Consider the following 138,985-nt stretch of genomic DNA (forward strand, 5'->3'; position numbering starts at 1 on the left):
TTCGAAAAAAAAGAATTGGGTACTCTAAATTAATACTTTTTAAAATGATCATTCAGGACAGAATTATAATAGTTGTTTGGGACAATGCAGGTTAATTACCGGCAAACCATATTAACCAACTTACTGGATTTTTCATTAGGTAACAGAGGGTGGATGAGGGTGATGCTGTTGACAATGCACATGGACTTCTGAAAGGCATTTGACAAAGTGTCGCATACAGACTTGTGAGCAACGTTAGAGCTCATGGTGTCATGTGAGAGTACCTTTAAGAACTGGGTGTTTATAAATGGGTTTGTATATAAATATCTGTAGTGAGAGTACCTTTAAGAAATGGGTGTTTACTGCTGCAGTGATGTCAGAGAGTGGGTGGAGCTGGGCTGTCTGTCAGCTTTTTACTTTTGTTTTTGAGCAGGTTTCATTTTCAGAGCTGGATAGCTGCAGTCACAGCCAGAAGGTGTATGAATCTCTCTCTGTAATCTAAAGACTGTAAATCAATCCTGGTGATTTAAAACTAATAACAGTTGTGACTTTAACCTGATGTGTTTCTGGTAAAAGGTGTTTTAAGTCTGATGGATGTTAAAAGGAAAGCTTAAAGGATTACTTAGTGTTGTAGTCTTTGGGGGCTGTATTTGAATTAATGGTTGCTAAGATGTTCACTGTATGTTTTAAAAAGGTTAACTTGAGTTCATAGAATAAACATTGTTTTGCTTTAAAAAATACTTTTCCATTTCTGCTGTATCACACCTGTAGAGTGGGCCGTGTGCTCCCCATACCACAATCTATTAAAAGTTGTGGGTCAGGTGAACTCCATGATACACTTTGGGGTTCTCTAAACCCTGGCCCATAACAATGGAATGAAAGGGACAGCAGCAACGTGGATACAGAATTCTCTGAGTGACAGGAAGCAGACAGTACTGGTTAATGAATGTTTCTCAGACAGGAGGAAGGTTCATTGTGGAATTCCCCAACGGTTGCTTTCAGAGCTACTACCTTCCTTGACATAGATCAATGGCCTTGACCTTGGTGTAACAAGGCACAATTTCAAAACTTGTGGGTGATTTAAAAAAACTTGGAAGTAATGTGTACTGTGCGGAGGATAGTGCAGAACTTGAAAAAGACAGACAGGTTGGTGGGACGGGTGGACGAGTGGCAGATTAAATCTAATGCAGGCAAGTGTGAAGTGATTCATGGTGGTAGGAAGCATGCGGAGAAATAATATAAAATAAAGTGTACAATTCTAAAGCAGCGGAGCGACCTGGGTGTGTATGTGCATAAATCATTGATGTTGACAGAACACATCAAGAGAATGATTTTTTATTTACTTGTTCATGGGATATGGCTGACAGTGGTTAGGCCAACTCTAATCGCCCATCCCTCACTGCCTTCGAGAAGGTGGTGTTGGTCTTCGCGAATCGCTGTTAATATGGGTATAGAGTACAAAAGCAAGGAAGTTATGTCAAATCAGTCTGGAATATTGGTTTACCTCAGCATTGTGTCCAGTTCTGAGTTTTAGGATGGCCAAAGCGAAGGTGCAGAAAATATTCAGAATGGTTCCAGGGATGAAGAGTTTCAGTTACGTAGGTAGGTTGGAGAAGTTGGGCTGGTTTTCCTTGAAGAAGATTGAGAGGAGATTTGATAGAGGCATTTAAAATAATGAGCAGTCTGGACAGAGTAGATAGAGGAAAAACTGTTCACATTGGTGGAAGGATCGAGAAGCAAAGGACACAGATTTAAGGTGATTGTCAAAAGAAGCAATGGAGACCCTTACGCAGTGAGTGGTTCGGATCTGGAACGCACTGCCTGAGAGTGTGGTGGAGGGAGGTTCAATCGAGGCATTCAAGAGGGAATTGGATTATTATCTGAAAAGGAAGAATATGCAGGGCTACGGGGAGAAGGCAGAGAATGGTAAATTGCTCTGTCACAGACACAAAGGGCCGAGCAGCCTCCTTCTGTGCTGTAATCATTCTGTGATTCTGAGATTCAAATAGCCTTCTCAACTTGCTCTGCTACCTTCAATGACTTGTTTACATACACCCCCAGGTCACTCTGTTCCTGCATCCCTTTAAAATCGTACCATTTCATTATATTCCCTCTCCTCATTCATCCTACAAAAATGTATCATTTCTCTATGGGTTATCTCTGGGTTAAATCAATTATGGCAGGTGTCTGTCCACTTATATCTCTCTGTTCCGATCTGTTACAACCCTCCTTATTGTTTACTACATTTCTGAGTTTTGGATCACCTGTAAATTTTGAAATTGTGCTTTCCATCCCCAAGGCCAGGCCATTAATACCAAAATGAGCAGTAGTCCCAACATTGACACTTGGAAAACATCTGTCACAGCAGATGCGAAGGCTCAGTGATCCTGCCACTGGGCTAGTAATCCAGCGATCCAGGGCAATGCTCTGGGGATCTGGGTTCGAATCCTACCACGGCAGATGGTGAAATTTGAATTGAATAAGACAAATCACCATTGGGGTAAAAATCCATCTGGTTCACTAAATGTCCTTACAGCCCTTGCCTGGTCTGACAACAGATCCACAGCAATGCCCTCTGAAAAGCCACTCAATTTAAGGGCAATTAGGGATGGGCAGTAAATGCTGCCCCCGCCAGCGACGCCCACATGCCATGAATAAAAAAGCCCCACCAGTCTGAAATACATCCATGCATCAATACTTTCCGCCAGTGCAGTTTTGCTATCAAGTCTATTTTGTCAAACATCTTTTCAAAGTCCATATACACAACATCAACAATGCTATCCTTATCAAATACCTCCATTGCTTCATCAAGGACTCAATCAACTTAAACACAATTTACCTTTAACAAATAAATGTATTCAAATGTTTTTTTTTTTCAGCTCAGTCACATCTACAACAGGAGGGTTTTTACTATCTACGGTGGTGGGATTTGAACCGGGAACCCCAGAGCATAGCTCTAGGTTTGTGGTTTACCAGTGCAGCAACCCACACTACGAGGCCAAATGATTGACATCATGTCTCATGTGTTCCGACAAACCCATGAGCATAATTCACCATCTCGGTTGATTTCAATCTGAGCCAGTGCATTCATTCATTCGCACACACCAATTGACGACATACAAGAAATCCCACCTGATCCTAAAAAAAAATAAACCACACGTCCCCCAATTTCCTAGGATGACAATATTCCCAGACGCAACAGTTATTTTGGGGGGTGGAAGGATATGGAGTGGCCTGGAAGCAAGCAGGAGGGAGCGGAAGAGGCCAGGAAATTCAGAAATATGACTTTTCAATTATTATTCAGCACCTCCTTTCTGGCAAACTCATGAATTATGCTGTGGAGCAAATTCAATCTGGCTGTGATGTCCCTTTTAAAAGGGTTTTCCGGCATTTAGTAATTTGCTTCATGAGGCACGATCAATTTGGCTGGAGACGAAGTTGAATTCAAACTGAGGCTTTATTAGTATCTGATGTGTGGCCCCCTACAGCAGCTGACAAAATGGCTGCTAGCTGAAGACCACGCATATTTATAACCCAGCTCCTCAGCGGAGCTAGCATGCAGGGGCCCAGGTGAACCTGTAGTGCAGGTTCTACCGTACAACCCTTAATATAAGAACACAGTGGTTTACCACATTCACCCCCTGTTAAAATTGAGTCCGGCGGGGGTGGTGGATAATATATACAATTCGCAATCTTTAATATTTACAGAACGGTAAACAAATGTCTCTGGGCATCCGGCGGGCCGGTCAGAGGTTCAGCCGGTCCGGCGCCTTGATCGTCCTCTGGGATCGACGAAGTGGAGCCGGCGATGTTGGTGCTGTCGTGGTCGAAGTTGACTCCGGGAGCGTGCCAAAATCCTCTTCATCAACGGGGGTGGGGAGGGTGAAGATGGACAGTCCTGGGGGGGGGGGGGGGGGGGGTGATGGGGGTGGCGGGGGAGGGGAGGGTGGCGCCAGGGGCGACGGGGGTGGTGCGGGGGTGGAACCTGCTGGTGCCTGGTCCCTGAGGGAGACGGTATCCTGGCGGCCGTCGGGGAACGCCACGTAGGCATACTGTGGGTTTGTGTGGAGCAGGTGCACCCTTTCCACCAACGGATCTGCCTTGTGGAGCCGCATATGTTCACGGTGAAGCACGGTTCCCAGAGCTGTGAGCCAAGTTGGGAGTGATACCCCGGATGTGGACTTCCTTGGGAAGGCAAAAAGACGTTCATGCGGTGTACTGTTAGTAGCAGTGCAAAGTAATCAGCGAATGGAATGTAGTGCATCAGGGAGGACCTCTTGCCAGCGGGAGGCCGGGAGATTTCTGGACTGTAGGGCCAGCTGGACGGCCCTCCATACCGTCCCATTCTCCTTTTCTACCTGTCCGTTTCCCCGGGGGTTGTAGCTCGTCATTCTGCTGGAGGCGATACCCCTGCTGAGCAGGAACTGGCGTAGCTCATCACTCATGAATGAGGATCCCCTGTCACTGTGGATGTAGGCGGAGAAGCCGAACAGAGTGAAGATAGAATTAAGGGCTTTAATGACGGTGGCAGACGTCATGTCGGGGCATGGAATGGCGAAAGGAAAACGGGAGTATTCATCGATCACACTGAGGAAATACGTGTGTCGGTCGGAGGAGGGGAGGGGGCCTTTGAAATCCACGCTGAGGCGTTCAAAGGGGCGGGAGGCCTTCGCCAGGTGCGCGCAGTCCGGCCGGTAGAAATGCGGTTTGCACTCCGCACAGACCTGCCAGTCCTTGGTGATCGTCCTTACTTCCTCGGCGGAGTGGGGCAAATGTTGTGCCTTAATGAAGTGGTACAACCGAGTGACCCCTGGGTGACAAAGGCTGTCGTGCAGGGCCCAGAGTCGGTCTACCTGTGCGCTGGCACATGTACCTCGGGATAGGGCGTCTGGGGGCTCGTTGAGTTTGCCAGGGCGATACTTAATCTCGTAGTTATAGGTGGAGAGCTCAATTCTCCACCGCAAGATTTTGTCATTTTTGATCTTGCCCCGCTGAGTGTTGTTGAACATGAAGGCAACCGACCATTGGTCAGTGAGGAGAGTGAATCTCCTGCCGGCCAGGTATGCCTCCAATGTCACACAGCCTCAACGATAGCCTGGGCCTCCTTTTCGACGGATGAGTGCTGAATTTCGGAGGCATGGAGGGTGCAGGAAAAGAATGCCACGGGCCTGCCTGCATGGTTGAGGGTGGCGGCAAGGGCGACGTCCGAGTGTCGCTTTCTACTTGGAAAGAAAGTGTTTCATCGACAGCGTGCATTCCAGCTTTGGCAATATCAGCTCTGATCCGGGCGAAAGCCTGTTGGGCCTCGGCCGTCAGGGGGAAATGAGTGGACTGTATGAGTGGGTGGGCCTTGTCCGCATAGTTTGGGACCCACTGAGCGTAATACGAGAAGAACCCCAGGCAGCGTTTGAGGGCCTTGGGGCAGTGGTGGAGGGGAAGCTCCCTGAGGGGGTGCATGCGGTCGGGATCGGGCCCCAGAACTCCGTTCTGGACCACGTAGCCGAGAATGGCTAAGCGGTTTGTACGAAACACACACTTCTCCTTGTTATACATGAGGTTGAGGAAAGTGGCGGTGCGGAGAAATTTAGCGAGGTTGGCGTCGTGGTCCTGCTGATCATGGCCACAGATGGTCACATTGTCTAGATACGGATACGTGGCCCGCAAGCCGTACCGGTCGACCATTCTGTCCATCTCCCTTTGGAAGACCGAAACCCCATTGGTAACGCCGAAGGGGACCGTAAGGAAGTGATATAGCCGGCCGTCTGCCTCGAAGGTGGTGTATGGCCGGTCCGATTTACGGATGGGGAGTTGGTGGTAAGCGGATTTCAGGTCCACCGTTGAGAAGACCCGGAACTGTGCAATCTGGTTAACCATGTCAGATATGCGTGGGAGGGGGTACGCGTCGAGCTGCGTGTTCCTGTTGATGGTCTGGCTGTAGTCCACGACCATTCAGTTTTTCTCCCCAGACTTAACCACTATCACTTGAGCTCTCCAGGGGCTGTTGCTGGCCTCGATGACTCCCTCCTGAAGCAACCGCTGGACCTCGTACCTGATGAAGGCCTTATCCTGGGTGCTGTACCGTCTGCTCCTGGTGGCGATGGGTTTGCAATCTGGAGTTAGATTGGCAAAGGGGGAAGGAGGATCGACCTTTAGGGTTGCGAGGCCACACACAGTGAGGGGTGGTAAGGGTCTGCCGAATTTAAGGGTCAGGCTCTGGAGGTTGCACTGAAAATCCAGGCCAAGGATAAGTGCATCGCAGAGGTTAGGGAGGATGTAGAGGCGAAAACCATGGAACTCTACGCCTTGGACTGTAAGCGTAACTGTGCAGTACACCTGGATCGCTACGCGATGGGATCCGGAGGCCAGGGAGATACTTTGATTGGTAGGATGTACCGTAAGGGAGCAGCGCCTTACCATATTTGGAAGTACAAAGCTCTCGGTGCTCCCGGAGTCCAGTAGGCAGGAGGTCACGTAGCCGTTGACTTTCACGCTGGTGGATGCGTTGGTCAGAGTGCGTGGTCTGGACTGGTTGATTACCATGGATGCAAGTCGTGGTTGATCGTCGGGTAGTGAGGCAGCCGCTGAGTCGAGGTCCTGAAACGCTGTTGGTCTCCATGTGCTGCGGGGTGGACAAGATGGCGGCGCCCAGAGGTCCCAGGGGGTCACAAAATGGCGGTGCCTATGTCACGCACGTTGCGGGGGTGGAGCAAGATGGCGGCACCCATGAAACGCACGTGTTGTGCGGGGGAGAAGATGGCGGCGCCCATTGTCCGTGACTGGGGGGGGGGATGGGGGTGACCGCTGCCGCTGAGCGGGCCTGTCACACCGCTGCGTAGTGGCCCTTCTTCCCGCAGGCCTTACAAAGGGCAGCGCGGGCCGGGCAGCGTTGGTGGGGGTGTCTTTGTTGGCCGCAAAAATAGCATCGGGGCCCCCCGGAGATCACTGGCTGGTGCGTAGCGCAGGCGTATTGGGTGGGTAGCGCCCCCGCTGGGGCGGCTGCCTGTGGGGCCCATGAAGCGTAGGAGGAGTGGGCCGCGGGGTTGGGGGCGTAGGACTGTACATTGCACAGGGCGACCGTCATGGAAAGCACTAGTGTTTTAGTCTCTGCGAGGTCGCGCGTGGCCCCTTCTAGGAGCTGCTGCCTGATAACATCGGACCCAATCCCAGTTACAAAAGCATCCCTCACAAGGCGATCTGAGTGCTCCTTAGCTGTAACGTCCTGGCAGTCACAGTCCTGAACTAGTGTGATCAGGGCCCTCCAGAAGTCCTCGATTGACTCACCAGGTACTTGAGTACGCGTTGCGAGCGTGTGTCTGGCGAAGAGCATGTTTGTCTTCTGCTCATAATTTTCTTTGAGTCGAGTCATAGCATCAGCGTAATTGGGCGCAGCCTGGGTCAGCGGGAAAATTTTAGAGCTGAGTCTGGAGTACAAGATTTGAACCTTTTGAGCCTCTGGATTTTGAAGCGTTGATATACGCTTCAAAACAAGCTAGCCAGTGCTGAAAGTCTTTTCTGGCGTCGCTTGCGTGTGGATCCAGCTGCAGTCGATCTGGTTTAATCCGGAGGTCCATCTTCTGAATCAGAGACTAATAAATTGAGGCACGATCAATTTGGCTGGAGGCGAAGTTGAATTCAAAGTGAGGCTTTATTAGTATCTGATGTGTGGCCTCCTACAGCAGCTGACGAAATGGCTGCGAGCTGAAGGCCACGCATATTTATAACCCGCCTCCTGGGCGGAGCTAGCATGCAGGGGCCCAGGTGAACCTGTAGTGCAGGTTCTACCGTACAACCCTTAATATAAGAACACAGTGGTTTACCACACTTCACACAGTAAAGAATGGCCGTGTTAGGAAGGCAAAGGGTGGGGTTGCTGCCCAGTTTCTCAGGAGCCATGCTATACATTAACTTGGCTTGGGTAATACAGCAGTCTGCATGATGCAAGGTAGAATTTTTTTTTTTTAACATTTAGAGTACCCAATTATTATTTTCCAATTAAGGGGCAATTTAGTGTGGCCAATCCGCCTAGCCGGCACATCTTTGGGTTGTGGGGGTGAAATCCACGCAGACACGGGGAGATTGTGCAAACGCCACACGGATAGTGACCCAGAGCCGGGATCGAATCTGGGACCTCGGCGCCGTGAGGCAGCAGGGCTAACCCACTGCGCCACCGTGCTGCCCGATGCAAAGTATAATTAATGTCATTAATCACATCAGTAGTAGTACATGGCAGCAGTGCAATTAAATAAAATCTAGCCAGGAGTAGGAACATTATTTTCTTCCTTGTTGTTTCCTGTTTTCATGCTTTCCCCAAAGCTCGTAATACCACCTTCATTTGGAGGGTTTTCAGAATTTTCTGGCCCGTACATCATTTATAGAGTTTGATAGCACACAAACACACCATTCGGCAAGCCATGCCTGTCCTAGATCATTGAAAGAGCGGTCCAATTTATTTCCACACGCCCTAATCCTCTTCAAGAGCATGCCAATTGCCTTTTGGAAGTTCCAACAATCTGCTTGCACCATCCTTCCATGTAGTACCTTCCATACGGGCGGCACGGTAGCACAGTGGTTAGCACCGTTGCTTCACAGCACCTGAGTCCCAGGTTCGATTCCCAGCTTGGGTCACTGTGCGGAGTCTGCACGTTCTCTCCGTGTCTGCGTGGGTTTCCTCCGGGTGCTCTGCTTTCCTCCCACAAGTCCCGAAAGACGTGCTTGTTAGGTAATTTAGACATTCTGAATTCTCCCTCTGTGTACCCGAACAGGTGCCGGGCTGTGGCGACTAGAGGCTTTTCACAGTAACTTCATTGCAGTGTTAATGTAAGCCTACTTGTGACAACAAAGATTATACAGATTTTACTGTCTGTGTGAGAAAAAAATCCCTCTTGTCCTTTTGCCAATCATTTTAAATATACAACTCACTTACTTTCACTACTTTCTCTATCAAAGCCCCTCAATTTTGAAGGTTCCCCCTTTTAACTTCTTTGGTCTAATTTGAACAATTTCAGCTTCTCCAATCTTGCCACAAAATTGGAGTCCCTCATCCCTAGAATCACCCAAACCCTTTTTCATCCTTTCCAAGGCTTTGAAAACCCCCCTCAAGTGAGGTGCCTAGAATTTGTAATGTTCTTATCGGATGGCCCGATTTATATTCGGGAACACTTGTAGCTAAAGCTATGAATGATTATTTACATGAACTGTGGGTCAAATATATACAAAACAACAGATGAATAACAGTATGAACATGCACAAACCACTATCTCTCTCCCAGCTCCCTAGTCAGCCTGAGGTCACCTGACTCTAACATTCACTTTTATACTAATGAGACCCCTGGTGATCAGTCGGTGAATTACAACACAACCATGATAACACTACATCCCCTTTCCTTTGAAGGAATAAATCAATACACTATCATCAGTATACTTCTATGTGATATCATTAGCCAGTGTGTCTAACAGTATTAATTTTTTTCTTAAACATTTTTTAATCTGGTCAACAATTAAATGAAAATCACTTATTGTCACAAGTAGGTGTCAAATGAAGTTACTGTGAAAAGCCCCTAGTCACCACATTCCGGCGCCTGTTCGGGGAGGCTGGTACAGGAATCGAACCATGCTGCTGGCCTGCCTTGGTCTGCTTTAAAAGCCAGTGATTTAGCCCAGTGTGCTAAAGTAGCCCCAAATATATATATATTATATACACAAGAACAGCAAGCATAGTATGTACAAATCTTCCAAATTTACAAATTAAATCGATCAGCTTTTCTTCTGACTCTAGTTGATCTTCTCAAAGTTTGACCTTACCACGCATAACTGGTAGATTCAATGTTCTCCTTTACATTCTCATGCTCAGGAACTGCTGAACTATCTGACACTGCAGCTGACGTTGATTCTGACACAGATACATCATCCATCACGCTGTTGTGAAAGTGTTCTCTAGTTTTCAAGAGCGCGCGATAATTTCTTCTTAAAACCAACCCTTCCTCTGTCTGTACATTGTAGGAACGAGACGCCACTTCTTCAAGTACAATGGCTTTTGAAAATGAAATGAAATGAAAATCGCTTAGTGTCACAAGTAGGCTTCAAATGAAGTTACTGTGAAAAGCCCCTAGTCGCCACATTCCGGCGCCTGTTCGGGGAGGCTGGTATGGGGATTGAACCGTGCAGCTGGCCTGCCTTGGTCTGCTTTAAAAGCCAGTTCTTTAGCCCTGTGCTAAACCAGCCCCTCAGGCTTTTCTCGATCAATTGCCCCATCTTCTATTCTCACAATGTTATCGCTACTCAGAGGTGCTAAAGTTCTAGACACTCTATCATAGAACTGGGAGGCACCATGGATAGCACTGCTGCTTAGGGCACAGAGGACGCGGGTTCGAATCCTGGCCCTGGGTCACTGCCCCATGTGAAGTTTGCACATTCTCCCAGTGTCTGCGTGGGTTTCATCCCCACAATCTAAAGATGTGCAGGCTAGGTGGATTGGCCACACTAAATTGGAAAAAATATAATTGGGCATTCTAAATTTATTTTTTAAAACTCTCCTGTTTTGCTTTAATGTTTTGCATTTCCTGCAGTACCACTGCATTCTCCTCCTCCTTTTCCACGCATGGAAGTGTGGGACGCAACCTTCCATTCATGAGTAACTCTTCATGGCGATCTACCATGTGACAATGGTAACGCTTTGTAATGTGATTTCGCGAGAAATGGTTCAGATTGGCTGTCCATTGCTTTCTGTGACGATTGTTTTACAACATGTACACTTTTTTTGTTAAGATCTTTGGGACCCAAGCCTATACGAGCATCACCATTTTTTTGTTTCACACATACCATGGAATATACCCCATTGGTAGGTTCTTCTATCTTCTTGATAACTTGTGGTTTCGTATCAGATACGGGTGCTAGGGTAACAATTAGATTGGCATGCAGATCTACATCTTCAGCAATTTCACTACTAATAGTTTGTATTGTGCTTTAGATAATACATCTTCTTTAAATTGTATCACGTTGGCAAATGGCAGTGCTCTACATCAGTGAACACATCACTGAATTTGCTGATAATGTTTTCAGAATCGTTGGAGTGTTGATCCAATCCTTTGTGGATGCTATATGCCAACTGCACTGGACTTGCTTCTTCACAGGACTGATCACTCAATAATGAAGCCAAGCCCTCAGATATAATACAGAATGGGATGGAATAAACTGTGTTCTTCACCGCCACACTCAGGTCACAAGCACCAGAACATTTCATGCTTGAACCGTTATAATCTCCCAGAGGTAGTTTGTGATTTCTTCTAATCAGCTTAATTTTCAGATTTTTAAAATTAGTCATGCTAACTTCAATTGGACCACCGTACTGTTCACTTCAAGTGGAAACAGATATTTGTCCTCATCAACCGCATTTATTTTTAAATCAGAGTATCAGTTCGCATTTTTTTAAGTGCTGGAGCATTCTTTGATGTCTCCAAAAAATTCTTCTTCTCTGTTATTGCTCCAACAAACAATGTTGTTTCATCACTGGAGGCCATGTCTTCCACTGTGCTGACTGATCTGGAGTTGAGCTTAGAGTACAATTCTGAGCAAAGTGATTTTTTTTCCTTTGTATCTGGAACAAACCTTGCCAAACGCTGGACACTGCCTTAATTTGTGCCTTTGCCCACATTGTTTACACAGAAACACTTCATCCTGATCTTTAACCTGTTTGTTGGTGTGCGAGGAGCTGCAGGAACTTTCCTACCTTTTTGGAAAAAGGGCGGCAACCAAAGTGCTTTCCTCCAAGAAGATGCCGCCATTACTGAGAAACATTTTAGAATGCTGTGCTGCTAGCTTGTGAGCCTGACAAATCTTAACTGTTTGTTCCAAAGACCAGCTCCGATTCCCTCAGCAACCGTTCTCTCAGCTTATTTTCATTCACACCAAACACAATTTGGTCCCGAATCATGGAAGATTCCATCGCAAAATAATTACAAGTTTTAGCATTTAACTTTAAACTAGGGATGAAATGATCTATGGACTCTTCTGTCTTCTGTAAGCGTGATCTTTTAAAAAAAAACTTGGAGTACCCAATTATTTTTTTCCAATTGAGGGGCAATTTTGTGTGGCCAATCCATCTACCCTGCACATCTTTTGGGTTCTGGGGGTGAGACCCAGGCAGACACTGTGAGAATGTGCAAACTCCACACGGACAGTGACCCAGGGCCAGGATTGAATCCGGGTCCTCGGCACTGTGAGGCAGCAGTGCTAACCATCCACCGTGCTGCCCGTAAACGTGATCTAAACACATAGCGTTCATAAATGTTGTTCTTTCTGGGGGTGCAATGTTCATCAAATCTTCGAATTACTTGGTTAAAATTTTTACCATCGTCATTGTTTGCAAATTTGAACGTATTAAACACAACAATTGCTTTGGGCCTTGCCGCTGTTAAGAGCATATCTACCTTACGGGATTCTGATTGATCTCCTAAATTTATTGCAGTAAGAAAGAGATTAAATTGTTGTTTAAACACATGCCAGTTGCTGTCCACATTGCCATGAAATCTGAGACCCATTGGTGGCTTCAACGACTCTATGTAGTTCATTCGTGCAGTCTGCAAAAATCTTCAAATCTCTGTGGACCTCATGGCAGGCTTGTGTTTTCTCAGTGTTTAATACCATCGAGCCCTGGTACCATGTAATGTTGTTGTCGGATGCCCTGATTTATATTACAAGAACCCTTGTAGCTAAAGCTATAAATGATTTTTTAACATTAACTGTGGGTCAAATATATACAAAACAACAGATGAATAACAGTATGAACATACACAAACCACTATCTCTGTCCCAGCTCTCCAGTCAGCCTGAGGTCACCTGACTCTATCATTCACTTGCATACTGATAAGACTCCTACTGGTCAGTTGGTGAATTACAACACAACATGATATCACTACAGAGTTGTCCACAATGCTCCTACTGAGACTATCCAATGATTTAATAACAGTTGAGAAGGCAGGCTGCTGGCTTGCTCCTAGGCATCTGCCATTTCATACAAGCCTAGTAGGAAACCAGCCCAGAACAACTCAGTCAACTGATTTCTCCCAATTTGGAGACTTGACTTCTGCTCACTATCTGTTTTTGATGGCATGGCTGAGGTCACATTTTGTGCATCCTTGAGTTTCAATAAAAATAAAATGGCATTTAAACCGTCTCTGAATTTTATTTCACTCCTAATAATCACTTTTCTAAGTTTTAAGTTCATCAGTGTTATTTTTACTTAAATTACTTACATCTATTTGCAAAAGTAATACATTAAAATAATAACAGGGGATGATAATTTCGATGGATCAATGAGCAAAGTTTAAAGGATAATCCATAATCAAAGTCTTTTACAAGACATCTGACTTCATACAAGGCATATTTGACATCCAATCAACTATTTTGTGAAAAATCACTGAAAGTCTACTTGATGGTGTAGATTAATTGGGGCACCACATTTTTGTAAGTGCCAATTCTGCCAACTTTACTGCACGACTGCTTCCAGGAATCAAATTTACCTACAGCAGAGTGTGGCACGGTGACTCACTGGTTGGCACTACTGCCTCACAGCGCCAGGGATCTGGATTCAATCCTAACCTCGGGTAACTCTGTGTGGAGTTTGCAGGATCTCCCCGTGTCTGCGTGGGTTTCCTTCGGGTATTCCGGTTTCCTCCCACAGTCCAAAGATGTGCAGGATAGGTGGATTGGCCATGCTAAATTGCTCCTAGATGGGGATAGGGTGGCGGATTGACCTAGGTGGGGTGCTCTTTCAGAGGGTTGGTGCAGACCTGATGGGCCGAATGGCCTCCTTCTGCACTGTAGGAATTCTATGACTCAACAAAATTTTCTACCCAAAAGGGTGGCACGGCGACACAGTGGTTAGCACTGCTGCCTCACGGCACTGAGGACCCGGGTTCGATCCCGACCCTGGGTCACTGTTCGTGTGGAGTTTGCACATTCTCCCCCTGTTTGCATGTGTCTAACCCCCACAACACAAAGATGTGCAGGGTAGGTGGATTGGCCACGCTAAACTGCCCCTTAACTGGAAAAAAGTAATTGGGAACATTAAAAAAAAAATCTCTACCCAAATGGCACTAATTCTGAAAAAACAGTTATATATGGTGGGATATGCAGAAAAACAGAAGAAGAAAAACTCTTACCTGTTGGCATTCAGTAGCCTCACAAAGGGTAAGGCAAAGCTTATGCTCACTGTCCTCCTGCTTCTGCAGTTTTCATATTACTGATTCTCTCTCTCTTCTGCTCGTTGCTTTCTTTACTCTCGGAGTGAGAAATCCGAGAGTAAAGAAAGCAACAAGCAGAAGAGAGAGAGAATCAGTAATATAAAAACTACAGAGGCAGGTAGGAGAGTGAGCATAAGCTTTTTCTTCTTTCAGCATTGGGTGAGATACATGGCAAGGTAAGGCAGGAATGTAGTTGGAATTTGAGGGGTGGGGGGGGGGGGTTATTCGGAATATATGAGCCTCACAGTGGGTCCCTCAATTTCCCCCAACTCCCCATTCTGTCTCCTTAATCATCCCATTATTTACCGCTCCAATCACGGTCTCTACCTCTTTGAAGGGCCTGCTTGATGCTTGCACCCTCCACGTCTTGGTCCACTGTCACTCCCCCCCGCACCTGTAAACTCCGCACACAAAAGCTCCCACTTGCTCCCCTCATCATCGGCCCTCGCCCTCAGTTTTCAGGCCCTTTGTGGCGACTTCCATGAAAAGAGGCTTCGTTCAGCCTAGTTTTTCCCTTTTGTAATCTGATTTACTTTGCAAAGAAAGCAATCTGACTGCCTTTCTCTGTACTTTCATTTTGCTGCCCTTCTCACAGGTGCACATGATTAGCAGATCATCGAAAGACAACTTTTATTTTAAATTTACCACTTTAAATTAAAAAAGCTCTCCTAAAATGTACAAATTCCAGCAGGTGGGTAATCGGTACAAATATTTGTTTCCCCCTCGCAGTTTCATGCGCACAGTCTCTCCTTGACACCGTTCACACCTGTCCTCCACCTCCGGGAAGAACCCGCTCATTCGTGTTCTGGTTTGGTGCGCCCTGTGCACCACCTTTAGCTGCCTTAGGCTCGGCCCTGCGCACGTGGAGGATAAGTTTGCCCGGTTCAGCGTTTCGATCCCGAGTCCTCCCCCTATCTCCATGCCTCGTTCCTCCTCCCATTTATCCAGGGGTGAGCATACCTCCTCCAACAGTCTCACAGACATGTCCGCATTGTTCCACCCACCCCCAGGTTTCCAATATCAAGTCTTTCTACCAGTGAGTGTTCTGGTATCTGGGGGTACGCCGGTGTTTGTTTGTGGAGAGGGATTTTGACTTGAATACATCTCAGATTGTTTCCAATTCTGGAGCTGGAATTTCTCCAAGTTCCCCCAGGGTTGCTACTCTACCGTCTGTATACATGTCCCTAACTGTCAACGTCTCCTGTCTCCACCTTTTGAAGATGGCATCCATTGATGCGGGAGTGAACGTTTGAGGACTCTGGGTCTGTACTCGTTGGAGTTTAGAACGATGAGAGGGAATCTTATTGAAACTTACAAGATACTGCGAGGCCTGGATAGAGTGGATGTGGAGAGGATGTTTCCACTTGTAGGAAAAACTAGAACCAGAGGACACCATCTCAGAATAAAGGGACGATCCTTTAAAACAGAGATGAGGAGGAATTCCGTCAGCCAGAGGGTGGTGAATCTGTGGAACTCTTTGCCGCAGAAGGCTGTGGAGGCCAAATCACTGAGTGTCTTTAAGACAGACATAGATAGGTTTCTGATTAATAAGGGGATCAGGGGTTATGGGGAGAAGGCAGGAGAATGGGGATGAGAAAATATCAGCCATGATTGAATGGCGGAGCAGACTCGATGGGCCGAGTGGCTTAATTCTGCTCCTATGTCTTTTGGTCTTACGAACCTGCGGTTGTTACAGATGGGAGCCGTGGTGGACATTTCGGTTAAACGGAAGTGCTGCCTCATTTAGTGCCACGTTCAGAGTGTGGCTACTACCGCTGGGCTATTCGAGTATCTGGCCGGCGTGGGTGGGAGTGGGGTTGTGGCCAGAGCTCGGAGGGATGTCCCTGTGCAGGGACTTTCCTCCATCCTCACCCTCTCTGGCCCCGGCTCCTTGACCCATCCCCGTACTTTTTCTGCGGTGGCCACCCAGTGATAGAATTGTAGCTTCAGAAGGGCCATGCCATCCACATTTCTCCTCCTGTTGGACCTTCTTTTGGATCCTCAGGTGTGCCCCCCCCCCCCCCCCCCCCCAACCACCCCCATCATCCCTCCTCCACACACACACAATCGCCATGATTAGTTTATCCACTGTATTGAAAAAGATCTTGGGGATGTAGATCGGGAGGGATCTGAACAGGAAGAGGGACCTGGGCAGTAAGACCAAAAGACATAGGATTAATTTTGATCGTCTGTATTCTCCCTGCGAGGGAGATTGGGAGAGAGCACCACCTCTGCAGGTCCTTTTTGGCTTCCTCCACCACGCTTGTCAGATTCCATTTGTAGATCCATATCTAGATGTGGGCTATTTGGATCCCCAGGTAGCCGGGTTTTAGTCTGCACCCCAGCTCTCTCCCTCCTCCTGTGGGTTAATGGGGGAGATGGTCTGGGCAAAATTACCAAATGCAAGACCAACCTTTTAAAGCCTTCACGTAAAAACTTCAATTAAAGCATTAAAAGGAAAAGGGACAACTCAACGAACAATCATAACCATGTTATTGCATAATATACAATTTTTCTGTTTAAGCTTATCATTTAATTGTGGAGAAAAATGTTGACTGAAAATTATGCTCAGCGAGCATTTTGAGCAATGTGGGACTCTGGTGGTCAGATTAAACAATGCACAGTGATACACTTTCTGAATAGCAATTACTGCATATCACAGTGTGCAATATTGAAATTTATCTGCCATAGCACTACTTGCTGGAGTAGCAATTCCTAAGACTTCAATCAATCAGACTTCAATCGGCATGTCCACATTAACCCTGACCAACTTTTACAGATGCACCATAGAAAGCATCCTATCGGGCTGCATCACAGCCTGGTATGGAAACTGCTCGGCCCAGGTCCGCAAGAAACTTCAGAGAGTCGTGAACACCGCCCAGTCCATCACACAAACCTGCCTCCCATCCATTGACTCCATCTGCACCTCCCGCTGCCTGGGGAAAGCGGGCAGCATAATCAAAGATCCCTCCCACCTGGCTTACTCACTCTTTCAACTTCTTCCATCGGGCAGGAGATACAGAAGTCTGAGAACACGCACGAACAGACTCAAAAACAGCTTCTTCCCCACTGTCACCAGACTCCTAAATGACCCTCTTATGAACTGACCTCATTAACTCTACACCCGGTATGCTTCATCCGATGCCAGTGCTTATGTAGTTACATTGTATATGTAGCGTTGCCCTTTTATGTATTTTCTTTTATTCCCTTTTCTTCCCATGTATTTGATGATCTGTTGAGCTGCTCGCAGAAAAATACTTTTCACTGTACCTCGGTACACGTGACAATAAACAAATCCAATCCAATCCAAATGGATGCTCTAATGTGCCAAATTGAATATATACTAGTTGACCTGCTTTGTTTTTTATACAGAATCTAGTGCAATATTATTTTCAAGCAAGTTTTGAGTATTTGACTCAATTTGAGCCAAAGCCATTCGGGGAATGTGAGTTTGGGAACTCGAGGGAGGGGGCCGGGGGGGGGGGGGGGGGGGGGGGGGGGGTAGGGGTGAGATGGTGGAGAAGTGAAGGCAGGAGGGGAAAGGGGTCAGAGGAAGAAGAGGCAAATGGAGTGGCTTAACTTGTGTATTTCCCACACTCCAAACTATAGTCAGACAAGACGATGTCCTTCATCACAAAATTCCATTCAGTGAAGGGGGTAGTGGGGGAGGAGCAAGCTGGTGCCAATCCAAGCTTGCATTTGCCATTCAAATACGTGGTTAGCGAGGAACAAATTGTGAAACTAGAGGCTATATCTTGGATAATCTCATTGTTTATGAGCTCCAACATAACCAGTTCAGGTCATTTACTGAGTGCAGAAAAACTAGGTTTCAAGGCTACAAAGAATTAAAGAAAGACTTGCATTAATATAGCGCCTTTCAGGAAAATCCACTAGGAAAATCCAAGAAGTAGTTGTTGAGTTTCCCAGAGCAAATACAACGCTGTGACAGTGACATACGATTCCCATTGTTGGAGCAAAGTCAAATTTAATTAAACCCAGTGCATAGAAACGCCTTTCCCATTTCCTAATGTTGCCATCGGTACCAAATGCAACAATTGTGTGATGACGACAGCAAAACTGTCATTACTCCACTCACTGAACTGATAGCAACTTCCGGAGTCTGCACATGTGCAGGATAACAGGGAAATCCAGAGACTGTTGGCGGTGATTCCACATGTCTTCAGTGGGTGCGCTGTTGAGGTGCTCCAGGCTGCAATCAACGGCAAATCAATTAAATTGACAAACATCTCACACTTGAGTCTCTAAAGGTTGCACTTTGTGGTTACGTGTAACTGCATTTTCTCAATGGTGTACTCATTATTACTATTAAACACTCTCACTGGAGGGCAGCACATGGAGCAGTGATTAGCACTGGGACTGCGGCGCTGAGTTCGAATCCCGGCCCCGGATCACTGTCCGTGTGGAGTAAGCACATTCTCCCCGTGTTTTGCGTGGGTTTCATCCCCACAACCCAAAGGTATGCAGGTTAGGTGGATTGGCCAAGCTAAATTGCCCCTTAATTGGGAAAAAGAAATAATTGGCTACTCTAAATTTATTTTAAAAAACACTCTCACTGGACCCGAAGACTTATTTTATGTTTGTGCAAGGTGAATTTCAACATAATGTGAAGAAAAATGCATATTTTAAAAAAGCATGTTTTATTTTAGCTTCCATCTTAATACAATCAGTATTATTTATTCTGCCATCTAAAAATTTCAGCTAAAAGTAATGGCTTTTAAATTATTGCATGTGAATATTTCAGTGTGATTGTCTGCTTACCTGTTTGGCGGCACAGTGGTTAGCACTGTTGCAGCACAGCATCAGGGACCTGGGTTCGATTCTGGCCTTGGGTGACTGTCTGTGTGGAGTTTACAGCCGCTCCTCATATGACAAGCCCATCCATTAATCTACGGATCATTCTTTTGAACCTCCTTTGGACCCTTTCCAAGACCAGCACATCCTTCCTTAGATACGGGGTCCAAAACTGCTCACAATACTCCAAATGGGGTCTGATCAGAGCTTTATACAGCCTCAGAAGTACATCCCTGCTCTTGACATAAATGCTAGATCTTTTGTAGATAACATTTCCGCAGACTGCGATGTATGGGCCATTCCTTACTCTTTACATACTAAACACTTAACGCCAGAAAGATATTCCAATTTACGATTTAAAAAGGGAAAAAAGCATTAATATTAAATAAATTTCAAAGAGTCCATCTCACAGTTCCAAATGTTTATTCTTCTTTACATTTTAGTTTAACACACAGATACGCATGACAGACCGTGTATGTATTTACACTTTTTGAACACATGTTCCCTTGTTCTCTTTTATTTTGCAACCAAACATGACGTTGAATGGCAGCACATTTTGAAAAGACTCAGGGAAGACCGGCTATAGTACTGTGCAACATTCCTTCACTGGTCCGGTATGTTTACCTGCCGTCTTTTGGCAATGACGAGTCTTATTTATTTATTTTTTGGTACAGTTGACAGAAGAATACAAAGAGTGGCAAATCTCAACACTTATAAATAAACGGTCAAAAATGTAAATCCTAATCAAAAATAGTGTAAACAAGCGTGTCCTACACATCCCAAGTGAATCCTTAAAATAAAACACTTCCAAGACAAGCTATGAAGTGTGAAATTCCAATATACCCTTTTAACTATATTCCCATAGTATATGAAGTCAACTAACTGGACACCAAATGGGCACAAGAAAACTGTGCAAACATTCTGGAGTCAAAGATCATTACGCCCGTGGACTGGTTAAGCCAAAGGAAAGGTATTCTCTCAGAACAGGCTCATTTTAGTTTTGAAATGGCGACTATGCCTTTCTCGAATACTGACTGCAGAGTCTGGACCAGCAAGATACGGAGGTTTATCCTAATCACAAAACAAGTGACGGACTGGTGCAGCAGAAAAAGTGATAGCCATTTTACTACCAGCTCTACATAGCTGTCAACGACTGTGCCATCGTTCTTAATTCTTTATTTTGAAAAGTATATTCTTCGAAAATATTTAAGAAAGTTGAGATTGTTCAATAATCAACAAAGTAGAAAGGTCAGTAATTAGCAGCCCCCTTGGTTCTGAATACATATATTTTGCTGTCTCAACACAAAGACAGACAGATAACTTGGCTTAAAACGCTCACATTTAAATGGCATACACTTAAGGTCACTTAGGCCCAAAGCAAAATATGGCAACCAGCTATGAGGCAGACAGACCAAACCTGCTATAGAACAATTGCCACTCAGTGACATTGTGTTTTTTAGTAACAATCGAGTAAATAGTTCTTGAATGAATAGGGAGAATGCTAGTTGAAAATTTGAAAGACCCTATTCACTCCTCCAGGTACCGTTCTCATTCATAGGTGTTCTTTCATAGGTGTGCAAAGCCCAAGGGCTTGCCTCCTAAACTAATTGCTGGCTTAACATTCCATTTCAGCTGTACTAAATTTATTATTTACAGGTTTCAGTTGAATTCCTCCCCCAGCCATTGTAAATTAGCACAAGATTGCCCCATTAACTTCAGAGTGATGAAGACAATTTCACAGGTTGGGTGGCAGCCTGTGAATGCCAAATAAATAACCAATTCAACAGAAAGGCATAAAAGCAAAACAAAAGGTTCAGATAAATACAATTTTACACTGATCAGAGCCCGCATCAACAATTTCTACACAAATATGGTGAATTAAAGGAGATTGGTTAAATGTTTGTTAAAAAACACAGAACTGTAATTGATCAACATCGCATTCTTTTACATGGATTTGACAGCATAAGCATGTTTAGGGGTGGATTTACTATTCAAAGATAACAAGTTCTCCTTCAAAGGCAGCAAGGGAGAATATCAACTCAATTCAGTGATCTGAAGTGATCACACTAAATTTTATGACAGAAAAGGATCAGATTATTGAACTGAATTCAGGTTGGAACATGCTGTATCACAGGGTGCTGAGCAACAGGTTTCCACTTCTAGCTCCCGTGTGACCTGGCTGAGAACAAGAACACACGGGGTGTGGAGGTAACACCCGGAAGGAGCAAGATGCTTCCAAATGGAAGAGCAACAGGAGGGACGTGAGAAAAGGGAGGAAGCAAAACACTGTCCCCTGCCACTTAGAGCTAGTAAGACAGAGCAAGTGTCCAACAAGACTTGTACCTTTTAGCTTCCTCCCCAATATACAAATGCTTTGTTGAAACAGTGGCATTTATTTAACCATGACAACTCTTCTTTAAATGTGGCACATTTCAATCATACTGATTCAAACTGGCAATGTCGGGACAGCGAGATGCGAACTGGGTCACCTGTGATTAAGAATGATCCCCACACCACTGTGCAAACTTAGTGAGTGATCAGAACACTTCAATAAAATAAATGCAGTCAAGGAAGAAGGTAGAGTCTATATCATGACGCATATTTCTGTTTTACTAAATGCCAATTCTCACTTTATTTAAGCCAAAAGTGGTCATCATCAACTTTTTATTTATTGTTAAGGATAGCCTACCTGTACCTTTACAAATGGTATTCTCGTTTTGGCATCTCCTTTTTAATCAGTAAAAACCTGCACAAATGTTACTCTGAAGCTGTTTGTTCTGAGAGGATTGTGGCAATTCTCCCCGCCTCCAATTTCCCCCCCCCCCCCCGCCATGTGGGGGCACCTGGTTTTCAGCACAGTTGCAATCGGGAGCCTTGCACGTGGAGGACTCCAAGCACAAATTTATTTTGCGACACTCTGCTCCCTCTCACTCTGCTCCTAATTCCAATGTATGTCATCGCCACACAGGTCGAGCCCTAATCAAACTTAAACAGGCACTTGCTGCCTCCCTATCCTTCTTCACCCAGTTGCTGCGAATTCTATGGATTCAGTTTTAAACACACGCTGATGGCGTTACCAACTTGGCGAACTTGAATGCTCACGGATTAATCTTAAATTCTCCCCCCTCCCAGTACAAAATACAGCTTCTTCAAACTTTCATCACATTAAAACAGAAATGCTGTTAACGTTAACACGAAGGCGAGACTCTCTTTGGATATATTCCAAGGATTTACACCACAAGCTCTCAATACTGCCTTGAAACAAAGCTGTATCAGTGAGAGTAATACGGCAAGTGATTAAAAAAAACAAAGTAATCTACATTAGGGAGATAAAGGAACGGTTCTAGAAACATTAAAATGTAAGGCATTTATGTAAACGGGTCCAAAAACATTGGTCTGAGTTATGCAAAATAGAAAAATATATAAATAATCAAACATTCAACCAATAGTTCAAATGTTTAAATCCTTTTCACGGGAAGTGACGTTGGAATCCTTCCAGCGTACCGAGAAACATTATAAAAGTTACCGGCTTTGGTTCAACAACATGGCTTTCGAAGTCCTTTCCAGTGGTTGATCACTTGCTGGACAGGGCCGGAGTTAAAGTGCCTTGGTACTTGTGGAAGGAACAGTGTGGGAAGACGGTTTTTGAGGGTAGCGGTCGTAGTAGTAAGCTTGAAAGAGAATAGTAATATCCACGCACACCTGTAGCAATCCACATATCCAGAATTGGGCAGGAGCCTGGTTCAGGATGAAATAAGCCGTCTTGAAAGTGTCACCGCTTGCCCACATCAACACCATCGTAATACTTTTTGGGGAGGAAAGATTGCAAAATTAATCAACAGCTTTTTGCAGTAAACCAATACGTGTCCAATGCAGAGCAAGGCCATAACTTCCTTGGTCGTGGCAATCAGCAGCGACTGTTACTCCCTGCCCCAATTAATTACACCAGATTTCCTCCGTGCCTGTCTCGCCAGACCTTCCGACTTAGGCCAGGCGAGATCCAGGTAACGCTGCTGTTCGCGTGGCCCTGGGTCATAATTCAGCTCTATTGAATTGAAGATGAATATGCCCCCTTTTTTATATAACCAGCTGCCAGGTATGGGTCCCGTTGACATTGGCAGGCCAGGGAACAGGTCAGTAGATGGAATTTGGGGGTCTTGCGGGGAGGGGGAGGGGGGGAAGAGAGAGAAATCATTTCTGGGGATTTGGGGGGGGGGGCGGGGGGGGGGGGGGGGAGAAGAAGAAAACGGTGGGCCGACCCCAGAATGGGGAGGGGGGGGGGGGGGCGAGATTGAGGTCAGAACAGGTCTCAGAAGGGTGTGGGGGTGACTTGGGCCCATGCTTGGGGTGGGGGAGGGTGGTTCCTCTGGAGGGTGGAGAATACAGTTGGGGGGTGGTTAGAGGGGGAGAGGTGAGGGGGGAGTGTCCTTGGGGAAAGAGGTTGCTGGTCTTTATTGAAAGGCAAAAGGTACTGACAAAGTAGACGTAGAGCGGGTGCGTCCTCTTGTGGGGTAATCTAGAACGAGAGGTCATGGTTTTAGGGTAAGGGTTAGCAGATTGAAAACAGAGATGAGGAAAAATTACTTCTTTCAAGGGACGTGAATCCGTGGAATTTGCTACCCCAGAGGCAGTGGATGGCGGGACATTGAGTAAATTTAAGGAGGTGACGGACAGATTTTAAATTAGCAATGGGACGATAGGGCAGTACGGTGGCGCAGTGGTTAGCATAGCTGCCTCGTGGCGCTGAGGTCCCAGGTTTGATCCCGGGTCACTGGCCGTGTGAAGTTTGCACTTTCTCCCCCTGTTTGCGTGGGTCTCACCCCCACAACACAAAGATGTGCAGGGTAGGTGGATTGGCCACACTAAATTGCCCCTTAATTGGAAAAAAGGAATTGGGTACTCTAAATTTATTTTTTTTAATTAATAATGGGATGACGGGTTATGGAGAACGGGCAGGAAAAGCGGAGTTGAGACCAGGAAGAGATCAGCCATGATCGCATTGAATGGCGGAGTAGGCTCGAGGGGCTGAATTGCCTCATCCTGCTCCTAGTTCTTATGCCTGGGTCTTTACAATAGTTAGCCAGAAGCTAGAAGTGGTTTTAATTCTTCAAACTCCTTTCGGATGACTATTCGTGCAAACCAGGTGGAACCGTCCAAAGTTTGCGATTTAATCTACATTTGTGGATGGTTCCCAGCGCAGGGAAAATGCCCAGAGCAACTGCCATGGAAACCCTTACCTGTGCAGATCCGGGTGTGTTCCCCAGCGCATCTATGGGATATAGTCCAGTCCGACACTGGGAGGGGGGTCTCAGTAGTTAGAGCCCTATATATAGCATTACTATAATAGATACATAGCACTCACTTCAAGTAACTCCCACATTTGTGGGTTAAATCCTGAAAAACTATTGCTGCCATTTGTCTCTTCTTACTATTTGCAATGCGGCTAGGTGTCCAACTGTGGGTTCAAATGCATGCACGTTGCCATCCTTACTCTCATCAGTATCAACCGGTTGTGGACAACTCAAAGGGCAGTTGGCTCTACCTCAATTTTAAGAAACTATAAGGCAGGCTGCAAAGGAGTTTTTCTTTTCAACTGATAAAAGGTGGGCCTTGTGCCTTTTATCAGTTGGGCCGTCACTCAAAGGAACTGGAGTCATGCTAGGACGTCGGTGGTCATGGTGACAGGATACCAGGTTGGAAACTCAGGTCAGCTCAGGGTAAAATACAGCAAGGATTTGCTTGGAAACGAGAGAGAGCTGCCTGCACTCTATGGTCGACTGGATTCCCGAGGAACCACCGACTCCCTGATTAAAGAAACAATGACTGGGATTTTGCTGATGAACGGCGAACTTTCACCGAGATGACGGTTAAGGTGCATACAGTGGACCCCACCTCCCTATCCCCTGCCCTAAATGCACAGAGCAGTGGTTCCTCCCACTAAGAGAATAGGGGCAGGGGGAGGTGGGGACAATGGGCAGATCAACAACGAACCAAGGAGGTTAAAACTTTCAATCCGAAAAGTAGATTGCAAATTCATACAGTCATCTAGAGCAGTAAATTTATTGTTTTTTTGGTCAACAATTGTACACATCGAAATGAGTTACTTTCCTTTGCACTTCTCATTAAAAGTGTGGATTTATGATGGTGTATTAGAGTCAGTCAGTCAGCCTCCACTCTTTATCCACTCGGACATATCCTCTGTAACAAGTCCTCATTGTTTGTTTTTTAATCCTTCAGGTCATTTCTTAAAGATCCCCAGAGATTACCCTGAATTTACACAACTTTGATTTCAACAGATAGCCTTTTTCGTGAAACGTGCCAAACTCTTTTTTGAATGCCATGATCTGAACTGGGTGACAGGACAGGCTCCAGGGGCAGTTTGGTCCTATGATTTGGTACGTCACATTTCAGGGCTTTGCACAGCCTCGATCGATGAGACAATTCTGCAAAGTGACTAGAAAGGCTGGTTAGACAGGCAAGTCGCCTCTGAATCCACGCTGACCCAGGTTATCATTGTAATGTACCGATAACAAACTTGGCATCTACAGGAACAGAGAGCAAGGAAAAGCCTGCGAAAGACGGGACGAACGGCTGAAGCAGAGGTGAGCGCGAGACGACAACGGCAGCGAAATCCGTCCGGGAGAAGCAAGTGACAGCACAACACCAGATCCATTTGTGTATTGCCCTCTGTAATTGTTTCTCCGGCACCCAAATGTATATGTACCTCACCAGTTCCCACCCCCCCCCCCCCCCACCCCCCCACAAACAGATGCCTACTTCTGTGTAAAAAGTAATATTGCCAATTGTACAGAGTTGCTGTTGTTGAGCTAGTGCATAATACCCTACCAATTATTTTATTTTATTGTTTTTTTTCATGTGTGCTCTTCTCTTCTATTTTATCCTGCGTACATAACGGTAAATATACTTTGTTCAAAAACCCAATAAAAAATATTTACAAAAAAAATCATTGTAAGCTTTTCACAATGTACAATCCGCACATTTACCACTGACAATGGGGTTTAAGTTTCTATTTCTTAAAAGCATTGTGTGCAGCTTTAAAATGGCTGCTGGGGAGGTCTTTAAATTTCTGTGCCCCTTGCCAAGTTGTGAGACTTGCTGGTAAAGAATTCCCTCAGTGCATCGGAAAGAAAAAATATTTTGCTCCTGTCTTAGCTTAGTTCTTCTCTCTGCAAGGTGTGCCACTCTCTTTAAAACTTTTAACTGCAGGCACCAAAATCAGGGACAGCTGAAATGCAGAACTACATGTGATGCGGGCCTTGACTGCAAAGACCTCACATTACAGAAGATAAGCAGATTTAATGGCCGCATACCCCAAATCTTTAAGCGAAAAGAAAAACAAACGGATTTAATAGACTGACATTCTTTTTAAATATAAATTTAAAATAAATTTAGGGTACCCAATTCTTTTTTTTTCCCAATTAGGGGGCAATTTAAAGTGGCCAATGTACCTACACTGCACATCTTTGGGTTGTGGGGGTGAGACCCACGCAGACACGGGGAGAATGTGCAAACTCCACACGAATTGTGACCCGGGGCCGGGTTCGAACCCGGGTCGTTGACGCCGTGAGGCAGCAGTGCTAACCACTGCACCACCGTATTGCCTAATAGATTGACATTGTTAATCAATTAAAATGAATAAGTCTGGGATTGTGTTTATTTTTAAATAAAATGCCGATTTCTTTTGGCAATAATTATAACTGGAAGAGTTCGTTCACTTGACAGTTGGGAGTATTTTGATGGTCTCGTCAGTCAGACCTGTCAACTCTCAATCACCTGGATGTTAAAACACAACCTATTCCAGTGTCTCTCACTGTAAAAAAAATAAAGACTTCTCCATACATTTATATGTTTCTGATGCACTATCAATTACGATGAGATGAGAGTAGAGAGTAATCGAGGCTTTATTAAGCTGAGATCTGTGGCCTCCTGCAGCTGCTGCCGAAATGGCCGCAGCTCGGTGAGCACACACATTTATACTCCGCCTACTGGGCGGAGCCAGCAGGCAGGGATCGACCCCCGTACCTGTAGTACAGGAGCCTTACCGTATTACATCTCGTATGAGATAAATACAACAGTGGTGACTACCACATTCACCCCGTTAAAAAAAAAGAGTCCAGCGGGGGTGGTGGAAAACTATATACAAATTCACAAAAGTTCACAAATTCAGCCGATCGGGTGCCTTGATGCTCCATTGTGAGCGCCGCAGTCCCGGTGGCGATGCAGGCGTCGGCTCGGTTGCCGGTGACTCCGGGAGCGTGTAGACCTCATCTTCATCCCCTTGTGGGACCAAGAGGAGGACGGATCGTCCTGGAGCGGGGGCTGTGGTGAGGTGCGCTGGGGGGAGGAAGGGTGGCGCCGGGGCAGAGAGGGGGGGGGGACCCAGCTGATGCCAGGTTCCTGAGGGAGACTGTGTCTTGGCGGCCGTCGGGGAACGCCACGGCGTGCTGCAGGTTTGCATGGAGTAGTTGTACCCTCTCGCCCAACGGGTCCGCCTTGTGGAGCCGCACGGAGGAGAACGGGTCCTGGAGCTGCCAGCCACGTTGGGAGCGAAACCCCGGAGGTGAACTTCCTGGGGAAGGCAAAGAGACGTTCATGGGGGGTTGCATTAGTCGCAGGATGGAGTGAAGTGTGTCGAGGAGGACCTCCTGCCAGCGGGAGACCGGGAGATATTTGGACCGTAGGGCCAGCTGGACGGTCTTCCAGGCCGTCCCATTCACCCGCTCCACCTGCCCGTTTCCCCAGGGGTTGTAGCTGGTCGTCCTGCTCGAGGCGATGCCCTTGCTGAGCAGGTACTGACGCAGCTCATCGCTCATAAATAAGGATCCCCGGTCGCTGTGGATGTAGGCTGGGAAACCGAACAGGGCGAAGATGGTGTTGAGGGCTTTGATGACGGTGGCAGACGTCATATCGGGGCATGGGACGGCGAAGGGGAATCTGGAGTATTCGTCGACCACATTAAGGAAGGATGTGTTTCGGTCGGTGGAGGGGAGGGGCCCTTTGAAACCCACCTGAGGCGTTCAAAGGGGTGGGAGGCCTTCACTAGATGCACACGGTCTGGCTGGTAGAAATGCGGTTTGCACTCCGCGCAGACCTGGCAGTCTCTGGTGATAGCCCTGACCTCCTCAATGGAGTAGGGCAGATTGCGGGCCTTTATGAAGTGAAAGAACCCGGTGACCCCTGGGTGGCAGAGAGCGTCGTGTAGGATCCGGAGTCGGTCCACTTGTGTGCTGGCACATGTACCTCGGGATAGGGCATCTGGGGGCTCGTTGAGTTTACTGGGGCGATACAAAATCTCGTAATTATAGGTGGAGAGCTCGATCCTCCACCTCAAGATTTTATCATTTTTGATCTTGCCCCGCTGTGTGTTATTGAACATGAAGGCAACCGACCGTTGTCAGTGAGGAGAGTGAATCTCCTGCCGGCCAGGTAATGCCTCCAATGCCGCACAGCTTCTAAGATGGCTTGGGCCTCCTTCTCGACGGATGAGTGCCGAATTTCGGAGGCATGGAGGGTGCGTGAAAAGAATGCCACGGGCCTGCCTGCCTGGTTGAGGGTGGCGGCCAGAGCAAAGTCTGAAGCATCGCTCTCGACTTGGAAGGGGAGCATCTTGTCGACCGCGTGCATCGCGGCCTTGGCGATGTCAGCCTTGATACAGTTGAAGGCCTGGTGAGCCTCGGCCGTCAGGGGGAAAACGGTGGAGTGAATGAGTGGGCGGGCCTTGTCCGCATAGTTAGGGACCCACTGGGCCTAGTATGAGAAGAACCTCAGGCATCGATCCAGGGCTTTGGGGCAGTGGGGGAGGGGGAGTTCCATGAAAGGACGCATGTGATCGGGGTGGGGTCCTAGAACTCCATTTTGCACCACATAGCCGAGGATGGCTAAGCGGTTGGTGCTGAACACGCACTTCTCCTGGTTGTACGTTAGGTTGAGGAGTTTGGCGGTGTGGCGTAATTTGGAAAGGTTAGTGTCGTGGTCCTGCTGGTCGTGGCCGCAGATGGTGACATTATCCAGGTACGGGAAGGTGGCCCGCAAACCGTACCGGTCAACCATTCGGTCCATCGCCCGTTGGAGGACCGAGACCCCGTTAGTGACGCCGAAGGGAACCCTAAGGAAATGGTAAAGGCGGCTGTCTGCTTCAAACGCGAAGTACGGACGGTCCGCCTTGCGAATGGGGAGCTGGTTGTAGGCAGATTTCAGATCCACTGTCGAGAAGACCCGGTACTGTGCAATCTGATTGACCATATCAGATATGCGTGGGAGGGGGTACGCGTCAAGCTGCGTGTACCGATTGATGGTCTGACTGTAGTCAACGACCATCCTGTTTTCTCCTCAGTTTTCACAACTACCATTTGGGCTCTCCAGGGGCTGTTGCTGGCCTCGATGATGCCTTCTCACAGCAGCCGCTGGACCACAGACCTGATGAAGGTCCTGTCCTGGGCGCTGTACCGTCTGCTCCTGGTGGCGACGGGTTTGCAATCCGGGCTGAGGTTTGCAAACAGGGAAGGCGGGTCGACTTTAAGAGTCGTGAGACCGCATACAGTAAGGGATAGTAGGGGCCCGCCGAATTTCAGGGTCAGACTTTGGAGGTTGCACTGGAAGTCCCAAGTAGCAAGGCAGCGCAGAGATTGGGGAGGACGTAGAGCCGGAAGTCGCTGAACTCTACACCCTGGATGGTGAGGGTGGCGGTGCAGTACCCCCGGATCGCCACGGAGGGAGCAGGGCCTTACCGTATCGGGGTGTATGAAGCTCTCTGTGCTCCCGGAGTCAAGAAGGCATTATGTCTTGTGCCCATCGACCTTTACCGTCGTCGACGCGGTTGCGAGGTTGTGCGGCCAGGACTGGTCGATTGTGATGGAGGCGAGCTGTAGCTGGTGTTGAAAGGCCGCTGGCTGGTCGCTGGCGGTTGCAGGCGATGAGCGGCCCAATGAGGTGCCCGACGAGCAGGGGTCCTGAAACGGGGAAGATGGCGGCGCCCACGGTGGGCGGCGTTAAAGATGGCGGCGCCCGCGGGCCGCACGTGTGCTGAGGCAAGCAAGATGGCGGCGCCCACTGGCCGCACGTGGTCTGAGGCGAGGAAGATGGCGGCGCCCACGGGTCGCACGTGAGGGGTGCAGGAACAAATGGCCTGGTTACAGCAGCGATCGAGCGGGCCTGGCACACAGCAGCAAAATGTCCCAGCGCTGCCGGGGGTGCTTTGTCTGTCCACAGAAGTAGCACTTGGGTCCCCCGGGGTTGGCTGGCTGCCGCGCGGCGCATGCTTGGGGCTGGCTGGGGGCGGTCGCTGGTGGGGTCCACGACGGAGTGTTTGCTGGTGGGGTCCATGATGTCCAGGAGGTGGGCGCCGTGCGGTCGGGGGCGTACGCTTGTACATTACTGGAGGCGACAGTTAGTGAGATCGCGAGTTTCTTTGTCGCCGCGAGGTCGAGGGTAGCCCCTTCTAAGAGGTGCTGTCAGATGTACGCCGACCCTATGCCCGTAACGAAAGCGTCCCTAATTAGGAGTTGGCACGCCAGAAATCTTCACAGACTCACCGGGGAGTTGATGCCACGTGGGCAGGAGGTGCCTGTCGTAGAGTTCGTTAGTCTGCTGGGTATAGTTCTCCTTCAGTAGCGCCATGGCCTCAGTGTAGGTCGGCGCGCCCCGGATCAGGGGAAAAATGTCGGAGCTCAGCCGCGTATACAGGATCTGAAGCTTCTGTGCCTCTGAGGGTGATTCAGTCGCAGATCCGATGTAGGCTTCAAAGCAAGCTAGCCGATGTGCGAAGGCCGACTTGGCGTTGTCTGCCTGAGGGTGCAGCTGCAGGCGATTCGGCTTGATGCGGAGATCCATCGTTGTAAAATCTCTGCGTAATAAATTGATGCACTATCAATTACGACGAGATGAGAGTAGAGAGTAATCGAGGCTTTATTAAGCTGAGATGTGTGGCCTCCTGCAGCTGCCGCCGAAATGACCGCAGCTTGGAGAGCCCACACATTTATACTCTGCCTACTGGGCGGAGCCAACAGGCAGGGATCTACCCCTGTACCTGTAGTACAGGAGCCTTACCGTGTTACATCTCGTATGTGATATATACAACAGTGGTGACTCCCACAGTTTGCAATCTGCCTCATTCTTTTCGTTGGCATATCTCGTCCTTACCACATGTAAACAACTCTGGACATGACAGCTGACGAACCTGTTAGGACTCCCATGTCTGTCCTGACTAGTTAGTGAGTATGCCAGAACTAGAATTTGCCCAGCTTGAGTTATTATTACTTATGAAGTCTCTCATAATTCACTCATCCGTTCCTCGTGTCACTTGTGAATTCCAGGGTATTCATATACAAATTAAACCATGTGAATGCACTGCTGTAATTCTCCCAATGAGGGAGGTCCAGCACTTGCTGACAGTCACTCCTTGCCCGTTTTGGCCTACTTCATTATTCACTGATTATAATACTGAAAGGCAAAACAGGATAATAATAATCTTTACTGTCACAAGTAGGGCTTACATTAACACTGCAATGAAGTTACTGTTAAAATCCCCTAGTCGCCACATTCCGGCGCCTGTTTGGGTACCTAGAGGGAGAATTCAGAATGCCCAAATTACCGAACAGCACGTCTCTCGGGACTTGAGGGAGGAAACCGGAGCACCTGGAGGAAACCCTCGCAGACACGGGGAGAACGTGCAAACTCCACACAGGCAGTGACCCAATCCGGGAATCGAACACGGGACCCTGGAGCTGCGAAGCAACAGCGCTAACCACTGTGCCACCGTACCGTGAATACTCTGGGGTATGAAGGAACAAGGGATGTTGAATAGCTAAAGCAAAGCCACAAAAGGCAATCAAAAAGGCTGAAGGATTGTTGGTCTTAACCCCTTACGACAATGCAAAAATGAGGAAGCAATGCTTCAGCGGTACCGAACGTTGATTAGACCCCACCTAGAGAACGATTTTCAGTTTTGGGTACAGAATCTGAGGAAAGGTGTATTGGCCCTGGAGTGGGTACAGCTCACATTCATCAGAACACCCGATCTTAAATCATTAAATCACAGGGACAGGTTACATAAACCTGGGTTGTATTCCCTTTAGTTTCGAAAGCTAATGAGTAGCCTAACTGAAGTGCTGAAAATGTTAAAGGGACTTGATAGGGTGGATACAGAGGAATTATTTCATCTGGCGAGGGAATCGAGGATATTAAAGATAATAAGGAAAATACGATTTGTAACTATCATTTGGAGTCTTCCATTTATAACTGGTACCCAACAAAAAAAAACTGTTGCATTTTATCACAGCGCCGTTGACACAGACGCAACAGGAACTTTAAATTTCAGTAATTTCATATTTATCACAGTTTAATAACTTACTGGAGGCGAGGGGTGGGCGAGCAAGCAAGTGGAAGAGTATGTGAGTGATTGAAAGAGCGTGAGAATGCTGGCAAAAGCAAGAGCCAGGCCGAAACACTACGAAAAACAGAGACAAAGAGCGAGTGTGAGATCAGAAATCGTAGGCTGGGTCTACAAGTGTCGCCTGTATTTGAATGCTGCAAAGGGCAGTTGATCGAAAGCAGTTAGGAGGAATACAGGTCTAAAAGAAAATTGTTCTTCTGTTTCAGCATGTCTGCAAAAGGATTCTGAGTGATACATTAATGTCTGACTCAATACCAGTTAGCAGTCAGAGGTCACCATGTTCAAGCAACAATCCTATGCTGACAGGTAACTTACAAGAAGCGTTTCAGTTTGACATTTCGAGGATAGTAAAATGGATAAATTGCCATAAATATGCAGCTTATACTGAGCATTGTTCATTTACTAGATTAATTTAAATAAATCTGTCTGGTAGATGGATGGATTACCATCTGACAGGCTGCAACTCAACGGATAAACCCACAAAGACAAAGAGATATGGTGTGGCAACCCATACCCTAATAAGTCAAAATGCAGCTACTGAAATTCATGGTTTGATCTCAAGGTCTTACGAATTTACTTTGCATAGATTAAAACATACTGTGATTCATAGGGCAGTTGAAGTCTGATCATGAAGTCTTCATTGACATTGAACCAAAGTAACAGCTGATGAAAAATCCCAAAAGATAAACATAGTCTTGATTCACTTTGGAGTCATTTCAGACCTTAACACCCAATTCCACTCCAAAGTTCGTCACTGCCGAGACCTGAAACAAGTGTTAACTTGTTCCATGAATGCATTGCGACGAATACTCACTGTATTCATTTTATGTTTCTAAACATATCTGGCGCAATTCTCCCAAGGGAACAAAGTTCGTGGCGAGCGCGTTTAGCCTTGTGTTTCCCAGCGCTCACAGTGGCTATTCAACGCGGTTCGTGTTAAATAAGGGGCCTTAAATGGCGTACCGATCTCCGAGGCCCCCAGCCCGAATGCACCATAGCAGGGGAATGCACCATAGCAGGGCCCCCCCCTGCACCTCCCCCAATACCCACGCTGGCAACCCCGGCTCCTGAAAGGGTCTCTCTACAAACGCCTCTCCGCAGATAATCAAGATGTATCTTTGACTTTGTCTATATATATGTTTCTGGAACATACCTCTTCATTCACCTGAGGAAGGAGCAGTGTTCCGAAAGCCAGTGATTTGAAACAAACCTGTTGGGACTTTAACCTGGGGCGAAATTCTCCGGTATCGGCACGATATCCGCCGACTGGCGCCCAAAATGGCGCAAATCAGTCGGGCATCGTGCCACCCCAAAGGTGCGGAATGCTCCGCATCTTTGGGGGCCGAGCCCCAACCTTGAGGGGCTAGGCCGGCGCCGGACGAATTTCCGCCCCGCCAGTTGGCGGAAAAGGCCTTTGTTGCCCCGCCAGCTGGCGCGGAAATGACATCTCCGGGTGGCGCATGCGCGGGAGCGTCAGCGGCCGCTCACGGCATTCCCGCGCATGCGCAGTGGAGGGAGTGTCTTCCGCCTCCGCCATGGTGGAGACCGTGATAAAGGCGGAAGGGAAAGATTGCCCCCACGGCACAGGCCCGCCTGCGGATCGGTGGGCCCCGATCGCGGGCCAGGCCACCGTGGGGGCACCCCCCGGGGCCAGATCGCCCCGCGCCCCTCCCAGGACCCCGGAGCCCGCCCGCGCCGCCTTGTCCCGCCGGTAAGGTAGGTGGTTTAATTTACGCCGGCGGGACAGGCATTTTAGCGGCGGAACTTCGGCCCATCCGGGCCGGAGAATCACGGGGGGGGGGGGGCGCCAACCGGCGCGGCGCGATTCCCGCCCCCGCCGAATATCCGGTGGTGGAGAATTCGGCAACCGGCGGGGGCGGGATTCACGCCAGCCCCCGGCGATTCTCCGACCCGGCGGGGGGTCGGAGAATCTCGCCCCTAGTGTTGAAAGACTTCTTACAGATAATCAAGTAAGCTGTTCTGTTAACTTTATTTATAAGTGGCATTTGAACAGTATTGGGTTGCTTTATTGGATTTAATAGCAGATGTAGATAGTAAATTCAAGTTTTTCCTTTTGTTTAAGAACTGTTTAACTGATAATTGTAAAGTTATTTCTCGGATGTTAATGTAGCTAATTCTGTGTTTAAATTAAAGCTTGTTTTAACATAAAAGATACCTATTGGTCAGAGTCATTACTCCTGTGGTGAAGTTCCTTTCCCAAGTTTTACAAATTAGAAAAAAAATGTTTGGGATTTTCGTCCAGTTTCCTAACAAATGTTGCCGTCTGGTCCGGTATCCTGACAATTCTGTTATTCGCTGAAACTTTAAAGCCGCTTTGTTCTGTTGGTAGTATTCACATCATTGACTTGTGAATATTGTGCCTTCAAACCCCACTCTGGGATTTGAATTATATAATCTAGGTTAACATTTGTATGCAGTACTGAGGGAGTGCTGCATTGTTAGAGATGCCATCTTCCACATGAGACAGTAAATTGAGGTCATGTCTGCTGGTGAGGTGGATGCAAAAGGGGGAATGGGAATTATTTTGGTGTCCTGTCCCCAATACTGACCACCCAACAAGCACTGTTAAAAGCAGAAATGGTCATTCGTAGCTGTTTGTTGAGTTGCCATGAGGAAACTGGCATTAGCCTATAGTAACTGCACTAAAAGGAGCAACGAACCGGTCAAGGACATAAGTACACATTTTCTTCCACAAGATCTTATTACAGCACTACATGGGCCCTCTTACCTCATGCCTTCTGTTGATTTGTTCTCGTAATTGCGATATAATTGCGGTGTGCCAAGCATTGCCTCGGTGAAGACAGCAAAGAAGCCAAGTGTTTCCACAAAGAGTGAAGAATCAATAAGGAGGTAGGTTACGTATGCAGCAACAATAGTGAAAGCCAATACACACTGTATGTAATCAACAAATCTGCTCCATAGCCAGAAGTACTGCAGATCGAAGTCTAAAAACAGAAACAAAATATTAAGAAAAGTATCCAGATAAATTATTTGAGTGATAAATTATTATTTCAAATTTATGATCATACAACACATTTATCGCAGGCACGTTATTAAAAAGATAGTTAAATGCACCCGGATTTCAAACAGGCACCACACTTTATTTTTCCTACTTACTCAATTACCAATGTCTCTGCGACTAAGTCAAGGGTTTCCCTGCTCCTTATTTTTCCTCCTCTCCTTCTACGAATTAGTATGCAGGTGGCTAAAAATGGTATCAATTTGTCAGCTTCTGACTTCCGGTAAACGGCGGGCGGGAGGCTGCCGCACATTGGAGGGCTCCCGTTCGGGAACGGCATTTTCGGGGAGTAACGCCCGGTCCTAGGGCCAGCGACGGCAGTAAAGGTCGGGAGACAGCGCAAGGAGAAGAAGGATGTCGAAAAACACCAAAAAAACGGCCGGGCAAAAAGTGGCTGAAAGTCCGTTGGAGAGTGGAAAGGTCACCGCGGGGTCAACAAAGAAAACGTAGGCTGGAGCACCAGGGGAGGCCGCAGTGCTTACGGCTGAAGAAATAACTAAGGTGATGGCTGCAGAATTCCAAAAGCAGTTGGCGCAGATTGAGAAATGCATGGAGACTGTGAGGAAGGAGATGAGGGAGGTTTTGAGTGCGCTGGTGGAGGAGGCGGTTTCCCCGTTGAAGACGGTGGTGGCGAGCGCAGTGGCGGAGGTGCGAGAGCAAGGGGAGGCGCTGAAGGAAGTGGAGGAGACGGTATTGCAGCACGGTGATCAACTTGCCTCGATGGGGAAAGAGATGCGGAAGGTGATGGACACGAACAAGAATCTGCGAGGAAAAATGGAAGATCTGGAAAACAGATCCAGGCGACAGAATTTGAGGGTCGTGGGGCTGCCCGAAGGAGTTGAAGGACCGAAGCCGACTGAGTATTTTGCCGCGATGCTGGCAAAACTATTGGGGGAGGGGGAGGACCCCTCCCGATATGAACTGGATCGGGCTCATCGGTCGTGGAGGCCTGTACCAAAGGCGAGTGAGCCGCCAAGGGCAGTGACTCTGTGCTTCCGTAGGTACAGTGTGAAGGAGAAGGTCCTGAGCTGGGCCAAGCAGAAGCGGGTGGTGCAGTGGGCTGGAGCTGGTATACGTGTATACCAGGACTTTACGGTGGAGCTGGCGAGGAGGCAGGCTGCCTTCAACCGGGTGAAGAGGGCACTGTACATTGGTAAGGTGCAGTGCGGCATTGTATATCCAGCGAAGCTGAGGGTGACTTAAGCTCAGGGACTTTTATTTTGGAACGGCGGAAGCAACGGAGGAGTTTGCGAAGGCAGATGGACTGTGGCAGAACTGACAAATTGAGGAATGGTCATGTACCGATGTAACCGCATGACTGTATTTTCTTATTTTTTTGTATCACTGCGTGCGGGTGTAGAGGCTAAAGGAGCCAATGTTGCATATATTTGGACAAGGGAAGGGACGGGACTTTCACTCGAAAGGAGGACTCGTTGGGGTGCAGGTGGATATGCGGGATTTGTGTGCTAAAAGGGGATCTTTGGGCTTTTCTAGGGCCGGGCAAGGGGGGAAAGGGACCCGGGCGGGGCCCTCCACGCTGGCCGGTTTAAGCCGGCCAGTGAACGGGAGTGAGGAGGGGGGAGGGGCTGCGGCCATCGGAGCCTGGCAGAACAGGGTCCAAGTGATCTAGCCGTGGTGGAAAGTTGGGGGGAGGGAACCGAGGTTGGGGGAGGGAACCGAGGTTGGGAGGAGGAGTTTTACAAGAGGCAGCGGATGGGAGGAGCTGGAGACTTGGGGGGTGGGGTGGGGGGGGGGAGGGGGGTACAACTTTGGGGTATCATGTACGGTACTCTCTTAGAGGCTGGATGGCGTTGGTTGGGGGGGGGGGGGTGGAGAGCTGTGTAGATTAAGGGTGACTACGGGTAATCCCCGATTCCTTTTTGTCATTTGTTTATGTAAACATGCGGGTTGAGGTTTGGGGGATGGTGGGCGGATGGGATTGTTGTTATTATGGGGATTGACATATCTTGTTGATTATTGTTTATTGCTGATGGGTGTAAATGTGGGAGAAAATGTGAAAAAAGGAGAATAAAAAAAAGATTTTTTTAAAATAAAAAAAAATTTGTCAGCTTCTCTCTTGGGAGGTCAGTCTCAAATCTGGGTATTATTCGACGACATTGAAATAGGAAGTTTTCTCGTCACACGGAATTTGCACCTCTCTACAACATCTTGCAGTTAAACGGCATCTTTTACCTTGAACCGACGACCTAAACTGCATCACATAAGCGCAACCCGGCCAATAATTCATGCCAAGTCAAAGAGATGTTAAAATGGTTGACAGAAAGCAAAACACTGGAAAGAAGGGGTTGTTGGGGAGGGAAATTCAGAGAATAAATGGCTGACGGTAAAGCCACCAATAGAGGTTGCTGATGAAGAGATTTGGAAGAATGGAAAAAGTATCATAACCTCCTGTTTCCATCTTCACAACTGATATCTCCGAACTAAGTTCTACCTGCAAACTTGGACATATACCTTTCGAATTCTTCGTCCAAGTCATGAATGTATCTGGTGAAAGGCTGACGACCAAGTAGTGATCCCTGAAGAGCACTTCTCACATCCTGCCAATCTGAGGTCATTCTCTTTCTCCCTGTTCTGACCTCCCAGATTGGTAATTGATTACCTCCCATCATGTTTTCTTTCATTATTGCTCATAATCGCGTGTGAAATCTCATCAAATAGCTTCTGCGAATCTATGTAGAAACATCCACAGGCCCTTCTCTATTCACCAATTCCCCAAAGGATTCGGCTGGATTAGTCAGACACAATCTGACCCTTACTTATCATCTCATATCTGTCCAAGTGCTCGCTCAATCTTTCTCGGATGATTGACTCGGATAGCTACCCACGACCAGCATTAAACTGACAGGTCTATAGTTACTTGGTTTCTTCTTCCCTCCTTTCTTAAATAATAATGCCATTTGCAATTTTCTAATCCAGAAGCACAATTCCTGAACCGAGAGGGGAAAATTATGACTCATACATTTTCTATTTCCTTACTTTTAACACCTAGGAGTGGAGACCAGCAGTTATTAATTGTCATTACTTTCCCTACCAGCATATTTTACTTCTATTAAATCAAAGTTCCTCCATTTCATATTTAATCTTCTTGTACCACTCGTATTTTGTCCACTTTAACTACTGTGAAAGTGGATACAAAGTATTTATTTCTCCAGCCTGTTAAGAGAATGTTTTTTCTTTTAACTTTGACTTCCCTGCAAACTGCCCCCGCCCCCGGCATATTCTCGGCATCTCATTAGTTTCTTTAGATCACTGTTGCTTTACTTATTAATTCACTGGAATTCTCCTTGTCCTTTCATTTGTCTCTTATCTTTTAGCTTGACGCTTAATGCTTGCTTTCTGTACCATTATAGTCTTAGGCATCAAACCATTCCTACAAAAAGAGAATAGACACAATTTGAGATGGTTGACGATTTGAATTTTCCCCGAATGATTGGAACTGTAGAAGGGTCATTTGGAGCCGAAACGTTAACTCTGCATCTCTCTCCACAGATGCTGCCAGACCTGCTGTGCTTATCCAGCATTTTCTCTTCTTATTTCAGGTTTCCATCATCCGCAGTCTTTTGCTTTTATTTGAATGGGTAATTGACATGTTGGATGTGAGCGCAAAGCCCTGTAAGGACTCTGCCAGCTACCACCCCAAATGGACCACATGTAGACAGTAGTGACATCGCCCTCCAGCGCCTCATTTTTTAAAATGTTGACTGATTGCTCCCACCACCCCCAGAATGGCAGGCCCTTCCCATTTCACTCTGCCGTTTTCCCCCCCACCTAATCCTCTGTCCAGCCTTTAGATCCCTCCTCCACGCCCTCGACCCCACTCTACAAACCTCGCCCTCGACACTGACTCACCTGCGCCAGGCCCGAGCCTCACCGCAACCAGCGAGTCACCCACTCCCTTCTCTTTACATAGAATTTACATAGAATTTACAGTGCAGAAGGAGACCATTCGGCCCATCGAGTCTGCACCGGCTCTTGGAAAGAGCACCCTACCCAAGGTCAACACCTCCACCCTATCCCCATAACCCAGCAACCCCACCCAACACTAAGGACAATTTTGGACACTAAGGTCAATTTATCAAGGCCAATCCACCTAACCTGCACATCTTTGGACTGTGGGAGGAAACCGGAGCACCCGGAGGAAACCCACGCACACACGGGGAGGATGTGCAGACTCCGCACAGACAGTGACCCAAGCCGGAATCAAACCTGGGACCCTGGAGCTGTGAAGCAATTGTGCTATCCACAATGCTACCGTGCTGCCCACAGTGCCGTAGAGTTGAACAAGGAGAACCGCTAACCTCAGGTTCAAAAGCCAACTATCGCACACCACCTGTAAAATGAACACGAACCTGGTGCCATGAGATTCTGGTGTGCCGATGGCCTTATCATGAAGTAAGGACATAATTAGAAACAGTTTCAAAATAACAACTAGTGTTGGTAGTTTGCAAATAGATCACAAATAGGAAACCACCATGGCTTGGCGTGGGGCCATGCGGCACAATCATGCCTCTGACTTAAGTATTGTTGCAGTTCTGGTCACCTCACTCTCGGAAGGATGTGGAAGCATTGGAAAGGGTGCAAAGGAGATTTACCAGGATGCTGCCTGGTTTGTAGGATAGGTCTTATGAGGAAAGGTTGAGGGAGCTAGGGCTTTTCTCTTTGGAGTGGAGGAGGATGAGAGGCGAGGCGACTTAATAGAGGTTTATAAGATGATGAGGGGGATAGATAGAGTGGACGTTCAGAGACTATTTCCTCGAGTGGATGCAGCTGTTACAAGGGGGCATAACTATCAGGTTCAGGGTGGGAGATATAGGAGGGATGTCCGAGGTAGGTTCTTTACTCAGAGAGTGGTTAGGGTGTGGAATGGACTGCCTGCTGTGATAGTGGAGTCGGACACTTTAGGAACTTTCAAGCGGTTATTGGATAGGCACATGGAGCACACCAGAATGACAGGGAGTGGGATAGCTTGATCTTGGTTTCGGACAATCCTCGGCACAACATCGAGGGCCGAAGGGCCTGTTCTGTGCTGTACTGCTCTATGTTCTAATTTGAAGTCACGTACGGGAAAGCGATACTTCAGCTCCCACCCATCACATTTCCCACTCTTGCAGACCCAGGAAAATCCCCCCTCCCTTCTTCCTTCTTCCCCCTTCCCCGCACACCACCGCTGTACCCTGACAACAAAAGAAATTGAGATTACAAAGGGCAGCATGTAACAATGTGTGACACTGCACTGTCACTTTATACGGCAAGATCACTTCTCCATATGCAGAAATCCATGAGAAGATAGGGAGAAATGGGAGCATTGTTGGTCATTCAGAAATGGGAGCATTGTTGGCTGATCTGATTGCAGCCTTAACTCCACTTTCCTGTCAGTTGGCCCGTACATTTAACCAACTTGTCAGTCAAAAGTCTGTCTTTTATTTGACCTTGAATCTATACAGTGATTCTTCTATGGAAGAGAAATCCAAAACCTAACAACAATGCTAAGTAATTCCTTGTCATGTGACTTAAATGAGAGACCCCCTCTTATGTGAAACTGCGTCCCCACCAGTTTTAGATTCCCCCACGAGGGGAAACATCCTCTCAGCATCCACTGTCAAGCCTCCTAAGAATCTAATGCGTTTCCATACGATCAACTCTCATTCTTCTGAACTTCAATGAGTATAACCTGTTTAAGCTTTCTTCATAAAATAACCTCTTTATCCCAGGAATCAGTCTTGTGAACCTTCTCTAAAGTACTCCCAACGCAAGTAAATCCCTCCTTAAGTAAGGGGAACCAAACTGTGCACAGGTTCTGTATCGCCATAGCCATAAAACTGTAGGAAGCCGTCCCTAATTTTATATTCTATTCCCCTTGCAATAAAGGTCAATGTCCCATTTGCCTTCCTTTTTAAAAAATAACTTGAGTACCCAATTCTTTATTTTTTTCCCAATTAAGGGGCTATTTAGTGTGGCCAAGTCACCTACCCTGCACATCTTTGGGTTGTGGGGGAGACCCACGCAGACACTGGGAGAATGTACAAACTCCACACAGACAGTGACCCGAGGCTGGGATCGAACCCAGGTCATCGGCTCAATGGGGCAGCAGTGCTAACCACCGCGCCGCAGTGCTAACCACCGCGCCACCGTGCTGACCACTCATTTGCCTTCCTGATTGCTTGCTGTACCTGCATGCTGACATTTTGTGATTCATGTACAAGAACACTCAGATCCCTCTGTCCTGCAGCATTCTGATGTCGCTTTCTGCTTAAATGGACTTCTGCTTTACTACTCTTCCTGCCAAGTGGACTACCTCATACCTTCCCACATCATACTCCATCTACCAATTTTTTTCATTGTTTACCCAACCTATCTAAACCTCTTTGTAGACTCTTTAGATACTCCTCACAACTTGCTACAAATCAGAAACTAGGCTACAACAGAGTCTGTCCCTTCATCAAATCACAAATAGATTGTCAATAGTTAAGGCTGCAGCACTGATCCCAGTGGCACTCCACCAGTTAGTCTGCCAACCTGAAAATGCCCAATTATCCCAACTCTGGTTCTTGCCGCTTAGCCAATCTTCAATTGATGCTACTGTATCACCAGCAAACCCCCTCCCCCCAAAAAATCAACTCTTATCTTGTGGCACATTGTCAAATGCCTTTTAGAAATCCAAATGCACAACATCTACAGGTTCCCCTTTATCCACTCGGCTTGTTACATCCTCAAAGAACTCTAATAAGCACAATTCCCCTTTCACAACACCCTGTTGACTCTGCCTGATTGATTGAGATGTGGTGCAGTATCTCAAATCCAGCTGTCCAAAAAACGGAGATGTCTGAAAACCAGGCATTTTTGGATTGTGCCACGTATCAATTTTAATTTGGGAAAATAAAAAACACTTTATCTGAACAATTTGGCAAGGTGTTGCATTGGCGCAGTGTGGCTCCGGACTAGACATCCCCTTTGCTGTTTGCACGGCGGTCTATCGCCGCACACTGATTGGCCCCTGACCCCACCCGACCTGACTTGTCCTGCCCATGGCCAAGTCTGAAATCCAGCACGGCCTCCGAGCCGAGTTCGTCAGTTTTGAGGCACTGTACCTGTGCCTCCTTAATAGTGGATTCTAGAATTTCTCCAGTGACATATGTTAGACTAACTGACCGACAGTTTCTTGCTTTCTGTCTCTATTCTTCCTTGAATAGTGGTGCTACATTTGTGAATTCCCAATCCTCTGGGACTTTTCCAGAATCTAGGGAACTTTGGAAGATTACAACCAATGCATCCATCATAGAACCAAGCAAGACAAGGAACCAGGCAAAACTGGTGCAACCTTTTAAAATGGCAAACACATGACTCACTTGGAGGAGTCCACCCTGAAAGATCATTAAAAGCTCCAAGGCAGAGAGCGTAGGTGAAGAGGCACAGCTCCAAGATATGATCAGCGGTGTTCAGTTTTCATTATTACGCACTCACATTCACTAAGGTATGCACACAACCAGCCCATACAGTTAGTACCTTATAACATGAGCTCTATTGGAAGATATTGTTGAGGAAATCAGCTGCATCTCATCAATCACTTTTCTGTAATCGTAGGAACTGCTATTTGACGCACAGTCCTGCTCTGGTATGCTTAACATCCCTCTCATTAATCTTTCAAGCACCCACACAACAAAACGTGCATTGGAGGATGCAGTCAGTGAGTTAACGGAGACGTCTACGATGATGGTTATATCAGCGATTCATGTGATGCAGGCGATAGGTGATTTGGGCGGGTCTACAGGTGCGAGCCTCAAAAAATGAAGCAGCACAAATAGCAATTCCATGAGTGAACTGGACTACACCCAATTGTGCCAAATCTATGGAGCAGCTTTACAATGGTCACCCTGCTAACCTATAGTTTGAGTCTGTTACTTATGCTGATTAACCGGGCAGGTCATTGTGACAGGTTTTACAACACAAAAAGAGGCTCTTTGGCCCATCATGTCATCGCCAGCCATCAAGCATCAATCAATTTTAATCCAATTTTCCAGCATTTGTATGCTATGATGCATCAGGTGCTGAACTCAATGCTTCTGAAAAAATGTGAGGGCTCCTGCCTCTACCGTCCTTTCAGGCAGCGAGTTCCAGATTCCCACCAGGCTCTGGGTAAAAAGGTATTTCCTCACATCCCCTCTAAATCTCCTAATCCTTACCGTAAATCTACACCCCGTGGTTATTGAGCCCTCCGCTAAGGGGAAACGCTTATTCCTCTCCACCCTCTCTGTGCCCCCATAATTTTGTCCACCTTGATCAGTTCCCCCCCCCCTCAGCCTTTTCTGCTCTAAAGCAAACAACCCCAGCCTAACCAGCCTCCCTTCATAGCTGAAACGCTCCAGGCGAGGCAACATCCTGGTGAATCTCCTCTGCACCCTCTCTAGTGCACCCCGCATGCTTCCTATAGTGTGGCAACGAGAAATGCAGGCAGTACTATAGCTGTGGCCTAACGAGTGATCCAGGGTCTGAAAGGTTTTTATTGGTGGAATCAAAGCAGGTAGCAGTTTGGATGCTTCTGATCTTCTAATCATGACTTCTGGCACCTTGCATCACATAAAGAATCTTAAAGTCTTTCCTTTTATCAATTTAGAATACCCAATTATTTTTTTCCAATTAAGGGGCAATGTAGCGTGGCCAATCCACCTACCCTGTACATCTTTGGGTTGTGGGGCGAAACCCACGCAACTTCTAAAGTCTTTTAAGAATCTCACCATAATGCAGAACTCATGGAAAGAATTTCTGTACTCTGTTTCTGTGATACTAACAATTATTCTGCCGCTTCTCCCGACAATGAAAAAGATCCATTGTGGTCCAATTCATAAAATACCTTTCGGGATTTGATGAAAAAAATTACACTCATACTCAACAGCTGCCAAATAAATTTAAAGATACACTAAACGTTGCAGGGTAGAAAACTGCATGAAGCATTCGCAAAATAAAATGTTTCCTCCCGTCTATTAAATGGGTGAGATTTTAAACAGCTTTCCTCCAACACCTGGCTTTTGTCAGCTGAAGTTCCATTTAGCAAGATTTATATTCAAACAGCAGCAAGAACACCAAAGCAACTGTGCTCTCCTTGCCATACTATGTTTAATTAGCCTTTCAATAAAAAGCAAGTGTGAGTGAATTGTGCAGATGTACGAGCCTAGAAGAATTATCACATTGGCATTTTCAATTGGGATCCAGGTGGAGCGACAAGCCACCCGGTTTGATGATGGTGGTCTGCTGGTCAACTGTAACAAATGGCACCTTAAGGGTGGTACGGCGACACAGTGGTTATCACTGCTGCCTCACGCCGCCAAGGACCCGTGTTCGACCCCGGCTCCGGGTCACTGTCTGTGTGGGGTTAGTACATTCTCCCCGTGCCTGCGTGGGTCCCACCCCCACAACCACAAAAAGGTATGCAAGGTAGGTGGATTGGCCATGCTAAATTGCCCCTTAATTGGGGAAAAAAAATAATTGGGTACTCTAAATTTATGTTAAAAAAATCAAATGGAAACTTCACCACATTACTGCTAATATCTCAGTTATACAGAGCCAAGGAACTCCCAGATTTGACCCTGGTCTGTGCTGAGTTAGTGAACCGAAGTCGCAATTAAGCTATCCCCAATACTGACTGGGACTCACTTAGTGCCAGGGGCTTAGACGGGGCAGAGTTTGTAAGGAGTATCCAGGAGGGCTTCTTAAAACAATATGTAGATAGTCCAACTAGGGAAGGGGCGGTACTGGACCTGGTATTGGGGAATGAGCCCGGCCAGGTGGTAGAAGTTTCAATAGGGGAGCATTTCGGGAACAGTGACCACAATGCAGTAAGTTTTAAAGTGCTGGTGGACAAGGATAAGAGTGGTCCTAGGGTGAATGTGCTAAATTGGGGGAAGGCTAATTATAACAATATTAGGCGGGAACTGAAGAACCTAGATTGGGGGCGGATGTTTGAGGGCAAATCAACATCTGACATGTGGGAGGCTTTCAAGTGTCAGTTGAAAGTAATTCAGGACCGGCATGTTCCTGTGAGGAAGAAGGATAAATTCGGCAATTTTCGGGAACGTTGGATAACGAGAGATATTGTAGGCCTCGTCAAAAAGAAAAAGGAGGCATTTGACAGGGCTAAAAGGCTGGGAACAGACGAAGCCTGTGTGGAATATAAGGAAAGTAGGAAGGAACTTAAGCAAGGGGTCAGGAGGGCTAGAAGGGGTCACGAAAAGTCATTGGCAAATAGGTTTAAGGAAAATCCCAAGGCTTTATTTTTTTTTAAATTATTTTTTATTCTACATTTTCACATTTTCCTTCAAAAATTTACACCCTACCCACAAACAGTAAATGGTAACAAATACAAAATCAATTCCCTTAACAATACCAACGATCCCGTCCTCCCACCACCCCAAACAACGGCCCACCTGTCAATATATGCATCCAATAAACCAAACCCTCCCACGGTGGAAACAAAAAACAAAAGAGAAAAAGAAAAAGGGAGTTTGGGACCGCCCATGGTCACCATTGACCTATAGAGTCCACTCCCCCCACCCCCCCCCTACACTCAACGCCATCCAGCCTCTGAAAGAGTACCCTACATGATACCCAAGAGCTGTACACCCCCCCCCCCCACCGCCCCCCCCCCCCCCCCCCCCGCATGTCTCCAGCTCCTCCCGTCCACTGCCTCTTGTAAAACTCCTCCTCCCAACCTCGGTTCCTTCCCCCCAACTTTCCACCCCGGCTAGACCACTCGGACCCTGTTCTGCCAGGCTCCGATGGCCGCAGCCCCTCCCCCCACCTCACTCCCGTTCACTGGCCGGCTTAAACCGGCCAGCGTGGAGGCCCCCGCCCGGGTCCCTTTCCCCCTTGCCCGGCCCTAGGAAAGCCCAGAGATCCCCTTTTAGCACACAAACCCCACATATCCATCTTTACCCCAAAGAGCCATCACTTCGAGTGAAAGTCCCATCACTTCCCTTGTCCAAATATATACAACATTGGCTCCTTTAGCCTCTACACCCGCGCGCAGTGAAACAAAAAAGAAAATACAGTCGAGGTTACATCGGCACATGGCCGTTCCTCAATTTGTCAGTTCTGCCACAGTCCTTCTGCCTTCACAAACTCCTCCACTGCTTCCGCCGTTCCAAAATAAAAGTCCCTGAGCTTATAAGTCACCCTCAGCTTCGCTGGATATACAATGCCGCACTGCACCTTGCTAATGTACAGTGCCCTCTTCACCCGGTTGAAGGTAGCCCGCCTCCTCGCCAGCTCCACCATAAAGTCCTGGTATACACTTGTACCAGCTCCAGCCCACTGCACCACCCGCTTCTGCTTGGCCCAGCTCAGGACCTTCTCCTTCACACTGTACCTACGGAAGCACAGAGTCACTGTCCTTGGCAACTCACTCGCCTTTGGTACAGGCCTCCACGACCGATGAGTCCGATCCAGTTCATATCGGGAGGGATCCTCCCCCTCCCCCAATAGCTTTGCCAGCATCGCGGCAAAATACTCAGTTGGCTTCGGTCCTTCAACTCCTTCGGGCAGCCCCACAATCGTCAAATTCTGTCGCCTGGATCTGTTTTCCAGGTCTTCCATTTTTCCTCGCAGATTCTTCTTCGTGTCCATCACCTTCCGCATCTCTTTCCCCATCGAGGCAAGTTGATCACCGTGCTGCAATGTCTCCTCCACTTCCTTCAGCGCCTCTCCTTGCTCTCGCACCTCCGCCACTGCGCTCGCCACCGCCGTCATCACCGGGAAAATTGCCTCCTCCGCCATCGCACTCAAAACCTCCCTCATCTCCTTCCTCACCGTCTCCATCCATTTCGCAAACTGCGCAAACTGCTTTTCGAATTCCACAGCCATCACCTTCGTTATTCCTTCAGCCGTAAGCACTGCGGCCTCCCCTGGTGCTCCAGCCTCCATTTTCTTTGCTGACCCCGCGGTGACCTTTCCACTCCCCAACGGACTTTCAGCCGTTTTTTTGCTGGTCTTCGACATTCTTCTCCTCTGTGCTGTCTCCTGACTTTTACTGACTTCGCTGGCCCTAGGACCGGGCGTTAACCCCCGACAATGCCGTTCCCGAACGGGAGCCCTCCAACGCGCGGCTGCCTCCCGCACGCCGTCACCAGATGTCTGAAATCCCAAGGCTTTTTACACGTACATAAAAAGCAAGAGGGTAACCAGGGAAAGGGTTGGCCCACTGAAGGATAGGCAAGGGAGTCTATGTGTGGAGGCAAAGGAAATGGGCGAGGTACTAAATGAATACTTTGCATCAGTATTCACCAAAGAGAAGGAATTGGTAGATGTTGAGTCTGGAGAAGGGTGTGTAGATAGCCTGGGTCACATTGAGATCCAAAAAGACGAGGTGTTGGGCGTCTTAAAAAATATTATGGTAGATAAGTCCCCAGGGCCTTATGGGATCTACCCCAGACTACTGAAGGAGGCTGGAGAGGAAATTGCTGAGGCCTTGACAGAAATCTTTGGATCCTCAGTCTTCAGGTGATGTCCCGGAGGACTGGAGAATAGCCAATGTTGTTCCTCTGTTTAAGAAGGGTAGCAAGGATAATCCAGGGAACTACAGGCCGGTGAGCCTTACTTCAGTGGTAGGGAAATTACTGGAGAGAATTCTTCGAGACAGGATCTACTCCCATTTGGAAGCAAATGGACGTATTAGTGAGAGGCAGCATGGTTTTGTGAAGGGGAGGTCATGTCTCACTAACTTGATAAGAGTTTTTCGAGGAGGTCACAAAGATGATTGATGCAGGTAGGGCAGTGGATGTTGTCTATATGGACTTCAGTAAGGCCTTTGACAAGGTCCCTCATGGTAGACTAGTACAAAAGGTGAAGTCACACGGGATCAGGGGTGAGCTGGCAAGGTGGTTACAGAACTGGCTAGGTCATAGAAGGCAGAGAGTAGCAATGGAAGGATGATTTTCTAATTGGAGGGCTGTGACCAGTGGTGTTCCGCAGGGATCAGTGCTGGGACCTTTACTATTTGTAGTATATATAAATGATTTGGAGGAAAATGTAACTGGTCTGATTAGTAAGTTTGCAGACGACACAAAGGTTAGTGGAATTGCGGATAGCGATGAGGACTGTCAGAGGATACAGCAGGATTTAGATTGTTTGGAGACTTGGGCGGAGAGATGGCAGATGGAGTTTAATCCAGACAAATGTGAGGTAATGCATTTTGGAAGGTCTAATGCAGGTAGGGAATATACAGTGAATAGTAGAATCCTCAAGAGTATTGAAAGTCAGAGAGATCTAGGTGTGCAGGTCCACAGGTCACTGAAAGAGGCAACACAGGTGGAGAAGGTAGTTAAGAAGGCATACGGCATGCTTGCCTTCATTGACCGGGGCATTGAGTATAAGAATTGGCAAGTCATGTTGCAGCTGTATAGAACCTTAGTTAGGCCACACTTGGAGTATAGTGTTCAATTCTGGTCGCCACACTACCAGAAGGATGTGGAGGCTTTAGAGAGGGTGCAGAAGAGATTTACCAGAATGTTGCCTGGTATGGAGGGCATTAGCTATGAGGAGCGGTTGAATAAACTTGGTTTGTTCTCACTGGAACGACGGAGGTTGAGGGGCGACCTGATAGAGGTCTACAAAATTATGAGGGGCATAGACAGAGTGGATAGTCAGAGGCTTTTCCCCAGGGTAGAGGGGTCAATTACTAGGGGGCATAGGTTTAAGGTGCGAGGGGCAAGGTTTAGAGTAGATGTACGAGGCAAGGTTTTTACGCAGAGGGTAGTGGGTGCCTGGAACTCGCTACCGGAGGAGGTGGTGGAAGCAGGGACGATAGTGACATTTAAGGGGCATCTTGACAAATACATGAATAGGATGGGAATAGAGGGATACGGACCCAGGAAGTGTAGATTGTAGTTTAGTCGGGCAGCATGGTCGGCACGGGCTTGGAGGGCCGAAGGGCCTGTTCCTGTGCTGTACATTTCTTTGTTGTTTGTTCTTTGTTCTATCTTCCAGCTGGAGACTGGGACGTTAAACTGGGATTCGGGCTCCATATTACTATTCATTATTCTGCATATATAAATGTCGGACAGGAAAGAAAAGAGTTCGACCCGCTTGGTCAAACAGGCTACTGGCGGTTGAGATGCTGGCAAGAATGATAATTTAGGAAATAAAGTATATTTCTAATGTACAATGAACATGTCATTAAGTTTGATGCTGCAGCTTTATAGGCTTCTTTGAATGCTAGAGGTGGAAAAAGATACAGCTGCTCCTGAATCTGTGAAGGCTATTAAAATGTATTATGCATGTTTGATGTGTATGCTTAGACATGTCTGGACGCTTTATTAATCCACTATATTGAAATGTACAAACCCCCGATTGCTGATTCAGCTTCATGTCTGTTTATAAGATGCAGCAGTTATCATCAAAAGTGGCGGGGAAAAAAACCTGACGGTTAAATTAACAGATACAAAATGGCTATCCAACTATACCGAGTTACTTAGCTTTTTATGCAACATTTAGGGTTGGTTTTCCTCCAATGCTGGCTCGCTTCAGGACTAACCAATGTTGCGGCGGATCCTCAAGCCGCCTCGCTTGTTCACGCACAGGAACCAACTCCTGTTTCCGGCATGGGGACTGGATGACTCTCGGTCCTGCAGTGCTTCCCGTCTGCCATTTGTGGGACCTTCAGAAGCCACCTAGTGCTTGAAAAGCGGGTGCTGCACAGGCTCAATTTAACCATCATGGTCTGTACTCATAATCCAGCCCGTGGCTTCTTTTAAAACCACCGTAACAGTTTTGCTAGAATTAGGGGGGGGGGGGGGGGGGGTGCTAATTGCATTTCCAGTGAAGTCCATTCACCAGTCTGGCAATGACTCAGTTCTGCCTGTGTACTTGCTTGGCAAATCTCCAGTAGCTGGTAACAACACTAATTTCTCGATAGACTTTATATTAAAAAGCTATTAGAGTATTTGAAAGTTTCCCCAGCTCCATTTCCTCCCTAGGCTCTGCAGTTGGATGCTATCTATGCTGCAATATGGTTGAGGTGCAAGGAACGTGAATACACAGAACTGCAAAGGGCCCATGACTGAACAGTCTTACCAAGAGTCTATGTACGTTTGGTAAGCATTGGCACTTCAGGCTTTAAGCAGTTTTAAGTCAAAACTTGAAAAAGACCCAAAATGGTTAAAGCATTGTTCCAAACAATATTGCACCCATGTTTTGAAAAATTAGCCTAAATCGTGACAAATCAGATCTTCATTACACATCCACGATGAAAATGCATTTATGTCCACACCATCTGCTTAAATAAAAGTAATGTAGCTATTCAGATTTATAGCAATCACTATCAAACGCTGACCCCTACAGGGCCAGGGCTGTATTACTTCTTTTTACTAAATGCTCCATTATTTACTGCAGAATGAAACTTCAGGGATTCCCATTCATTATTATAATTTTTCATTAATCTAGATAAGAGAGAGGTGTATTTCTGCAAAATATTTTTTGTGCCAAGAAACACCCACGTGTTTGAAAGACATTGATTTTGTACCAATATTAAATCATTTTATAAGTTACGACTACCGTGACCATGTTTTAAATATAGGTTTTTATATATTGTGCTGTGCAATCTGCTATTATTTAAGAAAGTAATCTTGTGCTGTTTGATGGTATGAATCAGACACAGGATGAAGGCATCACGTAACTCCGCATACCTATGGAAAGTACAATTTAAGTTAAATATGTTTGTCATGTTGACCTCTTGAATTGTCTTTTGAGTTTCAATGTTTTGTAACCTCTACAAAAGAAGCCTTGTTTAACACAGGATCACACCTTCTTTGCCCAGCTCGAGGACCAGCTCAAGAAAGGCTTCCGAACTAGAGGAGGACAAAGGAAGCGCCTCAAAGACACCCTGGAGGCTTACTTCAAAAAATGCTACATCAACGTCAACACCTGGGAGACCCTTAGTCAGATAAAACCAACGTGGAGTAACCTCCTGACTGAAGGGACACAACAAATAGTTCGAGAACACCCGACGGCAAGAGGAGGCCTGGGAAAGGAGCCCGAGAAAGGAATACCAGCAATCTAGATTCCAAGGACCGATCCCACCTCCGAGAGACACCTGCCAATGTGCAGTCGAAGATGCGGCTCTCGGATCAGGCTCATCAGCCACACAAGGACCCACAGAGCCCGTGACCGCGAATACGGAGTTTCTTAGGAGGACAATCATACTTGATAGCGGGTGATGGCCGAAAAAGAATTTAAACCCTCGTTTAATCCCAGTAAATAAGACTGGAGCACAGAACCTAGGCTGGCACGCCACTGCAAGGCTGAGGGAGTACTGCACTGTCAGAGGTGCCATCCTTCAGAGGAGACATTCAACGGTGGCCCTGTCTACTCTTAGGTGGGCACAAAAGATCCCATGACACCATATCAAAGAGTAGGGCCCATATTTACTACTCAACTAACATTACTAAATTAACTTATCATTATCGCAGTGTCGTTTGTGAGAGCATGCTCTGCGCTAACTGGCTGACTCTAGCCCTACATTACAACAATTACTATCATTTACTCTCCTTTCCTCAGAAAATTAAACAGGTTGAGTATATACAATCAAAACCATTCCACCAACATACAAAACACATTTGATCAATTCCTCACAATCCTAAAGCAGACAGGTTTTTTGGGTTTTTTGAGGGTCTCAATGTTTGCCAATAGACCGCAAGGTGGAAATCTTTTCCTGGGAAACACTGCTTGTCGAGAAGATGATCAATTTTTAAAAGGCATTTTCCAACTAATTACAGGCGCTACACAAAGAAATTCCTGCTGAATCAAAGAATGGATCCATAGTCCAAAGAGGAAATGCTGTAAAATCCCAGCAGGTCTGGCAGCATCTGTGAGGAGAGAAGAGAGCTAACATTACGAGTCCAGAAGACCCTTTGACAAAAGGGTCATCTGGACTCGAACCGTTAGCTCTTTTCTCTCCTTACAGATGCTGCCAGACCTGCCGGGATTTCACAGCATTTTCTCTTTGGTTTCAGATTCCAGCATCCGCAGTAATTTGCTTTTATGGGTCCATAGGCGCTGAACCTCCCACTTCTAAATTCTAGCAGTAAACAGGAGTTTCAAACAAGAAAATCCACATGTAATTATTTTACAATTACCGCAGAACAGAACACTGCAGGAAGCAACAAATTAGGATCGAACAATACGAAATAAGCTTTCACAGAACTCTTGGTGGTATTACCAACAGCAAATTCATCCTGGCTACAAAAAAGGGTTCTGCACACAAACTGTAAAAAGAGTCAGATGTTTTATTACCTGGAATATCGCAGGACAATTATTGCGTACTTGTTCGTTTAAAGTGCACATTTTCAAATTGGAGTCCCCAATTCTATCAGCATCATTACAGAGCCCCAGGGGCTCTCACATCAGTGAATTTCCCCACTTGTTGGCTTACTAACGTGCTGTTTCTGTACACCAATGAGAAACATTGTGCAACAGTATCACTGTTTTGCTTCAGAAAGTCAAGAGGATCCATGAAATTGCGTCAGCGCTTGCAAGGTTTCAACGTAGTTGGGTTCAACAACTCGTTCCGTCAGAGAAGGCAGGTTCAATATTAAAGGCTCGACGTTAAGCAATTAAAAAGACCATCAGTGCAGCGCTCCCCATACCCTTTATTGAATATGGCCAGGATTTATATACTTGGTGCATGGTTTCAACGAGCAGTCTTTCACACTACACTGCCCGACTCTGCATTCAACCTGTAAATCTTGAATAAGTTCATGTAAAGTTTTCCGTTGACTCACTTCATCAGAACTAGATTCATTGAAATGAATTGGGTTTTCCCACTGCAACCACATGATCGATTTCAAAAACAAAGAAAAAGCACAGACGTAAACCTTATTCAAGGATTGCAGCACCACCAATGTAGCAGGGTCAATGCAACTCTACTGTATCAAAACACTCGGTACGGTTAACAGATTGGAACATCACAAAAAGAGTCTTGCTACTGGCTTTCTCCAATTTGTCAAATTCTCAGTAGCAAATGAGCTCCTGTAGGTAACAAACGAAAATGACTCAACACAGATTTTAGTTGAAGGACAGATGTCCCAAGCTATAACAAGTAAAGCTCCAAGAATTATTGAATTAATAAGGATCAGTAGAAGGTGGCGTGGTCACAGCATCAGCCAAGACAAACAAATGTCAGCAGGTTTTTCCAAAATATCTTATCCAAATATTGGCCTTTATAGGACAATCTGAAACACCGAGAACAGACCTATGGTGTACACTGGCTTGCATCTTTTATCTACTGAGTTTGGTGAACTTTTCAATAATTCCTAAGGTCTTTCATAATGGTTAAAATATTGGAAATTTATACAGTGTCTTCAAAGTTGTGATTTTAAGTTTTTCCTTTTAGGAAAAGACTACAAATTATGCTGCTGCTATCAATATTGAGCATGCATATGCAGTTAATTTGCTGCCTCAATCAACATATTGCAAACCGGTTAACAGCTCCAAGAAAATAACATGGCGATTTAATTCTGCCATATTAAGCATTCAAACACTCATTTCGAGACTTTGGTCACTTTTCCGACCATTATTCTCCAACAATTTGCAGACCTTTTCAGGGAGTCGATTTATTTAGAAGGGATGGTAACTTGTGTCCGCTGATGAATTCCCACGCTTAGCCAGGCCAACGTGGATTGGCACTGACAGAGGCCACATGTTGCCCACAAGGAAGAAACAAAAGTCGCTCAAGCCCTTCTTAAACCGAAAGCTCCTTCACTTGTTTACGACAGAGATTGCTCGCTGAACAACGTTAAAAGTTGCCGTTCTTTGTAGCCGGACCTGTAAATGTTTAATTAAAAAGAGCTCTCAAATAAATAATCATAACTGCTGAACGATTAAGTCTGCATATCGTACACTATACACTTGGCCTGTTAAGTGTTCTAAATTGATACTAACACTCAGATTGATGCAATTAAGTTTAGCACTACCTGTTCAACACTCATCAGTTTCGGCTGAGACTGTTTGGGGGATATATATATATTTGAAAATCAGAATTCTTAAAAAAACAAATGTCTCTATGAATCAAGATCTTGGAATGCGCAAACCTTTCACATACAACAGAGGAAGAGAAATTATGTTGTGCAACTTCATTCTCAATATTCCCCTCTCAGCATATTCAAGGCCTTGAACATTCGGAACAAACTAACCACACCCATTTAAGTTAAATTTCTGCACACACACACCCCCCCCCCCCCCCCCACCCCCTTCTAATGAAAGGGGGCTGCGCACACCAAGTCTTTCAACACAAAAACATTCATGCATTCACCAGCAAAAGAAATTGGGGGAAAAAAGCGCAGGCTCAGATAAATGTTGTGGGGTAAAGCTTGGGATATGTACATGCTACATGGGTGTATACATACCCAGAAAGAACTTCCTAGGAGTTTTGATTTCTTCATCTTTACTGTCTATTAACACAGACCATAAGCCAGAAAGAAGAAAAGCAAGTTGATTTTGATTCAACCCAGTAATTTTCAGCAACCATTGCACACTGGTACATTTACTGGGGCAGTAGTGAAGGTTAATAAAGAAGTCAAGCAAGTTAATTATGTTTAACCCATGCTTTTATCCATTCACACCCAAGGCCAGAGTTAATTATTTTTCCTTTAAATCTGTAATTGCCTTTCATTGGCCAACCCTTCAAACTATCGATCTTAAATTATTTCATTATCTGAAAATTGAAGATATAGCAATTTAAAGATAAGTACACAAGGGTTTGTAGGAGTCAGGATGAAGCAAATACATTAAATTATACTGCAATTTCTTTTCTTAACAAATATTTTAGCAAGAGCAGGAAATAGCACTGAACATGGGACATTAAGCTCAAAGATCTGTGATAGCAGCAGCCTGAATTCAGAGCACTTCCAGGTTGACCAGGTTTCGATGTGTGTGCTTTTTTTTTTTAGGATCTGTGGTCTAGTTGGGAAGATGAACATACCGCATTTTCTCATCTCAGGGAAAACGTCCAACGGGACTCACTCGCCGAATTCAGCGGGTACATGACATCCAGCCTTTAACGGCCAGTGGTGACTGCAGAATGTACTCTGAGACTTTAAAGACTCTCCCCAAGATCCACCTGGCTGATTCAACTGGTCAGTGGTCATAAAATGATACTGAGCCACACAGAACATGGCCACCTGGATTGAGCTAACTGATCACATTAAGCTGAGCTCCGGGATGCCACAAACAGGCTTTGCAGTCTCGCTGGGAAGGTGGACAGAACAGCATTCACAGAAGAGTCCTTTTGATCTTGATTACCATTTGACCATACCCGTGTGCAAGTGTACATATTGGCATCTGGTAAGAACAAGATCAGGCGTGGTGTTGATATTAACAATAGTGAGGAAGGCACAGTGGTTAGCACAACTGCCTCACAGCACCAGGGAACAGGGTTCCTACTTTGGGCGGCTGTCTGTGTGGAGTTTGCACATACTCCCCGTCTGTGCGTGGGTTTCCTCCGGGTGCTCCGGTTTCCTCCGACAGTCCAAAGATTCGCAGGCTAGGTAGGTTGGCCATGTTAAACTGCCCCCTAGGTGGGTGATGGGGATAGGGTGGGGTTTGGGCTTAGATGGGGTGCTTTTTCAGAGGGTCGGTGCATACCTGAAGGGCAGAATGGCCTCCTTCTGCACTGTAGGGGTTCTATGAAAACCTAAAGAGGCTCATCATCTGGATGCAAATGAGATACTCTTTGGTGAAGTACCAGAGTGCACCCATTATACAGGAAAGCATACTACACCGTCCAAAGTCAGAATATCGTGTGTAAAACGTTATTATTTAATTTCGATCTCTTTACCCTCTTTTGGTTTTACACCATTTTCTGTAATAGGCAAACACTTGTGTCGAGATCAAATGTACCCAATAAATATGTCATGTTCCAAATCAAAACTAATTCAACACAAGTCTAATTTCATAGGAAAACTTACCTGCCTGCTGTCTCTGAACTGAGATTGATGCGACTGCAATGCTCAACACTCAGCTCCCCGGTCCCAACAGTTCATTAATTTGTGCCGTCTTATAAATCAGGTACTGAATTTTCCAGATGTTTATGTGCACTGGATAAAATTAAATTTGAGGAACTAGATCTGATGCTTCAGAACTGTAGGGCGGCACGTGAGGCGCAATGGTTAGTACAGCTGCCTCACGGCACCGAGGGCCCTGGTCCAATCCCGGCCCCGGGTCATTGTCCGCGTGGAGTTTGCACATTCTCCCAGTGTCTGCGTGGGTCTCATCCCCACAACCCAAAGACGTGCAGGGTGGGTGGATGCCAAATTGCCCCTTAATTTATAAAAGAAATTTATTATTACTGTCCTTCACATCTTGAACCAAAATGTGCTGGAGTCTTGGGACAAAATCACGCCTTGGGGAACAATTGCTATTTAGTTAGGCACAACACAATGGACAACTGGTCTGAAGGGCAGCATGATTTAGCTTTTATCCAGAATCACCATTACAGGTTAGATTTTACTGCTGCCCGCCATTTCATGCTGCACGCCTCAAATAGGGAAAGACGAGGACAAGGGTGCAGGACACAAACCAAGACGAGTGACACCGTATAGCAATGGTCGACATAATCTTTTTTAATTGTAGGATGTATATTTTGTACAATGCTCTCTGGCATTTTGAGTATGAAAATTGGCAAGTCATGTTGCAGCTGTATAGAACCTTAGTTAGGCCACACTTGGAGTATAGTGTTCAATTCTGGTCGCCACACTACCAGAAGGGTGTGGAGGCTTTAGAGAGGGTGCAGAAGAGATTTACCAGAATGTTGCCTGGTATGGAGGGCATTAGCTATGCTATGCGGAGAGGTTGAATAAACTCGGTTTGTTCTCACTGGAACGACAGAGGTTGAGGGGCGACCTGATAGAGGTCTACAAAATTATGAGGGGCATAGACAGAGTGGATAGTCAGAGGCTTTTTCCCAGGGTAGAGGTCAATTACTATGGGGCATAGATTTAAGGTGCGAGGGGCAAAGTTTAGAGTATATGTACGAGGCAAGTTTTTTACACAGAGGGTAGTGTGTGCCTGAAACCCGCTGCCGGAGGAGGTGGTGGAAGCAGGGACGATAGTGACATTTAAGGCGCATCTTGACAAATACATGAATAGGATGGGAATAGAGGGATACGGACCCCGGACGCGTAGAAGGTTTTAGTTTAGACGGGCAGCATGGTCAGCACAGGCTTGGAGGGCCGAAGGGCCTGTTCCTGTGCTGTAGCTTTTCTTTGTTTGTTTTATTAATTTATGGTACTACATATTTTGTTTTAATTTAAAACTTTCCAGAACGTGACACCCTCCTGTCAGGGCTGCCAGCTTCGCAATACTTAAAGCAACACACAAACTTGCCTTTTGTGGTTTTTTAACAATTCATTCATGTGTGTGTCCACATTTCCTAATTGAATGGTTTGCTGAGCCATTTCAGAAGGCAGTTAAGAGTCAACTATGTTTGCTGTCGATCTGGAGTCAGAGTTCCTTCCCTAAAGGACTTCAGTGAACCAGATGTTTTTTTATGACAAACGACAATTTTTCATGGACATTAAATTGCGGATTTCTATTGGATTCAAATTTCCCCATTTGCCGTGGTGGGATTCGAATCCAGGTCTCCGGGTTACTGGTTCACTGCCTCCCCACTGTTTAACGTCAAGTGTCACCATTTCCCTCCTTCTTCTCCCCAACTCCACTGCCAGTATCTCAATGGAATACTGAGCTTTAGAAATGCTGAAAAGCTGGCAAAATATTTAGCAGGAGCCACGGTTGGACTGAAGTTTTCCCGATGATTTCTTTGAAAAAAAAATACATTGCACGTGCTCAATTACACATGGTTGGGAAGAATAAGGAATGGGATTAGGGTATAGCAGAAGGGGAAAGAATAGTTTCAATGAGCAGTGGAAGACAAGTTAAAAGACAGAGCATCTTATTTTCACATCCTGACCCTTGAGAGTCAAGTAAAGATAGCTTCACTAGATGAAAAGGCAGCACTAACAGAGCAAGTGTTTTCAAGTTTAGAATTAATATTTAGGAGTGTATTTTGCATGGGGATAGATTGTTGCAGTCCCCTTAACTTTTCACCATTCCCTTCAAAAGCATTTCCTCCCTACCACCCCCTCCGCTATGTTAATTGTATCAACTGAGCTTAACTATATACTGGTGGAGAGCATGGACTGGTTACTTGAGCACATATAAAGAGGCACTCACTGACAACGGAGTGGAGTCAGGAGATAGATATCTGTAACAGAACATATGGAACATTACAGCACAGAACAGGCCCTAATGTTACACTCTTGTGAATCAATCTATTTCAAGTAAAGACTATGGCTCTCTTTTTTTCCCTCCACCAATGGACTATCGGGAGTATAACATTCAGCACCCTCGCTGCAATCATGAATATATGACAGTACCAAAGTGCGACTGAATCATAGAACTGGCAGCTGAGGAAACTATTTCCAAAGTTACTCTAATTTCTAAAACCATAAGATAAAAAAGTACAGAATACCTTCTGACAATAATGCTTCTTTACATCTGTGTAAAATGGTTTACCAGATTGTTTATACAATGGCAATGCTGGCTCTTTTTCACGATAAAACTACCTGCTGATGCTATGGCGACCTTTATGGCATTGCCACTAACCTGTAAAGGCACGCCGTCGTGTCGTGAGTTCACTGGCCACGCGGACAGCAGTACATAACTTCAACATCACGAGCATGGTAATGATCATGATTATGCTTTGTAACAGTAGGGGTGGCTCAAAGTACCTTCCAAACCTTGAGAAAAGAGAGAACATATTAGATTCGCACTTCAAGCCACACAGGTTCTACTGAACTGTCATAATAACTTTATTAAAAGAATTAAGAATATTACTTACCAAACTAGAAATACATACAGGATTAGATAGATTGTAGGCAAAGAAACAGGTCATTTGACGCTACTGGCCCATATCAGCATATATACTTCTTCCACTCTTCCCACAGCACAGTAGCACAAGCGGATAGCACTGTGGCTTCACAGCGCCAGGGTCCCAGGTTCGATTCCCCGCTGGGTCACTGTCTGTGCAGAGTGTGCACGTTCGCCCTGTGTCTGCGTCGGTTTCCTCCGGGTGCTCCGGTTTCCTCCCACAGTCCAAAGACGTGCAGGTTAGGTGGATTGGCCATGATAAATTGCCCTTAGTGACCAAAAAGGTTAGGAGGGGTTATTGGATTACGGGGATTGGGTGGAAGTGAGGGCTTAAGTGGGTCGGTGCAGACTCGATGGGCCGAATGGCCTCCTTCTGCACTGCATGTTCTATGTTCACAAACCTCGGATACCTTCTCCCTCTTGTATGTGCTTAACCATTGCTACCTGCTTCAGCCACTTCAAGTCCCACATTCACCAGTATTTTTTTTTTAAAAGCCTCCTAAATTTTTTGTTTGGTCTTTTAGTAGTGATCTTAGCCCGAACTCTCCGGACGCTGGTCTTCTCTGTTCCTGCCTGCGGCACAACGCCGCCCCGGGGAATCCCATTGACAAGCGGCAGGAGTAGAGAATCCCGCAGCCGTTGCGTGGCGCACCGCCGAGGAACAAGAGGCTGGGGTACAGGAGAAACCCATCCCTTATATTTAGTGGTAACATTTTCTCCACATCCACACTGGCAAACACCTTCGTAATTCTGACTTCTATCAGATTCCCAATAAATCTTCTTGTTAACAGAGAAGAGAGACCTCAAGCACTCTGGCCAGGATTCTCCGGCCTCCCAGCCACGTGTTTCAGGACGGTGGGATGCTGTGCGCATTCGCTGGTGGAGGGATAGTCTGGTCCTGCCGCTGTAAATGAGAATTCCCGCTGAAGCCACCCCAAGGACTCGGGAAGCCCGTCGGCATGCACTGCCGGAGAATTTCAGCCTCAGTGTTTGCTGATAGTCTCATTGAGAAGCTGGTGTTGTTCTCCTCGGAACAGACATGATTAAAGGGAGATTTGGTAGAGGATTTTGAAATCTTGAAGGGTTTTGATAAAGAAGGAGGAACCATTTCTCATGACAGAAGAACCAGTATCCAGGAGGCAGATTTAAAGTAATTGGTGCAAGAATGAAGATGAGGGGAAAAGATTTTTGCGACAAGTTTTGAGGATCGGATTTCAGTGCCCCAAAGAGTGGCAGAAGCACATTTCATAATAACCAGCAAATGTGAATTGGATAACTACTTGAAAATGGAAAGTTTATAGGATATTAATATATAAACATACATACAAACATAGGTAGGCTACTCAGCTCGTAGAGCCTGCTTCGCCATTTAATAAGATCATGGCCACCTACCCAATATCCTTCAACCCCTTTGCTTCTCAAGAATCTATCTAGCTCTGTCTCCCACTGCCGTATGAGGAAGAGAATTTCAAAGACTCTCAACCCTCTGAGCGCAAAAGAAAATCCTCATTTCTGTCTTAAATGGGCGACTCCTTATTTGCAGTCTTCTGAACTCCAGTGGATACAAACCTAGCCTCTCCAGTCTTCCCTCATGAGACAGCCCAACCATTCCAGGTATTAGTCTACTAAACCCTCTGTGATCTGCTTCCAATGCATTTACATCCTTCTGTAAATAAGATGACCAATAATGCACACAGTATTCCAGTTGTGCCCACGCCAATGGCCTGTATGCCTTTTTTTTTTAAATTTAGAATACCCAATTATTTTTTCCAATTAAGGGGCTATTTGTAACGTGGCCAATCCACCTACCCTGCACATCTTTGGGTTGTGGGGGTGAAATCCACGCAGACACGGGGAGAATGTGCAAACTCCACACGGACAGTAACCCAGGTCCGGGATTCGAACCCGGATCCTCAGCGCCATAGGCAGCAATGCTAACCACTGTGCCACCCTGTTGCCCCAATATGCTTTTATATTTGTCCTAAAATAGACAATTTCACATTTGCCACATTATACTCCATATGCCAGGTCTTTGCCCACTCACTTAACCCATGTATATCCCTTAGTAGCCTCATGTCCTCTTCTCAACTTACTTCCCTGTCGATCTATGTGTCATGGGCAAATTTAGCAACCATACCTTAGGTCCTTTCATCCAAGTCTTTTAGATAAATTATAAAAAGTTAATGCCCTAGTATTGATCCCTGTTACACCCTGCCAACCAGAAAATGCTCCATTTATGTCTGCTCTCTGTTTCCCATTAGCTAGCCAATCATCTATCCATGCCAATATACCTTACCCCCTATACCACCATGAGCTTTTATGTTCTGCAGTAACCTTTGATGTGGCTCCTTATCAATGCCTTCCGGAAATCTAAATACAGTACATCCACTGGGTCCCCTTTAGCCACAGCACATGCTACTTCCCAGAACTCCAATAAATTGGTTAAACAGGATTCCCTTTTCACAAAACCATGCTGACTCAGCCGGATTACGTTGATCTTTTCTAAGCGCCCTGCTACAAGGTCTTTAATAATAGCTTTGAGCATCTTCTTTATGATAGATGTTAAGCTAACTGGCCTGTATTTCCCAGATTTCCATATCTCTCCCTTTTTGAATAAAGGAGTTGGGAGTTGTTTCGCTATTTTCCAATCTAATGGAACCTTCCCCGAATCTTGGGAATTTTGGAAAATTAAAACCAATGCATCAACTATCGCACTCACCACTTCTTTTCAGCCCCTAGGATGAAATCCATCAGAACCCGGGGACCTGACAGCCCGCAGCTCTAACAATTTGCTCAGTACCACTTCCCTGGTTCCTCCCCCACCTTCCATTTTTTTTATTTACAGCCATTTCTGGGAAGTTATTTTCATCTCTATAGTGAAGACCAAAGCAAAATACCTGTTCAATTCATCCGTCATCTCCTTATTTTCCGTTATCCATTTGCCAGCCTCACTTTCTGTAGAACCAACCCTCACTCTGTTAACTCTTTTCTTTTTTAAATATCTATAGAAACTCTTACTATCTGTTTGTTATATTTCTAACCAGCTTTGTCGCATAATCTAATGTTTCCTTCCTTGTTAACCCTTTAGTCATTTTTTGCTGTTTTCTTTAAACAGTGACGCAAGGAAAGAGTCGAGGATCGGAGCTTATTGGGTAGCTCTTTCAAAGAGTCAGCGCTGGTGTGATGGATTGAATGGTCTACATCTGCGCTATGCATGTCTATGATTCTAACAAATCTGGTAACATCCCAGCGAGCCTTTTGTGCACCTTCTCCACTGTTTTAATACCCTTTTTGTAGGCCGGAAACGTCATCCACATAACCACAGCGTGATATAAATTTAACACTACCTCCCAACCTTTCCATTCTAGTTCTCTTGAAATGAATCTCTTGTACTTTATTTCCTCTCTTTCTGCCCTTATCAACTTATCTTTTGACTTTCAGCAATTCCTTTAACACAAATTTAGAAAGGAAGCTGATGTGTTTTGACCTAAATTTAAGTTGAACAAGATGAAAGCATTTCATTCAAAACTATCTGTTAATTAGATATAGGGCACTCTACGTCTCTATCTACTCTCACTTCCAAGCGAGATGTCAGCTAGGAGTCACCATCTCCCCGAAAACCCATTCAGCAGTTCACTCCATTACCAAAGAGGGTTTAGTCCTACTTCCTCAGGAAAATATTTAAGAATATATTCAAATATGCAAAAAGATTACATCGCAAGTTAAAAGAACATGATAGAGGCAAGAGTGAGTCGTAAATTCAATTTTTAACCACATCATCGCGGAAAAAGTAGATATTATGGTACAATATTATGGGCTGAAACAAGTCCATAACAGTGATGATGCTCCACATGAACCTCCTTCTTTCTTTCTAGCCCCATGTTTGCCCTTGTGTTTATCTAACTTCTCTCAAATGTTACCCAACTCAGGGGGAAAGTGTAGTGGTGTTTTCATTGAACCACTAATCCAGAATAATGCGCTGAAAATCTGGGTTCAAATCCCACCAGATCGTGGAATTTGAATGCAATTAAAAAAAGCTATGGACTGAAGTCCTAGGGTCACTGTCCGTGTGGAGTTTGCACATTCTCCCCATGACTGCATGGGTCTCACCCCCACAATCCAAAGATGTGCAGGGTAGGTGGGTTGGCCATGCTAGATTGGAAAAAAAATGAAGTGGATACTCTAAATTTATAATAAAATAAGCTATGGATGTAAAAATCTAATGATGACCATGAAACCATTGTTGTAAAAACACACCTGGTTCACTAATGTCCTTTAGGGAAGGAAATTTGCCGTCCTTACCTGGTCTGGCCTACATGTAACCCTACAGTAAGGGGTAGACTCCCAAACTGCCCACTGAAATGACCTCGCAAGTCACTCAGTTGAAGGGCAATTAAGGAAGGGCAACTACATTATGGAAGCCCACATCCCATTAAGCAATAAAGAAAAAAAATCACCTACTCCCTTGTGATAATGAGAGCCATATTCTAACCACTCTCTCGGTCAATATTGAATTCCCAATTGGATCATTAGTGTCCATCTTACATTTTATCACCCTGTGTTAATCCACAATTAGAAACAGCTTCTCTACTTCTACCCTGTTAAACTTTTTCGGATTCTTAAATTTTTGCTCATAAAAAGCATTGTTACAAGGTTCCCCCTGTGTGAAGTAATACTCAATTCAGGCAGACAGGGAGATCCCTTGTTGATTTTTTTTTTTTTTTTTTTTTTTTCTTTTTTTCCCTCTCTCTCCCTCCTCCCCTTTCCCTCCCTCTCCCTCCCCATTTTTTTGCTCCCTCCCTCCTCCCCATTCCCTCTCTCCTCCCCATTCTCTCTAACCCTTCTCCCCATTCTCTCTCTCCCTCAACCACTCTTTCTATCTCTCTCATCCCCATTCCCTCTTTCACTCTCGCTCATCTCCATTCCCTTTCTCTCTCCCTCATCCCCATTTACTCTTTCTCTCTCCCTCATCCCCATTTACTCTTTCTCTCCCTCATCCCCATTCCCTCTTTCTCTCTCCCTCATCCCGATTCCCTTTCTCTCTCCCTCATCCCCATTCCCTCTTTCTCTCTCCCTCATCCCTTCCCTCTTTCTCTCTCCCTCAACCCCATTCCCTCCTTCTCTCTCCCTCATCACCATTCCCTTTCTCTCTCCTGCATCCCCACTCCCTTTCTCTTTCCTTCATCCCGAGTCCCTCCTTCTCTCTCCCTCATCCCCATTCTCTTTCTCACTCCCTCATCCCCATTCCCTTTCTCTCTCCCTCATCCCCATTCCCTCTTTCTCTATCCCTCATCCCCATTCCCTTTTTCTCTCTCCCGCATCCCCATTCCCTCTTTCACTCTCCCTCATCCCATTCCCTCTTTCTCTCTCCCTCATCCACATTCCCTTTCTCTCTCCCTCATCCCCATTCCCTTTTTCTCTCTCCCTCATCTCCATTCCCACTTTCTCTCTCCCTCATATCCATTCCCTCTTTCTCTCTCCCTCATCCCCATTCCCTCTCTCTCCCCCTCATCCCCATTCCTCTCTCTCCCCCTCATCCCCATTCCCCCTCTCTCTCCCTCATCCCCACTTTCTCTCTCCCTCATCCCCATTGCCTTTCTCTCTCCCGCATCCCCATTCCCTCTCTCTCTCCCTCATCCCAATTCCCTTTTTCTCTCTCCCTCATCCCCATTTGCTCTTTCTCTCTCCCTCATCCCCATTCCCTTACTCTCTCCCTCATCCCCATTCCCTCTTTCTCTCTCCCTCATCCCCATTCCCTCCTCTCTCTCGCATCCCCTTTCCCTCTTTCTCTCTCCCTCATCCCCATTTCCTTTCTCTCTAGCTCATTCCCATTGCCTTTCTCTCTCCCGCATCCCCATTCCCTCTTTCTCTCTACCTCATCCCAATTCCCTTTTTCTCTCTCCCTCATCCCCATTCCCTTTTTCTCTCTCCCTCATCCCCATTCCCTCTTTCTCTCTCCCTCATCCCCGTTCCCTTTCTCTCTCCCGCATCCCCATTCCCTCTTTCGCTCTCCCTCATCCACATTCCCTTTCTCTCATCCCCATTCCTCTCTCTCCCCCTCATCCCCATTCCCCCTCTCTCTCCCTCATCCCCACTTTCTCTCTCCCTCATCCCCATTGCCTTTCTCTCTCCCGCATCCCCATTCCCTCTCTCTCTCCCTCATCCCAATTCCCTTTTTCTCTCTCCCTCATCCCCATTTGCTCTTTCTCTCTCCCTCATCCCCATTCCCTTACTCTCTCCCTCATCCCCATTCCCTCTTTCTCTCTCCCTCATCCCCATTCCCTCCTCTCTCTCGCATCCCCTTTCCCTCTTTCTCTCTCCCTCATCCCCATTTCCTTTCTCTCTAGCTCATTCCCATTGCCTTTCTCTCTCCCGCATCCCCATTCCCTCTTTCTCTCTCCCTCATCCCAATTCCCTTTTTCTCTCTCCCTCATCCCCATTCCCTTTTTCTCTCTCCCTCATCCCCATTCCCTCTTTCTCTCTCCCTCATCCCCGTTCCCTTTCTCTCTCCCGCATCCCCATTCCCTCTTTCGCTCTCCCTCATCCACATTCCCTTTCTCTCTCCCTCATCCCCATTCCCTCTCTCTCACCCTCCTCCCCATTCTCTCTCTCTCTCCCTCCTCCCCATTATTTCTCTCTCTCCCTCCTCCCCCTTCTTTCTCCCTTTCCTTCCAACCGATTCTTTTTCTCTCTCTCCATCCTTCCCATGCTTTCTCTCGCTCCTTCCTCCCCATTCTTTCTCTCTCTCCTTCCTTCCCATTCTTTCTCTCTCCCTCCTCCCCATTCTTTCTCTCTCCCTCCTCCCCATTCTCTCTCTCTCTCCCTCCTCCCCATTCTTTCTCTCCCTCCCCATTCTTTCTCTCACTCCCTCCTCCCCATTCTTTCTCTCTCTCCCTCCTCTCCATTTTTTCTCTCTCCCTCCCTCATCCCCATCCCCTCCCTCTCTCCCTCATCCCCATTCCCTCTTTCTCCCTCCCGCATCCCCATTCCCTCATCCCCTTTCTCTCTCCCTCATCCTCATTCCCTTTCTCTCTCCCTCATCCCCATTTCCTCTTTCTCTCTTTCCTTATCCCCATTCCCTCTTTCTCTATCCCTCATCCCCATTCCCTTTCTCTCTCCCTCATCCCCAGTCCCTCTTTCTCTCTCCCTCTTCCCCATTCCCTCTTTCTCTCTCCCTCATCCCCAGTGCGGAAGTGGCTGCTGGGAGGTAAGTCTGTCCTTTAAAAGCACTTGTCTTTGCAGGGGCAGGCCAGTCGATTTCGGCGTGAGAACAGCTGGTGAGTCAGTTTCAGCGGGAGCAGTGCGGAAGTGGCTGCTGGGAGGTAAGTCTGTCCTTTAAAAGCACTTGTCTTTGCAGGGGCAGGCCAGTCGATTTCGGTGGGAGTGGAGCTGGCTGGTTAGTCAATTTCAGCAGGAGCTGAGAATTTTTCTTTTTTTTAAATTAGTGTTTTAGGCGGGAACAGGAAGTCGACCCGCGGACGTCTGGGAAGACCCTCACCAATAAATTCTGGTGGAGAGGAAACCCGAGACACTACACGTGTAGTGTCTCCCACCCGCCCTCCTCCTCTAACCTAATAATAAAACCCATTGGTCTGAGGTAAGTACCATATTTTATTATACTATTATTATTTTTTATAAAAAATTTAATTTAGTTGTTAGCCAGATCTTGGTAGAAAGTTAGAGGAATGGCAGGGAAGGGAGTGCAATGTTCCTCCTGCAGGATGTTTGAGGTGAGGGATGCAGTTAGTGTCCCTGCTGATTTTACCTGCAGGAAGTGCTGCCATCTCCAGCTCCTCCAAGACCGAGTTAGGGAACTGGAGCTGGAGTTGGAAGAACTTCGGATCATTCGGGAAGCAGAAGGGGTCATAGATAGCAGCTTCAGGGAATTAGTTACACCAAAGATTGGAGATAGGTGGGTAACTGTAAGAGGGACTGGGAAAAAGCAGTCAGTGCAGGGATCCCCTGCGGTCGTTCCCCTGAGAAACAAGTATACCGCTTTGGATACTTGTGGGGGAGACGACTTACCAGGGGTAAGCCATGGGGTACGGGCCTCTGGCACGGAGTCTGTCCCTGTTGCTCAGAAGGGAAGGGGGGAGAGGAGCAGAGCATTAGTAATTGGGGACTCGAAAGTCAGGGGCACAGATAGGAGATTTTGTGGGAGCGTGAGAGACTCACATTTGGTATGTTGCCTCCCAGGTGCAAGGGTACGTGATGTCTCGGATCGTGTTTTCCGGGTCCTTAGGGGGGAGGGGGAGCAGCCCCAAGTCGTGGTCCACATTGGCACTAACGACATAGGTAGGAAAGGGGACAAGGATGTCAGGCAGGCTTTCAGGGAGCTAGGATGGAAGCTCAGAACGAGAACAAACAGAGTTGTTATCTCTGGGTTGTTGCCCGTGCCACGTGATAGTGAGATGAGGAATAGGGAGAGAGAGCATTTAAACACGTGGCTACAGGGATGGTGCAGGCGGGAGGGATTCAGATTTCTGGATAACTGGGGCTCTTTCTGGGGAAGGTGGGACCTCTACAGACAGGATGGTCTACATCTGAACCTGAGGGGCACAAATATCCTGGGGGGGAGATTTGTTAGTGCTCTTTGGGGGGGGTTAAACTAATGCAGCAGGGGCATGGGAACCTGGATTGTAGTTTTAGGGTAAGGGAGAATGAGAGTAGAGAGGTCAGGAGCACAGATTTGACGTCGCAGGAGGGGGCCAGTGTTCAGGTAGGTGGTTTGAAGTGTGTCTACTTCAATGCCAGGAGTATACGAAACAAGGTAGGGGAACTGGCAGCATGGGTTGGTACCTGGGACTTCGATGTTGTGGCCATTTCGGAGACATGGATAGAGCAGGGACAGGAATGGGTGTTGCAGGTTCCGGGGTTTAGGTGTTTTAGTAAGCTCAGAGAAGGAGGCAAAAGAGGGGGAGGTGTGGCGCTGCTAGTCAAGAACAGTATTACGGTGGCGGAGAGGATGTTAGATGGGGACTCTTCTTCCGAGGTAGTATGGGCTGAAGTTAGAAACAGGAAAGGAGAGGTCACCCTGTTGGGAGTTTTTTATAGGCCTCCTAATAGTTCTAGGGATGTAGAGGAAAGGATGGCGAAGATGATTCTGGATAAGAGCGAAAGTAACAGGGTAGTTATTATGGGAGACTTTAACTTTCCAAATATTGACTGGAAAAGATATAGTTCGAGTACAATAGATGGGTCGTTTTTTGTACAGTGTGTGCAGGAGGGTTTCCTGAAACAATATGTTGACAGGCCAACAAGAGGCGAGGCCACGTTGGATTTGGTTTTGGGTAATGAACCAGGCCAGGTGTTGGATTTGGAGGTAGGAGAGCACTTTGGGGACAGTGACCACAATTCGGTGACGTTTACGTTAATGATGGAAAGGGATAAGTATACACCGCAGGGCAAGAGTTATAGCTGGGGGAAGGGCAATTATGATGCCATTAGACGTGACTTGGGGGGGATAAGGTGGAGAAGTAGGCTGCAAGTGTTGGGCACACTGGACAAGTGGGGCTTGTTCAAGGATCAGCTACTGCGTGTTCTTGATAAGTATGTACCGGTCAGGCAGGGAGGAAGGCGTCGAGCGAGGGAACCGTGGTTTACCAAGGAAGTGGAATCTCTTGTTAAGAGGAAGAAGGAGGCCTATGTGAAGATGAGGTGTGAAGTTTCGGTTGGGGCGATGGAGAGTTACAAGGTAGCGAGGAAGGATCTAAAGAGAGAGCTAAGACGAGCAAGGAGGGGACATGAGAAGTATTTGGCAGGGAGGATCAAGGAAAACCCAAAAGCTTTCTATAGGTATGTCAGGAATAAGCGAATGACTAGGGAAAGAGTAAGACCAGTCAAGGACAGGGATGGGAAATTGTGTGTGGAGTCTGAAGAGATAGGCGAGATACTAAATGAATATTTTTCGTCAGTATTCACTCAGGAAAAAGATAATGTTGTGGAGGAGAATGCTGAGCCCCAGGCTAATAGAATAGATGGCATTGAGGTACATAGGGAAGAGGTGTTGGCAATTCTGGACAGGCTGAAAATAGATAAGTCCCCGGGACCTGATGGGATTTATCCTAGGATTCTATGGGAGGCCAGGGAAGAGATTGCTGGACCTTTGGCTTTGATTTTTATGTCATCATTGGCTACAGGAATAGTGCCAGAGGACTGGAGGACAGCAAATGTGGTCCCTTTGTTCAAAAAGGGGAGCAGAGACAACCCCGGCAACTATAGACCGGTGAGCCTCACGTCTGTAGTGGGTAAAGTCTTGGAGGGGATTATAAGAGACAAGATTTATAATCATCTAGATAGGAATAATATGATCAGGGATAGTCAGCATGGCTTTGTGAAGAGTAGGTCATGCCTCACAAACCTTATTGAGTTCTTTGAGAAGGTGACTGAACAGGTAGACGAGGGTAGAGCAGTTGATGTGGTGTATATGGATTTCAGCAAAGCGTTTGATAAGGTTCCCCACGGTAGGCTATTGCAAAAAATACGGAGGCTGGGGATTGAGGGTGATTTAGAGATGTGGATCAGAAATTGGCTAGCTGAAAGAAGACAGAGGGTGGTGGTTGATGGGAAATGTTCAGAATGGAGTACAGTCACAAGTGGAGTACCACAAGGATCTGTTCTGGGGCCGTTGCTGTTTGTCATTTTTATCAATGACCTTGAGGAAGGCGCAGAAGGGTGGGTGAGTAAATTTGCAGACGATACTAAAGTCGGTGGTGTTGTCGACAGTGTGGAAGGATGTAGCAGGTTACAGAGGGATATAGATAAGCTGCAGAGCTGGGCTGAGAGGTGGCAAATGGAGTTTAATGTAGAGAAGTGTGAGGTGATTCACTTTGGAAGGAATAACAGGAATGCAGAATATTTGGCTAATGGTAAAGTCCTTGAAAGTGTGGATGAGCAGAGGGATCTAGGTGTCCATGTACATAGATCCCTGAAAGTTGCCACCCAGGTTGATAGGGTTGTGAAGAAGGCCTATGGAGTGTTGGCCTTTATTGGTAGAGGGATTGAGTTCCGGAGTCGGGAGGTCATGTTGCAGCTGTACAGAACTCTGGTACGGCCGCATTTGGAGTATTGCGTACAGTTCTGGTCACCGCATTACAGGAAGGATGTGGAGGCTTTGGAGCGGGTGCAGAGGAGATTTACCAGGATGTTGCCTGGTATGGAGGGAAAATCTTATGAGGAAAGGCTGATGGACTTGAGGTTGTTTTCGTTGGAGAGAAGAAGGTTAAGAGGAGACTTAATAGAGGCATAAAAAAATGATCAGGGGGTTGGATAGGGTGGACAGTGAGAGCCTTCTCCCGCGGATGGAAATGGCTGGCACGAGGGGACATAACTTTAAACTGAGGGGTAATAGATATAGGACAGAGGTCAGAGGTAGGTTCTTTACGCAAAGAGTAGTGAGGCCGTGGAATGCCCTACCTGCTACAGTAGTGAACTCGCCAACATTGAGGGCATTTAAAAGTTTATTGGATAAACATATGGATGATAATGGCATAGTGTAGGTTAGATGGCTTTTGTTTCGGTGTAACATCGTGGGCCGAAGGGCCTGTACTGCGCTGTATTGTTCTATGTTCTATTCTCTCTCTCGCTCTCCCCCCCCAGTGTTTCTTTACCTCACTGTCTCCACTCCTTTAACTCTCTATCTCCCCTCCTCTCTACCCCATTCACGCTCTCTCTCTGACAATCTCGCTACCCATTCCCTCTCTCGTTCCTCGATTCTCTGTGCCTCCTCCCCATTCTCTCAATCTCACCCTCCTCACCATTCTCTCCCTGTCCCTCCTCCCCATTCTCTTTCTCTCCGTCCACCCCATTCCCTCTCTCTCCCTCCTCCCTTTCCCTCCCTCTCCCTCCCCCTCCTTTCGCTCCCTCCTCCCCCTTCCCTCTCCTCCCCATTCTCTCTCACCCTTCTCCCCATTCTCTCTCTCTCCCTCACCCTCATCCACTCTCTCTCTCCCTCATCCCCATTCCCTCTTTCTCTCTCCCTCATCCCCATTCCCTCTTTCTCTCTCCCTCATCCCCATTCCCTCTTTCTCTCTCCCTCATCCCCATTCCCTCTTTCTCTCTCCCTCAACCCCATTCCCTCTTTCTCTCTCCCTCAACCCCATTCCCTCCTTCTCTCTCCCTCATCCCCATTCCCTTTCTCTCTCCTGCATCCCCATTCCCTTTCTCTCTCCTTCATCCCCATTTCCTCCTTCTCTCTCCCTCATCCCCATTCCCCTTCTCTCTCACACATCCCCATTCCCTCCTTCTCTCTCCCGCATCCCCATTCCCTCTTTCTCTATCCCTCATCCCCATTCCCTTTCTCTCTCCCGCATCCCCATTCCCTCTTTCTCTCTTCCTCTTCCCCATTCCCTCTTTCTCTCTCCCTCTTCCCCATTCCCTCTTTCTCTCTCCCTCTTCCCCATTCCCTCTTTCTCTCTCCCTCATCCCCTCTTTCTCTCTCCCTCATCCCCATTCCCTCTTTCTCTCCCTCAACCCCATTCCCTTTCTCTCTTCCTTATCCCCATTCCCTTTCTCTCTCCCTCATCCCCATTCGGCTGTTTAGCACAGGCTAAATCGCTGGCTTTGAAAGCAGACCAAGGCAGGCCAGCAGCATGGTTCGATTCCCGTAACAGCCTCCCCAAACAGGCGCCGGAATGTGGCGACTCGGGGCTCTTCACAGTAACTTCATTTGAAGCCTACTTGTGACAATAAACAATTTTCATTTCCTTTCTCTCTCCCTCATCCCTATCCCCTCCCTCTCTCCCTCATCCCCATTCCCTCTTTCTCCCTCCCGCATCCCCATTCCCTCTTTCTCTCTCCCTCATCCCCATGCCCTTTCTCTCTCCCTCATCCTCCATTCCCTTTCTCTCTCCCTCATCCCCATTCCCTCTTTCTCTCTTTCCTTATCCCCATTCCCTCTTTCTCTCCCCCGCATCCCCATTCCCTCTTTCTCTCTCCCTCTTCCCCATTCCCTCTTTCTCTCTCCCTCTTCCCCATTCCCTCTTTCTCTCTCCCTCATCCCCATTCCCTCTTTCTCTCTCCCTCATCCCCATTCCCTCTTTCTCTCTCCCTCTTCCCCATTCCCTCTTTCTCTCCCCCTCATCCCCGCTTTCTCTCCCCCTCATCCCCATTCCCTCTTTCTCTCTCCCTCATCCCCATTCCCTCTTTCTCTCTCCCTCATCCCCATTCCCTCTTTCTCTCTCCCTCAACCCCATTCCCTCCTTCTCTCTCCCTCATCCCCATTCCCTTTCTCTCTCCTGCATCCCCATTCCCTTTCTCTCTCCTTCATCCCCATTTCCTCCTTCTCTCTCCCTCATCCCCATTCCCCTTCTCTCTCACACATCCCCATTCCCTCCTTCTCTCTCCCGCATCCCCATTCCCTCTTTCTCTATCCCTCATCCCCATTCCCTTTCTCTCTCCCGCATCCCCATTCCCTCTTTCTCTCTTCCTCTTCCCCATTCCCTCTTTCTCTCTCCCTCTTCCCCATTCCCTCTTTCTCTCTCCCTCTTCCCCATTCCCTCTTTCTCTCTCCCTCATCCCCTCTTTCTCTCTCCCTCATCCCCATTCCCTCTTTCTCTCCCTCAACCCCATTCCCTTTCTCTCTTCCTTATCCCCATTCCCTTTCTCTCTCCCTCATCCCCATTCGGCTGTTTAGCACAGGCTAAATCGCTGGCTTTGAAAGCAGACCAAGGCAGGCCAGCAGCATGGTTCGATTCCCGTAACAGCCTCCCCAAACAGGCGCCGGAATGTGGCGACTCGGGGCTCTTCACAGTAACTTCATTTGAAGCCTACTTGTGACAATAAACAATTTTCATTTCCTTTCTCTCTCCCTCATCCCTATCCCCTCCCTCTCTCCCTCATCCCCATTCCCTCTTTCTCCCTCCCGCATCCCCATTCCCTCTTTCTCTCTCCCTCATCCCCATGCCCTTTCTCTCTCCCTCATCCTCCATTCCCTTTCTCTCTCCCTCATCCCCATTCCCTCTTTCTCTCTTTCCTTATCCCCATTCCCTCTTTCTCTCCCCCGCATCCCCATTCCCTCTTTCTCTCTCCCTCTTCCCCATTCCCTCTTTCTCTCTCCCTCTTCCCCATTCCCTCTTTCTCTCTCCCTCATCCCCATTCCCTCTTTCTCTCTCCCTCATCCCCATTCCCTCTTTCTCTCTCCCTCTTCCCCATTCCCTCTTTCTCTCCCCCTCATCCCCGCTTTCTCTCCCCCTCATCCCCATTCCCTCTTTCTCTCTCCCTCATCCCCATTCCCTCTTTCTCTCTCCCTCATCCCCATTCCCTCTTTCTCTCTCCCTCATCCCCATTCCCTTTCTCTCTCCCCTCCCCATTCTCTCTCCCTCTCCCCTCCCCGTTCTCTTTCTTTCTCTTGCTCTCTCCACCCCTTTACTCTCTATCTCCTCTCCCCTCTCTACCCCATTCATGCTCTCTCTCTGCCTCAATGTCTCTGCCTCCTCCCCATTTTCTCTCTTCCTGCTCCCCAATCTCTCTCTCCTACCTTCCCATTCTCTCTCTCTCTCCCCCTCCTCCCCATTCCCTCTCTGTCTCCCTTCTCCCCAGTCTCTTTGTCTCCCTCTCCCCATTCACTCTCTTTCCCTCTCCCCATTCACTCACTCCCTCTCCCCATTCACTCTCTCTCCCTCTCCCCATTCACTCTCTCCCTCTCCCCATTCACTCTCTCCCTCTCCCCATTCACTCTCTCCCTCTCCCCATTCACTATCTCTCTCCCTCCCTATTTTCTCCCGATCTCTCTCTCCGTCCTCCCCATTCTGTCTCTCTCCCCATTATCTCTCTCCCTGCACCCCGATTTCTCTCTCTCCCTCCTCCCCATGCCCGCTCTCTCTGCACCCTTCTCTCTCTCCCCCTCCTCCCCATTCCATCCCTCTCCCCATTCACTCTCTCTCCCTCTCCCCATTCACTCTCTCTCCCTCCCTATTTTCTCCCGATCTCTCTCTCCCCGTCCTCCCCATTCCCTCTCTCTGTCCTCCCCATTCTTTCTCTCTCCCTATTACCTCTCTCTCTCCCTCCTCCCCATTCTCTCCCTATCTTTCTCACCATTCTTCCCATTCTCTCAATATCTCCGTCCTCCCCATTCCCTCCCTCTCTCCCTCCTTCCCATTCCCTCCCTCCTCCCCATTCCCTCCCTCCCTCCTCCCCATTCCCTCCCTCCCTCTCCCCCCCATTCCCTCCCTCCCCCCCTCTCCCCCCCCTCCCCCATTCCCTCCCTCCCTCCCTCTCCCCCCCTCTCCCCCATTCCCTCTCCCCCCCTCCCCCATTCCCTCCCTCCCTCTCCCCCATTCCCTCCCTCCCTCTCCCCCATTCCCTCCCTCTCTCCCCATTCCCTCCCCCTCTCCCCATTCCCTCCCCCTCTCCCTCTTCCACATTCCCTCCCTCTCTCCCTCCTTCCCATTCCCACACTCTCTCCCTCCTCCCATACAAGTGGCAAAGATTAGTGGGAGACTAGAGGATTGGGAAATCTTTAGGGGGCAACAGAAAGCTACTAAAAAAGCGATAAAGAAGTGCAAGATAGATTGAGAGTAAACTTGCTCAGAATGTAAAAAGATAGTAAAAGTTTCTACAAATATATAAAACAAAAAAGAGTGGCTAAGGTAAATATTGGTCCTTTAGACGATGAGAAGGGAGATTTAATAATAGGAGATGAGGAAATGGCTGAGGAACTGAACAGGTTTTTTGGGTCGGTCTTCACAGTGGAAGACACAAATAACATGCCAGTGACTGATAGAAATGAGGCTATCACGGGTGAGGACCTCGAGAGGATTATTATCACTAAGGAGGTAGTGATGGCAAGCTAATGGGGCTAAAGGTAGACAAGTCTCCTGGCCCTGATGGAATACATCCCAGAGTGCTAAAAGAGATGGCTAGGGAAATTGCAATTGCACGAGTGATAATTTACCTAAATTCACTAGGCTCTGGGGTCGCCCGGCGGATTGGAAATTAGCAAACGTGACACCACTGTTTAAAAAAGGAGGTAGGCAGAAAGCTGGTAATTATAGGCCAGTGAGCTTAACTTCGATAGTAGGGAAGTTGCTGGAATCTATCATCAAGGAAGAAATAGCGAGGCATCTGGATGGAAATTGTCCCATTGGGCAGATGCAGCATGGGTTCATAAAGGGCAGGTCGTGCCTAAATAATTTAGTGGAATTCTTTGAGGACATTACCAGTGCGGTAGATAATGGGGAGCCAATGGATGTGGTATATCTGGATTTCCAGAAAGCCTTTGACAAGGTGCCGCACAAAAGGTTGCTGCGTAAGATAAAGATGCATGGCGTTAAGGGTAAAGTAGTAGCATCGATAGAGGATTGGTTAATTAATAGAAAGCAAAGAGTGGGGATTAATGGGTGTTTCTCTGGTTGGCAATCAGTAGCTAGTGGTGTCCCTCAGGGATCAGTGTTGGGCCCACAATTGCTCACAATTTACATAGATGATTTGGAGTTGGGGACCAAGGGCAATGAGTCCAAGTTTGCAGACGACACTAAGATGAGTAGTAAAGCAAAAAGTGCAGAGGATACTGGAAGTCTGCAGAGGGATTTGGATAGGCTAAGTGAATGGGCTAGGGTCTGGCAGATGGAATACAATGTTGACAACTGTGAGGTTATCCATTTTGGTAGGAATAACAGCAAAAGGGATTATCATTTAAATGATAAAATATTAAAACATGCTGCGTGCAGTAAGACCTGGGTGTGCTAGTGCATGAGTCGCAAAAAGTTGGGTTACAGGTACAACAGGTGATTAAGTAGGCAAATGGAGTTTTGTCCTTCATTGCTAGAGGGATGGAGTTTAAGACTAGGGAGGTTATGCTGCAATTTTATAAGGTGTTAGTGAGGCCACACCTGGAGTATTGTGTTCAGTTTTGGTCTCCTTACTTGAGAAAGGACGTACTGGCACTGGAGGGTGTGCAGAGGAGATTCACTAGGTTAATCCCAGAGTTGAAGGGGTTGGATTACGAGGAGAGGTTGAGTAGATTGGGACTGTACTCGTTGGAATTTAGAAGGATGAGGCGGGATCTTATAGGAACATATAAAATTATGAAGGGAATAGATAGGATTGATGCGGGCAGGTTGTTTCCACTGGCGGGTGAAAGCAGAACTAGGGGGCATAGCCTCAAAATAAGGGGAAGTAGATTTAAGACTGAGCTTAGGAGGAACTTCTTACCCAAAGGGTTGTAATTCTATGGAATTCCTTGCCCAGTGAAGCAGTAGAGGCTCCTTCATTAAATGTTTATAAGATAAAGACAGATAGTTTTTGGAAGAATAAAGGGATTAAGGGGTATGGTGTTCGTGCCGGAAAGGGGAGCTGAGTCCACAAAAGATCAGCCATGATCTCATTGAATGGCGGAGCAGGCTCGAGGGGCCAGATGGCCTACTCCTGCTCCTAGTTCTTATGTTCTCCCAATTCCCTCTCTCTCCCTCCTCCCCATCCCCTCTCTCCCTACCTCCTCGCCCTCTCCCCCACCCTCTCTCTCTCCTCCCCACCCTCTCCCCCTTGTTGATTATTGATCTGTTTTACTTTAGGCAGGACATCAGTGAAAGTGCTACAATAGGGCCTCATCAACACAGGCTATTGATATCGCAAGTACCGTCATGAACGTTTTTACAGACAGGCTTAGTCTGATTTTTGTTACTATTACGATTCATCAAGCTTGCGTGCTACGTGTGGATCGCAGGCAGTGATTAAATATGCTTGTGGAACTGCACGCTATCATGTGGGTACCTTAGTGCCTATTTATACATTTATACTGTTTCAATATCAACTCAATCAAATTAAACTTGACCTGGTCATTCTGCCTTTCCATATCATGGTTCATTCCCACAGTATATGATTGCAATTTACAGCAATTGCTCCAATGTTAAATATATCCGGTTCTATGGTCAGGTGCCGCCACCGTGATGTATCCGACATTACGTGCACTCCTCTCAATCTGGCACCATACTACCTGCAGCATACAGTAATCCTACTGGGCCCAGAATCTATTGGTAAAATGATGGCGAGTTAAAGGCACATACAATTATTACAAAACAAAAAGGAAAATGTGGTAAGGGAGTGATGGAACATTGCTGGATGACATGCCACTCATAGAATATAGAGCATACAGTGCAGAAGGAGGCCATTCGGCCCATCAAGTCTGCACCGACCCACTTAAGCCCTCACTTCCACCCTATCCCCGTAACCCAATAACCCCACCTAACCTTTTTGGACACGAAGGGCACTTTAGCATGGCCAATCCACCTAACCTGCACATCTTTGGACTGTGGGAGAAGGTGCAGACTACACACGGACAGTGACCCAGCAGGGAATCGAACCTGGGACCCTGGAGCTGTGAAGCCACAGTGCTAACCATTGTGCTCACCTTGCAAAAATGCTAGTTCGCCATCAACCTCCTTGTGACCATGGAGAAATTGGCGCATGTGTGTCGTTAAAACCAACTAAACTTGCTGCTGAAAGTTAGGGCTGGCATTTAATGGCCAAAGGACCCTGTTCAAGGGGCTGCGTATTTCCAATGGTCTCCCACTATCAAGCAATTCATTAATTGTTCTGCACATGGCACATATAGCACACCAAATAGTGTAAACTAACTAAATTGATTCATTGAGGATTTTGGCTGGGAGTGAAGTCAACACTAAATTTAATTCAATATTTCAGCTTTTCACCATCCTTCCATACCCACCCACCCCCCCCCCCCAAAGGTTGCAGACCCACTGACTTGCAACCAACAACCCGCTATACTAATTCCACAAGTAACACGTGTTCTAAATTGCTGTAAAACATATTGCTTTGGCATGCAGGCAGCAACTTGGCTTTACTTCCTGAATTTCACAAACTACAAAACAATCTGAACTCTGGGCGAGCAGCAGTCTGATTTTTCTGGCAAGTGTGGCAGCTTCATGTACAGCAATGTGCCCACACCGAGGGGACTATATACCAGCACCAAAGGGTGTGTTCAGGAAGGGTTTGCTCCAAAACTCACTTGAACGAAAGCGAGTCAGGGCCAGTCACAATCTGGTCACCTGCACAAGGCATTGTCAAATACAGATCATCTCACTTCCAGATTGGTCAGCTTTGCTTTTTTTTAATAAAAAAACAATTATTTTTCAATTGGTAACATTATTGGGTAGGTGGAACCTAAGTGCAATCCAGAGCATTTTTTTTTTCATATTGACACGAAAATACTGCTACAGTGGTCAAGCTGACAGTGTGAAAAGTACTTGGGTTTGAAACAAGGTGAAGGGAGAATGAAGTTTGCTCAAGTTAGGTAATGAAAGAGGACTCACCAAAATAGTATTCTCAGTATGTTGGCCACAAGCAGCACCAGACAGACGTAGATGGAGAAGCCCTCGGCGTTCTGTGTGCGTTTGATGTCCCTGTACTGAGGAATATAGGGCACTACCCCCCCAAACACCATCGCCCCTGCTGCTACCCAAGAGGCCAGCTTGCTGACAGGGAGGGCGAACTGCTTCAGGGAGCTCAGACCCTCTTCCATGTTGGTCCCCTCAACCCCCCCCAAAAAAAAGAAAAGACAGGAAGCCCCTCTCCTCGGTCACCCCAAGTCGCACTCTTCAGCCGCCTGGTGCATCCCTGTGCAGAGAGGCTCCTGGAGGCTGCTGCTGCTGTGGGACTGCCGGCTTGGACAAGCTGCTCCACTGATATCACTGAAACATCCGGATTTGCTCGGTGCCACGCCGACAGCTGAAATGGAAACACAAAGCGGTCGCCGGGAGTTAATGGCGAATGAATAAATCAGAGAAAGAAATACACGGCGCTTTCATATTAAAAAAACCCGAAAAATATATATTTTTTTTAACCGCAAACCCCACCGCCAGGGAAAGGGCGAAGTTAAATAGTAAATGTGCCCTGTTGTCTCAAAACTGGTGTCAGTGGAATGTGCGAATCCACCAAAAGTTACAGCAAGCTGCAGGAGGCAGTTTCCAAATGAGCCTGAAACTGTATTGCGACATCTGAACCACAGTTATTGTTTGACAAGAAGTTAACTTATCATCTCTCCCCTCCCCCTTTTTGGTGCCTTAAAAGACCAGTGTGTGCCATTAAAGTTTATAGGCTGCAAGATAGGAGCATCACAGGAAATCATAAAGTCCTGATACTGTCTGCAGTACTTTTCTCTCTCTCCCTGCTGTGCAATGGACCTCCCTTATCTTTCACTGATACACCAAAGCATTGTCACTTCCCAGCCAACACTGATTCAGGAAGATGGCTGGGAGATTAGATCATAGAATTTACAGTGCAGAAGGAACCCATTTGGCCCATCGACTCTGCACCGGCCCTTGGAAAGAGCACCCTGCTTAAGCCCACACCTCCACACTATCCCCATAACCCTATTTTGGACTCTAAGGGGCAATTTAGCACGGCCAATCCACCTAACCTGCACACCTTTGGACTGTGGGAAGAAACCACAGCGCCCGGAGGAAACCCACGCAGACACGGGGAGAACGTGCAGACCCCGCACAGACAGTGACCCGAGCCGGGAATCGAACCCGGGATCCTGGAGCTATGAAGCAATAGTGCTAACCACTGTGCTACCATGCTGCCCTTTACACGATTCTTACATGTAAATGGCACATTTTAATTTACAGGGAATCCTCCCTTTCTACCCCCACCCCACAAGATTGACAGCGTTGGTGAGGTGGCTGCGAGATTCTTATGTGTAATTTTTTTATGACGTGGAGATGCCGGTGTTGGACTGGGGTGGGCACAGTAAGAAGGCTTAAAACACCAGGTTAAAGTCCAACAAGTTTGTTCGGAATCACTAGCTTTCGGAGTGCTGCTCCTTCATCAGATGACTCACCTGATGAAGGAGCTGCTATCCGAAAGCTAGTGATTCCAAACAAATGTGTTGTCATTTTTTAAATTCACTCTTTGTTGCCCCTCCCAAATTGCCCTCAAACTGAGTGGCATTTTTAAGAGTCAACCAGATTGCTGTGGGTCTGCAATCACATGTAGGCCAGACCAGGTAAGGATGGCAGATTTCTTTCCCTGAAGGACATTAGTGAACCAGATGGGATTTCATGACAATCGTTTCATGGTCATCATTGGACTTCTAATTCCAAAGTTTTTTATTGAATTCAAATTTCACCATCTGCGGTTGTGGGATTTGAACGCTCATCCCCATTACCCTGGGTGTTTAGATTACTAGTCCAGTGGCAATGCCACTACGCCACCACCTCCCTTACAGGGAGTCCTCCCCACCCCCTCCCCCCACATTGGTGAACTTCCACCTTCAGCAGGGCTAATATCAGAATTCTAAGCACGATAGTATTGTATTTGGCAAATAATAATCTTTATTAGTGTCACAAGCAGGTTTACATTAACACTGCACCGAAGTTACTCTGAAAATCCCCTAATCACCACATTCCAGCGCCTGTTCGGATGTACGGAGGGAGAATCCAGAATGTCCAATTCACCTAACAAGCATGTCTTTCGGGACTTGTAGGAGGAAACTGGAGCACCCGGAGGAAACCCACGCAGACACGGGGAGAACGTGCAGACTCCTCACAGTGACCCAAGCCAGGAATCAAACCTGGGTTGCTGGAGCTGTGAAGCAACAGAGCTAACCACTGTGCTACCGTGCTGACCACCCACACCACTCAAAGGTGGCACCGCTGAGTACAGAAAGCAGGGAAGCTGCTGATTCAAACCCCAGTAGCTGAACCCATCTCAAACGGGCAGCAATAGGGATAAACCCGCTGGTGTTCACTGGATCTGTATTCCGGCAAAAGAACTGATGTCAGGAGAAAAGGGAGATGCAAAGAGAGGAAAATATAGCAACCCTTGAAACAAATTTTGGGAGGGAAAGAACAAAGACGACTGTAGGTTTACTCATTTCCAATACAGTGTCCTGCTTGTGCAGTTTTATATGAAAAATATTTGTCACTTTGATGCTCTGTGTACATATTTTCTCCTGTGTCATGGGCAAAAATGTTGGCCTTGCTGGCAAAGCTCACATTCCATGAGAAGAAATGAAAAAATAAACCTGCTCCAAGGTAAACAATGAGTTTGCAAAGTCATTGACTTCCATGACAGACACAAAGACAGGTCATTGTACCGGTTTGCGCAGGGAAAGATTTAATGAAAAATTGCCCATACAATCAAAACCGTGCTCATCATTGGTTTGAATAAATTGATGACTAATCTCTGATCCTTATTTTCTTACTTAAGAGCATTCTGTAAAAGGGACGGGGAGGGCCAAAGAGCTGAGCAAATGCTGTGCAGGAGTGCGTCAAGTATGAGAAGCAGGGCACCAAGGTAAACTAGTTAAAGCATCAAATGAGTTTAGCAATCAATTTGTATACGAGTACTTGTTCCATTTGTTTTCTTGAAGCCAGGCGCGACGTGTCGAATACCCACGTTTGCATTATTAAATACAGCTCTCTTGTGCCAGTGGCAGAACGGTTGACTCACTTTTAATAATAGTTAATCCAAAACCCCAAATTGTGCACATTGCCAGAATCGTGAAAGTTCAGTCATGAGCAGTTGCCTTCCCGTGATTAATCTCACTCACATCTCAAATCTTACACCTTTAGCAAAGGGCTTCCTGTCCCTTGTGTGTGCTTTCTTCTGTGAGCTGCCATACTTTGCCACTGAATGTTGCACATCAACCATGTTTTACAAGTACTAGGTAATGTCCCACGCACAGCAAACAGCAGCTCGGAGGAACTTTTGTCCAATCCACAGGATCCTTCAGCCCACCCAAAATTCTGCCGTCCTTATCCGAACTCTCACCATATTCTGCTCCCCCCTCGTCCTTGTGCTCGCTGGCCCATATTGGCTCCGTGTCTGGCAAGGCCGCTAATTTAAAATTCTCGTCCCTGTGTTCAAGTTACTCCAAGGATTAGCCCCTCCCCTCCCCTCTTTCTAATCTCCAGCCATGCAACTCTTCCAACGCTGCCTGGTCCTGAGCTCTGCAATTCCCTCCCTGAACCTCTAATTCTCTCTCCTCCTTCAAGCTGTTCCTAAATTGCTAAATTGCCCCTCAAGTGTCCAGAAGCGTACAGGTTAGATTAGGGGGATAGGATGGGAGATGGAGCCGAGGGTGGGTGCTCTTTCAGAGAATCGGTGCAGACGCGATGGGCCGAATGGCCTCCTTCTGCACTGTGGGAGTTCTATGACTTGAATTTAATTCATAAATCTGAAACGTGGGCAGTGGGTTAGCCTGCTGCCTCACAGCGCCGAGGTCCCAGGTTCGATCCCGGCTCTGGGTCACTGTCCGTGTGGAGTTTGCACATTCTCCCCGAGTCTGCGTGGGTTTCGCACCCACAACCCAAAGATGTGCAGGGTAGGTGGATTGGCCATGCTAAATTGCCCCTTAACTGGAAAAAATTAATTGGGTACTCTCAATTTAACAAAAAAAAATCTGAAACGTAATGCACAGCCAGTCTCGGTAATGGTGAACATGGAACTATGACAGATTGTCGTAAACACCCAGCATGCCCCTGTAGGGAAGGAAATCTGCCACCCTGACCAGGTCTGGCCTACATGTGGGCTGGCTCTCAACTGTCCTCAAGTGCAATCAGGAATGGGAAACAATCGCAGGCCTTGTGATGCACCCACACCCTGCCAATGAATAAAGACACTAGTGGCACTGGTGTATCTACACGACACAGAATGCGGCGGTTCAAGGCAGCAGCTCATGACAATTCAGGATGGGCAATAAATGCTGGCCCTACCAAGCAACGCCCAGATCCCGTGAAGGAATAAAAGATATAAATGCAAGTTGTTGATGTCAGTGGGCTTGTATTTTCCTTATTTGGAATGAGATTAGTGGGGGGGAAAAAGTGTTATAACTTTAACAGAGACGAGTATTAACATAGCATATAAACAAAACTACTAAATGTGATTTGTTGTCATAGAACTATGAAAACGCAACATCAAATGTTGTTTGATAATCACTCCCATAAGCCCTTCAGGTGTTTTATGAGGTTAATGATGCTATTCTGGTATTGTTCTGCTTTTTTAAATCAATCTGCTGTAACTTCTTAGCCTATTAATTCGAGGCCATGAGGACCCAACTGCTGTGCCTCTCGGGTTCAAAGGCTGATTGCTCTCAGACAGAAGTGCAAGTCAATTAATGATTAGACAAGTATCGAATACTTTTAAACCATTCCTGAAACCAATTAGAAGGTCTTTCCCCTCGCGCTCCAACTCTTTCACTCGCTCCAGATGAAATGAAATGAAAATCGCATATTGTCACAAGTAGGCTTCAATGAAGTTTCTGTGAAAAGCCCCTAGTCGCCACATTCCGGCGCCTGTTCGGGGAGGCTGGTACGGGAATTGAACCGTGCTGTTGGCCTTCCTTGGTTGTCTTTAAAAGGCTGCGATTTAGCCCAGTGTGCTAAACCAGCCCTTGCCTCTTCCCTCCCGAGCCCTCGCCTCTTCCCTCCTCTACCCCTGTTCAACACAGAACGTCCCCCGTCACTGGTTGTCCTGCCAACACCTCACAGGATGCCCCCTCCACCTCCCAGTACCCCGGGTTTACTTTTCAATGGCCTGGCGGCTTTGGAGGTGAGGAGACCGGAGAGTGGAAAGTCCCCTCGAGGCATTATGGAAGAGTCGGATTTGCAGCAGGAACGTTTACCCGCTCAGATCCAAGGCCTTCATTGTAGGCGGCTTCCTGACACTGACTCGGCTTTCCGTCAGGTGCACGGGACGCCCGTTGTGTCAGGTGCCCCACGAAACCGCGGCGGCCTCCCAACGCCTGGGCGGGCAGACGTCACGAGTCATGGGACTGCCACTGCGGAAACCGGCTGCAAATGTGACAGTGCAAGTTAGCATGGGGGAGGGGCTTTCCTCCCTCTGATCTCTGAGGGTCTCAAATCCCTCAGTTCTCCGATTTACCTGATTAGTGACCAGTGACTGGGGATGGAGGAGCCCTCTGACGGGGGGGGGGGGGATAACCAATTTATCAGCGCCAGAGGGTATCTTATTGATTCTCTAAAGTCAGGAGACAATCCGCTGTCAGCAGCCAGCCATTAACGTCACCATTTTTTTCAAAGTCACCCTCTGGTTTCTGCTGCTGCAATGTGTGGGACCACAGCCCATCTTTTATTCCGGTGGCATGTTTGGGACTCCAGAATGAAAAGGCAGCCACCAGTCTCCCCATCCCCCTCCCCCTCCTCTGTTCCTCCATCCATCTCCTTTTCTCAGTCCTCTTCCCCAAAATTTCTTCCCAACATTCTGCCCAGGCTACCTGTCTCCCCACTAATTTCTCCCTCCCTCTCCCGCTTCCTCACACACCCTTTCCCCTCTCTCGTGTATTCTTCCCTTTGCCTCTTCCTGATTCACTCTTTTCCCCTCAATTCCTCCCTTCCTCTCTCCCCACCCGTTCCTCTTTACCCCCTCTTCTTTCCCCTCCCCCCCAACCCCTTCCCCCTCCCCTCCAACCCCTTCCCCCTCCCCTCCAACCCCTTCCCCCTCCAACCCCTTCCCCCTCCAACCCCTTCCTTTTCCCCTCCCAACCCCTTTCCCCTCCCAACCCCTTTCCCCTCCCAACCCCTTTCCCCTCCCAACCCCTTTCCCCTCCCAACCCCTTTCCCCTCCCAACCCCTTTCCCCTCCCAACCCCTTTCCCCTCCCAACCCCTTCTCCCTCCCAACCCCTTCTCCCTCCCAACCCCTTCTCCCTCCCAACCCCTTCTCCCTCCCCTCCCCCAACCCCTTCCCTCAACCCCTTCCCCCTCCCATCCCCTCAACCCCTTCCCCCTCCCATCCCCTCAACCCCTTCCCCCTTCCCTCAACCCCTTCCCCCAACCCCTTCCCCCTACCCCCAACCCCTTCCCCCTCCCCTCAACCCCTTCCCCCTTCCCTCAACCCCTTCCCCCTCCCCTCAACCCCTTCCCCCTCCCCTCAACCCCTCCCCTCAACCCCTTCCCTCAACCCCTTCCCCTCCCCCCAACCCCTCCCCTCAACCCCTTCCCCTCCCCCCAACCCCTCCCCCTCCCAACCCCTTCCCTCCCCTCAACCCCAACCCCTTCCCTCCTCCCAACCCCTTCCCTCCTCCCAACCCCTTCCCTCCTCCCAACCCCTTCCCTCCTCCCAACCCCTTCCCCTTCCCCCTCCCCCTCCCAACCCCTTCCCTCCTCCCAACCCCTTCCCCCTCCCAACCCCTTCCCGTCTCTCCCGCTGCACCTCCCCCTCTCACCCCCATTTCTCCCCTTCGCCATCCCTCTCTCCCCCCCTTCCCCGTCCCTTTCTCTCCCCCCCTTCCCCTCCCCCCTTCCCCGTCCCTTTCTCCCCCCCCCTTCCCCGTCCCTTTCTCTCCCCCCCTTCCCCGTCCCTTTCTCTCCCCCCCTTCCCCGTCCCTTTCTCTCCCCCCCTTCCCCGTCCCTTTCTCTCCCCCCCTTCCCCGTCCCTTTCTCTCCCCCCCTTCCCGTCCCTTTCTCTCCCCCCCTTCCCCGTCCCTTTCTCTCCCCCCCTTCCCCGTCCCTTTCTCTCCCCCCCTTCCCCGTCCCTTTCTCTCCCCCCCCCTTCCCCGTCCCTTTCTCTCCCCCCCCCTTCCCCGTCCCTTTCTCTCCCCCCCCCTTCCCCGTCCCTTTCTCTCCCCCCTCTTCCCCGTCCCCCGTCCCTTTCTCTCCCCCCTCTTCCCCGTCCCTTTCTCTCCCCCCCCTTCCCCGTCCCTTTCTCTCCCCCCCTTCCCCGTCCCTTTCTCTCCCCCCCCTTCCCCGTCCCTTTCTCTCCCCCCCCCTTCCCCGTCCCTTTCTCTCCCCCCCCTTCCCCGTCCCTTTCTCTCCCCCCCCTTCCCCGTCCCTTTCTTTCCCCCCCCTTCCCCGTCCCTTTCTCTCCCCCCCTTCCCCGTCCCTTTCTCTCCCCCCCTTCCCCGTCCCTTTCTCTCCCCCCCTTCCCCGTCCCTTTCTCTCCCCCCCTTCCCCGTCCCTTTCTCTCCCCCCCCTTCCCCGTCCCTTTCTCTCCCCCCCCCTTCCCCGTCCCTTTCTCTCCCCCCCTTCCCCGTCCCTTTCTCTCCCCCCCTTCCCCGTCCCTTTCTCTCCCCCCCTTCCCCGTCCCTTTCTCTCCCCCCCATCCCCGTCCCCGTCCCTTTCTCTCCCCCCCTTCCCCGTCCCTTTCTCTCCCCCCCTTCCCCGTCCCTTTCTCTCCCCCCCTTCCCCGTCCCTTTCTCTCCCCCCCTTCCCCGTCCCTTTCTCTCCCCCCCTTCCCCGTCCCTTTCTCTCCCCCCCTTCCCCGTCCCTTTCTCTCCCCCCCCTTCCCCGTCCCTTTCTCTCCCCCCCTTCCCCGTCCCTTTCTCTCCCCCCCCTTCCCCGTCCCGCTCCTCCCCCGTCCCGCTCCTCCCCCGTCCCGCTCCTCCCCCATCGCTCTCTCCTGCCTCTCTCTCTCTCCTCCTTGCCACCCCTTCTCTCTCTCTCCCCCTTCCCTCTCTCTCTACCCTCCTTCTTCCCTCTTTCCCCGTCCCTCTCCCCTGTTCCTCTCTTCCCGGTCCCTCCCTCCCCCTTCCCCATCTCTCCTCCCTCCCCCTCCCTCGCCCCCTTCCCCCTCTCTCCTCCCTCCCCCTCCCTCGCCCCCTTCCCCCTCCCCTTCCCCCTCTCTCTACCCTCCTTCTTCCCTCTTTCCCCGTCCCTTTCCCCTGTTCCTCTCTTCCCGGTCCCTCCCTCCCTCCCCCCCCCCTTCCCCATCTCTCCTCCCTCCCCCTCCCTCGTCCCCTTCCCCCTCCCTCGCCCCCTTCCCCCTCCCCCTTCCCCCTCCCTCGCCCCCTTCCCCCTCCCTCGCCCCCTTCCCCCTCCCCCTTCCCTATCTCCTGCCTTCTGCCTCCTTTCCCTCTCCCTATTTCCCTGCCTTTAGCGTCTATCTCCCTCACTCCGCCCCTGTTCACACACTCTCTCTCTCTGCCCTCCTTCACCTCTTCTCCCTCTCTCCCTTCCCCCCTCCCTCCCTCTCTCTGCCCTCCTTCACCTCTTCCCCCTCTCTTCCTTCCCCCCTCCCTCTCACATTCCCCCTTTTGCTCCCCCTCCTTTCTCCCCCTTCTTGTCCCTTTCCTCATCCCGATCCCACCCATTCTCCCCCTTCTTGTCCCTTTCCTCATCCCGATCCCACCCATTCTCCCCCTTCTTGTCCCTTTCCTCATCCCATTCTCCCCCTTTCCCATCCTCTCTCTCTCTGCCCCATTCCACCTCTCTCTCACCACCCTTCCATCCCTCTCCCTTTCCCTCCCTGCTTCCCTCTGCCCCTTCGCACCCCCTCTCCCTTTACCCCTCACCCCAATCCTGCACCACTTTCACTTACCCCCACCCCTTCCCTCTCCCTTACCCCCACCCCTTCCCTCAACCTTAAACCCACCCCTTCCCTCTCCTGACTCCATCTCCCCCACTCGCCCTTCACCTCATCTCTCTACCTCTCACTTCACTCACCCTCTCCCCTCGTGCTCATGCTCCCCCTCACGCTCACTCCCCCTTACATTGACCCCTCCCTCTCTCCTCCCTCATACTAACTCAACCTGTCCCCCTCACCCTCAGACACCCTCTCTCCCCCCTTCACTACCCTCTCGGCCTCATTCCCTCTCTCTCTCACACTTTCTACCCCCATCATCACCCCTTCTCTCCCCACCTCTCTCTGCCTACCTTCACACCCCCTCCCCCACCCCCTTCTCATGGCACCCTCTCCTCCCTCGCGCTCACAGGTACCCTCTTCCCCCCTCACCCTTTCCCCTCTCTCACACTCACCCTTTCCCATCTCTCTATTTCTCTCTCACACTCAACCTTTCGCCCTCTCTCTATTTCTCTCGCACTCACCCCTTTCCCCCTCTCTCACCCTTCCCCTCTCCCTCTCTCTCACACTCACCCTTTCCCCTCTCTCTCACTTTCCCCTTTCTCTCTCTATTTCTTTCTCACATTCGCCCTTTCCCCCGCTCTCTATTTCTCTCTCACGTTCACCCATTCCCCCTCTCTCCCATTCACACTTTCCCTTCTCTCTCTCTATTTCTCTCACACTCACCCTCCGCCCACACACACTGGGCGGGATTCTCCACTCCCACGCCGACGTGGCCGCGCCGTCGTGATCGCCGTCGAGGTTCACGACGGCGCGGAACGGCCCCGGTCCCGACCGATTCAGGCCCTGACAATGGGGCAGGATCAGGGACGAGTCATCTACACGTGCCAGGCCTTGTCGCCCGTGTAAAAGCGGCGCCGCATAGATGACGCGGCCGGCGCCGCATAACGGGCGTCATCCGCGCATGCGCGGGTTGGCCGGCGCCAACCCGCGCATGCGTGGTTGCCGTCCTCTCTAAGTCTGCCCCGCAAGAAGATGGGGGACGGATCTTGCGGGGCTGCGGAAGGAAGGAGGTCCTCCTTCAGAGAGGACGGCCCGACGATCGGTGGGCACCGATCGCGGGCCACCCCACATTCAAGGTGAAGCCCGGTCAGGATCCCCCCTCGCCCCCCCACAGGCCGCCCCCCCCAGCGTTCACGCACCGCCCACGACTGCAGCGACCAGGTGTGGACGGCGCCAGGGGGGGAACCCGCCGTTTTGGCCTGGCTGCTCGGCCCATCCGGGCCTCAGAGTAGCGGGGTTGCCGGAGAATCGCCATTTTGGGTATCTCCGGCGATTCTCCTGCCTGCGAAACTCGACCGGGCCGTTCCCGCCGCTTGGGAGAATCTCTCCCTTCTCTCTATTTCTCGGAGGGCGTCGGACCGGCGTCCCCGGAAAGTTTGCCGGCCCAGGCGATTCTCCCAACCGGCGTGGGAGTGGAGAATCGCGTCCACTATTTCTCTCTCGCACTCACCCTTTCCCTTCTCTCTATTTCTCTCTCTCACACTCAACCTTTACCCTCTCTTAGGGCGGCATGGTAGCAGTGGTTAGCACTGTTGCTGAACAGCGCCAGGGTCCCAGGTTGACTCCCGGCTTGGGTGACTGTCTGTGCAGAGTCCGCACGTCCTCCCAATGTCTGCGTGGGTTTCCTCCGGGTGCTCCGGTTTCCTCCCACAAGTCCCGAATGACGTGCTGTTAGGTGAATTGGGCGTTCTGTATTCTCCCTCTGTGTACCCAAACAGGTGCCGGAATGTGGCAACTAGGAGCTTTTCACAGTAACTTCATTGCAGTGTTAATGTAAGCCTACTTGTGACAATAATAAAGATTATCTCTCTCTATTTCTCTCTCACTCACCCTTCCCTCTTTCTATTTCTCTCTCACTCACCATTTCCCCATCTCTCTCTCTCACACTCACCCTTTTCCCTTCTCTGTTTCTCACACAACCCTTTCCCCTTCTTTATTTCTCTCTCACTCACCCTTTCCCCTCCCCAATCTATTTCTCTCACACCCACCCTTTCCCCTTCTCTCTCTATTTATCTCCCACACTCACCCTTTCCTCACTCCATTTCTCTCTCACAGATTCACTCTTTCCTCTCTATTTCTCTCTCACACTCATCCTTTCTCCATCTCTCTCTATTTCTCTCTCTCTCACACCATTTCCCCCTCTCTCTCTCGTTCACGCTCACCCTTTCCCCATCTCTCTATTTCTCTCTTTCACTCACCCGTTTCTCTCTCTCTTTCTATTTGTCTCTCACACTCACCCTTCCCCCCTCTATTTCTCTCTCACACTCACCCTTTCTCCTTCTCTCTATTTCTCTCACTCACCCTTCCCCCTCTCTCTCTCTATCTCTCTCACTCACCCTTCCCCCTCTCTATTTCACTCACCCTCCGCCTCTCTCTCTATTTCTCTCTCTCACTCACCCTTTCCCCTCTCTCTCTATTTCTCTCTCACACACTCACCCTTTCCCCTCTGTCTCTATTTCTCTCTCACACACTCACCCTTTCCCCTCTGTCTCGCTATTTCTCTATCTCACTCACCCTTTCCCCCTCTCTCTCTATTTCTCTCTTACGCTCACCCTTTCCCCTTCTCTCTCTATTTCTCTCTCACACTCACCCTTTCCCCTTCTCCCTCTATTTCTTTCACACTCACCCTTTCTCTCTCTCTCTACTTCTCTCACACTCACCCATTCCCCTCTCTCTCTATTTCCCTCTCACTCACCCTTTCCTCTCTCTCTATTTCTCTCACACTCACCCATTCCCCTCTCTCTATTTCTCTCTCACACACTCACCCTTTCTCTCTCTCTACTTCTCTCACACTCACCCTTTCCCCTCTATTTCTCTCTCTCACACTCACCCCCCTCTTTCTCTCTTTATTTCTCTCTCACCCCTTCCCCTCTGTCTCTCTATTTCCCTCTCTCTTTCTCTCTCACTCACCCTTTCCCCTCTCTCTCTCTCTGACATTCACTCTTTCCCCTCTCTCACACTCACCCTTTCCCATTTCCGCTCCAATGGATACCAGGCCGGCCCTCCTACTGCGCATGCGGCTCTGACCCGGCACCGATGCCGCTGGGTCTTAGCGCCCTCAGCAGTTTTGCGATGGAGCCACTGGACAGAGATTCAGGGGGCAGATCTGTACATCAGCTCCACCTGTATCTCTCTGATACTGCAGCCTACATCTGTATAAAACAAGCCTAAAACAAACGAAAACATTTGAAAAAATACCCCCCTCCCTTACTCAATTAATTTAGGCTGATATAATTCTTCTACAAAACGTTTGACAATCAGAAATTGGAGATCCGCAGTTCCTTTTTTGGAATAAGCTGCAGTAGTTTATAACATTAGTGGTGAGCCAAAAATGCTCAATGTTGCTTACTTTGTTGATAGCAGCCAAAATCAATTTCTGGAGATTTTGACCAGATGTTTACTCTATTATGGTATTTGTTCCTGTGTGATGCTCTCCACAGGGGTCTGCGATATCTGTCACCAGGGCAAGAAAGAGTGAGGCTCCTCAAGGAATCAGACTGGTGAATGCTCTCTGAGACACGCACAGTCTAAAGGAGGAAGTATCAAGCAGGAAGTGTAGGTTAAATTTAAATCTACTACAGGAAGTGAAATAAAGACTGGGTAGAAAAATAGACTAACAGAACAAAGTAAATAAGTCTTTTTTAGTTAAATCCCCAACCTAATTCACTTTTGAAGGAGTGAGACTCCATGTTTTCAAAATTAAAATTTCTGGACCAGAGAAGTTGTACAGCAGTAAATATTAGTTATCACACCATTTAAAAAAAATCACTTCTCAGGGGACAGCAAGATGGTGCAAGTGGTTAGCACAGTTGCCTCATGGTGCTGAGGTCCAGGTTCAATCCCGGCTCTGGGTCACTGTCTGTGTGGAGTTTGCACATTCTCCCCGTGTCCGCGTGGGTTTTTCCCCCACAACCCAAAGATGTGCAGAGTAGGTGGATTGGCCACACTAAATTGCCCCTTCTGGAAAAAAAAATTAATTGGATACACTAAAAAAAAATTGTGTTTTTTTTAATTGCTTCTCCCTGAATACACCAGCCCTATCCTTATCTTGAGTCTTCAGTGGGGAACGGCGATTAGAAGCCACAGTGAATGGCAGCATGGTGGCACAGTGGTTAGCATGGCTGCCTCACGGGTTCAGGGACACGACCTTGGGTGATTGCCTGTGTGGAGTTTACACTTTCTCCCCATGTCTGCATGAGTTTCCTCTGAGTGCTCTGGTTTCCTCCCAGTCGATAGATGTGCAGGTTTGGTCAATTGGCAATGTTAAATTGCCCCTCAGTGTTGAATGGTTAGGTGAAGTTATGGGTTGCAGGGATCGGATGGGAAAGTGGGACTAGATAGGGTGCTCATTTGGATAGTTGGTGCAGATTTGCTGGGCCGAATGACCTCCTTGCGCACTGTAGGAATTCTATGATTCTATGAACTAGTGGGGAAGTACCAAAGTGCCATGTCTATTGGTGAATAGCGCTGCAGACCCAGGTTCGATCCCGGCCCCGGGTCACTGCCCGTGTGGAGTTTGCACATTCTCCCTGTGTCTGCGTGGGTCTCACCCTCACAACCCCAAGATGTGCAGGGTAGGTGAATTGGCAACGCTAAATTGCCGCTTAATTGGGGGAAAAAAAGAATTGGGTACTTCAAATTTTTTTTAAAATTAAATAATATTGCCTACCCCAGAACTCTCCTTAAGTCAGGGAATTAAAGAATGTTCTCAAAGACACTGTTAACAGCCAACTGAGGAGCAAATTGTAGGGACCATGAAAAAGAGATTGAGTGAGATTATTCTCAGTTTCTTTGGGAATTTTCACTTCTGGTTTATAAAAAATACTGCAAACTGAACATTAAGGGCTGGCTTCTTCAACCGCGCCCCCGCAAGATCGCCACGGATGGAACACAGACCAATGTAAAGGTCCATTGGCCTCAGGCGGGAATTTCCAGTCGCCGGTCGGATGCAACTGAAGAATCCTGCCCTAAGATTTGCATTTATACAGCACCTTTCACTACCATCGGTTGTCTCAAAGTGTTTTATAGCCACTGAAATACTTATTGAAGTATAGTGTCAGAAACACAACGCTCAGTTTGCACACTGCAATCTCCCCTAGGCAGCCATGCGATAATGGCCAGATAACCTGATTTTGTGATGTTGATTTTTGTTTAATCATAGAATCCCCACAGTGCAGGAGACGATTCGGGCCATCGAGTCTGCACAGACCCTTGGAAAGAGCACCCTACCTAGGCCCACACCCACGGCTCTCCCCCTAAATCCAGTAACCCTTCCTAACCTTTTGGACACTAAGGGGAAATTAACACGGTCAATCCACTTAACCTGCACATCTTTGACACTTGGATAATCGTTCATGGTATTTGGGCATCGCTGGCTGGGGGCAGCATTTATTGCCCATCCTTGATTGTCCTTGAACTGAGTGGCTTGCGAGACCATTTCTGGCGGCATTTAAGAGTCAACCACATTGCTGTGGCTCTTCAATGAAAAACTGTTCAACTCAAAAAGCAAGATTGAGAGCGACCTCTCCGGTCCCTTCAACGAGTGTAAAATTCCACATCCTGTGACTGCTGAAGCCAATCTGGCACGACTGTCCCTGCCAGCAAAATAGCTTAATAGTCTCATGAAGGCCAGGCGGGGCGAGGATTGCCTATTTCCCTCCCGAAATGACGTTTTATAAAAATCCATCTCACCTCAGTCTAAAATAGCCCTGTCTTATTCTGATTTAATGCCGCCAGCTACCATTAGTGAACCAGATGGGTTTTTACAACAATCATTAGACCTTTCAGTTCAAGATGTTTTAAAAATTGAATTCAAATTTCACCATCTGTGGTGGTGGGTTTTGAACTCGGATCCCCAGAGCATTATCCTGGGTCTCTGGGTTACTAGACTAGTAGGAATTAGAGGCACCACCATAGAAGCAAGAGAAATGTTGGCTAGGACATCAGAGATAAAACCCCCACCCTTCTTTGAAATAGTGTTAGGCGGACCTTTTACATCCACCTGAATAGGGAGACGGGGCCTTAGTTTTCACCTGAAAAACGGCACCTCCAGCAGTACAGCACTCCCTCAACACTCCACTCGAATGTCAGTCTTGATTTTGCACCCAGGCCTTGGAGTGGAACTTGAAACTTGACTCAAAGGCAAGAGTGTCACCGACTGAACGCCGAGCTGACAGCCAGGGTAACAAGTCAAGAATCGTCCAATTGGGAAGCAAAGAGTCTGATAGCTTTCTAACATAAATGCAAATTACTGCGACTGCTGGAATCGGAAATAAAGACAGAAACAGCTGGACGATCTGACAGTCATCCAGACTCGAAACGTTCGCTCCGTTCCTCACTCCACAGATGCTGTCAGACCTGCTGAGATTGTCCAGCGTTTTCTGACAACTTTCTTTTTGTAAAAAAAAATTAGAGTACCCAATTCATTTCTTTCCAATTAAGGGGCAATTTAGCATGGCCAATCCACCTACCCTGCACGTCTTTTGGGTTGTGGGGGCGAAACCCACGCAAACACGGGGAGAATGTGCAAACTCCACACGGACAGTGACCCAGAACTGGGAGCGAACCTGGGCGCCGTGAGACAGCAGTGCTAACCACTGCGCCACCGTGCTGCCCTTCTGACAACTTTCTAATCTTTTGGTTCCCGTAAGTTTATAATCACACTTTTGGACTCAAAATGCTGGAGCTTCACCCAGTGTATTTCCTTCAGCTCCCCTTGTGGCTGGAGGACTCGTGCATTGCTGCATGCCGCCTGACTGCAGTGTAGCAGTAAAACGTGGCACCTTGTTCGACTCTTTTAAAAAATAAATTCCCTCCGAACTGGCCTAGCAAGCCACTCAGTTCAACAGAAATTAGGGATGGCCGGTAAATGGTGGCTCGGCCAGTGGCATCCACTTCCCATCAACAAATTTTTCAAAGTAACAATTAACTTAACTCTTGTTGAGTACTATAATAACAGCTAACTTTGGAACAGTTTCCTCACAGAACACACAAACGTCCTCAGGCCATTGTTTCCAGCTGAGGTTATCGGGGAGATAGGGTCATTTTCTGTGCTCCACAGTTATGGGTTTATGACATAAATCAAAACACTGATTACAGGACACTAATGGTTGTTTGCAACAAGGTATTGGCGTTGACAAGGATGCCTGGTTCTTCAAATCAAATTTGGCTTGTCTACTAGCATGGGTTTAATTGGGTTGCTCACCCACTAACTCCTGTCATCTCCCCCGCCTCGAATTGCCAAATCCCAGGTGCTACAGCTTTGACCGGATGGTTACATTCAAAACGTTTGCCATTTATTCTTTGTTGCAATTTAGATATCCATTTCCCACATATCAATTACTTGGCTCAAAGCAAAATTAACAGTAATCAAATATCTCCACTGCACCTCACATGAAGATACCACCTTTAATGTAGGAAGGATATCCCCGGATACATAGCAGTGCCTTAACCAGAATTCATTTTTACACAAAAAGCTGAGTTTCAGTGCAACAAATCCACTCAGCAGCTGAAACTTGAATCATGTAGCACAGTGGTCGGCACTATGTCTTCACAGCACCAGGGTCCCAGGTTCGATTCCCGGCTTGGGTCACTGTCTGAGCGAAGTCTGCACGTTCTCCCCGTGTCTGCGTGGGTTTCCTCCGGGTGCTCCGGTTTCCTTCCACAAGTCCTGAAAGACGTACTGTTAGGTAATTTGGACATTCTGAATTCTCCCTGTGTACCCGAACAGGCGCCGGAGTGTGCCGATTAGGGGATTTTCACAGTAACTTCATTGCGGTGTTAATGAAAGCCTACTTGTGACAATAATAAAGATTATATTAACCAATTATGATTCGAAACAAAGGGATATAGTATATCCCCTCAGCTCCTTCCCTCCCATTCCAAATAGTTTGTACTAGGTATATCAAGGCTTGTACCTTGAATATTACAATGTCTGATTGGCCGGCTATCAAGTTTCGACCTCCAATCGTTCACTTTAACCAAACCTGAATCTTTTTTTTTAACGAAACAAGGTTTACACATTTCAACAGAAATGTGTGCTTTGCGATTAACATGTGAAACCTTCCCTCTGAAGGGAACTAACTGATGTTTCTGTGTGCCTTTAAAGCGTTTTCTGTGTCCTCTCCTGGAACATTGGCCATCTGAGAGTTGAGAAAACAGGAATGGGGGGGGGGGGCAGTGACAGTTTTCGACCATCCAGTGTCCAGCTCCCGCAAATCTGCTGTGAGCAACCCTGCAGCGAGATCATAGCGGCATTAAAGAGGATTGTTCTTTCCTTTAAAATTCCCTTTCAACATTTTTGTTGACTATAAAATTAGTCAATTGTACTAATTAGTAAATGAGAATAAATTGTCTTCCTCCTCTAACTCACTCAGCTTGTCCAAATCGTTGAGCACTCAATCTCTTCCCCACTGCCTAAAGTTATTTTGATTCAGGCGTCAAACATGTAAAAGCCCTTCAGTATCACAAAAGGATGTTTTTGTTGGGGACCGGTTTACAAAGTATGTGTTTAGGTCCCTACCGCCCATTGAAAGCTCAAAGCATGGTAATGCCGCATAAATGACAGAAAGTGTTAAATAAAATACAGTGACAATAGTATAAGCCATTGGAGTCCGTGTCTCCGTGGGTTTCCTCCAGGTGCTCCGCTTTCCTTCTACAGTCCAAAGATGTGCAGGTTAGGTGGATTGGCTTGCTAAATGGCCCCACAGTGTCCAAAGATTAGGTGGGGTTATGGGGATACGGCAGGGGAGTGGCCAAGGTATGGTGCTCTTTCAGAGGGTCGGTGTGGACTTGCATGGACCATGTGAACTCCTTCTGTACTGTGATGCTATGGAAGCAAAACAGTAGGACATTTGACAGGGAGTCTTCTATGTTCTTGTCAGTTTGTCTCTCCATAAACACTTCCAGGCTTTGCCTTAAAATCCCCAAAATCGTGATTGCGCCAAGAATTACACTGAAAACCAATTTAAGATTGCCAGTCGAGTGTGTTGGAAGCCACATATATACACACGCAGGGCCCTGTCCTTTACAGACACAAGGAAGATGTCCACACTTTGCATCTTTCTCAATGGGGAAAAAAAGCTTACTCAACAGTCCATTTCATGGCTTATTCCCCAGGGCAATGACTAGATCAATTAGATTCCACCTTCTGGTTTGAATTTGAACAAATCTGGGCAGTTAACTGCTCCATGCTGCATTCACTATGGCAACGTCTCCGTCAATCAGAGATTACACCAATCAATTAGTACTATCTTCTCGAGCAGTACAAATTGTTGTTCCTCTGTTCCTGTTGGTAATTTTTTATGACCTACCCTGATGAGTGCAAGACTAAAAGCTTTGATAGCATGCATCCTTTTTTCAGCGATATCCCAAGTTCTGTACTGTCAAACTATTTTTTCGTACATTGATGCTATTTGATAATATCCGTTGTTTCTGCTGCCTTCCGAATTTCAATTATTATTTTTCTTCCATTTATTCAGTGGCACAGTGGTCAGCACTGCTGCCTCACAGCACCAGGGACCCGGGTTTGATTCCCCTGGGTGACTGTGTGGGTTTCCTCTGGGTGCTCCGGTTTCCTCCCAGTCCAAAAATGTGCAGGTTGGGTGGATTGGCCATGATAATGTCCAAAGGTGTGCAGGTTAACTGGGGTCACGGGGAGTGGGTCTAGTTATAGGGCTTGTTCGGAGGGTCGGTGCTGACTCAATGGGCTGAATGGCCTCCTTCTGCACTGTAGGGATTCTATGAATGTATATCAGATTTCCTCAGCTCCCCATCCACCTGAAAAGGTAGTTTAATCCCTCCCCCAACAGCACGAGAAAATATCCCTGCAAGGATATTAGTCCAGGTCCTGAGATGAAACCCATCCTCCTTATATCAGGGGCTTGTTTAGCACAGGGCTGGCTTTTAAAGCAGACCAAGGCAGGCCAGCAGCACGGTTCAATTCCTGTACCAGCCTCCCCGAACAGGCACCGGAATGTGGTGACTAGGGACGTTTCACAGTAACTTCATTTTGAAGCCTACTTGTGACAATAAGCAATTTTTATTTCATTTCATTTCAAGTCCCACCTTCCCAAGAACGAGTCCCAGTGCCTCAGAAATCCATCACCATCTCACCAGCCAGGTGTTCATTTGCTCTATCTTCCTATTTCTGTACTCACTGCCACGTCGCACTGAGTAATCCTGAGATTACTGCCTTCGAAATCTTGCTTTTTAAAATCTTTCCTAGCGCCTTAAAATCTGCTCTCAGGACACCATCCCGCTTTCTACTCATGTGATGGTACCAATGTTGGCCACCCACTCTGGATCGAACCTGGGACCTCGGCGAAGTGAGGCAGCAGTGCTAACCACTGCATCACCTTACTCTCTCCCATACTTGGGTTAGCAGGATGCAGCTCCTTCAGTGCTGGAATATCTCCTACTGGCCTGCCGCTTCGGGAGCTTGGCTGCCATCATTTAATTCAAAAATTGTCGCAAACATGTCACGTTGATTCCATGTGGGTCGGGATCCAGAAGTTATCCCAACGCTGGGAGGGGTCCTGACACAAAAATGAAAATATCTGCCCCAGATATTTCTCAAAGCGTAATTTCTCACCTGCGAGCCCAGTAAATCCAGGTAGGCTGTTCACACCTTATCCTGCGATCACTAAAATCCACATTTACAATCTGAACCCTTCCCAGTGCCAGATTACAACGGCCAAATGCTGCACTCCAACAACCTTCTGGCAGAGATCATCAGACCCAGAGTGGGCAAGAATTCCATCCACCTTGCTGGTCCACACGATTCACTATTGCATGAATTGCACTATAGTATTTTTTTTTTTTTTAAAAAGAGTACCCAATTATTTTTCTTTCCAAGGGGTAATTTAGCATGGCCAATCCACATAGCCTGCACATCTTTGGGTTGTGGGGGTGAGGCATGAGGCAGCTGTGCTAACCAGTGCGCCACTGTGCTGCCCACATGAAGCGGCGTATTGATTCACCACTTCCATCAAGAAATCTTGCGCAGTTTCTTTTAAAATGGGATGACAGAAATCAAAACATTCTTTTTGAACTTGCACATGGATTGACGTAATCGCAAGGAAACTCTGTAAAATTAAAAGGTTCTAAAATACAATTACATCTTTTGGAAATTAAACTCTCAAGACAACAGTGGTGAGCACTGCTGCTTTATGGCGCCAAGGACCAGGGTTCGATCCCAGCCCCGGGTCACTGTCTATGTGGAGTTTGCACATTCTCCCCGTGGGTCTCACATCCACAACCCAAAGAAGAGCAGGCTGGGTGGATTGGTGACGTTAAATTGAGGGTACTCTAAATTTATAACAAACAACAAAATTAAACTCTCAAGGGGCACGGTGGCGCAGTGGTTAGCCCTGTTGCCTCACGGCGCCAATGTCCCAGGTTCGATGCCGTCTCTGGGTCACTGTCAGTGTGGAGTTTGCACATTCTCCCCGTGTTTGCGTGGGTTTCACCCCCACAAGCCAAAGACATTTTGTAGCAAATATTTCTGCCTTGGTGCTTCTTTCTTTAACTGAGAAAACTACTGCGAACTTATTTTGTCTGCATGCTTAGCAAAAGTGGATTATGGATTTATAGATACCAGTTCTTTGCTAGCCAGGGTTGACCGTTTGAACCTCAGTTAGTCTAATCCATGTAATGCTTGCAGCAGGGACAGCCAGATAGCAACTGGGAAAGGATTTTCCCTTTTTTATTCATTCATGGGATGTGGGCATTGTTGGCTCAGCCAGCATTGTAGATAGCACAATTGCTTCACAGCTCCAGGTTCCCAGGTTCGATTCCGGCTTGGTTCACTGTCTGTGCGGAGTCTGCACATCCTCCCCGTGTGTGCGTGGGTTTCCTCCGGGTGCTCCGGTTTCCTCCCACAGTCCAAAGATGTGCAGGTTAGGTGGATTGGCCATGATAAATTGCCCTTCGTGTCCAAAATTTCCCTTAGTGTTGGGTGGGGTTACTGGGTTATGGGGATAGGGTGGAGGTGTTGACCTTGGGTAGGGTGCTCTTTCCAAGAGCCGGTGCAGAATCGATGGGCCGAATGGCCTCCTTCTGCACTGTAAATTCTATGATAATCTATGTGCAGAATAGGTGGATTGGCCGCGCTAAATTGCCCCTTACTTGGAAAAAAATTAATTGGGTAAACTAAATTTAAAAAAAAATTAAACTCTCACTTTCATTTTAAAAATGTCAGTTTTGCCACGGAGAACCAGTTGCATGAAACATATATTCTCAAATGTTCAGCTAATTACATGCAATTGACTTCTCCTTTTGAACATTTGAAGAACGTAAGGAGTTGGTGAATCACTTATTTCCGGCAAGGGAGAGATGATGTCAGACTATGGGAATTACTTAATTCACAGTGTGAAACATAATTAGCCAATGTGTCATGAAGGGCTTAATATCAATGTTCGGCACATCATTCGAGGAAGTGTACAAGTTTTACATCACCAAGTTAACAAGCTGACATCTTTTTCAGATTGAATCCACATTTCCAACTGGATTCTTTTTTACGTGGTGCCATGCAATACCCAGGTAGGTGATAGCAGGCAATGCCTGAATCCAGAGATTAGATTGGGAGATGTTAACAAAAAGGAGATACTGACTCATTTCTTTTCATCTCCAGCTGTTTCCACCTTTAAACTGTTTCCCCAACCTTGCTCCTATTAAGATACTATGGAAAGACAAGCTGCTCCTCTATACTATTTTAACCTCCATGTCGCTTGGAAGCCTGCTGAATTATTACACCTGCTGGTGTCACTAATTTGCAGATTCCAGTTACTCTGAACGTTTTCTGTACACAACCGGTGACACTGACAGCAACTAAACTGAAACCTAAATTACCGTGGCCTAAAGTAGCACGAGTATTTGACAACTGAGTAACAATCATAGTTCAGAAATGTAATTCAATCGGACAGATAACTGTAATGGGACATTCCTGGAGATGGAATATCTATTTTTAAATATAAACATTAATTAACAGTCTCTCATTTGACTGCAAAATTATATTTAGGATCCAATTGTGTTAATTGTTATTGCTTCTTTTCTGTGCGGTAACTAAAGAATTTTCTGTTTAGGTAGACATGGAATTATCTAGTAATACTACTTATGTGATTAGCACAAAAAGATCGCCCTTCACTTCAGAGGGAAATTCAGTGATATTCATTTCTAAGTGGTATCCATGGACTTCCTGGGGATAGATACACAACAGAGCTATGAATAAGTAACATGAGATGGCATTATTTTTATACTAAGACACTTTATAGTTTTGGGTTTTGTAAACATAACTTCCATTGTGGCAGCAAAATAATAAATTGTAAACAGGAGTTTAGGCTCACAATCGCAAGAAACAATTCACTTAATTAATAAATTGTACAGTGTTTACAATGTTTCAAAGACAATTAACACTTCAATCAAATCTAAACAACGGTTTGCCAAATTAACGGGTTGGGACAGCCCGAGCGAATATCTTATTGGCTGCTCAGGTCATACAAGGAAAAGTCTAAACTGTTCTCATCAGGCTTTTTAGAAAAAGACACTGCACATTGAATAACAATATGTTATTACATGCATAGTAACAAACCAATTATCAGAGTTTGAAGAATCATGGATTGAAGAATCATAGAATCCCTACAGTGAAGTGGCCATTCGGCCCATCGAGTCTGTTCCGACACTTCAAATGAGCACTCTACCCATATCCACAACCCCGCCCTAGCCCCGTTATCCCATACCCTCAGCTGCACATCCATGAACACTAAGGTCAATTTATCATGGCCAATCCGCCTAACCTGCACATGTTTGGATTGTGGGAAGAAACCGGAGGAAACCCATGAAGACACGGGGAGAACGTACAGACTCCACAGTGACCCAAAGCCGGAATTGATGCCGGGTCCCTGGCGCTGTCAGGCAGCACTGCTAACCACGTGCTGCCCCAAAGACTGTAGACAACCTGGGCCCAAATCCATAAAAGACAGATAGACACTTAATTTTGTGCCCCCTTGCACAAGGGGACAGCACGATAGCACAGTGGTTAGCACAGTCGCTTCACAACGCTAGGGATCCAGGTTCGATTCCCGGCTTGGGTGACTGTCTGTGCGGAGTCTGCACATTCTCCCCATGTCTGCGTGGGATTCCTCCCACAGTCCAAAGATGTGCGAGTTAGGTGGATTGGTCACGCTAAATTGTCCCATTGTGTCCAAAAGTTAGGTGGGGTTGCTGGGATAGGGTGGAAGTGTGGGCTTAGGTAGGATGCTCTTTCAGGGGCCGGTGTAGACTCGATGGGCCGAATGGCCTCTTTCTGGACTGTAAATTCTATGAAGGGGGAAGAAAGCAACAATAAATATCAAGTATAAGTTAGATATGTGGCCAAGAATAAACACAGTGAGCACTGATGCCCGTCAACATTTAAAATAATTACATTTTATATTTTCTTCCCAGCACTGGGTGACCATTTAGCCCAGTATCTGGCTGGTTAAAAAAAATATGGTGCACAACCACTGTTCAAAAAGCAAACAGTGGCTTACATCTTTCCTATCAAAACGCTGACAAAAACTATTTTAAATAGATTCCCATCAGAATTACGACTGGAGAACCTAGGTCCAACAATCATGTATCACTCTTCAATTTTTATTTGAATGTTAAGAAAATGTAAATATGGTGATTCAAATATTCAAAGTATTGTACCAAAAATCTAATATTACCAGATTCAGGGCACAGTCACAGAAGAGTCAACAATTTCTATTTAGCTCAGTGGAAAATATGGATTTTAAAAGAAAACACCACTTTCCACTCATATATAGTTCATAAATCATGTAGTAGATAATGAGGATATCCAATGCAAATGTATAAACATAAAAGCAATCTGAAATTTGGTACTTTACGTACAACAGTCATACTTCCAGGCTGGAGCTTATAGGAAACTGATCAGCTGAACATACACGATGCCTCAATATCTATATTTGGTGGAGTAGTCCTTTGGAGATACGACAAGACCCCTTCCCTTGCGGGCTCCTCTGTAAACTGTCTCAACAATGTCAATCATTTCCTGTTTGTCTTCCATGGGCCAATTAATTTTGTTGTTGTTGCCGGTGCCCAAATCAATCATGATGTGCTTGTTTCTGGAAAGAAAGAAACATTGTGAAGGAAACATCAAAGGATTAAAGCAGGTGAAATCTTTCTGTGGTTCAACCTTTTAACTGAAAAACAAACACGCGACAGTGTCATTTCTTTGAACTCGACAACAATTAAAACTTGGTGCAGGGGGGCGGTGACAACCCGTCACTGTCGCTGGGTCAAAATCCTGGAACTCCCTCCCCAACAGCACGGTGGGCGTACCTACATCTCACCCACCACGAGGGTTAAAGAAGAAGGCAGCTCGCCACGACCTTAATGGCAATTAAGGTTGCTCAATTAAATGCATGAACAGATTTTGTTTTAGACTTGCCAAAGTCTTGAGACGGAGAAGTAAAAGTCATCAAGAAAAACAAACTTGCAAAACAGACTTATTTTAATAGCTTTAACACTGCTGCCAAACGGCGCCGAGGACCCGGATTTGATCCCGGCCCCGGGTCACTTTCCGTGTGGAGTTTGCACATACTCCCCGTGTCTGCGTGGGTCTCACCCCCACAACCCAAAGATGTGCAGATTAGGTGAGTTGGCCACGCTAAATTGCCCCTTAATTGGAAAAGGAAAAGAATTGGGTACTTTAAATTTATTTTTAAAATTATTTTAATCTGCTCAACAAATCAGTACTTGGGTTTACTGTTTTTAAAACGTAATCTGTTGATCATTAATAGAACGACAGCAATGTATTTTAAAAAGTGGAAGATCGCTTTAGGTCACAACGCTGTAATGCTATTGAACTGTAAATATAAACAACTAACTTGGAACAGGAGGAAACAAATGGAGAAAGAAATCCATATTTAGTTTACAGAATGCCTCTCAAGTGAACATGGCACCGTGGCGAAGAGAATCAGACACAATGTCTCTTCATACAGAAAATTGACCAGCTCAGCCATCTGATTTAAACGTTTGACCAGTGCCACTTGCTTCCTTCATGGAAAGGATGGAAATTAAAACCAGAGGTCCAGCCATTCCACCCCACAAGCAGCACCGGCAGAATACAGGGAGCTAGTTTCAAGCATGCCCTCTGCTGGCTGTCCACAAAGGAGGAAAGTAATCAAAAATATGTATTTGGTTTAGTAACAGTACACGTGGGTGCATTCACCGTACAAATTAAATACTAATTGCTTAGGCAGAGAGGCATTAATTACAGAGTGTGATGCAACACTGGAGTTACATTACAATTTTTAAGGGTTGCTCTCGACCTATAATATTTGCCTTTATAACAAACTGAAGTCCCCTCCAAGGGTCGCAATGGTTGATTTAGCAGAAATTCCCAACATTTTCCGGTGTTGAAGAGTCCATTTGTAACTCTGAGTGGTGTGTCCAGAATTCAAGGGCTGTAACAGATTAAACACGCTGCAATGTGGCTATGGTACAGTTGCAAGTGTACTATATAGTGTACTATATCTTATTCAGTCAAAAAATAACTCGCAAGGACATAATTTTATTAATCACAGAATCACGTCATGGGAGGCCACTCAGCATACTGTGCTGGTGCTGGCTCTTTACAAGGGTAACCCAGCTTGTCCCAGTCCCCGCCTTTTCCCTATAGTCCTGCCATTTTAAAATCTTTAGATAAATAGTCAATTCCCTTTGACAGCTAGTCTCAGGCTGTGCATTCCAGATCCTAACCACTCGCTGTGCGGACAAAAGTTTTTCTTGTCGCACTTGGTTCTTTGGGCAATCACCTGAAATCGGGGCCCTCTAGTTCCGGGGCCTTTCACCAGAGGCAACTGTTTCTCTCTGTAGACTCTGTCCCGACCCCTCATGATTTTCAACACCTCCATCAAATCTCCTCTTCTTTACAGAGAACAGCCCCAATCCCTTTACTCTAATCCACATGACTCAAGTCCCTCATCCCTGAATCACCTAACAAAAAGTGAGTGAAAACAAACACCTCGAAATTGGTGATTCAGGAAACAATTGTGGTTTGAACTGCCAGAAGAAACTTGATGAGGCCATGCAACCCAGATACTGTGTTAATGAATGGACTGATAGTTCTTCAGTTAACACCGGTGCTGGATAGTTATCTACCCGCCTTCATTCTTAGCACAGGGAGAAGAAGAAACTCTTCGCCCAGAAACTTAGTATTTGTGTCAGTGGGACAGGCAATTTATTAAGGGACAACATCCTGTGATAGTTCACTGCACACTGCAGTTTCCCTGTCAGTTTCTTCCCTCATCTTCTCGGCAAGCTCTGAAGTACTGGCATTCTGTTTAAGAAAAAGGACATGAACACCTTTTGCAACAACTGGCTTTAGTGGTCACCTGAATTGTTTACAATTGGAATAAAGCACTAACCTGAGTTTGCTGAGTGTAAGTTATGGGCTGGTCTTACAGAATTAACAAATTCTCTTTCTCTGGGATAATCCCTTGAATGGCAAGGAACTTTTCAAAGCTGCCATGAGGTTCCTTTTAGAATTCAGCTCTCAAACCGATGAAAATAGTGCTCAAGATAGCCCCGAAGTTGGGCTATCTCACATCCAAGCTGCCACAGACCAAGAGAGGTTAGCAATGCGGCGGTACAAATTGATATATGGGAGAAATAACTCCCAGTCAGTATGTAACTGCAGTTTGGAGGATTCTGTTGAGCTGGTGGGACTCGGAGCCGCCAAAGGCGGGCGTGTGGGTGAGCGACCTGGCAGATTCCAGCACTTGGAAAAGGTTACGTTCGCCTTACGGTGGGCAGAGGAGGGGTTCACCCTGAGGTGGAAGTTTATCGATTTCTTTGAAGTGAATTAAGGCATCCGGGGTGGGGGTGGGGGGGGGTTCTTTGCTTTCGGGGGTGGGGAAAAGGAATAAGGGGGGAAAAACTAAGTGGGCGGGGTGGCTTATCAGTGATCGCAGTTGGCTTGTGTTTCTGTATCTGGGGTTTTCTGATATTCCTATGTATATATGCAAAATGCCTTTAATAAAAAATTTTTTTAAAAATCCTATGTATATTGTAGAACTTCAATCCTGTCCATTCGATGACTAAAAACACAATCTCAACAACAGTTGTTACTTCTTCTTGCTACGTTAAGAACTGTGGTTATACATACCTGAAGAAAAACATAACTGTGCATGGATCATACAACTCATACATCTTGTTGAAGTCCGGCACCTCTGTGATATCCACAAGATAAATAACAGCAAAGTTTTTCACCTAACAAAAAAAGTCTGATTATAGACCGTATAGGAATAAACTGTTGCCAAGAACAAAAAACTGGGCGACTTAAAAGGTCATAAAATTAAGAATTTAATACATGTTTGGGGTTTATAAACAACAAATAACTCATGGTATATCAGTACTTTAAGAAATAAGAAACTTTTGGGCAGCACGGTGGCACAGTGGTTAGCGCTGTTGCCTCACGGCGCCAAGGACCTGGGTTCAATCCAGGCCCCGGGTCACTGTCCGAGTGGAGTTTGCACATTTTCCCCGTTATCTGCGTGCGTCTCACCACCACAACCCAAAGATGTGCAGGGCAGGTAGATTGGCCCTTAATTAGAACAAAAAAATGAATAGAGTATTTTAAATTTAAAAAAAGAAACGTATGCATTTGGACACTTAATGTTTTGTTTTACATTCTTCAACATTTAAATCTTACACATCTTTGAATGTTGCAATATGGGGGGAGGGAAATGGAGGCATAGTGGTAATGTCATTGGACAAGTATGATCCTGACCCACAGCAATTAACTCTTAACTGCCCTCTGGAATGGCTTAGCAAGCCACTCGGTTCAAGGGCAATTAGGAATGGGCAACACATGGAAATGGAAATTGCTTATTGTCACAAGTAGGGTTCAAATGAAGTTACTGTGAAAAGCCCCGAGTCGCCACATTCCGGCGCCTGTTCGGGGAGGCTGGTACGGGAATTGAACCGTGCTGCTGGCCTGCCTTGGTTTGCTTTCAAAGCCAGCGATTTAGCCCTGTGCTAAACCAGGCCCTCTCATGATGGCCCTCCCAGTGCTGCCCACATCCCATGAAATATATATATTTTTTTAAAGTTTGACATTAGCTGTAAGAAAACTGGTCTCAAAGGGAATACATGGTGATGGAATTATATGACTTGGCACATTAACGCTCAGGGTCCCTTAACTTTAGTGCCTGATTGACTGGAGCTTGAACGGCTGGAAAATGGAGACGATAGCATTTCCCTGATGGACTGAGAGAAAACGGACAGTTGTAAAGCAAAGTATTATTGAAAATGTTAAAGGTCTAGTTGTTGAGCTCGTGCACATCCCCCCCCCCCCCCACCTCCCGTGTCGAAACAAAATGAAGAGTTGGATAATTTACTTAGCCTGAAAAAAATCTTGATTGAAAAATAAACGGTCAAACCATGCACATGACAAATTGAACACTTCATACATTCCACTTTTACTACAGCTTTACTAAAGCTTGCTGCAGCTCAAGAGGTTTTCAAAGGCTTACCTTTTCAGCGATACTGTACAACACCTCGTCCATCTTCATGCAAGTTGGATCCCAGTCGTGGCCAAAGCGAATGACGACAACGCGATCCTCCTCCGACAGAATGGCCTGGTCCACTTGCCAGCCATTGTGGAGATGCGGCAACATGTACGACATCTTGACAAGGAGTTGTAGAGCTTCCAATACCTGCTATTACTACAAACAAATAAAAGAGTTAAACAGCTTCTGAATCAGAAAGAAACTTCAGCTTGTCAATAAAGGCTCTGTGACCTTCGAGCTATTAGACGGACTGAAGAAATCAATTCAAAAGACGTGGGCTGGCTGAGGTAAATAAATAGTAACATGCACCTTGAAGGGAAAGAATTGTAACTGCTATCGCTGGTAGTCACATAATTACCAACTAGTTTCCCAGTATTACAGCCAGGATGTTGTCATGTCCCAATAGCGTTCCTTAACAAAATTTGTGAAATTAACCAAACTGACTGAAGACGTGAATCTGTGATTCTGGAAACCTCAGGGAGATCCACTCGGGACTTCTGGCAAAAAATGCTTCAACCCTTGGCCAGGATTTTATGGCTCCGTCACGTGTTTTCCCCCCCGGCAGATGTGGCGGGCCATTTAAATTGCAGTTTATCCCTGCATTTTTTGCGCAGGTGTTAGGCTCCACCATTGTTGAGAATGGAATTCGGAATACAAAACCTACCCTGTACATCTATTTTCCCTTTCCTTACCGATCCCGGTTCACAAAATATTAACTTCAATATCCTCATCTTCAAATTCCTTCTAGATTTCACATCCGCAATCTTCAGAAGTAATATCCTATTATCTGCTCTTCCATGCCTATTTTTAAAATAAATTTAGAATACCCAATTAATTTTTTCCAATTAAGGGGCAATTTAGCGTGGCCAATCCACCTACCCTGCACACCTTTGGGTTGCGGGGGCGAAACCCACGCAAACACAGGGAGAATGTGCAAACTCCACACGGACAGTGACCCAGAGCCGGGATCGAACCTGGGACCTCGGCGCCGTGAGACTGCAGTGCTAACCACAGCGCCACAGTGCTGCCCTTGCTCTTCCATGCCTGCTTTGAATCTCTCCCCCCACCCCCCCAACTCACCAAGTGATAAACACACAATCAACACACCTTCCTGCAGTCTTCCTAAACTCTGCAGCCCCGTTACCCCTCTCCCACCAGAGTATACAGGCTCAAATCTCACCATAGCAACTGGTGGAAATTAAATTGAATATATCTGGAATTGAACGCTAGTCTCAGAATTGGAACCATGATAGCTATCATTCATTGTTGCAGAGCCTGGTTGTGGTGGCAACACTGAAGAAATGGAAGCAGTTTCACAAACATTTTAAATTAGGTGCAGGATCGAAACTGACGCCAGTCCGAGAAAACTATCCGTTTAAACTGGCAAAAAATAGACGCTGGGTTTCAAGACTGGGAGGAAAAAGGCATGATCACATTCAAAGACTTCTTTTGCAACATTTGAAGAATTGAGGGAGAAATATGAGCTCACGAGGGAGGCTTTTAGATATATGAATTATGGGCTTTCATAAAGAAGACCTTCCACACTTTTCCAGTGTTACCCTCTTCTTTTCCAGTGTTACCCCCTTCTTCTTTGCTGGAAGAGGTGTTGATGGTGTTGGGATAGGAGGGGGAGTTACCTCGTCTATTTATGGGAAAATTATGGAAACAGGATCAGTATCCCAGGATGGAGTGAGGACCAAATGGGAGGAGGAATTGGGGGAGACTTTGGAGGAAGAGCTATGGTGCGAAAGTTTACGGAGAGTGAATGCATAGAGCTTGTGCGCGAGGTTGGAACACATTTTTAAATTCTAAATTTAGAATACCCAATTCTTTTTTCCAATCAAGGGGCAATTCAGCATGGTCAATTCACCTACCCTGCACAATTTTTATTTGTTTGGGGGGGGGGGGGGGGGGAGAGAGACCCATGCAGACACAGGGAAAATGTGCAAACTCCACACGGACAGTGACTGGGATCGAACCCGGGTCCTTGGCGCCATGAGGCAGTAGTGCAAACCACTGCTGCCACCGTACCGCCCCTCACAAGTTTCATGAGGTTGAGAACGCGTCGTCTGTTCGAAGGGGTTGAGGACATTTGTGAAAGGTGGAGGAGGGGGCCGGACAATCATGTACACATGTTTTGGTCATGCCTAAAACAGAGGAACTTCTGGGCAGGATGGGGTTTAAAAAGGCTAGGTAGGGTTACAGGGATCGGGTGAGAGCATGGGCTTAAGTGGGGTGTTCTTTCCAAGGTGCAGACTTGATGGGCCAAATGGCCTCCTTCTACACTAAGTTCTATGATTCTAACAGGGCAAGGACCAGATAGTAAAGATTTATTGGTTCATCGGAATCAATCCAGAATCAAGTTCCGATGGTGTATTTCTTCAGAGGTTGGCAGGTTGAAGATTGATACTGGGTAATTCACTTTTCCGGGAGATATAACTTCCACAATAGGATAGGGTGGCACGGTAGCACAGTGGTTAGCACAGCTGCTTCATAGCTCCATTGTCCCAGGTTCAATTCCCGGCTTTGTTGCCCTTTGTGTCCAAAAAGCTTAGGTGGGGTTAGTGGGATTATGGTGGAGTGTGGGTTTAGGTAGGATGCTCTTTCCAAGGGCCGGTGCAGGCTCGATGGGCCGAATGACCTCCTTCTACACTGTAGATTCTGATAGTCATGTTGGGATGAATTAGTCTTGGAAACAATGATGTAGAAGTTTTAGCAGAAACAGTGGATGGAGGTCAGGCATTCAAACCTGGTCAGAGTCCTTTTTCTGAGATGCTGCTCCTCAGATGAAAGATATACTGGACTACAATTCAGACTGCTAACTGGCTCCCCCAGCGAGGGGCATGTCATATGACTCATACCTCACCACTTTGGCTTTGACAAACGTTATATATTCCTCAGGTTGTTATTGTTTCAATCACTAAAAATGTGAAAGGAGGTTGCAGGGTGATTTGTGCTAACAGACTAAGAAGCGCCATGTCCAAGCCTGGCTAATGAAATGTAGATGGCCTTTGCATCGTCCCCTTTGATTTTGGTCTCTGCAGCCCACGTTTTTTCTTCCAATTAAGGGGCAATCCGCCTACTCTGCACAGCTTTAGGTTATGGCGGGGAGACCCCCTTGCAGACATGGGGAGAATGTGCACAAACAGTGACCCGGGGCCAGGAACAAACTCGGGTCATCGGTGCCGTGAGGCAGCAGGGCTAACCACTGCGTCCCTGTGCCACACTGCTGTAGCCCACGTTCGTGTCTCTTTGGAGCAGTGATGCCAGCTTCGGACCCAGGTGGAAAATTCCTTTTGTTCAGGGTCCCTGGCAGACATAGCATTAGCCTTTTTATTTAAAAGAGTTGTTGCCCAGTTTTAAAATTTTCGGAAATAGTCATGATGAGCGCCACCCACACGCCCGGTGTTGGGTCGGTCGACTGGGGGTGATAGCACCGACTTGATCAACTCTGTGGTTCCAATTAGTAAGGGGGGGGGGAAGAGGGTTGATAGGGGTGGCCCCTTTTCTTTGATGATTCTGTGTGGGGTGGTTGGGGCGGCTGAGTCTCCTTCCGTAAGCCCACCCGGCAAGGCCAGACTGAAACAGGGGAGTACAAATTGTTGTTGGAGATCTCAGCACCCTGATGAGGGCTCGGTCGAGCGGGGGAATTGCCTCCGGCCCTTTAAACCAGGCTGCAACGGCGTGGCCCCGGCAATAAAACAGTTTTCATGTGAGAGATAAATTCTGAAGAGTTTGACAGTGAAGCCTGGTTGGGGGGGGGGGTCAGAGGGCAGATGGGCCACCGGGAAAAACCCTCACAGATCAGCCGCTGGAATACAGAAGGCGGCGCCTTTTTTTTTTTAATGCCGAGCTCACCTGGCTCTTCCCGGACGCAGTGGCCGGGGTTCCCCGCCGTCCCAGGCCGAGCAGCGGCAGCGCCTGTCCCTTCTTCCCGCCAGCCCGGCTCCCGCTCCAGGGGCTCTGCCGACAAGATGGCGGACGGGGGGAGGAGGCAGGAGCGCATGCGCGGGTGGGGGGGGGGGGGGGGAGAGGCGCTTGCGCGGGTGGGGGGGGAGGAGGCGCATGCGCAGGATCCGCGACGGGAGGGGGCGGAGTCGGCGACGCCTCGCTGAGGCCCTCTGCCGGCGCGGCGGCAGCTCGCCAGCCTCGGGCTGTTGCCAACCCTCCAGGATTGGCCTTCAGGGAGACAGACCACCTTTCTCTCTCTCTCTCTCTCTCTTTCACTCTCCAGGACTCGTCATGTGCACCCTCTGGAGAAATTCTGTTTGCTTTCGTTTCACTTTCTGCTTCAACGGTTCTCTTTGCCAGATATGGAACAATTGGCTGGTGAGGAGGGTGTGGTGTTGGGTGTTCTAACACACAGAAGAGCCAACACAGTTGCATATGGTACAACACTTGTTTATTTAAACTCACTATTTACAACTTGGTCTTTGCACTCTGCACGTGGGGGGCTCCCTGCTTGTGGTGTTTCAACAGCTCTTTCATGCTTCCTTCTCCCCAGACCTACTGACCTCCAGGTGTCGTGCTCGTGCTTTTTATGTGGTTGGTGTTCTTGTCTGTGATTGGTTGTGGTGTTGTGTACTCTGATTTGCCTGTTAGTGTGTCCATCATGATGTGTGTGTTTGAATATCATGACATCCCCCCTTTTTACAAAGATATGTGCCTACGTGGTAATAAATATGATCGTGACGTGAGTGCATCTAAGAGTGTGTGTGTGTCGTGTGCAGCATGTGTCTATGACGGAACTATGTACATGGGGCGATGTCGAGTGCGTCACATGAATCCAGTTGTACCATAACATAACAGAAATGCGAACGAGAGAAGAAGAAAAAAAATTTTGAACAGTTGTCCAGTCAGACGACATCTGGAACGATAAACAACAACAGGTTATCATGTAAAATTGTCCAACTTATTAAACATATGAACTGTATTATAAGTCCATTCTAATGGGTTTGCGACGAATTCGGGTTGACCGCCTTAAGGGTGGATCAAGAACCACCGGCTGCTGTGCAGGCATGGCCATGGGTGGCGATGGAAAGGGCGTGATGTGCGGCAGCTCCACAAAGTCATCCTCGGAAGCCTGTTGAGGATCTGGCGTGTTGTGTGGCTGTGAACGTGGAAGTCGGCGAAGGGCGCGCCGATTGCGGCGACGCACGGAACCATCCGGCATGCGAACCAGGAACGAGCGGGGAGCCACTTGTCGGAGGACTTCGGCCGGTGCTGACCAGCCACCATACGGTTGATGGACGCGTACTTTGTCTCCGGAGGACAGGGGGGGCAGGTCCGTCGCTCGTGTGTCGTACCGACCTTTCTGGCGATCACGCTGCAGTTGCATGTCCCGAAGAACCGCCTCATGGTCTGTTGTCGGTGCCAGGACGGAAGGTACCGTCGTCCTGAGGGAGCGACCCATTAGTAGCTGCGCTGGCGAGAGGCCCGTGGATAACGGGGCCGATCGATAGGCCAGCAAGGCAAGGTTAAAGTCCGATCCGGCATCAGCCGCCTTGCACAGGAGCCGCTTTGCGATGTGGACACCCTTTTCAGCCTTCCCGTTCGATTGTGGATGCAGAGGGCTGGATGTCACATGAGTGAAACCATATGCTGCGGCAAAGGACGACCATTCACGGCTGGCAAAACAAGGTCCATTGTCTGACATGACAGTCCTTGGAATGCCATGGCGAGCAAACGTTTCCTTGCAGGCCCCAATGACTGCGGACGACGTCAGATCATGGAGAGGCATGACTTCCGGGTAGTTTGAGAAGTAGTCTATAATAACAATGTAATCTCTGCCGAGCGCGTGAAATAGGTCAACACCCACCTTCGCCCAGGGGGACGTCACCATCTCGTGTGGTAGAAGTGTTTCCGGAGGTTGCGCCGGCTGAAACCTCTGACAGGTTGTGCAGTTGAGCACCATGTTGGCTATGTCTTCATTAATACCCGGCCAATATACCGCCGCCCGGGCCCTTCGTCTGCATTTTTCGACACCCAAGTGGCCTTCGTGTAGTTGACGAAGAATCATCTGGCGCACACTGTGTGGAATGACGATCCTATGCGATTTCATAAGGACCCCGTCTATATTGGTGAGATCATCTCGCACATTGTAAAACTGGGGGCACTGCCCTTTTAGCCACCCTTCCGTCATGTGGCGCATCACTCGCTGCAGCAGAGGGTCAGTCGCCGTCTCTGCGCGTATGTGGGCCAGACAAGGATCATCAGCTGGCATATTTGCTGCTGTCAGAGTCACGTGTGCCTCAATTTGACGCACGAACCCCTCCGCATCTGGTGGTGTGCTCACTGCTCGGGAAAGAGTGTCCGCCACTATGAGTTCCTTCCCCGGAGTGTAGATCAGTTCAAAATCGTACCTCCTGAGTTTGAGTAAGATGCGCTGGAGGCGAGGAGTCATGTCGTTCAGGTCTTTGTTAATGATGTTGACCAGGGGGCGGTGGTCAGTTTCGACCGTGAATCGTGGCAGGCCATACACATAGTCGTGGAACTTGTCCAGTCCAGTTAACAAGCCCAGGCATTCTTTTTCGATTTGCGCGTAGCGCTGTTCGGTAGGGGTCATGGCTCGTGAGGCATACGCAACCGGGGCCCATGATGACGTGCTGTCTTTTTGCAGGAGTACCGCTCCAATACCAGATTGGCTGGCGTCTGTTGAGATCTTTGTAGGGCGAGTCGCGTCAAAGAAGGCCAGCACTGGTGCCGTGACCAGTTTGTGCTTGAGCTCCTCCCATTCCTGCTGATGCGACTGGTGCCAGTTGAATTCCGTCGATTTTTTTACGAGATGGCGCATGTTTGTTGTATGAGAAGCCAGGTTGGGAATGAACTTCCCAAGGAAGTTGACCATGCCCAGGAATCTTAAGACAGCCTTCTTGTCAGCCGGTCGTGGCATGGCTGTGATGGCGCTAACCTTGTCTGCATCGGGACGGACCCCGGACCTTGAGATGTGGTCCCCGAGGAATTTCAGCTCCGTCTGGCCGAAAGCACACTTCGCACGGTTGAGACGCAGGCCATTTTGCCGTATGCGGGTGAAGACACGTCGAAGACGATGCATGTGTTCCTGCGGAGTGGTGGACCAAATGATGATATCGTCCACATATACACGTACCCCTTCGATGCCTTCCATCATCTGCTCCATAATGCGGTGGAATACTTCAGATGCCGAAATGATGCCGAATGGCATCCGGTTGTAGCAGAATCTGCCAAAAGGGGTGTTGAATGTGCATAGTCTTCGGCTGGCCGGGTCCAGTTGGATCTGCCAGAATCCTTTGGACGCATCCAATTTAGTGAATATGTTGGCTCGCGCCATCTCGCTGGTGAGGTCTTCTCGTTTTGGGATGGGATAGTGTTCCCGCATGATGTTGTTGTTCAGATCTTTTGGATCTATACATATACGGAGCTCGCCAGAGGGCTTCTTTACACAGACCATGGAGCTGACCCATGGCGTGGGCTCCGTGACCTTGGATAGGACCCCTTGGTCCTGAAGAATCTGCAGTTGTGCCTTGAGGCGGTCTTTGAGAGGCGCAGGAACCCTGCGAGGTGCGTGAACGACAGGGATGGCGTCCGGTCTGAGTCGAATCTTGTACGTGTGTGGCAATGTCCCCATGCCTTCAAAAACCTCCTGGTTGTGAGCGAGGAGGGAATGGAGATTCGCGTGGAACTCAGCATCCGGGAAGTCGGATATCTCATCTGGAGAGAGAGACATGATGCGCTGTACCAGGTGAAGGACCTTACACGCTTGTGCGCCCAGTAACGAGTCCTTTGATGAGCCCACAACTTCGAAGGGGAGTGTGGCCGTGTACCTCTTGTGAGTCACCTGTAGCTGGCAAGATCCTACGGACGGGATAACGTTCCCGTTATAGTCAACCATCTTAAGCCGGGATGGTGTGATGAGTGGTTTGACCTTCATGGCCTGGACTGCAGAGTAAGCAATCAGGTTGGCGGATGCGCCGGTGTCCAGACGGAAGGCGACGCGCGATCGGTTGACCGTCAGGGTGGCACACCACTCATCGTCTGGATTGATGGCATTGACCTTGTTGACATCAATGACGGCAACTCTGAAGTCATCCTGGTCATCTGCATCACTTAACTGGAAGTCTTGATGCGTGGGCTGGACGGTCCTGACTCGTGTGCGAGGTTGTCGAGGATGCGCCGGATCCATGGGTTGAGCCGCACGACAGCGGGCTGCGTAGTGGCCTATCATGGCACATCTGTTGCACTGTTGGTATTTTGCAGGACATTGCCCTTTTAAGTGTAGACCTCCACACTTGCTGCACGTCATGACGTCACGGCGTTCGTTGCGCCACTGCGCATGCGCAGTGCGATCTTGCGGTGGGCGCGCCTGCGCAGTGCGTCCCTCGTTGTGGCCGTTATTCTTGGCGCGCACCTGCGCGGGAGACCGCGAAAAGCGCGGGAAGCGGCCGCTGTCGTCCGGGCCGTGGGGCGGGAAGAAATCGACGGCCTGGATGCGTTCAACGTCGTGGGCGGCCTGGCTTGCCGATTCGACGGCTGGGGACCCCCTCCGTGCCAACTCGGACGCCTGAAATCGGGCAAAACGGCAGGTCGCATTTTCATGGAGGACACAGGCTTCCACAGCAGACGCTAAGGTGAGGCTCTTTATTTTAAGAAGCTGCTGGCGTAGGCCACTGGAGGCAACGCCAAAAACAATCTGGTCCCTGATCATGGACTCTGTGGTGGTGCCGTAACCGCAGGACTGCGCTAGAATCCGGAGGTGCGTCAAAAAGGGTTGAAAAAGCTCCTCCTTACCTTGCAGGCGTTGCTGAAAGATGTATCTTTCGAAAGTTTCGTTTACTTCAGTTTGAAAGTGCTGGTCCATTTTGAGGATGACCGTGTCATATTTGGCCTGGTTTTCGCCTTCCTCGAACACCAGTGAATTAAAGACATCATTTGGGTGGGGGCCTGCGTAGAAGAGGAGCATTGCAATCTTCGAATCATCCGAGACATTCTGTTTTTCGGTGGCACGGATGTACAGGTCAAATCGCTGCCTGTAGAGCTTCCAGTTGGTGCCTAGGTTCCCCGTGACTTGCATCGGCTGCGGTTTGCCGGTGTGGTCCATGTCCAGAATGGCAGGTTGGTAGGCAGGTATCGATCCACTCCTGTACCATGTGGTGTTGGGTGTTCTAACACACAGAAGAGCCAACACAGTTGCATATGGTACAACACTTGTTTATTTAAACTCACTATTTACAACTTGGTCTTTGCACTCTGCACGTGGGGGGCTCCCTGCTTGTGGTGTTTCAACAGCTCTTTCATGCTTCCTTCTCCCCAGACCTACTGACCTCCAGGTGTCGTGCTCGTGCTTTTTATGTGGTTGGTGTTCTTGTCTGTGATTGGTTGTGGTGTTGTGTACTCTGATTTGCCTGTTAGTGTGTCCATCATGATGTGTGTGTTTGAATATCATGACAGAGGGGGTGGGGATTGGTGGAAAAGGTGGTAGCATAGTGGTTAGCACGGTTGCTTTACAGCGCCAGGGTCCCAGGTTCAATTCCCGGCTTGGGTCACTGTCTGTGCAGAGTCTGCACGTTCTCCCGTGTCTGCGTGGGTTTCCTCCGGGTGCTCCGGTTTCCTGCCACAAGTCCCGAAAGGCGTGCTTGTTAGGTGAATTGGACATTCTGAATTCTCCCTCTGTGTACCCGAACAGGTGCTGGAATGTGGCGACTAGGGACTTTTCACAGTAACTTCATTGCAGTGTTAATGTAAGCCTACTTGTGACAATAATAAAGATTATTATTATTAAAAGAAGGCTGGCTGGCAGTCAACCATTATCCAATTGGGCCATGTGTCTTCTTTGCTTTCCAGTTGGTGTCGGAAGGGAGTGTTTCACCAGGGTGGATGTGTTGGCCGACCAATGGCTGGAGCGTGGGGATGGGGGTGGGGGCAGTCATGTTATGTAATAACCTTTACGAGACCCCCAGACTGTGACTGGCTGAAAGATGGCAGTGCCGTTCGGGACAAAGAACAAAGAAAAGTACAGCACAGGAACAGGCCCTTCGGCCCTCCAAGCCCGTGCCGACCATGCTGCCCAACTAAACTACAATCTTCTACACTTCCTGGGACCTTGGAGCTCTGAAACCCGTTGCGGCCTTTACTTTTGTTGTTCAATTAAACCCCTTTTGGATTTACCTTCTCGGGCGGCCTGAGCTTTCATAAGCAGGGCAACGCCACCTATCCCCAACAAAGCACTTCATAAATCTAGCCACTGTTGTAATGCAGGGCAGGCCACAGTCAATTTGTGCATAAGACACCCCACAGAACATAATGACAACTGGGTAATTAAAAACAAATCCAATTTAAGGGGCAATTGAGCATGGCCAATCCACCTACCCTTCGCATCTTTGAGGGTGAGATCCAGACAAGGGGAGAATGTGAAAACTGCACACGGATAGTGATCTGAGGCTGGGATCGAACCCAGGTCCTCGGCGCTGTGAGGCCACAGTGCTAACCACTGCACCACCGTGCCACCTTGGGTAATTTATTTTTTGTTGTCTTGGTTGAGGGATACGTATCAGTCGGGATAACCACCCTGCCTTTCTTCCAAATAATGCCACTGGATCCAGAGAGAATGGAAGACGGGACCTCAGACAGTGCAGCACTGTCTCAATGCTGGGCAGGCATGTCAGCCCAGATTTGATCCTCGACACTCTGGAGCGGTAAAACGCTTTTCCATCATTTGGGCTGATATTGTCATTTTTATTTGACTCCCGACTTTTAACATCTCTCGTCCATAGTTCAGCATTCCTTTAAACTTATCTTCTTCGTTTAGATTTTGCCCTCTTATCAGTAAATCTGTCCCACCTAATTGGGGACCAGCATTTCCTTTGAACGTTTGTGCCCCGCGTCCTTGTCCACATTATCATCGTTGCTGGCCTCTTCCTTTACTTCTCCACAGAATCATAGAATTGCACAACACAGGAGGAGGCCATTCAGCCCATTCTGTCTGTGCTAGCTCTTTTGAGACACAGGCAATTAGTTCCACTCTCTCTCCTGTTACACCAACCAGCTCTTTCCCCATAGCTCTCCAATTTTCTCCTTTCCAAGAACATATCCAATTCCGTTCTGTAAGTTACTACTAAACCCAGCTCCAGTGCCCCTTCGGGCAGCGCATACTAAATCACCACCACTTTTAATTAAGTTCCTCTGCTTTCCCCACCTGGATTTTCTTTTGCCAAGAATCCTGTTAATGAAAATACACCTCTCATCCCTTTTAGCCATCTAACCCTGTTTTTTGTTTGTTTCCAGGGACTTCTTCCCAGTGTGAATCATTCATAATTTCAGTGCGAAGCTGTTAAGGCTGATGACCTTGAATTTAGGAATAGATTTCATGAACTATTTAGTGGAAACATTAGATGGCGCTGTGTACCAAGGAATGACACATCCAGTTCAGTGATGGGCAACCCAGGCTGGTGAGTGGGTAGCATTAGTGACCCTCCTTCATCTCCGCGGGCCGCAAGACTGAAATCTGGGCTTATTCACTGACCGTGACCCCATGAATAAGATTAAATACATTCAATAAACGCCGAATATTTCATAATGAGTTATCATTGAATCATCATAGAATTTACAGTGCAGAAGTCTGCACCGGCTCTTGGAAAGAGCACCCTACCCAAGGTCAACACCTCCACCCGATCCCCATAACCCAGTAGCTCCACCCAACACTAAGGGCAATTTTGGACACTAAGGGCAATTTATCATGGCCAATCCACCTAACCTGCACACCTTTGGACTGTGGGAGGAAACCGGAGCACCCGGAGGAAACCCACGCAGACACGGGGAGGATGTGCAGACTCCGCACAGACAGTGACCCAAGCCGGGAATCGAACCTGGGACCCTGGAGCTGTGAAGCAATTGTGCTATCCACAAGGCTACCGTGCTGCCCCTACACATATAGAAAATGTGTATTCATTCATTTATTCATAGAACTATCAAGTCAAATGGTAAAAACAAAATAAAGATTTACACTTTGGATGCAGAGGGAGCGCATGGATCTCACAGTCAATCAGTACCGCACCTCACTTCACTAGCCCTCGCTTTACGTGTGCATCACTTCAGTCACACCGCTAGAAAAAAACGACGCAGTCAGAAATCAGCGGAATGTGGAGACCCTGAGTGTGGTCAACAAAATGTCCCCTGGGCCGGGTCGCCCACCGTTGGCCTAAGTTGTGTATGTAAACTCGTCGCTGTTTTCATAGAATTTACAGTGCAGAAGGAGGCCATTCGGCCCATCGAGTCTGCCCCAGCCCTTGGAAAGAGCACCCCACTTAAACCCACACATCCACCCAATCCCTGCAACGCAATAACCCCACCTAATCTTTTTGGACACTGGGGCAATTTAGCGCGGCCAATCCACCTAACCTGCACGTCTTTGGACTGTGGGAGGAAACCAGAGCACCCGGAGGAAACCCACGCAGACACGGGGAGGACGTGCAGACTCCGCACAGACAGTCGCCCAAACCGGGAATCGAACCTGGGACCCTGGAGCTGTGAAGCAACTGTGCTAACCACTGTGTTCATCCTATCTTTTCTTAATTATTCACACGAATGTTTGAAGGCACCTGTTAGCTGTGCCTAAACATGAAGGTACTGAACAGTGACGCCACCTGGTAATTACAGAAAGAGTGGCGCCATGTGGCGCAGTGGTTAGCACTGCTGCCTCATGGCGCCGAGGTCCCAGGTTCGATTCCCAGGTTGTCGGGCTGGATTAGAAGTCGGGCTCGCCTCTCCCGGAATGGGTGGGGGGGCTGCGGTGTGCATTGGTGGGCTGGGCACGAGGCCTGCTGCCTGTGTTCGGGCGCACTGATGAATTTCACTTTTGCTTTCAAACGATTGAAATTAAATCCGGCCTCCCAGCCCTCCCCTCTCACACGCTCCCCATACCCCATCCATGCCATCCAATGCCAACGCATGCCCTCACTACCCCTCATGGTCCCACAAACACCCTACGCTGGCTTAGTGCCAACTCTCGCCATCCCAATGCCCCCCCCCCCTCCACCACCTTTTTCCCCTTCCTGCTCCATGCAACTCACTTGGTATCCTCCATGATGAAACCTCAGGAACCGTACTGAAATAAAATAAAGTTATAAAGCATCTATTGATGATGTCACAATTTTAAACAAGCAAGCACTCTCATTGGTTTAATAAAAAACTGTCAATACATAGAAATGTTTTCAACTAATCTCGTATTAAGAAGAGATTTCTGTTCTATAACCCCTTGGAACTGTCAATTAAACTGTTCACGTAACAAGCATCCCACTGTTTGTTTGTAAAATCAGTCTTCGCAGCACAAATCCTACAATTATAACCCTCATGTTATGTGAACAAACAAAATAAAGTATCAAGCACTGATTTTTTTTTTAAACTCCAGACTGATTTTTAAAAAATTTAGACTACCTAATTTTTTTTCTCCCAATTAAGGGGCAATTTAGCATGGCCAATCCGCCTCCCCTGCACATCTTTAGACCTATGCCGACATGGGGAAAATGTGCAAACTCCACATGGACAGTGACCCGGGGCCGGGATTGAACCCAGGTCTTTGGTGCCGTGAGGCAGCAGAGCTAACCACTGCACCACCGTGCCGTCCCCAACTCCAGACTGATTTTTAAATTTGAAGCCCAGCAAAGTTAAATCCATTGACAGCTTTGACAGTGCCAATGGTGTTGGCAGTTCTTTGATGGTTTTGACAGGTCTTTGACAGTTGGACAGTTTTTTGACAGTTTTTCCAGTTCCAATGAGTTTATGCACTTTTCATGCACAGTCATGTTTACCTTTAACTGTGCCAAACAGTACCTCTCCCAAAGGTTGTCTTACCTCTTCAAAGAAGTATCCTGGCTAGCCAAAGGAATCCACCAAGTTCAGACCAGATCTTACCTAGTCTAAACTGCACACTCTGGGTTTCACCTTCCTGGTCTACCAAAAACCACCTTGACTGCAGTCAGCTGATGATTTAAGTGACCAGCTGCCTCCTTAAACCACATATGCTTGAACCCCGGCCCGACTCCAGTTCTGCCGTCCCAGAAAATAGGAAGTGCGGTGTTCTGGTGTGCGACTTGGGATATTTAGGCACGTCCTCCACCTTTGCCACCATTAGAGCCTCACCATTGTGGTGAACAGTGGGGCTGAGGTAGAAGGTCATCTGTCACTTTGTTGGATGGTGGGGCAGACTCAAAAGGCCAAATGACATATTCCAGCTCCTATTTCTTATGTGAAGTGCTCCCCCAAGGAAGGGAGGCCAATGCATGCACCGCTCACTCATTTCCTTTCAATCATATCAACAGGGGCAAAAATGGCACACGTTGCCACCGACCGATATCTGAGTTGGGGAATGGTACAGGACATGGACAACCTAAAAAGGGTAGGCGGGGGGGAGGATGGTGGGGGAGGGCGGTGGGTGGGGTACCTGACTAAAATAGGGAAGGAATATTCTATTTTTCAAATTAGATAATCAATAACTCAATGAAGGCCAGCTCCAAAGTATAAATTCACAACAGTCTTAAATGCTTAGGCAGCACTCCCTCAATGCCCATTTATTCCCTTTGGCGTGGAAGAAATCCTGGGCCATCTCCATGTGTTGCAGACGCTCTGAAGCAAATGTTGAACAGTGTGCCGGAGAGTGGTTTTAATGATTGGAGAAAGACAACCATCACCCTCCAGTGACTATCACTCTCCTCCCCCCCCCAGCAACCCATCTAAAACCAATGTTTTAAAGGGGATAACTGAGCAGGAGACAAAGGTTTCAAACGTGAGTCTTTTGGGCTGAAATTATTTGAGACCAATGCTAAAATATTGTCCCAATCAAATGACTGGTTGACTGACTTGTTTTAAGGAATCATCATAGAATCCCTACAGTGCAGAAGGAGGCCATTCGGCCCATCAAGTTTGCACCAACCCCACAAAAGAGTGCCCTACCGAGGTCCATGCCCCCGTCCTATCTTGTAACCCCACCTAATCTGTACATCTTTGGACACTAAGGGACAATTTATCATGGCCAACCCACCTAACCTGCATATCTTTGAACTGTGGGAGGAAACCGGAGCACCCGGAGGAAAACCGCTATGAAGACACAGGGGTGGGGGGGGTGGGGTGGGGGGGGGGGGGGGGGAGTGCAAACTCCACACAGACAGTCACCCAAGGCTGGAATCGAACCTGGGTCCCTGGCGCTGTGAGGTAGTGGTGTTAACCATTGTGCCGCCCAAATAAATCAAAAAATGCAAAAGGCTTCAAATCATTCAAATCGACTTTGTGAGGTTCTTGCAGCCCGGCTCTGACAATTTATGTGCCTCTAATGATGGGAATGATTCTACTTTACATTTCTTGGCTGTGTCGAGTAAATAATATAGAAGCAGGTGCTGTGGTGCCGTACACATGTGTGAAATACATTACGTTATCCCTTGAATAATCTCTATTTGGGGTTCTGAAAATCCAGCTATGATCATGCCTGGCCTACAGATTTAGCAGGTAATGTTTGCCATTTTATATTGGATGTAAGAGAGAACTGCATGTGAGTGGGAATAACCCCTTGTCTCGGTATTACTGTTGGATCCGTTCAAGGAAAAGGTTAATCCCATAGCTGCAGACAAAATCAGTTCTTGAACTCGTTTGTGCCCTTCCCTATAGGAACTCTTAACAGGAGTTTGATGAATGGGTGAGAATGTAGACTCATGCTGGGACTCACTGACCCAATATTTTAGTGTTCTGGAATATTTTTTCAAACATTTTAATCAAACTTTGACTCTTGTGATTGGGCCATTTTCTTTTCAGTGTTATTATTCAATTATGTGTAATTGTTTTTAATGGGAACTGCGCCCAAAATGAATTTCTATACAGATAATGAATTGAAATTGAATTGGATTGAATTGAATAAAGGCTGAGTTAGGTTTCGGCAGCCGCATGGTGGGTAGACCTCTCACCTCTGAGTCGCAACATCCCATTCTGGAGACAAGATCTAGGCCAACACACCAGTGCAGTGCAGAGGGTGTGCTGCACTGTCTGAGCTGCCGTCTTTCGAATTAGACCTTGAACTGAGGCCCAGCATGCCTTCTCAGCTGAATGGGGTGGCATGGTAGCACAGTGGTTAGCGCTGCTACTTCACAGTGGCATCTCCCAGGCTCGATTCCCAGTTTGGGTCACTGTCTGTGTGAAGTCTGCACGTTCTCCCCGTGTCTGAGTGGGTTTCCTCTGGGTGCTCCGGTTTCCTCCCACACGTCATAGATAGATGTTTTCAGCATGTGGCGACTAGGGGATTTTTACCCAAACAGACGCCGGAATGTGGCGACTAGGGACTTTTCACAGTAACTAGGGCAGCACGGTAGCACAAGTGGATATCACTGTGGCTTCACAGCACAGGGTCCCAGGTTCGATTCCCTGCTGGGTCACTGTCTGTGCGGAGTCTGCACGTTCTCCCTGTGACTGCGTGGGTTTCCTCCGGGTGCTCCGGTTTCCTCCCACAGTCCAAAGACGTGCAGGTTAGGTGGATTGGCCATGCTAAATTGCCCTTAGTGACCAAAAAAGGTTAGGAGGGGTTATTGGGTTACGGGGATGGGGTGGAGGTGAGGGCTTGAATGGGTCGGTGCAGACTCGATGGGCCGAATGGCCTCCTTCTGCACTGTATGTTCTATGTTTATGTTCATTGCAGTCTTAATGTAAGCCTACTTGTGACAATAAAGATTATTATTAAAACACGCCGTAACGCTGTTAGAAGAAAGAATAACGGGGTTCAGTACCCTGGCTAATATCTCTCAACCAACTTCACTGCAAAGCAAAACAGAAGACGCTGGAAATACCCAGCAGATCGGCCAGCATCTGTGGAGAAAGGAACAGAGTGAATATTTCGGGGCTGTGACTTTTCATCGTAATTCTAATGTAAAGTCATCGCTCTGAAACATTCACTCTTTTTCTGTATCCACAGGTGCTAAAAATCTCTCTATCTCAGCCTTGAACAGACTTAACGACCCAGCCTCTACAGCTCTCTATGGTAAAGAATTCCACAGATTCACCCCCCTCTGAGAGAAGAAATTCCTCCTCATCTCTGACTTAAATGGGGGACCACTTATTCTGAGATCATGCCGTCTGGTCCTAGACTCTCCCACAAGAGGAAACAACCTCTCAACATCTACCCAAGATACCTGTGAATCCTATATGTCTCAATAAGGTTGTCTCATTTTTCTGGACTCCAATGAGTACATGCCCAGGTAAACTCAGCCTCTCCTCCTAAGAAAATCCCTCCATACCCGGGATCAACCGAGTGAACCTTCTCTGGATGCCTCCAATGCCAGAATATCTTTCCTTAGATAATGAGACCAAACCTGTTCACATAATGCCAGGTGTGGTCTAACTTGTGCTTTGTATAGTTTCAGCAAGACTTGCTATTTTTATACTCCATTCCCTTTGAAATAAAGGCCAACATTCCATTTACCTTCCCCATTACCTGCTGAACGCACATGCTAGCATTTTCTGGTTTATGCATAATGACCCCCAGATCCCTCTGTGATGCAGCTTTCTGCAGTCTTTCTCCATTTAAATTCTATTCAGCTCCTTTATTCTTCCTACCAAAGTGCATAACTTCACATTTGCAATATTATAGTCCACCTGCCAAGCTTTTTGTCCACTGACTTAACCTGTCTATATCCCTCTGTCGACTCATTGTGCTGGATTCTCCGCTTGCCGACGGCGATTTCGTAATCGGCAATCGGGCGGAGAATTCCTTTTTACGACCGAGTCGGGGGCACGTGTGCACTCAGTTTCCGGGAACCCGGCGTGGTGGCTGCGGACTGTGTCCAGCGTCTCCACAGTCAGGGGGGAACCGTGCCGCTGGCTGGTGGGGCTTCGGCGCGGGCTGGGGGGACTGGTGGGGGGGTTGCCCGGGGGTGACGAGGGGAGTGTTCCAAGGGGGGCACTCTCTGGCAGGTCGGGTCCGCGCGCGGCCGGCGCCATGTTGTATGGCGCGACCGCTGGAGGTCACCGCCTTGCGCATGAGTCCACGGACCCAGCAATTCTCCGGCCGTTTATTTCATGAAGGCTGCGTGTTTTACGTGGCACAGCTGCTAGCCCCTCACCAGTCGGAGGATCGCTGCTGGGGCCTCGCCAATTTTTTCACCGTAGATCGAGACACGTCCTCCGGACATAGCCTCAAAATTGGAGAATCCAGCCTTTGTGTCACCCTCACCACTTGCTTTTGTTTTCACTGGGAAACAGATTATCTGCTCATGGTCAGATTGCAGTTTGTAGGATTTGCTATGTAAAAAACTAACTGCAACATTACAGCAGCAACTGCACTAAAAAGAATTACTTATTTGGCAGTAAAATACTTGAGGACATCCTGAAGCCGTTCTAATTAATAGTGCGCAATGTGCAAAAAGCACTAGAGATGGTGCTATTTACTAAAACATGGTAATGCAGAGCCACCAAAAACACTCGTAGAAGGAAAATCTGCTTAACTTGTTCCTGACATTGTGCATTTGTTCCATTGAAACAGGACCAAACAGAAAATAACAATCCTGAATGTACAACATACTGCAAACCCTTTACTTTGCTCACAATTATTTAACATCCTCCACCTCCCGTTCTAAACAATGTTGTGATACTTTGAAAGAAAGTAAAGTAAAAAAGAAAATGATACGGGGGTTTTACACTTAGGGGCTGGTTTAGCTCACTGGGCTAAATCGCTGGCTTTTAAAGCAGACCAAGGCAGGCCAGCAACACAGTTCAATTCCTGTACCAGCCGCCCCGAACAGGCGCCGGAATGTGGTGACTAGGGGCTTTTCACAGTAACTTCATTTGAAGCCTACTTGTGACAATAAGCGATTTTCATTTCATTACAGAATGACGGAAAATCCCATGTAGTCCTGGCAATGTGATACTATCCCTTTGGGTCTATGTTTGAATATCCAGTGCAGTAACACAGGAAACATGAAGGTGCTATTTGTTTCGAAGACATTTTCAAACTGCATGGCAAGGACTGTGGAATGAGCCACCATTCAGGCCATCAATGCTAATATGCAATTAATTAAATTATGCAGTACCAGAAAGTATTGAATTCAGATTGATCTTTAAACCTGGTGCTTAAGCTTCATACCCAGTGTGTGATTCGCACATTCACCTACATTTTTTTTTTTAAATAATATTTTATTGAAAATTTTTGGTCAACCAACACAGTACATTGTGCATCCTTTACACAACATTATAACAATACAGATAATAATGACCTTTTTTATTTCAACAAGAACAAAAGAAAACAACAACAAATAAATAAATATTAAATAACAAAAATAAAAACTAGCCCTAATTGGCAACTGCCTTGTCTCAGGCCACACCCCCCCCCCCCACCCCCCCCCCCCCCCCAAGTCCTGGGCTGCTGCTGCTGCCTTCTTTTTTCCCCCATCTATCTTTCCGCAAGATATTCGACGAACGGTTGCCACCGCCTGGTAAACCCTTGAGCCGACCCCCTTAGGACGAACTTAATCCGCTCTAACTTTATGAACCCCGCCATATCATTTATCCAGGTCTCCACCCCCGGGGGCTTGGCTTCTTTCCACATTAGCAATATCCTGCGCCGGGCTACTAGGGACGCAAAGGCCAAAACATCGGCCTCTCTCGCCTCCTGCACTCCCGGCTCTTGTGCAACCCCAAATATAGCCAACCCCCAGCTTGGTTCGACCTGGACTCCTACTACTTTCGAAAGCACCTTTGTCACCCCCATCCAAAACCCCTGTAGTGCCGGGCATGACCAAAACATATGGGTATGATTCGCTGGGCTTCTCGAGCACCTCGCACACCTATCCTCCACCCCGAAAAATTTACTGAGCCGTGTTCCAGTCATATGTGCCCTGTGTAATACCTTAAACTGAATCAGGCTTAGCCTGGCGCACGAGGACGACGAGTTTACCCTGTTTAGGGCATCTGCCCACAGCCCCTCCTCGATCTCCTCCCCTAGCTCTTCTTCCCATTTCCCTTTTAGTTCGTCCACCATAGTCTCCCCTTCATCCCTCATTTCCCTATATATATCCGACACCTTACCGTCCCCCACCCATTTCTTCGAGATGACTCTGTCCTGCACCTCTTGTGTCGGGAGCTGCGGGAATTCCCTCACCTGTTGCCTCGCAAAAGCCCTCAATTGCATGTACCTGAATGCATTCCCTTGGGGCAACCCATATTTCTCAGTCAGCGCTCCCAGACTCGCGAACTTCCCATCCACAAATAGATCTTTCAATTGCGTTATACCTGCTCTTTGCCACATTCCATATCCCCCATCCATTCCCCCCGGGGCAAACCTATGGTTGTTTCTTATCGGGGACCCCCCCCAATGCTCCGGTCTTTCCCCTATGTCGTCTCCACTGTCCCCAAATCTTCAGTGTAGCTACCACCACCGGACTCGTGGTATAGTTCCTTGGTGAGAACGGCAATGGGGCTGTCACCATAGCCTGCAGGCTGGTCCCCCTACAGGACGCCCTCTCTAATCTCTTCCACGCCGCTCCTTCCTCCTCTCCCATCCACTTACTCACCATTGAAATATTAGCGGCCCAATAATACTCACTTAGGCTCGGTAGTGCCAGCCCCCCCCTATCCCTACTACGCTGTAAGAATCCCTTCCTCACTCTCGGAGTCTTCCCGGCCCAAACAAAACCCATGATACTCTTTTCTATCCTTTTGAAAAAAGCCTTCGTGATCACCACCGGGAGGCACTGAAACACAAAGAGGAATCTCGGGAGGACCACCATCTTAACCGCCTGCACCCTCCCTGCCATTGACAATGCTACCATATCCCATCTCTTGAAATCTTCCTCCATCTGTTCCACCAACCGCGTCAAATTTAGCCTGTGCAATGTGCCCCAATTCTTAGCTATCTGGATCCCCAGGTAACGAAAGTCTCTTGTTACCTTCCTCAACGGTAGGTCTTCTATTTCTCTACTCTGCTCCCCTGGATGCACCACAAACAGCTCACTCTTCCCCATGTTCAATTTATACCCTGAAAAATCCCCAAACTCCCCAAGTATCCGCATTATTTCTGGCATCCCCTCCGCTGGATCCGCCACATATAGTAGCAGATCATCCGCATATAAAGATACCCGGTGTTCTTCTCCTCCCCTAAGTATTCCCCTCCATCTCTTGGAACCTCTCAGCGCTATCGCCAGGGGCTCAATCGCCAGTGCAAACAGTAATGGGGACAGAGGACATCCCTGCCTTGTCCCTCTATGGAGCCGAAAATATGCAGATCCCCGTCCATTCGTGACCACACTCGCCACTGGGGCCCTATACAACAGCTGCACCCATCTAACATACCCCTCTCCAAACCCAAATCTCCTCAACACCTCCCACAGATAATCCCATTCCACTCTATCAAATGCTTTCTCGGCATCCATCGCCACTACTATCTCCGTTTCACCCTCTGGTGGGGCCATCATCATTACCCCTAACAGCCTCCGTATATTCGTGTTCAGCTGTCTCCCCTTCACAAACCCAGTTTGGTCCTCATGAACCACCCCCGGGACACATTCCTCTATTCTCATTGCCATTACCTTGGCCAGGACCTTGGCATCCACATTGAGGAGGGAAATTGGTCTGTAGGACCCGCATTGTAGCGGATCCTTTTCCTTCTTTAAGAGAAGCGATATCGTTGCTTCTGACATAGTCGGGGGCAGTTGTCCCCTTTCCTTTGCCTCGTTAAAGGTCCTCGTCAGTAGCGGGGCGAGCAAGTCCAAATATTTTCTGTAAAATTCAACTGGGAATCCGTCCGGTCCCGGGGCCTTTCCCGTCTGCATGTTCCTAATTCCTTTCACCACTTCTTCTACCGTGATCTGTGCTCCCAGTCCCACCCTTTCCTGCTCTTCCACCTTGGGAATTTCCAGCCGATCCAAAAAATCCATCATTCTCTCCCTCCCATCCGGGGGTTGAGCTTCATACAATTTTTTATAAAATGTCTTGAACACTTCGTTCACTCTCTCCGCTCCCCGCTCCGTCTCTCCTTCCTCGTCCCTCACCCCCCCTATTTCCCTCGCTGCTCCCCTTTTCCTCAATTGGTGTGCCAGCAATCTGCTCGCCTTCTCTCCATGTTCATACTGTACACCCTGCGCATTCCTCCATTGTGCCTCTGCAGTGCCTGTAGTCAGCAAGTCAAATTCCACATGCAGCCTTTGCCTTTCCCTGTACAGTCCCTCCTCCGGTGCTTCCGCATATTGTCTATCCACCCTCAAAAGTTCTTGCAGCAACCGCTCCCGTTCCTTACTCTCCTGCTTCCCTTTATGTGTCCTTATTGATATCAGCTCCCCCCTAACCACCGCCTTCAACGCCTCCCAGACCACTCCCACCTGAACCTCCCCATTGTCATTGAGTTCCAAGTACTTTTCAATGCATCCCCTCACGCTTAGGCACACCCCCTCATCCGCCATTAGTCCCATGTCCATTCTCCAGGGTGGGCGCCCTCTTGTTTCCTCCCCTATCTCCAAGTCTACCCAGTGTGGGGCATGATCCGAAATGGCTATAGCCGTATATTCCGTTCCCCTCACCCTCGGGATCAATGCCCTACCCAACACAAAAAAGTCTATGCGTGAATAGACTTTATGGACATAGGAGAAAAACGAGAACTCCTTACTCCTAGGTCTACTGAATCTCCACGGGTCCACCCCTCCCATCTGCTCCATAAAATCCTTAAGCACCTTGGCTGCTGCCGGCCTCCTACCAGTCCTGGACTTCGACCTATCCAGCCTTGGTTCCAACACCGTGTTAAAGTCTCCCCCCATTATCAGCTTTCCGGTCTCTAGGTCTGGGATGCGTCCTAGCATTCGCCTCATAAAGTTGGCATCGTCCCAGTTCGGGGCATACACGTTTACCAAAACCACCATCTCTCCCTGTAATTTGCCACTCACCATCACGTATCTGCCCCCGTTATCCGCCACTATAGTCTTCGCCTCGAACATTACCCGCTTCCCCACTAATATCGCCACCCCCCTGTTTTTCGCATCCAGCCCCGAATGGAACACCTGCCCCACCCATCCTTTGCGCAACCTAACCTGGTCTATCAGTTTCAGGTGCGTTTCCTGTAGCATAACCACATCTGCTTTAAGTTTCTTAAGGTGTGCGAGTACTCGTGCCCTCTTTATCAGCCCGTTAAGCCCCCTCACGTTCCACGTGATCAGCCGAGTTGGGGGGCTTCCCACCCCCCCCCCCCTTGCCGGTTAGCCATCATCTTTTTCCAGCTTCTCACCCAGTTCCCACGCAGCTGTATCTCTCCCAGACGGTGCCCCCCCCGCCCATCCTTTCCCGTACCCACTCCCCCCTTTCCCCAGCAGCAGCAACCCAGTAATTCCCCCCTCCCCCCCCCTGCTAGACCCCCCGCTAGCGTAATTACTCCCCCCATGTTGCTCCCAGAAGTCAGCAAACTCTGGCTGACCTCGGCTTCCCCCCGTGATCACGGCTCGCACCGTGCGACGCCCCCTCCTTCCTGCTTCTCTATTCCCGCCATAATTATCATAGCGTGGGAACCAAGCCCGCGCCTCTCCCTCGGCCCCGCCTCCCATGGCCAACGCCCCATCTCCTCTCCCTCCCCACCTCCCCCCATCACCACCTGTGGGAGAAAGAAAAGTTACCATACCGCAGGTTTAAAACATAAAACCCCTCTTCGCCCCCCCCCCATTCGCCCCACCACTTTGTCCAAACGTTCATTTTCATAATCCAATCATTCCAATTTTTCTTCTACAATAAAAGTCCACGCTTCATCCGCCGTTTCAAAGTAGTGGTGCCTCCCTTGATATGTGACCCACAGTCTTGCCGGTTGCAGCATTCCAAATTTTATCTTCTTTTTGTGAAGTACCGCTTTGGCCCGATTAAAGCTCGCCCTCCTTCTCGCCACCTCCGCACTCCAATCTTGATAAATGCGGATCACCGCGTTCTCCCATTTACTACACCGAGTTTTCTTCGCCCATCTAAGGACCATTTCTCTATCCTTAAAACGGAGGAATCTCACCACTATGGCTCTGGGAGTTTCTCCTGCTCTCGATCCTCGCACCATAACTCGGTATGCTCCCTCCACCTCCAACGGACCCGTCGGGGCCTCCGCTCCCATTAACGAGTGCAGCATCGTGCTCACATATGCCCCGACGTCCGCCCCCTCCACACCTTCAGGAAGGCCAAGAATCCTCAAGTTGTTCCTCCTTGCGTTGTTTTCCAGTGCCTCCAACCTCTCCACAGATCGTTTCTGGTGTGCCTCCTGCATCTCCGACTTCACCACCAGGCCCTGTATATCATTCTCATTCTCTGCTGCTTTCGCCTTCACAACCCGAAGCTCCTGCTCCTGGGTCTTTTGTTCCTCTTTCAGCCCTTCAATCGCCTGTAATATCGGGGCCAACAACTCTTTCTTCATTTCCTTTTTTATCTCCTCCACGCAGCGTTTCAAGAACTCTTGTTGTTCAGGGCCCCATATGAAACTGCCACCTTCCGACGCCATCTTGGTTTCTGCTTGCCTTCCTTGCCGTTGTTCCAAAGGATCCGCTGCAATCCGGCCACTTTCCTCTCCTTTTTCCATCCGTGTCCAGGGGGAACACCCTTCTGGTTTACCGCACGGTGTTTTTAGCCGTTAAAATTGCCGTTGGGGCTCCTATCAAGAGCCCAAAAGTCCGTTCCACCGGGAGCTGCCGAAACGTGCGACTCAGCTGGTCATCGCCGCACCCGGAAGCCCACATTCACCTACATTAACTTGTGCCCAATGCAAAAGCAATTTTTTAATTATTCCATTGGATGTGGGAGTCAGCATTTGTTGCCCATCCCTAATTCTGTCGAACCGAGTGGCTTGCTTGACCATTTCAGTGGGGCAGTTGAGAATAAACCACATTGCTGTGGGCCTGGAGTCACTTGTGCGCTAGACCGTGTAAGGACGGCAGGTTTTTCTCTCGAATGGACATCAGTGAACCAGATGGGTTTTTAACGGCAGTGGACAATGGTTTCACAGTCAACTGGTGCGATCTATCGGCCTCGCTGCGCCCAACCCGGGGTGCGACGTGGCCGGTAAATCTCGCCAGACTCCTCTTGGGAGATTTACCCACCTCGGCACGACTCGCGGGATCCAATGAGATCTCGCGAGGCGGCACAATTTGGATTCCGCACATTGAGGCCAGGACCCAGATTTGCATATTCTCGAGTGAGCAGTTAGTCTCACTTTAATGTATCTATGCCGGATCTACCCAGTGCCCGGGACCTAACGGCCTCGCCTCGGAGACCCAAGTACTGGTTTCAACAAATGTGGACCAGCTGTACAGGCACTTGGGGGGGTCTCCCTCGCGATCAGGGACCCCTGGGTGGTTGGGCTCTGGGCAGGGTGGTACCTTGGCACCCCTGATGCCACCTGGGCAACATGACATGGCCAGCCTGGCTCCCTGGCAGTGCCACTCAGGCTTGTCATTATCAGGGTACCCAGGTGGCACTACCAGGCTGGCAGAGACACTTCCAGAGTGCCAGGCTAGCAGTGCCAAGGTGCCCAGGTGGCATCATGCCCATGCTGGGGATGGGGCCCGACGGTGCCATGCCCTAATGAGGGTGTGGAGGGCTTGGGACCCCCTTATTGGTGAGTTGGGGTGTTGGAGGGTCAGAGGCTACAGTGGGTGGTCTAAAGATCGGGAGAAGGTTAGTGCGCAAAATGGGCCTAAGTGCGGCCTCAGTGGGGCATTCCTTGCCGAGGCCCAGAAATGAAGCAGAGTACAGTCTAATAGTAGGGTCATTCTCGGCGCTGCCGGCGCTGGAAAATGCCCGGCTAAACGCGCTCAACACGGGGCTATGTTTCATTCCCGATAAATCTCATCGCGCCCAACATTACTGAGACGAGCTTTCCAACCCCAGATTATTGAATTGAAATTCCACCAGGTGCTGTGGTGGGATTTGAACTCTTGTCCCCAGAACATTAGCTGAAGCCGCTGGTTTACACACCAGACTGTCATCACTCCTCCATTGCTTGCTGTGCTGCCTAGGCTTTGAGATCTAGGGTTGGATTTTACCCCCTCTCTCCTCCCACCCTCTCTTCCTTTTGTAGGCCACGAACAAGTCCAAACTGAGTTTATAAAAAGAAAACTTGGTTTATTGCAAAGCAATTATATTTACGATATACATCGGATCCCGCTGTGTCTGCTCTGTTGGTTCCATACCTGCCCGACTTTATACAAATCTTAACTGTGAATGATCTAGGCTTCCCGGCCCCTTAGCGGGGGGAGCTCATATTCAGTGAAACTCACGGGGAGAGTGATTGCTCCAACTCCAAAGGTCTCATATAATATAACAGACCTTCCATCGGCGTATTTGAAGACGGGGTGTTCATGAAAGGCAGTGCATGGCCTTCCCTCTGACTTCCTGCAAGCCACCCACTGGCCTGTACCCCACTTCATGGTGGATGGGCAAGGTGTCAGGCAGGCCTGCCCACCCTCAGGTCTCTTGAGGCTATTAAGCAACCGATTAATGGTGACGATTGCCTCATTTCACCTCCTCTGTATTTTACCCACAGCCTGGGGGAGAGGCAGGCAGGCCAAGTGGGTAGCCTGGCAGCTTTCACTGCGCAGGCTGGCATCAGACAAAAAGAGGCTCCTTTGTGAGGGGGGGGGTTCTCTAGAGCCAATCAGAGGGACCCCCCCCCCCCAACCCGGCCATACACCCACTTTAACCTTTTCCCTCCGGTCTCTCAAACTCAGGACTACAGAACCTCACGCCGATTGTAATGGCTGGCAGGTCTCCAAGGCATGACCTGCTGCCCAGACGAAGGTAGAAGTCTCACCTTAAAGCAATTATCACTGTGGCAAGTGCAACAGGGGTGTGAGGCAGCCAGTTTTTTTGGTGGCCAGGGTGTCAGTTGTGGAGGGGAGGGGGAAGGGGTTATGACACCCATAAATTCCAGCCCCCAGAATTCACTCCCTAAATCTCTCCGTCTCTCTGTCCTTTCTTTTAACATTCCACAAAACCTACCTCTTTGACCGAACATTCGGTCAACTTTCCCAACATTTTGAGAAGTGGGTTGCTGATAATGTTTTGTTTGATAAGGCTCTTCTACGATGTCAATGGCACTACGTAAGTGCAAGTTGTCATTGAGATGAAATGTTGTTGCCTCTGGTGACCACGTGAGTGTAGAGGCTTGTAGCATTCACCTCGCGAGCTAGGGCCATGCAGATAGCAAGCAATCCTATCGCATGTCGGGAAGCAATCTTTCCACTTCCTTTCAAATCAGACCTTTGCCAATTCTAATGTTATAAGCCTCGGTAAGTTAAGCGTGTAAAACTTTTCTCACGTCCACTAAAAAAAGCATCTGGCAAGAACAATTGATGGAACACAATTAGTTACATTGATATATGTCTAGCATTCACCGGTTTGAAATGGTATTGTGCTGATAAGGAATCACAAATAGCTCACCTCCCTCCCCCACCCAATTCCTCTGTTCTGCCGATTCTGGTAATTTAGGCTTTAGAGCAGATATTATTGAGCAAGTCACAGCGCCAGGTTCGATTCCCGGTTTGGGTCACTGTCTGTGCAGAGTCTGCGCGTTCTCCCCGCGTCTGCGTGGGTTTCCTCCAGGTGATCCGGTTTCTTCCCACAAATCTGAAAGACGTGCTTGTTGAAAGACATTCTGGGCGCAATTCTCCCATCGGGAGACTGTGTCCCAACTCCGGAGCGAAAACCGGAGTGTTTCACTCCGTCGTCGGAGGCCGCATCCAGCCCCCTATTCTCCCGCCCCCGAGGGGCTAGTAGCAGCGTCGCGTCATTTACGCGCGCCGGGCCTTGGCGCCACGTAAATGTGCCGTCGCCTAAATGACGCAGCCACTGCCGCGTAAATGACTTCAACCGCGCATGCGCGGGTAGGCCGGCGCTAACCTGCGCATGCACAGTTGCCGTCCTCCCCAAGGCTGCCCCGCAAGAAGATGTCGGATGGATCTTGCGGGGCGTCGGAGGAATGGAGGTCCTCCTTCAGAGAGGCCGGCCCGCCGATCGGTGGGCACCGAATGCGGGCCAGACCCCTTTTGAGGCCACCCCGGTGCAGGAATCCCCCTCCCCCCCCCCACAGGCCGCCCCCCCGCCCCCCAGCGTTCCCGCGTTGTTCCCGCCGGCAGCGACCAGGTGTGGACGGCGCCGGCGGCAAGCCGTCATGTTGGGCAGGCCGCTCGGCCCATGCGAGCCGGAGAATCGCCGCTCGCCCGCTACAAACGGCGAGCGGCGATTCTCCCAGCGGCCAGCCGTGAAACTCGCCGCGCTGGTTTGGGGGGGGGATGGGGGTAGAATCGCCTGCGGGTGTCGGGGTGGCACGGCGGGACTCGCGCGGCGCCCCAGCGATTCTCCCACCCGGCGTGGGGGAGGAGAATTCCGCCCCCTGAATTCTCCCTCTGTGTACCCGAACAGGCACCGGAATGTGGCGACTAGGGGCTTTTCCCAGTAACTTCATTGCAGTGTTAATATAAGCCTACTTGTGACAATAAAGATTATTATTACAGAAATGCAAATATTTCTATTAGGTACAGTGTGTTGTTCTTTAGAAAGAGGAGGAAAACAGTCTTACGAGTGAATTTCCAGGTTTGCTGGCTATTGGGTTTATAAAGTGTTTTGTGAGACAGCTAAGCCTCTACCGTGAAGCACGTTTTGCAGATCTGCCGACTTTTAACACATTTCACTGACTCCCTTTACTCATTGTCTTGACATGGCAAGTACTTTCTGTTGTCTTTCAGTGAATGAAATGCTCATTCAGGGAAGAGTTGGCATTGGTGAAGAATGAAACATCTTAAGCAGTCTGACCCGAGTCAGGTATACCATAATTTATTGCCGGACCCTGGAGTTCACACAATTGTGCTCCAGTTAGTATGTAGAGGAAACTCTCCTTCTAGCAGATATAATGCCAGTTTGAGTGCCTATACTTCCAACAGGTGATGCTTCCATTTCTTAGATCAACTGACATGTGGCCCATCTGAATGTGTGTAACAATTTCGGGAACATTGATCCTGAAGAGTTCACAGCGATTTTCTTTTTAATTTAGAGTACCCAATTCTTTTTTTTCCAATGAAGGGCAATTTGGCGTGGCCAATTCACCTACCCTGCACATCTTTTTTGGGTTGTGGGGGTGAGACCCATGCACGCAGGGGAAAGTGTGCAAACTCCACACGGAGAGCGAGCTGGGGCCGGGATTGAACCGGTGACCTTGGCGCCGTGAGGCAGCAATGCTAACCACTGCGCCACCGTGGCGGCCCTGAAAGTTCACACCGATGCACCATGACTTCAGCTTTGTAGTACACTGGAACAGCAGTGTACAAGTTGGGAGTCTGCGGCAGAGTGGAGTGGAGAGGGAGTCCCCGGAGAGGAATCCCACACTGCTTCAGCCAGGATCAAGGCAAATCTGCTTTGCAAAGTGTCCAGACCTTTGCTGGAGCCCCTGAACACATCATTAACTTCTCTGATCTAAAATTAACAGTAACAGATTCTGGCTGACACCCACCAGGAACTGGATCCAGACTGTCCAAACTCATTTCATGGGCGGCACAGTGATTAGCACTGCTGCCTCATGGCGCCAGGGACCCGGGGTCAATTCTGGCCTTGGGTGACTGTGTGGGGTTTGCACGTTCTCCCTGTGTCTGGGTGGGGTTCTTCCGGGTGCTCCGGTTTCCTCCCACAGTCCAAAGATGTGCGGGTTAGGTGGATTGGCCCTGATAAATTGCCCTTTAATGTCCAAAGGTGTGGAGGTTCTGGGATTACGGGGAGAGGGTGGTGGGAGTGAGCCTAGGTAGGTGTTCTTTCAGAGGGTCGGTGCGCACTCGACAGGCCGAATGGCCTCCTTCTGCACTGTAGAAATTCTATGTAATGAAAACCATCTCACCAGCAAAAAAGAGATTTTTACCCTCCTCTATCTGGATTGGATTAAGTGACAGTTTCCAAAGAGTAAGGGAAACCACCGGACCACCCATGTTCAGGAATTAAAATATAGATTGGGATGTAAACACACCAACTGTGTGTACAGGTTTGCACTGCAAGGACTACAAAAACTTGCATGCAATCGGTCACTCTGGACGGCATGTGGCGCAGTGGATAGCACTGGGACTGTGCCGCTGAGGACCTGGGTTTGAATCCCGGCCCTGGGTCACTGTCCGTGTGGAGTTTGCACATTCTCCCCGTGTCTGCGTGGGTTTCACCCCGCACAACCCAAAGACGTGCAGGTTAAATGGATTGGTCACGCTAAATGGATAAAAAATAATTGGGTACTCTAACATTTTTTTTTAAATCTGTACGGTCGCTTGACATAGGTGTCACTCTGCTTTCAGTGGTGAGGTGCAATTTCTTAAATCGGAAAGTTATGGGTGCAAACTGTACTGCAGAGACTTGAGCACACAGTCAAGGCTGACACTTGAGTGCGGTGCTGTTGAAGGTGCTGGGGCCCGATTTGCACTCTCTGCCAAGTGACGGCACTTGGATTGAATGAAAGCAAGTCTCTTCCGACTGTCTTTCAAATGAGTTGTTGAACAGGGTCCGTTGTTTCCCGTCTCAGGTGGGTGTGACAGATCCCGTGGTATTATTTGACGAAGGAGCAGGGGAGTTGTCCTGCCAAGCTTCATCACTCAACCAGCATGCCGCTGATAAACTGTGAGAAAATTGGCAGCCACACTTGGTTACATTGCAACAATGCCTACGCTTAGGAGAAAAGGTACGCTGTTGGCTGTGAACCGATTTGGGATGCCGTTAGTATGATATAGGTGGTATATAGAAGCAGGTTCTTCCTTTACAAACATGTCTCACAGTTGCTTCACAGTCAAAATAAAATGATCGATGAGCCAAGGAAGGAGACTCTAGAAACTTGCTCAAATCTTGCTTAAAGAATCGTCTTAATGGCCACTTTACATTTTGTGCCCTGGGAAGTTAAAATGTATAACGTTGGGCCTGTGTAATACCACCTCCTCCACCCCTCCACCAACCCCCCCCCCCCCCCCCACCGAAAGATAAACGTGTCTCAGATTGCTACAGAATCATTCAAAGAACAGAAGATTTCTCATTAAGTTTCGGGGTTGCAGAAGAACTCTTGAATTTACAGAGGTCACATCTAACAGGAAACTCAACTGATTTTCAGCTTTGATTAATCAGGGCTGCCAGGTGCACAGTAATACAGTACCTTAACACAACCAATGGGAATTGAAATGAGCATATAAAAGGATTTTTAGTCAATCACTGCTGGCTATTTCAACCTTTCTTGTTCCCGTAAACACAGAGGATCCAAAAGATTTTTTTATAACTGATTGACAGGGCAGCTTGCTTGCAACACTATAAAAGAGGCGCTGGCTTTAATGATTTAAATATTTGGAAAACCCTATTTCCTTACAGGCAGAGAGAGAAGAGCAAGAATAAACTTGGAAGATTTTTGTCAAGATTATGTCATCCGCTGGTGATACAATGATAAATTCTGTTGCATTGTACGTCACTTTGCTCTGTATGATAACAGGACCATTGTTGTCCACAGTCATTTCTTCAGCTTCTGGCAGATCAGAGGCTTAATATCCACCCAAATTACTGAGACAGTTTTATTTTTATTCAATGTTTGCTAAGAAGCAAGTATCATTGAAGTACTGAAGAATTTTAATTTGTGGGTCTGTTTTATTGGTTAACTGGAACAAATAAGTTCCAGTCCAGTGATATCATGAATGGGGCTTGCTGTTTGCAACACACTCACATCCCATTAATCTGAATCTCTTCCACACTGTCCGTGTGTGACTGTCGCTGG

The 138,985-nt window shown here is 48.0% G+C and overlaps 2 protein-coding genes across 3 annotated transcripts; both read right to left on the reverse strand.

Annotated features, from left to right (window-relative positions):
* Positions 1-19,436: 19,436 nt before the first annotated feature.
* slc66a2 (solute carrier family 66 member 2) lies at positions 19,437-90,694 on the reverse strand. Of its 2 annotated transcripts, XM_072466989.1 has the most exons (6): positions 90,656-90,694; positions 78,681-79,095; positions 59,149-59,282; positions 54,891-54,935; positions 35,191-35,407; positions 19,437-22,835 (listed from the first exon to the last, which is right to left on the reverse strand). In XM_072466989.1, exons 2-6 carry the CDS (start codon positions 78,887-78,889, stop codon positions 22,628-22,630), a joined length of 813 nt encoding a protein of 270 aa, XP_072323090.1. In that variant the 5' UTR covers positions 78,890-79,095; positions 90,656-90,694; the 3' UTR covers positions 19,437-22,627. The 2 variants fall into 2 exon arrangements, with proteins under 2 accessions (XP_072323090.1, XP_072323091.1); XM_072466990.1 differs by lacking the exon at positions 54,891-54,935.
* A 10,241-nt stretch (positions 90,695-100,935) lies between these two features.
* Positions 100,936-111,261, reverse strand: txnl4a (thioredoxin-like 4A). Its single transcript, XM_072466991.1, has 4 exons — positions 111,124-111,261; positions 107,230-107,421; positions 105,861-105,964; positions 100,936-102,813 (listed from the first exon to the last, which is right to left on the reverse strand). The coding sequence occupies exons 2-4, from the start codon at positions 107,380-107,382 to the stop codon at positions 102,642-102,644; spliced, it is 429 nt and encodes a 142-aa protein (XP_072323092.1). The 5' UTR covers positions 107,383-107,421; positions 111,124-111,261; the 3' UTR covers positions 100,936-102,641.
* Between the last annotated feature and the right edge of the window lie 27,724 nt (positions 111,262-138,985).

Source organism: Scyliorhinus torazame, chromosome 11 (genome assembly GCF_047496885.1).
Source record: "Scyliorhinus torazame isolate Kashiwa2021f chromosome 11, sScyTor2.1, whole genome shotgun sequence".
In the NCBI taxonomy this organism is placed as follows: Eukaryota; Metazoa; Chordata; class Chondrichthyes; order Carcharhiniformes; family Scyliorhinidae; genus Scyliorhinus; species Scyliorhinus torazame.

Bases quoted from the DNA above. Each gene is read 5' to 3' on its own strand.
- slc66a2 (XM_072466989.1), bottom strand. From the start codon at position 78,889: ATGGAAGAGGGTCTGAGCTCCCTGAAGCAGTTCGCCCTCCCTGTCAGC. The intron at 59,283-78,680 runs GTGAGTCCTCTT...TCTTTTCTCAAG, and splicing joins ATACTGAGAATACTATTTTG to GTTTGGAAGGTACTTTGAGC. The intron at 22,836-35,190 runs GTAAGAGGGCCC...CTCCCCAAAAAG, and splicing joins AAATCAACAGAAGGCATGAG to TATTACGATGGTGTTGATGT.
- txnl4a (XM_072466991.1), bottom strand. From the start codon at position 107,382: ATGTCGTACATGTTGCCGCATCTCCACAATGGCTGGCAAGTGGACCAG. The intron at 105,965-107,229 runs GTAAGCCTTTGA...TTTTTTTGTTAG, and splicing joins TGTACAGTATCGCTGAAAAG to GTGAAAAACTTTGCTGTTAT. The intron at 102,814-105,860 runs GTATGTATAACC...CTTTCTTTCCAG, and splicing joins ACAGTTATGTTTTTCTTCAG to AAACAAGCACATCATGATTG.